Genomic DNA, 143,309 nt, shown 5'->3' with positions numbered 1-143,309 from the left:
AATTCTAGATACGTTTACTGATACGACTGCAGATCTGTGAGATTTCAAGGCCCCAAAGGGGAAGCAAAACAGAAGAAAGAGCTAAGAACGGCGTTTCAGCTTTATAAGGATGGGGAGCGGCGGAAGGCAAGGAGCTATGCGAAGAGCATCCCTTCTGCTGTTAAAAGTTTCTTTTTCCACTTCGGGGGAGTTCCAGCACAGTGGAAGCGTGAGCTCCAACTTAAAAATTCCCATTTTAGCACCACAAGGCCTATTCCAGTCCCACAGCAGAACTTTTATGGCATATATACCTTGTGTTGGCTTTGCGTGCGCGAGTGAAGTCACTCACGATAGAGCCCCATGGGGGGAAACCGGGCGAGCAGCACAGATGCTGTTTACTTTTCACTGAGAACCTGAATCCTTGCAAAAAAAATACCTGCTCTAAACCAAGAATTGCTGAAAAAAATGGAAATTCATTGTTCCAGGTGATTCTGGAGTCCCGGGAATAGGAGTAGTCTGTACCATAGAGGAGACATCACCTACGGCTGATGGGAAGCTCGGCCCTGGGGATGCTTTCTTGGCGGGGACTGCACTGGTACAGGTACAGCTCCAGGCAATGACACTGGGTTTGGATGTGATGGGGAGGCAGTAAGTCAAACCCTAGCCCTTTCCTCTAGCCTTGGCTGCCACGTTCCAGAGGTGGCAGAGAACATCAGTTTGTCTCTGGAGCTGAAACAGGAATTGGTGCCTCCCATGGAAAACAAACCGAATGCAAACAGTTGTAAACCCATCCCTGCAATGAAAGTAATCCTGCATAATTCATTGGAGACAATAAAACCCATCACACTCAACCCTTCAATCCCAGAAATAACCAAGTGGCTGCTTCCCACCCAGAAGCTGTCATCTGGAAAGACTTTGCCATGGGGAGCACACAGGGACCTGCTCCAGGGAAAACCTTGGAAGCTGAGGAGCTTCAGCATATGTCCCACATCAGCTCAGTGTCCCCAGGTGTGGCAGCATCACATCCAGCTCAGCTATTGTATTTCCACCCTATCTCTGAAGCATCCTCTTTCCCCCTCTGCACCCCATCCCCACCCCACAGATGCCCTCTCCTCCTGGTCCTGCAGGCTGCACAGTGAGAGGAGTCCCTGCCACATGGCTAAACACAGCATTAAAAAGCATTAAACCCAGTGTTTGGAGAGGAAATGTGACACCTGGATAATACACGGTGTAATGGAATCAGCCAAGTGGTAAATGTAGCTTTTAAATGGGTTTTATGTTCCCCATTAGCTCCTCTGACACTGATTAGTTCCGACAGCGAAAGGGCTGCTCAGATGCTTTTCCTGGTGAGGCTGCTCCTCAGCCTGGAGCTGGGGATGCCCATGGGACTGGCAGCTGCTCACTGGGATGGCCAAGGAGCCAAGCAGCATCCTGCACCCATCATGGGACTCCCCAAAGTACAAGGTGGGCTCTCAGGACACAGCAGGCACTAAAAGGGAGCTGCATCAGAGGGAATTTGGGGGAATTTCTGGAATTGCTTAATCATAGGCAAGCGAACACAGGTGCCAATGCATGCAATCAGCTCGGGAGGCTCAAGCCATATATCACAAATGTTTAGTCTCAAATCAGGAGGCTGTTTAAGTAAAACACTTGCTATTATTTCTTAGTAGTTCCAAAGCACACACAGGTGGGAAGGAAGGGGGGCAGCCCCAGGTATACCTGATGCTCCCCATGGGAGGCTCTGCTCCATCCCCATCCCTGCAGGGACACCCGGCTCACCCTGTCCCCAGGGCAGACAGCACCAAGGTGGCAGTTGCAGCATCAGGTCCCTGCTGGGCCATGCTGTTGGGTGTCTGGTGGGGATGAAGGGTGACAACAGGGTCTGGCTTATAGCCCTGGGCTGTCTTTGCTTGAGCCATGAAGGGCTCGGAGGGCTGAGCTGTGGCTGGTGAGAGCTCACCCCAGAGCTGGCCCTGGCTGTGGCATCACCCCTCACAGTGAATGCCTGGTGAAGAGGTCACACCAAGGGGGTCTCGCCCCTCACCGTGGCTCCTGGCCTGCAGCCCAGCAGCGCCCATGGACTCACAGACCAGATGCACAGGGGCTGGTAGGCTCAGTCCCCCAGTGACTCACTGTCAGCAGCCCGTGTGACATGGACCCGAGACGGAAACCTGCCTGCTGCTACCCCGGGCCCATCTGTTCTCCTTAAAGACACATTTGAAATCATACGTTCCAGGAGGATGCTCTGTATAGCTACTTTCTCCTTAACAATCTGGCTTTACGTGGGGTTTTTTGCCTCCTCTTTGCTTTCAGCATTTCACACGGATCCAGTGCACACTCTCCTCCTCCTCCGGGAGGGATCAGTCAGTCCCTAAACTCGCAGCCCTGCAGTCTGGGAAGAGAAAAAGGACACAGACGTCTTCTGCTGTTTATTGCGCTATCGGCAGCACGTATGAGCTCCGTCACACGTTTATCTCGTGCTGTTACTCCACGCTTTTTTTAGCCAGACAAGGTTTGTGAAAAGGTTTTTATCTTCATTCACAGTTTCTAATAAGAACAGAGAAGAGATTTCAGCGTTGCTTTGCTTTTTACTATGAGCTTTGCAGTACTTAACAGATTCAGAGCTACGCAGCAGCCGCCTTTATTCTCTCTGCTTGCAGTTCGCTTTCTTATGTTTTCCCAGGATAAAGCTTATTAAAAATGCACAGAGAATAGAGGCAAGAGAAGAAAATAGAGAAAAAGAAGAAAATGCTAAGAAAAAAATGTGGTTAATTGGAATTTGGAAGGAGTTGTTCCATCACAGGTTTGAAATCCAACCCCACATTCCCAAACCCAAGCTGGTTAGATTTGCTTTGGCCCAAACCGTGTTTTTCAAAAGAAAAGTGTTTAATCAAAGTGTTAAAGGAAACATCAAGTCTGAGCGTGTGAAAAGTCTGCAGTGAAGATGTTGGAAATGGAAAAACCACTTTGACTCAACACATCCCAGCTTCCTGCCTAAATGAGCTCAGGGTAAATCCTTCTGTTTCATTGCCCGTTTTCAGTGCAGGGGCAGGTTTGTCACTCTTTGTCCAGCAGCCGAGGGGATAAACCCCATCCTGGCACTCATTAGAAGCAGTTTTGCTTTGAGGAACTGGTTCTTTCCAGAAAACCTGGGGACACTCTTCTCCAGTCATTTCTGGCATAAGGATGAGGGTTTCCAGCCAGCATCCCAGCCCCTGCATCACCACATGTCCTTCCCTGGAACAGGAGAATACCCAAACAATGAGACTATCGAGGTTCATTGTTATTGCCTTTCCTCAATAAACACTCCATCTTCTCGGGGAGGTTAAGTAAAAGCCAATTATTTCAATTGCACTATAAGGTCTTTCATAAGCTATCATAAAAATGCACAGACTCGCTGACTTTTAAAGCAAGAACATGTATTCCAAGTAGGTAAAAGCACCCTCTTTGCCAAGAATGATGCCGAGAAGAGAATATTGCTTTTGAGCTAGAGCATCTTCTGCTATTTATGCAAACACTGATGAATTACTGATACACTGGGATTTTCAGTGTCTGATTACGACCTTACAAGCCTGTTCAACCTAACAAGTATTGCCATGCGAGGGTGTACTGGATTCTTCACCAATTACTAAAACAAAGCTCAACGGGCCTTGTTCAAGGCCAGGTTGGATGGAGCTTGGAGCAAGCTGCTCTAGTGGAAGGTGTTCCTGCCCATGGTAAGGGACTGGAACTGGACGAGCTTTAAGGTCTCTTCCAACCCAAACCACCCTGGGATTCTATGATTCATTATGCAGTAAGTGCTATCCACAGTTCAAACAGCAACAGCTTCCACCAAGACAGAGCCCAGCCTTTATCCAGATGTGGGCACCCCATGCTCACACGATCAGCACCACCACATTCACTTTGAAACATCTGGCTGGAGCAAAGCACATTTGCCAGCGTGTATGCCTGAGAGGCTTGAAGAATGCAGAAGAACGTCAAGCAGTTCATCAGTTCTAGTTTTATTCTCCCTATAAAACACCTTAGAAGAGCTCTGCAGATGAATAAAACAATAATTTAATGAATAAGCTGCACTTCAACACTTGCTTACACAAAGAACAGAAAAATAGCACACAGTGCCTTCCAAATTTAACCCCGAGCATCAACAATGCCCTTGTGCCGATGCAGCTTGTTCCTCAGGGCAGAGTCCGAGCTGTGTGTTCTCTCTAATTTATCCCATTTATGTACAATATTCCCTATTCCCATTGAGAGTTAGGAAGCATAAACTGTTGTAGTCTCACCATAGTAAGTTTTTACACAGGAATATTTGGGTCTTCTGAAGTGCCAGTTAGGGAGAGAGCTGCTAAAACACAACCCGAATGTGCCAACACAGCAAGTCCTAAGCGTTGCTTATAGAAGTCATAAACTCAGCACTGATGCAAGGAATCCTGGTTTTAGCTAAATTGCTCTGTTCCTTCTAGCTGCTTCTAGAAAGCCAAACCCAGGTTTTAAAGCGATTATTGCAGCAGCTTTGAGCACTGCACAAGAGAAATCAGAAGGACTTTCTTAAGCAGCATTTGCAGCCAGGAAACAACAGCATCCAGGGGAACAAAACTTAAATCCTTCGTCACTGGCTCTAGCAATTGCCTTAAGGGTACTACACCATCAATAAAATATCACTGCAGATGTATCTAAGCAGGAGCTGTCTTTGCCTTTGCTTTGCATTTCAGGTGATATTTCCTGACAAGGGCTCTAGACAGCGCACTGCTGCTGCGGATTTCTGCCTGGTGCTCAGCATCACACTGTTGTGATCCACCTTCCACTTGCTCTGCTGCGGCGTTTTGTTTTTTACCTGAGCCTACACAGGCTCTTTTAAGCATTCCTTACAAGTAAAACACTACCAGAACAGTGATGCTGGGGATGTAGATGGTCTGGTTCTGAGCTGTGTCCTGAGGGGGTCAGAACTGACTGTGCCAACCTGGCATCATGCACCACTCCACATCACGCTGCCTGGCTCGGCACCAGGCACCTGCAGCGCAGGGAGCATCCCTGCACTCACTGCAAGCGCGAGGCTGGCTCTGTGAGGAGGCTGACAAGCCCCAAAGAGCACAAACGATCACTGCACATGCGAAAGCACACCAGGCACCAAGGCTCGGTTATTAACTAGGGAGCCCTTTGATCCCAACTCCCTTCTTCCAGGCAAATAATAAGTAAAATGCTCCCTGGCCCGTGGTCCCATGTGCACTTTAGAAGCCTGGAAGCATCACTTCTGCCTTGGACCCACAGGTCTCCATGAGCACACCAGAATGGGGCTGTGGGGCTTGGCTGCGTGGTGCCTCTGCTCTTCCAAACTGATGTGCATTGCCACGGGCTCCTCTCCCTCCCAGAGATCCTCCCTGTGCTCCCTGCCAAGGAGCCGCTGCACCAGTCACTGCTCCTTTGTAAGGCTGGCAACAGCCGCATCCCTCATCCACTTCTCTGCTGCTTTTCCTGGGGTTAATGGAGAGAAAAGCAAGTGCTTGCCCTAAAAGCAGGAGGAAGGGTCCTGGCCAAGACCACCGCTACCCCAGAGCCAGCACAGGAGAGGGGACCTCCAGCCGGGGCCAAGCCCACCCTGGACCATAAAAAGGCCATTTTGGTTCCCAACAGCTTTGCCTTTGAGCAATCCCCAGGGCTCCAGCCCGGCTGCCAAACCCCTGCCTGCCTTCGAGGCAAAAAAAACACCGACCGAGCCTCTGCTTTTACTAAATCCTCCCTTTCTTGCGTGTTTATATTAACCACAAATTGGCTGATTTCCTGTAATGTGACAGCAGTCACAGTAATATGGCACGTTTGGCTGAGACTTTGTGCTCTTAAAATCTGGAATTGAAAAGTTCTGGTTCCCACAGCAACCACAGGTAGCAATTATCCCAGTTCTGCAAATTTCCAGAACAGAAGTAATAGCTGCTTTCTGCAGCCCTCTTCTAAACGCACAGCAAAGGAGATGTCTCCGTGCATCAACATGGATTTATTTCTCCTTTTCTGTGATTGTGTCTCCATTTGTACCTTAGAAATCTCTTCTATATCAACAGTTTCGGACAGCTGTTTCTATCTGTGACAGAATTCAGAACCTCCTAAAACACAATACGCTTAATTTATTTCCACTTTGCTCTAGTCTTTGCAACAAATACAATTCATTGGACTTGCTGCATCACGTTTTCTCTCGGTACTGCACATATAATGAATATCGCTACAATAAAATTCATAGTTTGTGACATTCCTTATTAATACCAGCTTCACACAGAAAAGAAAGATTACTGCAGCCATTATGGATTTATACAGATCTTGCTTTTCCCATTAGAAGACACACAGTGATGCACAGTGCCTTCAGAGAAGGACAAACCCTTCCGTGCCTGCTGATGGAATGAGTGCTGAGGAGAGAAACACACGAGCCCAAAGCCTTGCAGGCGCCTTCCCACGCAGCACAACGAGTGGCCATGGCTATTTGCAGCAGATTAATGTGCTCCAAATGCCACGCTCTCAATAAAGCACGAGAGGAGGGGAAGAGCAGTGATGCTGTCAGGCTTCTAAAGAACTCGCCTGGCTCCCTCAGCTCCCCCCCATGTATTGCTGGGACCAACAGACCAGTGGCTTGCAAGGGGCTTAGTGCTGTATTTTCACTTTAATTAGCCAAGCTCTCCTAATTCATGGTCCTTTATCTCCAGGACCTGATCTCCTGAATGCAGATCAGTTGTAGGAAACGCTGAGCAGAAGCCATGCTGCTACCTGGCCTAGTTTGGAAGATGCTCTTTCATCTGGTGAAGTTCAGTAATGTGGCAATCACCTGGAAAACCCTCTCACTGGCTCTTTCAACTTAAGATGCTGTTACACGCTTGTTCTGCCGCTGCAAATTGCTTTTGGTCCCCTCCCTCCCCATCCTGCCTTACTGTCTAAATTACAGAGATTGAAGCTTGTTTTCTAATCTACTTTAGCTGCATGGTTGTTACTGGGAGTGTGAGTTTGCTGGGGCTTCGTTATCAGCCCCATTAAAGCTGTTTGCATCCCTCCAGCTCATGGCATGGCAGCAATAACAGCCCCAGCTGCCTTCCAGACCCTAACCCAAGAGCTTGGTTCAGCTTTTCCTCCATTAAGTTCAGCATGGTGGGAGAAAAGGAATAATTACTGTCTATGGCTCAGCAGCCTGCCTACATTTAATGTGTACGAGCATTGCAAAGTGCCTGATAGCTTTAGTACATTCATTACGTCCTCGGTCCTCTGCGAGCCAAAATGCAGCACTTGATTTAGATTTTTGCTGTCAGATCTAATTAAAAATTAAGTTGAACACAGTTGTAGGAAAACTGAATTAACATTCTTTTGGTGTAGTACCATAGAATTTAATGCAACGATTAATACAAATGAGTCATGCAACTACAAACATATACCTAGTGGAGCCTGGCCTTGGAAGCAGGCAGGGGCATGGCGCTGAGTTTGTGCTCTAAAGGAGCTCAGGCAATGATAGAGGCACAAACAAGGGATCCCAGTGTCTTTTCAGCACTCTGATCGGAGAGAAACAAATAGGCTACTGCAGTTGTAAGGAGCTGTGTTTCAAGGAGGCACTTCCCAGTGGGCACTCCCTGCTTGCAAGGTGGGTGGAAATTCCATAGAATCCCAGCCTGGTTTGGGTTAAAAGGAACCTTAAAGCTCCTCCAGCTCCAACCCCTGCCACGGGCAGGGACCCCTTCCACTGGAGCAGCTTGCTCCAAGCCCCTGTGTCCAACCTGGCCTTGAACACTGCCAGGGATGGGGCAGCCACAGCTTCTCTGCTTCAAGGCAACACGTTTGTTGTTAATACAGCAGGGCTGGAGTGCAGGGCTATACAAGGAAATCATCCTGCCACTGGGACAGTGCTTCTGGAAGCTGCAGTACAAGCCCAGAGCTGTTCTGTTTGATGCCTGCACCCAGGTAATGATAGACACTATATTGCTGGTAAATCCCAAGCAACTGTCAGTTCCTAACACACAGATTGACACTACAGAGCTCTCTCCAGCCTTAAAGTACCTGCAAGCCTCTCCCACAGCCAGGACAACCAGAGCATCCTATCACCCAAACAAGGGTTTGCTTTACTCACTCTGCCCTGGCAATTTTAATAACGTGGTTTATTTGTAACAGCAAAGGGCCTCAGGACAAGAGATTCACAGGAACATTCATCACTTCTTGTTAGCAAAAACAGCTCGAGGCCAACCCTGCAAGATGCCACCATTCCCAGCCCACGGTCTGCTCCCAGTGCCAGCGCTGGGATGGCAATGGGGCTGATGGGAGCAACAGTTTGGAAGCTGCTCACGTGCAGAGCAGGACCCTTGTGGGGTTTGGGGTTTGTTTGCTCTGAAGAAATGAATTATTCAAACACTAGTTTCAAGTTTCCAGCTGGGATGATGCTCCCAGTTCCCCAATGGCAGCACCGCACCTCAGCAGCCCTGCTTCCAAGTACTATTTAACGTACTGAGGCTTCTCTCTGGATTGTGGCAGGATTTGACCCAGAGCATTGCTCAGAGCAGCGGGCTGTCCCCGTGGGGTTTTGGCCCTGCCCTTACCCATCAGGGTACCAACTGCATCCGTATCCATCCTCAGCTCAGTCCTGTGGCAGCCCCTGCCTGATCTCCAACCCCGTGGCCCTCCCCTGAAGGAGGACACACTACACACACACCTCAGGAGAGAAATAGCAGCTCATTCCCAAAGCAATGCTTGAAGCCCCTCATGCTCCCACATCAGAGAAATGGCCAAGAGGATCTGTGACACAACAGAAGAGAGGGGAGAAACAACCCGTTTTCTACCTGTGCATGTATCCATGCTCTGCAAGTCCCTGCAGCCACCCATGCCCTTGCAGCATCCAGGACCATGGAAGGGATATGATCCAGCACCTTTTACAGGATGCCATGTCCACACAGGGTCTGGGATGGAGCTGGATAAGCAGCTCAATACCCTTGGTCCCAATCTCCCAACCACAAAACCATCACAGCTTTCCAGCAAGAGGCAGTTAAAAACATCCCCTTCCCCAGAGGCTGAGCAATTGTGGGCAGTTCTTATTTCTGTGCAGCTTTCACACTGAATAGAGACAGCTCATCCAGTGGGCCCATTTAGGAGTGAAAAATAGAGGTAGGTTTATATACAAAATGGGAGCGTTTCACAAAAACGCCGTCTCCTGCTTGCTCTCCAAGAATTATTGTCCCTTATTATACTGCAACAAAGGCAGGACCCGCTTCCTTGCTAAGGTGAGTGTGATCAGCTCTCCTGGCATTGTGCAGTGGGGAAGAGGAAAATAACATTGAGCTGAAATGTGAGCTGGGAGGCCAAGGATGTCATGAAATACCCTTTTGTCCACTGATCCCCATCCCTCTCCAGGCAGAAAAGCACCAGGGAGAAAGCAGCAAGTGCACAGGGTGATGGAGGGGCCCCCATTAGCTGAACCCACGGGTGCTGGTGGGACAGGATTTATCCTGTGACAGGGACTTTGTGAAACATGGCAGCGGTTCCTTGCCATTAGCAGCATTCTGCAGATGTCATTCGAACTGCCCATCATTTCAGGAGGTATTTTTGGCTCTCACAAGCACCGAGGTTCATTGTATAACCCACTCATCCCCTCCACTCTGCATCTATTTATATCCACATCCACACAGGCAGAGAACAGTCTGGTTCTGCAGCGAGCCAAGAACTGAAGATGCTGGTCAGCAGGTTGCCCATTGCTGCCTTCTGCTTATTTTCACAGACTTCCTATAAGGCACCTTAATGTTAGAAAACCAGAGGCATGGTCTGGGCCAGACACCCTTGCTTTGATCCTTGTGGATGAGACAGATTCACAAATGGATTCGGGAGCCATTGATCTTGCTCTCCTGCTCCCCTCCTGCAGCGCAGCCCCATGGAAGGGTGGCCAGGTCGGAGATGTTGGTCCCGAGAGCCCCTCTCCTCCCTCCCACCCGCTGGAGAAGGGAAGGATGCACTCCCAAAACGTGGGAAGCAGATGCAGCATCACTGGGCTGCGTTAGCGGGTCAGAAACGCGCTCCTGGGCACCGAGGCACATGAGTGAGGCCGAGATGGGAGTTACACCTGATGCAGCTGGAGGCTGCTGCTACAAGCACCGGTGTGTGTCACCGGTTTCTCTACAGCCATGGAGCCAAATGAGGTTTGCTCCAATGGGACAGCCCTTCCCATTCCCAGTGCTTCCCTGAGGGGAGGAAACCACTCTGCAGGCAGTGACTGGAAGCAGCTGGTTGGTGTTCAAGCTCCCATCTTACCCATTAGTGAACACAGTTACTGCACAGGCAGCTTCTTATGGGTGCCAGCACCATCCTCCTTCCTGTGCTGGAGGGTGCCGAGACATCCTACAGCACTAACATCCCACAGGGACAAAGCAGAAAGGAACCAGATGTGAAATCACAACCAAAAGCCTCAGCACAGCTTTCAGCACCGTTGCAGGATCGCTCAACACAGAGATGTCAGAAACTGCAGGTTTCTTTCTATGCAGCAGCCATAAGAGGCCTTTTAGCTCTATTTTAGATGTAACTGGAGGCATCTGTATTAACAAATATACCTGGAGTTTGATAGAGAATCAGTGCTGCGGCCCTTCACAGCCCAATTCCAGAAGTGCCATCCCAAGTCTACGAGCTCAGACTGTGCGCTGTGCCCTGGCTGCTGGGAGGAAGAGTCCTTTAAGCAGCAGAGACTCAACACCCTGCTGCATGAGCCTCTCGGGTGCGCAGCAGCGAGTGAAGCTGCACGACTCCAAGTGCCTTATTAGATTTTATTAATTCTTTCCTTGGCCGTGCTGCCAAAAGAGGTGTTGGGCAATTATGTGCAGGCAGAGCTGCCACCAGGAATGAGCATCTGCAAAGAGAGCCATCGGAAGAGCTCTCCTCCCTCCGAGAGCGTTCAGTGATGAGAGCTCACAGCAAATGAAAGGGATCTTGTGAAAGGACTGCAGCAAGAGCAGCACAACCAGAGCTCTGCACCCAGAGGCGTTTGGAGTAGGGAGGGTGTTACAAGACGCCCCCCCCCATCACCAGTGATCGCAGGTGAGAATGAGCATCCCATCCCTACACTGAGTAAAGCAAATTCTGTCTCTCCATACTCTACACTTGGGGTTTCAAGGGGCTGAGGTGGGATATGGACCTGCCAGTCATCTGCTACAGAAAACGCTTCACCCTGGACGCCTGCTACCTGTCAACTCCAAGTCCAGCTCGGCTTTCCCCCTCATCCAGAGGCTGTGAGGCTGTCAATGAGAGGTGGCAGGTTCTGTACCCAGAAGCACTGGAAGATAATAGTGCTGGAGTGGCCCCTCCAGACTCATCCATGGTTTGTACCCGGGACAGCAGCACTGGAGCAAGACCCCAGCCCTTCCCTGCAGCTGGAGGCTCCCTATTAACAAGGGGCCACATGGAAAAGACTTGGGATAATGGGGACAAGTTATTCCTGGGGAGATTCCAATTGGATACAAGAGGAAAATATTTCCCAATGAGAACAACCAGACACTGGAATAACCTCCCCAGGAAGGTGGTGGCTTCCCAACAGTGGGCACTGTTAAGACTCAGGTAGACAGGGTGCTTGGACATCCTGTCTGAGTCATGCTTGGCCTAGAAAGGTTGGACCAGATGATCCTTGAGGTTCTTCCAACCTGGGATTGCACAGCCTGCAACTCCTGCCTTTCTGATGCTGGAAACCATAGAATCATCACACTGTAAAGGGCAGGGATGCTTGGGACATGCGAGCTGCAGAGCATCCTTCTAGGGGCTGCAGCCCCAGCCCCAAGCCCCAGTCCTACCTTATCCAAGAGGGAATTCCTGTTGTGTGGACCCGAGCAGCAGACCAGCTCTGTCTCATTGTAAGAGGCATTATTCAGTTATTGCTTCGAGGTGCTCAAATTCTTTATCCCTAAAATAAATGCCTGGCTCTTTGAATCTCGCTCAAGGTGTCTTACCCCCTTCTCCCTTTGCTCCTTGCAGTGTCTCTGCTCCCAAATAGACCAGCTGAACATTTTTGCCTGAGGTCTTTAATAAGAGGAGTTTTGCCATAGCTTATTATTGCTAAAATTAAATGTCACCTTGGGTTTTCCTCGCTCACTTTAGCACACTCTGCTGCTGTCTTCCACATCTATAAAAGGAAACTTTATGGCTCTTTTGCTCTCTGCCTCTTAAAAATTGCATGCAAAGAGAAAAATAACTCCTTTTCTTCCCTGGGTTTTAATATGCAGAAATAGTTTGTGTTGCATGCTCATTGCACAGTGACCTTCTGGGGGAACTGCACGACTGCTCGATGGATGCAAACGTGGGTTTACGGTGCCAACAAAAGTACTGGAGGAAATGAATGCTCCCGAGACCCCTGGGGCTTTGCTCCTCTGTTTCCTCAAATGAAGGCAGTGTTAACCCACAGAGCACTTCATCCCGACCTGCTTTTACTGGCTTAACCCTTAGATTAAAGGCAGATTTGGCTGGGCAGAGATCCCAGAGGTACCTGTGTGGTCTGTAAGGGTACAGGGATGTTGCTAAACGAGGAAATTTAAGCCCAAATTCCTTAACTGCTTTCCAATGACAAGTGCCTCATCCCACGAGTGTTGAGTTAACCTGCCTGACATCCCTCTTGTCTTTTATTGCTGGGCCAAGAAAAGCCACTAAATAACAGCCCTGCTCTCGCTTAAATCCAAGGGACACTCCAGGAAGGAAAACACACAAACCCCCTCAAATGCCTGAGGAATGAAGGCATGCAGAGAATCACAGTAACCTAATTCAAAAGCTAGTATTTCTGTTCTACTTATTCACTGCTTTTTCAAACCCGGGGAGACATGGCTTTGAATGATGTGACACGGGCCCTCCGTAGAGAGCTCAGGATTTCCATCTCTAATCACCAGGGTTACTTCCACCACCTCATGTTAAAAAGGTAAGCTAAAATAGAGCCGAAGCAGAGTCCCAGCGCTCCCTTTTGCAATGGTAGCTGAAGTGGATGTGCAGAGAGAGTGCAGTAAGTGTCCCACACAGAGCAGCATTCCCCGCTCTCCACCCTTCCAGCTTTGGCAGTGATGCAGGAACTCCCTGTGGTTGGGCTCTCAGTGTCCATCACCACCCACAAACCTATTCCCCACTTGTTTCACTTCTTTTCCCACCCATTTACAGCCCCAGCTCTACAGCATCCACCAGCAAAGGTCTCCATACTCTGAAAACCAGCATTCCCCTTCATTCTGCACCAGATGCCCAGTGATGCCAGCGGATGCCTCTGTGGGAGGACCACCACATCCAAACTCTGTGCCCAGAGAAGCTGTGGCTGCCCCAACCCTGCCTTTAAACTGTTCTCAGGGGATCTTTTCATGCCGAGAGAACACAGCTCCTTCCCCCCGGAATAACTGGGATACTTTTGAAGCTGCTTTGCCAGCAGTCACATCAAGCTGGGCTCGTTTTTAATGACATCCTCATGCTCCTGTTACACAGCTACAAAGATTGTTTTGATACTTCAAGAATATTTGACTCGCTAGTCAAAACAGTACTAGAAATTGAATAAAGACTACCCTTGAATACAGAAATCACTTATTAACATGAGCTTCTTCTGTAGGATACAATCTGGACTGACTTCCCAATTAGCTCTGCTACTGGAGCCGGCTCTTGGAGCCAAGTGCACAGGACACAAGGCTATTAATTAACTGCTGCAGTTTGTTCAGCTCTTGTCAGCTCCTAAATTGACTTTGCTTTAAGTTACAGGGAAGGGTGTGGATAACACAAAAGGGCAGTTGGGGAAAACAGGCAGCACTTCCTCACCCCCGAGATGAAACCATCCCTTGGGTCTTGTGCTCCCCACAAAGCCCTGCTGGGAGCTCCCTGCCCATGGACGCTCCTTTCAGCTCTGCCCTTGTCTCTGTTCCGAGCAGGAAGCCTGATGGAATCATTTAAATACAAAGCCCAAGGAGCTGGTTCCAGGTTGGTAAGTTTACCACAAGATTTCATCCCAAGTTGACCCCGAGAACGATGCAGGGCTCCCATCCTGCAGCTCTGGGGCTGGTTCCAGCATCAGCAAACAGGCACCCAAGAGATGGGGGACACCCTGTTCTTGCTGCATCTCCGCACTGCCAAGCCCGTCTCCTGCTTTTTATCATCATTATTCTTGCTGAAATGCATATGAATTCATCCTCTGGGGGCTTTGCACTATTTTTTATTTTGCTAAGCTGCATTTTTCTTTCCCAGAAACCTTATTTTGATGTAAATTCCTGTAAACAGGGGACTAGTTCGTTCTCATGCCGAACACAAAAGCTCTTCCAAACAAGTAGATCAACAGCCTGCAGTTGGCTTAATGAAAGACAGACTGACAATTAGGTTGGGAAAGGCTGCATGGACTGGGAGTGGGGGGGAATAGACAGATTTAAGGGCTTGTTAATTGTTTAAGAGTACACAGAAGGAGAGATACAGAACAAGAAAAGGTGTGGGGCACGAGCCCTTCTGCATTTTTATGCCTATAAATGCCCTCAATTTAAAAAGCCCATTGTTAAACCCCTATGAAATGGCTGCACGAATGCTAAGTGCTGAGGAGAATAGAAAATGTAGACCTTTAGAAGAACGGTTCAATATTTAAAGCATTCTCTTTGCAATCAGGTGTACTCATTTTGATTCCTTTTCAAGTTGTGCTCCATTCCCGAAATGACTGCTAGGGGCCAATTACAGCACTTTGCACAAATGAAGTATAAACAATACAAGAAGAGCAGTCGAGCTGTCAATAGCATCGCAATAATACACAGACAGCATCTTGCCAGGACACCGAAAGCATCGATCCTCCCTCCACTACCAGCACCAGCAGAAAGGAGGATGAGCCTGCACTGGAGGAGCTGGTTTGCTCTGGGAGAGGCTGTGCACGGGCAAGGGGACAAGAGGATGCTCTTAGCTGGGGTGCTATCACCCCTGAGGGCTGGTTTTGCTTAGCTTTGAGCTGTGAAGGTTCACTGCCCTCACAGGGAAGAGCTTGTGCCCAAGAGCTCATCTCAATCTCCCCCTATAGCAGGTTAAAGCCATTCCCCTTGGCCTGTCCCTACAGGCCCTTGCCCAAAGCCCCTCTCCAGGATTCTCATCAGTCCCTTTAAGTATTGGAAAGCTGCAATTAAGCTTTGGTAATGTCTATGTGGAAGTCAATTTGCATTAAGCACGAATAAATAGAAGCTTTTAGGTAAGGAACAAGCAAGAGCTATGAAGCTGGACTGCCTTTGGTCAGCAGCTCTGCTCCTGAGCTCGGGAATGCTGCGGAACAGGCAGCAGGACCACAACTGCATGCACTGTTTGCCACATCCATGGTTCTGCTGAGGCATCTGCGCCCCGTGGACCACAGCAAGAGGTCAGGCCCACCGCAGCCGCACAGATCCAGCCATGAGCAGCACAACACAGGCTAAAGACACTCCAAAAGTCAAAATGAAGCTTGGAGCCAGGAGGAGCTTTCCACACACTGAGCCCTGCAGCCTCATCTCTGCATAAGGAGCAGCAGAATGGTTAATGCTGGAAAGGAAAAATGATTCTGCTTTTGCTTTTATCTAATCTTAGCTGGACACAGCAGATTATGCAGGGTACCAAGGAAAGCAGCATAAGCAAGATCCTTTGGTACTTGAAATTATCCACATTATCTTAAAAATAAATCATGCCTCTTGCCCCTTTGAAGTTCTGTCACTATTTTTAATCATGGAGCTGGGGCTTGGCTTTTTAGGTGAATTCATCAGTAATTTATGCTAATAGATTTCTGTGCTAATGCTGCATGTGTATCTCTGGATCTGTTTAGATGCCCGTGCTGTGATAACCACAGGAGCAACAGAACAGATACAAGCCCCTAACACAGCAAGTGGTGCTGTGATGGGGCTCAGGCTGCAGGTATGAGTCCTTCCATCCAATATGTTCTTCCCAGAGCCAAGAACATCACTAAAGTGCATGGAAATCCTAGAGATCTTTCTTTTCTTCCTGACAGGTCTACAGTGAAAGGGGGCCAGCCCCATGCAGCCAAGGGACTCGGCTGTTCTTCCCCGAGCCAATTCTGCTCTACCAAAGCCTCCACACTGCCCATCACACTTACAGCCTCCTACAACACCGGCACTGCTTTGCTTTTCTTTTCACTGTCATATAAACCAGCTCCCTATGAAGTGTATTAGAGTGCTGCAAGAACATTTCACTAAAGCAGCAGTCTCCCCATTAACTGGGGAAGGCTTTGCGAGGTCTTTGCAAATCACCCCCCATCTCCACTCTCCCTTGCCAAGCCCTGCTGGAGCCATTTCCCAAGAGACTATGCAAGTGTCTGGTTCGATCAATTCAGGAAAATTACTATGCATTTTGTAGAGTTCCATTTGCTCAAAGAAGTAATTTCAGTAGAGATGAAAGTGAGGAATCACTTCCATGGTCAGGGACTCGGTGCCCTGGCGACAAGCACATCTTCAGATACCCAGAGCATCCCCAAGGCAGAGCCTTGCCTTGTCCCACCTGCCTTCTCCTAAGAGCAGGCACTAAAAATTCACAGTGAACCAGTTTAATGTAGAATAATGTGAAATGAATCCCCCTGGAATCTCTCACCTGTGAAGGGTGATTACATCTCTTTCATGTAAGAAGGACCTTGTATAACACTAGGTCTTGCAGGCTTCACTTGCGAGCTTGAGGAAGAAGAATAGATGCGTAACCTTTATGGATGAGGGATTATGCGTTTTTTATCTAGCAATTGAAGAATGGGAAAGGCAAATAGATCTGTTGGGAAGAAAACACGGGAAATTAATCCCAAAGTGGAAGCAGCAACGTGGCTGCTTGGTAGCAGGGAGGGGAAAGCCCAGTGCACATGGAAGGCCCCAACAAAAACACTTCTCCTGCACAAGTCTTCATGGAGAGCCCCCCCATGCCCCACACGCAGAGGGTCAGACGTCATGTGAAGCCCCACCACATCTGCATGTCAAGGCAGTGCTCAAGTGGCCCAGGTCCCTTCAACCAAATGAGGCTGTGATTCTATGATTCATCTCTTGCAATGCAGAGACCAGTGCAGACAGGCAGCGGTCCAGAGCTGCACACTGCAGGGAAGGCGTCCTGGATTGCCAACTGATGATGACTAACAAACCCCCTTGAAGCCAACACCTACAGAAACATGGTTCTGCTTGAAATAAGGCCATTTTCCTCCAAAAGCCTAGCTGTCCTTTAGGAACGCTACATCTGAGCTAGGGAGCACTGTTTGCAAATATGGGCCTAATATTTCACAACTGAAAGGTTTAATGCTGATCTTCACTGCAGAGGAAGGACGGTGAGGAGGAGCTGTTGGTAATCCAAATGCTTGGCAGAGGAGCCAAAATGAATTGGGAAGCTGGTGGTAGCGCTGGTACCTGCCAAAAACCAGTCATCTCTGGCCTATAGGATCCATATTAGACTCTGGATTTAGTCCGGAATCTGTGAAATATCCAATTTTAATGGAGCTTGTGCCCTTTGGCATTAAATTCCGCCAAGTTTTAGCTCAGTTCCCATGCCTCCCAACCTCTCCTATCGTAACAAAGAAGTGGGAGAGAAAGAAAAAACATTAATAAATCCTAAATTAAAATCAAATATCAAATTCCACTCAAATTTGCTGAAAAGGAAAGAAAATCAATTCCAGCCCATTCGCAGTTCTTTAAGGCAGCTTATATTGTTTCTAACGAAACAAAAATCAATAAGAAATGCTTCTTATGGTTCATTTTTTAAAGCTCAATACCAGCCATGCAATTTGGCTGATGATTATGACTGATCCATTATGTCATCCAGCCCTTTTGCTGCTGCTGCCCAGCTCGCCAGCGCCTGCAATCATGTGTTATTGCTTGCAGGTACATCTTTAAATATTGGTTTGCTTTCCACAATGATCATTGAGAAAGGAACGGGGTTTGCTGATCAATCCCCATTGACTTGAAAGCAACAGTTATTAATGCCTTCAGTTTGCTGCTGGCTTCTAAACTTTTCTGATCCATTAGTTATGAGCCCCCATTGATTGAAAACACACATCCTCCCGCATTGTCTTTTCAAGGGAAAAAACAAAGAGCTCTTTGCAGTCACTCGGCCCCAGGAGGCCCAGCGTGGTTTTAAAACCAGCACGAGATGATAATGTAATTTCACTACAATAACTTCCTTTGTGACAAAGCTATTTTTGAAGGGTTTTTTTTTTTCATTAAAGAGGGCTTCGTTCTATTTCCAAATCACGCATGCTTCTCTTTCATCTCCTGCTCACGGGTTCCTGGATCTATGCGTTCCCATCTTTGGATGCTGGGCTCCACAAACACAGGGAACTTCTTCACTCTGCCAGGCTTCCAGAGCTGCAGGAGCTTTGGTTGCCCTGGGTGCCCTGCAAGTCCTCCTGGGGTTATTGGACTCGGCTTTGGGCCATGCCTTGGTAGCCCCCAGGCCATGCATCCAAACTGCCCTCAACACTGGGAATTAGGGGTTGTCTCACCAGCAAGGTGGCACTGGGGGACTCTGGAGCCAGCCCAATGGCAGCAGGGGCCGCTCCATGCTTTCTGTCAAGGGACTTTTTGCTTTCAAATGCAGACATGGCTCCTCAATGCCAACATCCTCCGCTGCCCCCATCCATCCCTTCCAGATCAACAGGAAAGCTAAAATAGACCAGTTTGGGAACACCACTTAACACATCACCACTGAAAAACCCTCAGTGAGTGCAGCACTGGTTCTGTCCCTGGTCAGACAGATTTGCCTGTATCAGATGAGGAGGGAGAGAGAGAAACCCCCTCCTCATTCAGAGGAGGGCATGAATTAGGTGCCTGTCACTGGTAAAGATGCTTCTCCTGTGAACTTGCCCCAGTTACACAACACTGGTTTTATTTCCACCCCCCTTACAGGAAAATTACATTCAAGTGGCAGTGTACATATTCATAAAGGCATGTATTCATAAAGGCACTCTTAATCAGCACAGAGCCACTGGAGAGACCCAGCCAGTCTCTGCTCTGAAGGAGGTCATAGCGACTGCCATAGAGTCTCTTCAAACTCATTTAACATCCAATAAACCTCAGAAAAAAAGTGGAAATATATCTAATTTGTAAATCACATCGGCTGGGTTCAAGTCTGCAAATCATTTAAGCATGTCCTTAACTTGAAGCTAATGAATCAACTTATTGAAGTCAAAAGATACTTGAAGATCTAATCTGAAGTGCTCAGCATCTCGCAAGATCAAACCCCACAAGGGGTCACATTGGTCACAGCAGCTCTGACAGATGCTGATGGAAATCACACAAGCAGAGGGGACATTTCCCCCATACCACCACAGTCACTACAACCAAAAAGCTCAAAACTCACCCTGGGCTAATTAAAAGAGGAAAATCAAGTCCCCAAATTACAAACTTCACCCTTTTCGGTGCAACTTACAAATACTGAAAACGATCATTTAGTGATGAAAAAAATCACTTCTTAATTCCCTGGCAGTCAGATGCTCTAAATATATCTAACCCTGCCAGGGAAATCTTATGTTTGGGGCGAGTCTAACATCAGCTGCTTTTCCTTTCAGCTGAGGTTATTCATAAAGATGTCCTATTGATCCCAAGAGGATCATCCATTCCCCCCGAAGCGACCTTGCTGATGTTAATGGAGGGCATACAGCATTTGGGCAGTATATGTGGAAGGGAAAGCCATACCCAGATCCCAGTACCTCAGCACCCACCGTGCCCATCCCCATAGTACCAAAAGCCAGGGTGATGGTTCCCTTTATTCCTGATGACGTGCCACAGAACTAGATGAGCTTTAAGGTCCCTTCCAACCCAAACCACTCTGGGACCTATGAGATTACTTCAAGTTACAGGAAGTATAAAAGATCCCCCACTGCAGCAGGACACAGAAAATCAGGACTGAAGGGAGGGAGAACGGGGATGCTGCATTACAAGGCTTCCTGCCAGCAGCCCAGGGATGGACCCTGAATCCAACTAGCCCTCTGCTCTTTGGTGGGGAGCCACCCTCATCCAGGAGCAGCCTCTCTGTCCATCATGCTGGTCAGCAACCTGTCCTGCCCTGAAACTTCTCATCTTTAGGAAAGCAAATTAACCTTTTGGGAAAGGTGGAGTGAGAGCATCAGGGTTTTTCTCCTTATTAACGGCTTGTGATCTAGAGCATGTGATGTGTGCACTGATGGTGGGCTACAGAAGGAGGAATGAGAGAGAGAAATTCCCTGAAGCCATTTTTCCTTTGTCTCCTTTGTGTTTTTGGAGCATCCTTGGGGACTGCCCTTCTCACAGAGGATGGTTTGGAGGAAAAAGAGGGTGACACATTCTCCAGGAGGTTATTTACAAGTGCTCTTTTCTAGAGATCAATGTGTTGAGCCTGGTGAAGAAAGATTTCACTTTTGCCTTTAAAACTGGATCAAACAATGCTGACAATGCAAACTTCCCTGCCACCCAGAGATTAAACGTGTTCTGCTGGTTTTAATAGGGGCCTGAGCGCAGTGCTTGCCAGCGGGCTCTCAGCACCGTGCTCTGTCTTTCAGCAGGTTCCAAGAGCACGCTGCAGAAATAACCCATTTGCATCTGCATATTGCTCAGGATGCTTTTGGTGCATCAGTGCTGTGTCAGACCTGGGAGCAGCCCGCAGGATAGAACAGGAAGAGCATTCTTAACGCTGGAAATCCTGGGTGCAAAGATGGGATGAAGTTAGAGCAGTCAAACTGGATTTAATTCCGGATCACTCCAGGCTCTTCTGATGACCTTGAACAATTCACAGTGATTGAGGGCATGATGACAGCGCAAGGATCCTGCGCAGTGTTTGAGTTTATAAAAGGTCTATATTCAAACATCCAGAGCAATTTATAGCAAGAGGTACTCTTGGCATACAGCATCTCCTGGGAAATGGCTGTCTAGCTGAGGCTGATCACCCTTGACTGCACCTAGAGCTGTTTACTCCCCAAGCCAGCAATTAAGCCCAGTGTCTCCCCACCCCTAAAACTCAGCTGTTGGAAGCCTACACCCAGTAAAAGCAATAGGTTACTGCTGAAGTGAGTGACATCTCTTATCTAGTGCTGCACCTGGTTCTCTAAGGTCCACTTTCCAAGCAGTGTAATGCAAGCTTTCCTCTTTACCCCTAGATGCCTACAGCATTTATCTCCTTCACCCAGGAGTTGTCAGCTCCAGTTTGGTACCTACTTGATGGGGGCCTCCCCTCACTGCCCTGCTCCTGGCTGGAAGGACCAAGGGCACCTCTTCCGCCCCAACCAAGGCTCATGCTCATTCCCAAGTCCCCTTTCATCCCCTTTGCAGAGTTAGCAGTTGTGCTGCTCTCTCTCCATTTAGCCTCTGAATGGTAAAGCATTATTAAACTTGTCCTTAGCCACTTCAGAGTGGCAGGCAGGGCTGCCACGCTCCGCCAGCAGTCCATTTATTAGTCAGCTCTGCGAGACTTTAATCTACTTAGAGAGTTTTTACTCTTTTTTTTATAGTATAATTCATAAATGGGTATCTTTAGATTTAATCTCTCATCAAACTACTCCTCACTTGATCTTTAAACTGTTAACATGAGGGTATTAATTGCATCTCTCTAGGGCCGCATCGTCCTGCAGCGAGCATCTGAGCCCAGCAGGCACCGGGAGGGCAGAGCTGGAATGTTTCACTCTTGCCCACTTTCAGGCTGTATCTCACTGAATATATGGAATTATTATAGGAGATTTTGTGATTGCTTTCTAGGAGAGATATATATTCAGTTCCAATCAAAGGGCCTGACTTCCCTGGTACCTTAGGTATGCCAGACTGATTGATTTAATGCAACTTTTGGCCTTCATTTATTAAAACTCACAGGGTTCGGCATGCAGTCAGGTCCCACATCTTGGGACAAAGGCATCACTACAGCTGGGAGACTCCTATATGCTCTATAGGAAGACACTTTAGACATTAAACATTGACTGAACACAGCCCTGGGTTTTCCTTCACATGGGAAAAAAGCAAAGGAAATTATGGGAAGAAAACTATAGAGAAAAGATCCTCAGTTTTCCCAGGGATTTTTCCCAGCGGGTTTCAACATGCAAGTCACGTTCCCACCGCAAAGTGGAAGGCCACAGAGAGCACAGATACAATCTAGTGAGGATTTTGCATGTGTCGTTTAGAAGAAGGCTGCCATCAGCTCTGTTTTACTTGTACTAAGACCTGCTTAAAAACATCATCCTTCCACCTCATCGGCAAACAGAAATGATGCACACAAATAGCAGTGAAGATACTTAACCGATGTGTTTCAGGTTCAAATTCAGAGCTATGAGTACAAAGTAAGTGCTGTACAAGGCAGCTCCCTGGCTGTGCTGCGCTCAGGGCAGAGGAGCATCCCCAGCATGAAGATGACCAAAAATTCACAGTGGGATTGTGGCTTCCTTCTTCCCCATCTGCATTTGGAGCCCTCTTGGCTGAACAGGGGGTAAGACCCAAAGCATCAAGTGGTCACCCACAAGATGCTGCAGGCGAGTCCCTCTGCGCTGTGCCAAGCAGGATGCACCCAGCAGTTATCAGTGAATAGAGGAGATGCATTCTACAGGATCAATAACAGAATCCCAGGTTTGAATGCTCACCTGGAACCCCTGCGTGAGCTTCAACCCCTGCATCTGCTGAATGGCCAAAGAAAACCTCTGACAGTGACTTCCAAAGGGACACACTCAGCACAGCCTGAGGCACATCAGCTTCCAACTTCTCCTCTATGGCAGGGGCACCAGCCACTGCTGGAGAGAAAGGTGGTGCCTCCTGCCAGCCAGCAGAGCCACCCCACTATCACATCCATCACCACGGTCACCAGTGAGGGACATGGCAGTACCGAGAACAGCAGAGAGCAGCTTACAAAGTCCTATTTCAAAGCCTATTTTGTTTTCTGCCTTTCAACTCATTTTCTCCGTTTTCCTAACACCTTTAAACCACCAAATAAACATCAGATTTTATTGAAAGATAATGAAAACCAGCATTTCCCTCTTCCTGTGAATAGGGAAGCCTCCCACACTCCCCTTCCAAGCCACAAATACAACATGCTGCACAGCCCCCTTCCAGCAGGATAAAACATGAAGCCATTCATTGCTTGCTAAGCTGAAAAGTGCCAAAACTAACCCCGTGTCCAGGCACCAACAGCCATGAATAACAAGTGTTTGACTGGTGTAACAGCCTGGGTTAGCACTGGCTTGAAAAGGAGCCTCACATCAGCTTAGAACAGGCACAGTGGAAATCCATGCTGCAGAGCTGGGCACAGGCAGGTTCACCCCACATCTCATGGTCCAAGGCAGGAGGCAAGTGCTGGCGGCAGCAGCTGATGGAGAGGTTTTCCCTCTCTGCTCTCATGAATCCCTAATTCATTATCCATGCAGACAGTGGGGAAAGTGTGTTCTGCAAACACTGCAAAGCCAGGGGTTTAAGCTGAAATTGTATGGAAATGGGGGGGTTCAAGTAACAATGCAGAGTTCAGACGTGCAGGTACCAGACCCCCAAGTCTCCTTGCAGCAGGAGGTGGCATCTCCTCCTTCCTTCTCCCACCCCTCTGCCCTCATGCACCCCTTCCCAAAGCCAAGATCACACAGGAGCTCCAGACCAGGACATTTCCTCCCCACACACAGGCAGGTATTGTTTGCCTCCACGTAGTTAACACACCTCAGCGTGGTCAGTGCCTGCTATGGGAAAGCCGTTTGCTTCCCAAGGAGCCTCCTTATCCCGGGTACATCAGGTCTGCCACTGGCAAGCAATGCCTGATTGTGCCTTGCTTTATTCTGAGCAGATCCAGCCTCAGTTTTCCCATTCACCCAACATTAAAACCTTCCCTGAACGTGCTGGAACAGCCGAGATATTCGCAGTGAATTGGAAACAGGTCAAGTTCACCGGGGATTGGGAAGAGAACCGGCTGCAGCTGCCTAAATTAATTCCCAGCATAATTCCACTGAAGTCCGATTTTAACAGGCCTTTGGAAGAACGTGCTCTTTCCTTGCCCTTTGCATGCAGAGAGGAAAAAGAGAAAAGGTATTAACAACTCGTGCCAAATCGTTGCATGGGTAATTAGACATGTGGGTAGGAAAGTGCCCCGCGCACCCAGGAGCTGGCGGGTGACCAACCTTCTGCTCAACCAGTTGGTGCCTGGATAGGAGGAGAAGAGAGAGCCCCTTCCTAAGGGTTGCATACAACGGGCCACACTCTGAAGCTGACAGGTTGGAAATGGGTCCCATGAGAACGGGTCTGAAAGCCAAGGAGCGTACCAAGTTCTGTCGTAAACTGGTTCCGTGTTAAAGATAATTGCAAGCAGAGCCTAATTCTGCAGGCTCTAATTTTCTTGTCTGACTAAGCAGGCATAATTTACACCCATCAGTTGCAAATGGCTTCTCCCACCAATCCTAAAGATAATACTGGGGCTTTTTTAACGTGAAAAAAGCACCTCTATTTCCTGCAGAAAGAGGATGGAAACTACACGCAAGGGCTGTCTGACACAAACCTGTGTTCCCACTTGGCCTAGTTCAAAAGCCTGTGTTGCAGAAGGAGCATTCGATGGGGCTGACTGGCCAAAACAGCTTCTCCTGCCAGGGATGAACACGTGGTGGGATAAAGATAATAATTTTAACTGGTCTTACTTGCTCATTTGTTCCCCGTTGCCCTTTTCAGCCTGTATGACATGCTACAATTGTACCAATTCACCCAGTGCTGCGCAAGCTGTGAGCAGCCGGGGCATTGAGTGCCTCTGTTCCGCACACCCAGAGGGATGCTTCAACCTCTGGGCACCGAGTCAGCTCCAACCCTGCTTACCAGCACCGCATCCCACCCAAAGAGGATGACCGGTTCCTAATGTTCTCCCACATTCCTGCTGCCTTGGGTGAGTCTGCTTCTGTGGATGCTGGGAAGCGCACAGCCTGGTAAGTACCAGCCCATCTCCAGGTTCAAAACCAAGATCACTTCAAAAGAAGGGGCTGATCAAAGGAGCCCCTGCCAGAGAGATGCTCAGCGAGGGTCCTGCTGCGCAGGGTTTGATGCGAGAGCTGGCACAGATGCGGCCACCCCAGCATCGAGTGCTACAGACAGGGTGGCTGAGCCACCTCCCACCACCTGGGGGTACCACATAGGACTGCTCCCCCATGGGTAAAAGCAACCAGACCCCCAAGGGACAGGTATCCCCTGTGACAGGGGTAGGGTGCTGCTGCTGGAGTCCTGCTGAGCCCGCTGTGAGCCGGGAGGGACCCTCAGACAAGGCAAACTGTGATTAGTTTTAATCAGTTACAGCACAAAGGGGGAAATCCTGTTATTTTCTCATTCAAAGCCTCCATCACCCTTAGTTAAACCAGCTCCAGGCAGGAAAGTCTGGGAAACTTCCCTAATCACCACTGATTCTATAAGGAGCTATGTTCTGCCTCTCCCAGCACTGGCACAGCCCTTGTCTCGTCCCCCAAGGTCTGGAAAGGGGATGGTGGAGGAAACCAGTGATGCAAGTACCACCTGGGGGAAGGAAGAGCCAGTTCCCATCTCCTGCCAGCCTTGGGACAAGCCTCCTGCCCACCATGGCCAGCTTTGCCAGCAGAGACCTGAAAGGTCCCAGCCTCTCACTGCAAGGAGGGGGCTGCACAGGGGAAGGAAGCAGCCTTTTGATCTGTTCAGACACATGGGCCATGCACCGGGCTCTGATCAGAGTTTTCCCATGGTGCTGCTGCCTGTGAACGTCCCTGTACAAGCACATGGGTGCAGCAGTTGGTACCAGCTCCCTTCTCGCCTTCACAGCTTCTGCAGAGCATTTCTGCACTCGGCTTTGACAGGAGCTCGCATTCCCCCAGTGCATTTGCTTGACTTTCACAATAACATATTCAGGAGAACTGGATACATTTCAAACCAGCTATTACACCACAGTATGTTCCAACACAAATATATGCAGTGTAGTGCAGCAACAATTCTTCTAGGAGTGTTCCTCTGTAACACAAATTGCAGAACAAGCACGCTCCCCCTGAGCCCCGATGCTACGTGAGCTTTCGGAGCGGACCACACCACAACACACATTGCCTTGCATAAAACCCTTCAGAGAGAAGAAAACGGCTGAAAATCAACAAATGGGAACTCTCCAGACATCCAAATCCTGTATCCAGAAACAGGTCCAACCATGTGGCAGAGAGGCTTCCATCACCTCCAAGGGCTGAGCATCACCGTGGCAAGAGAAGCCCCTGCTCTGGCTGCAGGTGAAGCATGAGGAAACACAACGCTTTTCCCATTACAGAGGAAATGCTGAGTAGGAAGTGCAAGTTTTTCCTCCTTTCCCCCCTCACAACAAGCAAAATGTGACATAAAATTGCAATGAGTCCATGGGAGGACATGTGGTTTCTGGCTGTTTGCTTTTGCAAGAGCTCCTAGAGCACAAGTAGCACCGTCACATCCCTGGTTATAGGTACAGCACATACCATAGGTAGCACCATCACATCAGCAACCCTGGCTGCGTGCAAGGAGTTAATACCAGCCCTATAACAAGGCATTGAACAGACCCAAACTCTTTGGGATAAAGCCAGCTTCTCCCAACCCATCCTAACACCACCCCCAGTGCTCTTGTATGAGCATTTCAGAAGGAAACCTTACTGTATTTGCCATTTACACTGAGGAAAAACCTACTGCGACATATGCAGAGCTGCAGGAGGAGTCAGAATTCAAACCAGAGCGTTCAAAGATGAGCAAGGAGAGGAAACAAGCGCACGGTGAGACAGGGGTGGAAAGAAAGGAGGGATCCTTCCGAATGGTGCTGGTGTGAAGCAGAGGCTCAGCTGCGTTCAGCAAGCCATCAATCTGGGTGGCAAAGCGAAGGGCTAGCTGGGCCTGTTTCAGTAGAGGGCACTCAAGGCCCAGAAATCTGCATTTGCCAGCCCCGTATATTTACTCTCTGGTATTTTAGGAGACAACTCCAGCACATGAATCCCGGTAATGTGAGCGCTGGGCCTCATAACTCACCTCGATTGTAGTTATGTTACACCTGATGCGTATAAATCCAAACAAAACGCGCGTGGATGTAGCTAATTCCAACGAACCGGTTTAGATGCCATTAAAAAAAATAAGGAGAAGCCTCTTTTTCTTCATTAGGATGGAAAAATGCCATCGCTACAGAAACGCTCGTGCCTCTTTCTGCAAGGTTCGTGCTTCTGCTGCTGCGCTGAAGCATGAATCTCGCTTGACACCGTCCTTCATCAATCAGCACTTTTCCCCCAGATATTAATAACGTCAACCCTTTTCCCCACTTCCACAAGCATTTCCCTTACATACTCAAGAAGAAAAGTCTAATATCTACAGCGTTTAGAGCACCCATAAATCTACAGCTTTATTAGCAGGCAAGAGAACAGAGATTTTTATGCTTATAAAACCCTATAAAACGTACACAATTATCAGAGGCCTGCCTAATAAACAGGGCTCTAAATACCACACGTAGCCACTGGAAAAAAACACAGCCTGAAAATCCAACCCATCCAAATACCCTCACAACAAACCAGGAGCAGCCAAATGACTTCTGGATGGCACACCACCTTCATAAGTCCCAAACACAGCAGAGTAGCCGCGCTCATTGATATCCTATGAAAGGATGAATTACCACATTAAAGCTATTTCACAGCAGTTGTGAACTGGGCAACCCTCTTGTATTTTTAGCATCACTGTACCGAACTGTAGAAGAACACCAAAGCCTTTCTGCTACCTGCAGTTGTTCTTCAGCCAAGCAACAAACACAGATTCTTTAGCATAACCCTAACTTGCTCCAGTACAAATTCACCCCTCCCCAAGGAAATTCCAGCATAACAGCCCACTCAGAGCACTTACCCATAGAAGAAGGATGGAGTTGGAGCTCCGGTCCTGCCTGGTGCTCTGCTAACCCTGCAACTGCGCCCTGGTTGTTTCCCTGGCACCTTTTACCCTTGCTATAATGATGCGCTAACAACCCTGATGGGCCACAGCTAATGCAGAGCTTGTCCTAATGGGTAAAGGTCATTGCTCTGGGGGAGGAAAATAACCTAAGGTAACCACAGGGCAACACCTGAGAGTAGCTTGAAAGAAAGCCTCTTTTTTAAGGAACAGGATCCCCTTAGACAGTAGAAGGATGCTGCCGGAGAGTGGAGTACCCCTGAGCCGCGTGTGAGGGATGGGACTGGAGGACAGCATGGGAACTCAGGAGCATGAGGAAGGGAAGCAGATACGATGGGCTCCAGGTGCTCTGGTTGCTTTGGGAAGGAAAAGCCATGCAGAGGCTGAGCAAGGAGATGTGCAGCCACAGAGCACAGCTCTTCCCGGAGTCCCGGTGTGCGCAGCTCACTCTGCTGCCTCACTGCTGATAGCTGATTACTCCTTTGCTGCCTTTCTGAACTGCACAGGCTGCCTTCTCTGACCTACATACACAACAGGGCCCATTCCTGACCTCCATACACCCATCAGATACTAATCAAATAAGAAATAAACTACATGTGCTGGTACTGCAGTGGGATCCAGAGGCTGAGGCCAAGGTTAGAGCCTTATTAGTGCCTGGTGCCAGCAAAAAGTCAAGAGGCAGCATCTTGACACTAATAGACCAACAGAATATATCACCCCAGCTACATCTTAATTTAAACAGCCCACAAATCTGAACCTCTTGTCCCCAGTAACTGAAAATGAAGCCTCTTCCTTATATGTTCAATCTGTAAGGAGTAAAGAACAGTCACAAACAGAATCTCTCTCTCTCCTCCCCCATGAGCTTTGTGGGCCTTCCTTTTTTTATTGTCAGGTGCAAAGATTCATCAAGTTGGGACATTTAATTCTATGAGAAGTTCACCGAACTGGCTAGCCTTCATTCAAGCCGTTAGAATGAGCACTTCTTCTATGGCCTTTTGCTAAATCTTGACCTTTTTGATGTCAGGAGGGATGAAAACACCCCTTAACATGAAACACCTGTTTCTGTAACTGCCTTTGACACTGGTAAGATTTGCTGCTGGAGCCTCAGCCTGTTCACAATAAACAGGAACAAAGATCTCCTCAGAGACCAAACTTTGAAGATGCTGGGTAATGCCTTTGCCTCTTTGTCTTGACTCTTAGGAGGAAGAAAAAGCCTCCTCTGGCATGACACAATGCTGGGAGCCCAGCTCATGTTCAGGGGCACCTCCCCATTACCCCAAATGAAGCACCCAGGAACTTTCTATAGAATCATAGAATCCCAACCTGGTTTGGGTTGAAAGGGAGCTTAAAGCCCATCAGTTCCAACCGCTGCCACGGGCAGGGACCCCTTCCACTGGAGCAGCTTGCTCCAAGCCCCTGTGTCCAACCTGGCCTTGAGCACTGCCAGGGATGGGGCAGCCACAGCTTCTCTGGGCACCCTGTGCCAGCGCCTCAGCACCCTCACAGGGAAGAGCTTCTGCCTAAGAGCTTGTCTCAATCTGCCTTCCTGTTTGAGTTTTAGAATGATTTGCACATCCCTTCCTCCTGTTCATACACTCAGGTTAACGGGGCTGGGATGGGTCACGCAGGAGGCCACTGGCTTCTGTCACCGCCCAGCGCTGCCCACGCTGCCCCTCACTGCTGGGAAAGCAATGGACAGGAAGAACTGGAAAGATGAACAGATAGGGAGTAAAGCATGTTTGTAAGAAAATTAAAGATGTGCTCCTCAGATGTCGCGGGCGATGCGCCCAGCAGACAGCTGGCAAAGAGGGGAGACTGGAAATGATGGAATCGGTCAAATTATTTAAATGAGGAAAAATAAATTGGCCCCAGCCTAGCCCAGCGGGTTGACAAAGCAGCCAACTTATCTGCCGCTCGTGCAGCCCTTTGTCTCTGTCACCGAGGTCATTAAACTCCCGGCTGCCGAGCCCAGCCTGGCCGCCCGCTCTCTGCTCCAGCGGCCCCGCTACCCAGAACAGCCGGGCCCGGCCCCAGCGATGCTGCCCCGCCTCGCCCGGCATCAACCACGGGGGCCGTAGGGGACAGCGGACACCCAGGGATCCGCGGGACAGGGGGCAGAGGGACCCCGGAGCTGCCGTTCCCCCGGTGTCCCCCCACCCCGCGGGGCCCGGCCGCCTCCTGCCCTCTCTCCGGGGGAGCGGGCGGGCACCGGTGCGTCGGTACCGGGGTGCGTGTCGGTGCGTGTCAGTGTGTGTCGGTGCGTGTCGGTGTGTGTCGGTGCGTGTCAGTGTGTGTGTGTGTGTGCACGCTCCACTCCGGGGCTTTGCGAGAGCCGCGCGCATCAGTGGTAGGAGGGGACAGAGCCGCTCCTCGAGCGCACCGGCAGCCCCGGCTCCGCAGGTGCCGCCCGACCGGCACCGGCACCGGCACGGCTCGGCTTGGCTTGGAGTGGAAGGGAACGGAACGGCACGGAACGGAGAGGCTCGGCTCGGAGCGGCTGCCGCGGGACGGGCCGTCGCGGCCGCACTAAGATGTGCCATGAGCGGTCCGGGCTCGGCGCCGACCGGTCGCTCCGCCTGAGCCCCGGGCAGCAGCCGCCCGCTCCCCCGCTGCCCCTGGGGCCGTAGGGCCGCGCCGGCCGGCGCCCTCCCCAACGATGCCCCATCTCTGGCCGGTTCTCCGCGGCGTGCTCTGGGAATACTGGGCAGCGCTCCTGGTCGGCGGCCTCTGTGGCCAGGGCTCGCACGGGATGCCGCATGTCATCCGGATAGGTAAGGCCGCCTCTCCCCGCGTCGGGGCGAAGTTCAGGGCTCAGGGACGCGGAGGGGGATGCGCTGCCTGCGGGCGCGGAGAGGCGAGGGGCCGCGTCCCGGGCACGGGGATGCAGGAGCCCAGTGCGAGCATCCACCGGGGCACGGAGTGACCGGGGTGTGCTGGGCACCGCGCGAAGAGGGAGGGGATGATGAACCCGGAGAGGGGCGATGCTGTGCGCCTGGAGAAGGGGGATGCTCTCCCCCGGAGAGGGTGTGTGCTGAGCCCCTGGAAATGGGTGATGCTGAGCCCCCAGAGCGGGGTGATTCTTAGTCCCTGAAGCAGGAGGACGCTGAGCCCCTGGAGAAGGGGGATGCTGAGCCCCTGGAGTGGGGGAGTGCTTAGCCCTGGAGAAGGGAGATGCTGAGCCCCAGATAGAGCGAATGCTGAGCTCTGGAGAAAGGAGATGGTGTGCCCCGAAGAAAGGGGATATTGAGTCCCTGGAGCAGGGGGATGCTGAGCCCCAGAGTGGGGGAATGTTGAGCCTGAGGAGGAAGGCTGCAATGCCCTGTGCAAGGAGAGGTGCTATGCCAGCACAAGGAGGGGTGCTGTGCCACTGCAAGGAGAGGTGTTGTGCTTGCTGCAATAGGGATGCAGTGCAGAGGTGTTCTGACCCAGGGCCAGATGTGCCCAGCACAGGGACCTGATAGCTTGGGGGGGCCCGGAGGATGGAGGCGGGCTGCCTGTGCCGCAGCGGCTGCTGAGGGCCAGGCGTGTTTCATTAAACTGCTGAGGTTCTGGGGAAAATTAATCTTTAATAATGTTACATAAAGTAATTGCACAGAGAACAGCTCGGGAAGGAGCCCTCGATCAGCCTTTTTCCTAATTAAACGGGATTCTTGTTTTCAGCGTGTCATGTAAGGAACGGCACTGATTTCCTGTTACATCCCATGTCCTTTGCCATCGGTACGCATTCCCAGGGATTTGTTGTCTGCCCAGGGAAAATGACAAGGACAGGGTTAGCTGTCTTTTTAGGGACCAAATTCTAACCCAGAGAAACTAGTGCAAACTGAATAGATTTGTGAATATTTTAAAGTGGAAAAAAATGGGTCTTATTTATCCCAGTGCAACTGCACAGCAGCAATGTGAAAACCAGTAACAGCCAAATGCTAGTCCTGGGGGACAGCCGCTTTCTGAAGTGAAACACTGTCACCTCCAGAATGGTTTTGAGTGACTGCGTGGCTCAGAAAGTCTCATGGGCAAGGGTTTGATTCATGTGCGGTGAACACCTGGACTGGTGTGAAAGAGATGCTCCAGGCAGGTCCTGTGCATGTGGCAGTGCCAGGAACGCCGATGGGAAAGGCTGATGGACCTTCCTCTGGGGCCTGGACCCTGGTGCTGCTCAACTTTTATGAGAGACAGGCTGCTTGCTCAGCTCAGCCGCAGCCTGGAACAGCTGGAAATGGTTTGTGTGACAGAAACCCACTCCCAGGAAAGCTCCCATTGCTGGCACACCAGGCTCTGCCTGTGCCAGCGCACGAGCAGGGAGGAGGCATCCAATTGTGCTGCGGCGGAGCCCCCCAGTCTAACATCGCCAGCCTGCCCCCATGGAGACCCTCGCAGTGTTTCTCTTCCCAGTGGGTCCCAGGGCACAGATCCCCTTTGAGACCAGGGTGCTCGGTCACAGCTGGGGTGCCGGGCTTGCAGCTTGCACTGCTTTCAGCTTGGCAGCAGCAGGCCTGATTCTGGTGGCCAGAGCCGGCGTGCTGCCAGGCTGATGCTCCGGAGGAAGCGTGCGAGGGGCTGGGGCTGCTGCTGCACAAGCTGATGCTGGCAGGGGAACGGGCTGAAGCCGCTAGTGCGGGTGGGTGCCGAGACCCCAGTGGGTACCAGTGTGGCCACGGGGGGATGCTGAGGCCCAGGAGTATCCCTGTGTCTCTATGGGGATGGTTAGTCTCAAGTGCAGCTGCCTCAGTAGTCCAGAAAACGGGTTTTCTAGACGCGGCTTAAAGCAATCGCACAAAGAGAGCTGCTTTCAGTGCGGGAACCGCCGCCAGCCCCTCCGAGCCCCTTGGCTTTGCTGCAGCTCTGCTCCCTTCACCCAGCGCTCCCCGGCTCAGCTCAGAGCCCCCCGCAGGAGCAGGGCAGGGGCTGGTGCACGCAGGCAGAGGCAGGGGCAGGGGCAGAGGCAGGGCTGCCACCGCGGGAGCTCCGCTGTGCATCGCCTCTGCCAGCGCCGCCGTAATGCAGGAGCGGCTTCGGCTTCGTGCTATTGAAACCCCGGGAGCTGCCCCAACATTCAGCACCACTTTTAGCCTTCCTCTTCATCAGTAAAATAAGAAACTTAAAGATCAGCGAAAGGCTCTGAAGGGGCTGCAGGGAGATCCGTGCTTACCTTCGCTCTCACTTCAAGCTGGCATAATTCTGACCTCTTTCTCAGCCCACTGGAAAATTGCAGCTTTAATTTGTGCAAAGCTGCCCTGGCTTTCAAGTCATTCTTTTAACATTAGGTTATGCCAAGAAGTAGAGAACACTTGAGTAAGTATTGGTTTAGGACTGAAAATCAAACCAGAAAGAAAACAGGTGGACTTATCAAAGCTCTCTCGTTTTCCTGTGTTAAATACAGGGAGAGGCACCTGAGAAAGGGAAGGAAAGGCTCAAAGCAGTCTTTCTCTCACAGTAAAATATAAATAGTTAATCCACGCATCTAAACACAATCTATATGTATAAACCTACAAGGAAAATCTCATAGATGGATTTTTTAGGAAGCAGGAGTTTGTGTCTGAAGCTTATTCTATGGTCAATTCTTATGGAATCTCTTCAATAGCTATACCAGAAAACCCCGTTCAGATCTGCAGCACACCCCAATGCTCAGTTCAGCTCCGAGGTACCCTGGTAGGCAGACAGACGGCTGGAGCGGTGTGAGTAGAGTTGCTCCGTGCTTACACCGCTGTGAGGGAGGCAGGTTGTGAGCCTGCCAGCCCTCACTGCAGAGGAGATCAGCGAGACTGTACCTGTTATTAAGTGCTGCACCGAGCAGCTGCAGAGTGGTTGCAATATCATGCCCCTCATATAAGTAAGAGCAGTGCATGCAGGTGATCAAGCTATCAAGCCTATTCCTCTAACCCTGCTCTTAGGTTAAAAAGCAGTAGTAGCACCCCTTCAAAGTGACAGATGAGAGCTTGATGCCATTTTGTCCAGCCTGATGGCACCAGCCCTACCAAAGCATTGCGGGATGACTGGCTCCAGTGGGGCCCGCAGGACCGGCATTCCAGGGCAGCCCGATTCCAAGCACCGCGCTCGGCTGGAGCATCACCCAAGATTCCTCAGAGTGATTATTTTGATGGATGATGCGTTAGCCTGTGCAGCTCGAACGGGTGCCAACAGTTTGAGATTAATAAGTCATTGTAAAGCCCAGCCCAGCCCGCGGGAGCCGTCAATCCGATTGCAGCACTTGCATTTGGTGATTAGCGGGTGGGTTTGTGCTCCAGTGCTGCTCAGGAGGTGACACCAAAACCTCACAGCCCCGCTGACGATGCTCCCCGTGGCCTGCCATTGCCTCCGCCACCCCTCTGGTGACAGGCAGGGTCCCCAGCACTTGGGTCACCCCCAAACCCTGTCTGTCCCCCTCCTGTCCTTCCCCTGCAGGAGGATCGTGCTGAGCCCGGGAGGGGTTTCATTCTGCTGTCTGCCTTTTCAAAGGACTCGCCTTCCCCTCGGGGGCCTTTGCTTTTGTTCTGCAAACCCTTTTAACTAGGGTTACATTCCCACTGAGATTTGTGGCAATAATTATACCTCGAGCACCTTGAAGGTCCCATTCTCCTGCCACTGAAGTCACTGGCGGCAGGATGAGGCTCCAGTTAAGCTTTTAAACAAACAGTCCTACGTGGAGGAATTTATGGGGTTTTATTGCTTGTAGCCTCTTTCTAAGCTGTGTTTGTGTAGAGAAGGGGTTAGGGCATCGATTGTGTGATTTGCAAGTAACACAGAACAGACAAACATTTTTCCTGTGTAGGGAAAAATGGCATTGATTATTGTATATAGATATATAGAAAACAAATTCTAATAATTCTCCTCCTCTGTGATTGGCTTTCCTGGATCTTCCTATGTCTGTCTGGAGCTGGAGTTTGAAACCACCTTCCCCCACTTTGCAAATGAAGTCTTCTTTGTAACAGTACGAAGGGAAAAGCAGGTTTGCTGAGGTTGAACAAGGCAGCAGTGCCTACAGGGCTGGGAGCTGCGGGGCTCCGGGTGCATGGGTGCAGGAGATGGAGCCTCAGGAAGGCAGCTCCAGTGCCTGATGCTGGATGCCCTGTTTAGGCTGTGTTAGTTGGGAAGGGGTGGCCGGATGGCCAGGCCTGGCTCTGCAGCCAGGGTCCATCGTTGGAGGGAGTCTGAAGGGGCCAGAGCTGCTTGGTGGATGCAGGGTTTCTCACCCAGAAAACTGGCCAAGATTCGCCTTTTTACCCTGTTTCCTCATGGTAATGTGCTGGACCACAGGGGCACTGCTGGGTGCTGCTGGGTGTGCGGGTGCAGTGGCAGAGCCCAGGGCAAAGCAATGAGGAATTCCTCCCTGTGGCCGACAGGCGATGGAACCTAAAGGGGTAGGAGCAGGCAGAAACTGAAGGGAGATTGAGACATTTCCCATCCCCGAAGCAAACCGCTGCAGAGGAGCAGCCCACAGGCTCCAGGAATATTCCCTGAGGGAATCCCAACTGCCGGCTGTGTGCTCCCCTGTTGGGGTGTAAGCACGCAGAAAACAGAGCTGGGTCCCCTTGGGCACCCTGCTGAGCATCAGGAGCAGGCTCAGATGGAGCCTGTGTGCTGTGGGTGTGAATCCACCAGCATCTCCCATGGGTGCCTGAATCCCAGCATCTCCTGGGGTCAAGTCCACTGGTGGGTAGCTTCAGGATTCTGCTTTCTGCCCATTCACTGCTGCAAGTAAAGCCCTGTTTTTTCATTTGGTTTGGTTTTTCCTGCTTTTAAATCGCTCTATTGCCTTTGTGGCTTCTCCTGCATTTCTGTGTGTATTCCATGCACCCGTTGCTCCAGCATTTAATGGCTGATAAAGTTATTTCAGGTCACAAGATGCTCTGTGTGCCAGATAACGTATTCCAGTAATTTCAGGGGGATAGAAGGGCAGCAGTGTAAATTGTTTGGTGGTAAATTCATTCTGAATACATCTGAATAACAATGTTAACTCTTTATCACAGAATAGTCTAATTATTTGATCTTGGCATCCTCCTGGGAACTCCACACAGGAAATTCAGATCAAACCACAAACCAGAGAAAAAAAATAGACCCTCATTCATCATAGGGCAGGAGTCCAGCCAAAATAAACAGCCCTGCTTAGTGCTGGGCTGCACCAGCACAGGGACAGGGCTGGGATGTGGTAGATGGATGCTGAATTTGAGTGGGAAAGGAGCCTGCGTGGCCTCTGTGTGTGTGTGGACGTAGTCACCCTGCCCTGCACCAGGGACTGCTGGTGCTGCATTGCCGCTCCTGGCTCCATCACCAGCAGCTGCAAATCAGCGCTGCCCCCACCTCAAACTTAATTCCCCCGTCTCTGGATGGTTTTATTGATGGAATCGGACAGAGGTTGATATCATGAACAGGTTCCTGTAAAGCCTTCATGACTCTGTCAGGCACAGAACAACGCTAAAAGTGATTCAATCTCCAGCAAAGCCGAGTCTCTCCTGTCCTGGTAAACGAAATGCTCCTTTGGTACAGGTCAGCAGCATCACTAACTCAGCAATCCTGCATGAAACACAGGTTTCCCCCCTCGCCTGCTGCCGGTGTGATGCCCGCAGCTGTAGAGCATCAGCAGAGGGCACTGCGCCTCGCCATGCCCGGCTCTTCCCCGCCACCTTCCTCCCTCCAGTCCTGAACGCTGTTTTCTCCTATTAGCAATCATCCCTAATTTCTAAGCATCCAAACTGCCAGAACAGCTACGATGCTGGAGCCTCTCATTGAGGCACAATATCAAATCAAACCCGACACTGCACAGTGTGTTTGTAGCAAGCATTAAGCCTCATAATCCGATGTACTGTGTTTCTCCACCAGTTACGCTGTGCAATCTCCCTTCCCACATTTTGGCTAGAGTTTTGATGTGATGCTGTCTAGACTTCTTCTTCTCTCTTTGCATACTTAGAAGAGAGGCTGGCGAAGTCTCTGGGTAAGGCAGATAATGAGTTGAAAGCACTCAATGGGCGAGAGGAGGCAGATATTGGAAAGGAGCTGAGGGCTGAACGTGAGGATGAAAACTGTGCTGTGGCGATGCTGCCAAAGGGGGTGATGTGAAATGAGGAGTGCTGTGTCCCTCAGAGACACAACTTGTTTTGTCAGGCAGCGACTGCCTCACTTTGGGCTGATGGGATGCAGATGTGACGGGGCATCGCGCATTACTGCTGCTCATGGACAGTTAAACCCAGGCATAATGTGCTGGTATTTATCACAAATAATAAAGCCTAAAACAGATAGAGGCCCTTACCAAAAGCAAGAGCTCTTCAAGCAGGTGGAAGGCTCAGTTCACTGCCTTCTCTTTGCGGCTGTTAACCCCTTGTGCTCTCACCTCCTGCCACCCCACACCTTCCTCTGCCATTACAGCTTCATGTCCCCCTATGGGACCCTCACCACACTGTTACCGGTGTGCTCAGTAGCACCAGGCCTTGCTCTTTAAATCACCCTGGAGAGTTTTTCTCCACCGTGTCTGATGTAGAGACCCCACCAGTTATTTCACTATATGAGGCTGTTTTCTGTCACTGTGCACTGCTGGTATATGCTCCAACACCACAAACCTGTCTCACTGGGGATGCAGGAGAGGAGGAAGGCAGAGAGATGTGGGAAAGCTGGACAAGAGGAGCAGGGAAGAGGAATGTGCTGTGTAGCTTCAGGTATGAGGCACCAGCACTGGGAGAGAGGGTTCCCTTGGTGATCACAGAGTTTAAAATAAAGAGATGAAGAAGATGCTGTGGGAGTAGTGGAATAAATCTGCCATGATGCTAATAGAGCAAAAGGAAGAGAGGAGGAAAAGGGAAATACAAGATGTCTTGGCTTCTTGATTAAGGTGCCCTAAAGGGGGAAACTGCACGGTCTGGCATCAGGAACAGAGACTGCACAGGAGCTGCTCCCTTGAGCAGTCACTCTAGTGAAGCACAGGGTGTTGCACGACGGTCATAAACTAAAGATCTGGGCACAGGAGAATTAGGAAAGGGGCTCTGGTTTTCACTCCCATTTGCTCTTGTCTGTGGGCTTTGGATTTGCAGGCAAAGGCCCTCCCAGGCAGCTCAAAAGATGCCACAACACATTTTAGCAGCTGCTTGGCCAAGAGCATGACCTTGGTATGAGATGGTTCACTTGGGTATCACACAGCAGGAAGCAATGGAGCCAGCCTGCCCAGGCAAGCCCACAGTGCAGGCAGTGGGAAGGGGCTCCTCCAGCTTGCACTGGCTCAGCCCTGCTGGGAACTGACAGCCCAAAGATTCCCTCCCTGCAGAGAAAGCCCCCAGGCTGCATTTTCTTCTCTGAAGTACAGCCTGGCCTTTTGCTCAAGTCACACTAAGCCTGAAGAGTAAACCAAGCTAAGGAGTATTTGCCCCTTGGATTAGTCTGTGAGTCAGAAACACATCCTTGGTCAGGAGAGGTTTTAAGCAGACAAATAAAGCATCCAGTATCAAAGGAATAAAACACTTACAATCACAGAACTGTTCTGAGGAACTCTTGAATTTGGGCCTTGCAGGTTGTCCAGCCCTTGGGGATCCCCACTGAGGGGCATTCAGATTCCCAGGTACCAACACTGAGCCCATTACAAAGGCTTTTGAGCCTGATTGATTTTAATTAGCCTTCCATCCTTGCCATCTGCAAACAGGGGCTTCAGGTGCGTTCATTAGTGCCACTGCAGCAGCTCAGCTTATAACAGGGGTTCCTATAGCCAATAAGGAACGGGAAGAAGCCATCGACTGCTCCTCCATAGGCCACTGGATACTCATTAGGCAGTAATGACATTTGATTGCTACAACATGTCCTTTGTTCCAATTAGGGGCTTAGAGGTGAGCAGGGCAGCTCTTTGAACTCCCCAGTACCCAGGTGAATAGGAACATAAGCCGTTCTTAAAATAACAGAGCTGGGTCTGCACAATCCAAAGCTGATTAAAGCTGTGGAAGTCTATGGTGAGAACCAGTGTGAGCGGTGGGCGGCTTTCCCCTACTTTAATGAATAGATGGCTGTCATCTCTTCCTTATCTCCCGGGATGAAACAGTAAATAAAATCTGGTGTCACCTACAGATTTAGCTGAGTTGCGGCTGCCTATTGGGACCGAAGTGTTAGACTTGTTGGTTACTTTTGCAGGGAATTCAAAGCACTCAGAAGGAAGCCACAGCAGGAGTTTGAAATCCCACCCCCTGCGAGACACGGAGCCTGCCTGGGCACATGGGCAGCGGGAAGCCTTCCCTGCCTGCAGCAGAGGTTGCATGTTAGAAACAGGGAGGGCTTTGTCCTGAATGGAGCAAGTGGTTATAGCAAGAGGATCCGAGAAGGGATTTTCCCATAAGGACAGAGCCAGGGGAGCTGCACGCACTGCACCGCACCGCACCGGCAGCTCTGGGTGAGGATGCTGCTAAAACGGGGCTGCCAAAAGGGACTTGCTCTGCTGGGAAGCTGGCCTTGAAGTTGTGGGTGAAGAACGATGCGTGTGTGTCTATCGCTACGGAGTTTGAAAGGAAGGATGCCTGTTTTCACTGCCGCATAATATAAATACAGGTTTTATTTAAAGCAAACAGGTGCTGCTCAGTCTGCATCTCTGATTCACGCCTCACTGAAGAGGAATTATTAAGCTCTCATATTCTGCACAAAGGTGGCCGGTATATATTTCCCAGCAAAAATTAGAGCAGATCAAGACCATCTACTAAGGGTTTCTGTAATGATTTGCATTTTTATATACATGTAAAGAGTTCTGGCAGCATCACAGGGCTGCTGCTGCCTGGGTCTGGATCCGCTGTGCTGGAGAGGGAAAGACAAACCATCCTTAAAGAGCACAGTATCTCCTACTCTCTCATTACCATCCTTGCCTTCTACCTCTTGGGCTTTTCCCAAGCAATGGGAATTTCCAGAGGATTCCTGTATTAACTCCCTGGGGCAGTGTCCGACCTGTAGGACACAAACACCTTGCAGCAGTTTTCAATCACTGCCAACACACGACTTGGAGCAGTTGTTCTGTTTTCTGCGTTGAGACTCACAATGGGAGCATTATGGTACCAGAATGTGACCTGGAGATCTGTAGAACCAACTCAGCCTGGCAGTATCAGTGTCATAACTTGCAGGAATATTTGTATTCTTTCCCCCAGATTCCTGTTACAGGAAGTTTATCACAGGCAATTTCAAACGCTTTTCCCTAGAGGAAGCATCCATGCATTAGGTATTTCCTTGCTAAGGCTTGTCTGTTAGCTTAGCTTCTGCTCTTCTTATTAATACTGCTATAAGGCATTTCAATGACATGCTTTGCCTGAGTTTTTTAAAAGCCTCTGACTTACCTGGTCCTGTTCCTTTCCTTTGGAAGCAGAAGTAAACTCACTACTGAGAAAGAACCACGAGACAAACCAGAAAACCTGCTGGCCAGATCCCCAGAGGGACACAGAGGTGGATCTTCTCCAAATCCCAGATACTCCATTTTCCATTTGGATTTCCCTTTGTTCTCCTGTTTTACTCCTATTCTTGTGATGTTCCCTCTGCTCTCAGCGCAGGGCTTCTCCCCTCTGTACGCTGAGCGCGATGCTCCCCGGTCCCGAGCCCTGTGCAGGGCAGGTTGCATCCTCCATGCTGGCAACCTGCCTCCCTGCAGCTCTCCCCTGCTCTAGTGGGTCACCATTGGGGTGTTCAGTCCCCTCTGGTTATCAGTTGTGGATCCCTACGTGGCAGCTCCGGGTGCTCCAGTCACCTCCACAGGAGCATCCGGAGCAGCCTCACAAGGAAGGGTCATCCCTAGCGAGCTTTGGGAAGGAAAAGCATCCCTTTAGCACTGCAGGACTCCGAGAGCTCGTTCTGTCATTGGATGTGCAGCAAAAGGTGCATGGTGATTAACCTTAAAGGTGGAAGCTTTTTCTTTGCCTGTATGAGATGGATGGATAATATTTTCTCTTTCTTTTTTAACACTGGATTCTTAGTGCAGACAGTGATTTATTGAATAATCAATTTCCTTATCTATGTAATACATTAAAGCAATCTATCAACGCCAGATAATCAATCCAGTTTGGGATTTTAAGTGTCTAAGAGTGCACGTATGGGTACTTGTATATATTGTATGGGTTTTCTCCTCCTGTGTCGTTGACAGGCCAAATAACATCTCCCTTTCTGCGCTCCTTTTTCAGTGACTTTTGTTTATGGTGTGTAAAAAGAAACCCCCGACATTATATTACACCTTGTAAGTTTTACGGTACTTGAGAGGTTTATGTGGTATGAACGTAAAGGGCAATGCAATAATGCAAAGGGCAGCGAGACATTTCTAAGCACAGAAGGATACACACGGAGCTGTAGAGATAAATCTGGGTGGATAATCATCCCACCGTGTCTCCTATTTACGAGAGGAAAAAGACAGTCGCTGCAAATCATGCCTCAGGACACTTTTGTCCTGCTCTCTGGCTCTGCTTTGTGTTATGGGCTGCTTAAATTGTTGTTAATCTTAACCTGGGATCTGTGCCCTGGTGCACTGCCCGTGCCCAGCAGAGGTGCTTTCATCCCTGGAGAGGGATGATGGAAGTGCCCAAGGCCAGGTTGGATGGGGCTTGGAGCAAGCTGCTCTAGTGGAAGGTGTCCCTGCCATGGCAGGGGGATGGAACTCAATGAGCTTTTAGGTTTCTTCAAACCCAAACCAGTCTGGGATACTATGACTTGAGCCATGGGACTTGGTTGTCATCTGTGAGTTAGGAAAGAGTTGATCTAGAAAGTTAACCATGGGAGGAAGTAAGAGGAATCAAAGCTTATTGATAAATAAGGAAGACAGAGAGATGATCTGTATAGATACAGGTGAGGAAGAAGAGCCTGGCTTCAGTCTCCCCAGGGTTTGGGTGTTTGTCTCCTGAGTGGGCTCAGTCTGAGCTGGGCAGAAAACTGCCACAAGACCAGGTCTGGGAAAACAAACAGTGTCCATATGAAGAGAAAAACTTCCCAGCATCTTGCTGCTGTTGTTTCCTCAATCAAGCAGTGAATCTGCTCAGATCGAATATTCAGAATTCAGTATTTGTTAAGCAGCAGCAGAACTGGAGACAAAATGGCCAAACTGGAGACCTCCAGTTTCATACCGAGGTCACTGTTTCCACGTGCTTCATTCCAAATCCAGTTTGGTTTGTGGGCTTAGGGTGGCGAGGCATTGATTGTTGTGCTGTCTCCACACGGTCAGACCGTTCTGATGCAGGGAAAGATTTCCCCTTAATCACCTTCAGTTTTAACTGTCTGCCACAGAGACAGGATCTTGCTGGTCTGAACCAGCTCATCCGAAGGTAACTGGAGGTGCAGATCTGGAGATGAGGCAGAGCCCAGTGGAGCTCCCAAGGCAGGAAGCAGTCTGATGTCCCATCCTTGTGTCCCACCTGCGGGAATGGCTGCTTTTAAACACACAGGTTTAAAACCTTTTTGGCAGAACAGTGCTGGGATGAGAGGATGGGAGAGGAAAAGGCACAAGAAAATCCTCCAGGCCCTTGTCCCTCTCCTCTGGACACCCGTTCTGAGCATCAGTAGCCTCCCCGGAGCTCGCTGCAGTGCTGCACCTCCTGCAGCTCCGTTTCCTGTTGCAGTAATGCTATTACCCTTTAAAACTGAAACAGGGACCTGTAAAAAGGAAGATCTTGGTTTAAGTTTCTGGTCTATAAAATCTTAAAGATCTGTTCTTCCTTTATAGGGAAAGAAAACCATTTTCTTCCTCATTTTATGCACTTTTATTCCTACCCATTTTTATTTCTCCAAAATCAGGTTTTGTCATCTTTACTTAGAAGAAATTCAGACTGAGCCCTTGGACGTTTACCTTCAGGATGATGCCTGGGCTTGGCTCAACACCTGAATGGAAATAGGCTCTTTAGTTTCTCTTCCTATTCCCCTACACCACAGGGCAAGGGTTACCCAGAGAGTGTGCTGCAAGATCTTAGATGAGGCCAGGAGCACTATTTACCATGTAGAGTTTGTCTCTGCCCAGATTATCAACCTCATTTAAGTTTAAAGCTATAAGTGTCAAATATAAGCAGTCCTTTGCTCCTAGTAGCCAACCTCAACCACAGTAGACAAGACTAACTTTGTACACGTGCTTGCTATTCATAAACTGATCAGAGAAGAGAGAGTTCTATCCATATTTACTTAATTTTCTTATACATGAATCCAGTTTGAGGACAAACATGAAGTGTTTTCTTGTCTGCAGGGGAACTTTAGATGCTAAGTGTGGCAATTCCAGCTGCTGGCTCCATTTTCTTCAATTAGAGGGAAAACAACAGCATGCTAATCTGTGAACCCGGCCTGATTTGCATATCCTCATCTTTACATGGCAAATCCACGTTTAGTTGTAGGGGTTTTGGAGGCAATTCCATCCTAATTGACTTTCACTCGCTTACCCCCGAACCCCCCCACCATGCACTCGCAGTGAAGCAACAACTCAAGCACAGGAGAACCCCATGATCCTCGTGCAGGATTTAACTTGACGGATGTGACCTGCCACTTAGTCTTGCCTAAATAACACCCTCAGCCCCTCTGCATTGCAGCTCCCTCCCTTCTACCTTCATTTCGGATGCTGAGCTCCACTCTTCATCCTCTGGCCTCAAAAAAGGAGGGAAGGAATGAATACTCTTTCAATCCTGAACAAGCTGTACTCGCTCCTATTTTAAGGAAGAGCTGCATTCGCAGGCCCCGCCGCAGCTGGTCGGGATTTTCACTTCTTGCCAGTGCTTGGAAACAAAATGTTCAAGATGTTCCTTGTTTCCTAAAGCTCCTGGGAGGTGACAGCCCCGAGCACACGGCAGTGACTGCGCCAAACAACCCGAGCCTGCTCAGATGAGTTTGTGCAGGGGCTTCTCCCCCAGCCTGGTCACCACTTACGCTTAGTGCTGGTCCAGGTGGCTGAGCTGTGCTTTCTGACTGCGTTATTAAGGTCATTCTATGTGGTTACACGCCTCTTTGCGAGTGTGTGTGTAGGAAACCTATTTCCATATGAATTATGGGAGTTCATGCCAACAGGACTGTAATTCGTAAATTGTTATGACAGGAGCATTTTGCAAGAGAGCACAGAGAAACCAGGGTAATAAAGCTTGCCATTAAGGGAGTGGACTTGCGAGCCCTGGAAAGGGTTCTTGTCCAAGGATTATTTATGATCATTATGCACCAAAATGTGGTTTTGCATTTTTATTGCTAGCAAATGACTTGGGAACCCATCGGGGAGCCAGTGATTTTTCCTTTGTGGCCATGCTATTTCATTTTGGGGTTTAATATATGCATTTTTGTAACCAGTTAAGCCACTGCTTTTGATTTACAGTAACAATAATTATTCCTAAATAGCCTGGGTGTTGAAGGGTTAACCCGCCTTTGATTTCTGTTGACAAATCTACACGGCAGTGATGGATGTCAAAGGGAGAAGGGTTGGTGGTGCCTGGGCAGGTTTCTCTCTGCATTGCTTTAATGGTGCTAACTACCCCTAACGGGGAGCACGGATTATTTATGTTCTTGTGTGGCTTCTCCTTAATTATACAGTGCACTTGGTTGAGGATTCCTGGTTTCTTGGCTTCTTCATCCGTGTTACCTGCTCAGCAGCGCAGAGTCATGGAAGTGACTTTAGAAAGGAGCAGTCCAATTCAGATTCCTTTACAGGAGGAGGAGTGTGGAGCTCTGGGCACCTCCAATGAGAAGGTGGAAGCTGAGGCAAGATTTTAGGGACTCTTCCATCTCCAGCAAGCCCCGAGCAGCTGGGGCTGTGGGTGCTGGTTGCAGAACAGCACCAGATCACCCGGTGACCCCTCGGGATACACCAGTGAGGTTAAGTGAGTCCTGAATTACTCACCATGGCCCCAGGGTGATTGCACCTCTTGCTCCTGATGTACCATCTTGGGAAGACCTTCCTGGAGCAGCACAGGTGAGAGCTGCCTGCCAGGGATCGAACCTTTCCATCCATCTGCTCTTGTTCCTCCTGGAGCCTTTTACCCTGCCCTGCTACTCCCAAATGGATGGAAACGGTATTAGATAAGAGCCTGGGGGTCGTGGCACATTTGTATGCTCATTCCCAACGTCAGTGACAGAAGCAGCACATGGCTAATTGCGGTTTTGATCCTCGTACAGTGATTTGTTAGAGCTGCGTTTCCTTCACACGTTTTCAAAGCCTTATTTTTAGAAAAGCAGGTTTTGATCTTTCCTTGGCTCCTGCTCTGATCCGTTACAGGCTCCCTGCGTGCCTTTGAGCAAACGACTTTGCTCTTGTGTGCCTTAATTCTGTACATGTAAAATAGGGCTACGGAGCGCTCCCTGCCCCTCTGCGCTGTGGCAGCGGTGAGGGTTTTCAAGGCTGTCACAATTGGGTGTAAATAGCCGAGATTGCAGTACGGAGGCAGAGCCTTTGAGGCAGAGCAAATAGATTCGAGGAGGCACAACCCTATTAAACTAGTGAAATACTGAGATTACGACCAGGGACTCTGACTGGAGTAATTCTGGGGAAAGAAGAGTATCCTAAATATGCTTAACTGCTTATTTAATGTAGGTTTAAAAAGTTATTTATTGAAATTTAACAACTGTTTACTCAATATGGGACTGTAAAGCCTTTAAAACATACTCTTAATAATCCCTTGGTATTTAACTAACGTACAATAGTGTGTGCTATTACATCCCAATTAAAGCCCTATTTGAGACACTTAATTAAAAGGAGGCTATAATAAGCTCCTGATCGTTTGGCTTCCCAGCCAGATCCATACGATCAAGGATTCTGAGCATCAGTCGATGCCAAACGCATCGCAGAGCAGACGCGCCTGTCGCCGGGGCTGCGACTCCTCATCAGGGCTGTCCTTTGGGGCTGGGAAGAGGCAGGATGGGGGGATGCTGCCCGTCAAGGTGCTCACCCCCCTCAGGAGCAGCAGCCCCTAACAGCAGCTTTGGCTTCATCACTACCATAGGAAACAGCACCGAGCCATTCCCCTGCAGGAGACACCCCCAGCTCTGCAGCTTCTTTCGGCCACAAGTCCTGGTGCGAAGGAGCAATCTTGGGATGTGCACCAAGGCCCCGATATTGCGGGACGTTTATGGGAGCCCTGGGAATCCTGCGCTGCTGCCGGGTGTCTGAGCAGCTCTGCCCCGGCCTCTTCTGCAGTTGGGAATCATAAAGCTGGCGCACAGTGACACGCCTGTGTCATTATCCTGTCCTGCGCCAGGCTTTCACGGGCAGGCTGCACTAGGAAGAGCCCTCGGGACATCCATGGGGAGACAGCTGCTTCCCATCCAGCCAAGTGACTTCTCTCTGCCTCCCTTCAAATAAAACCAACAATCCAAGCCCCTTTCATTCAAGCCTGTTTGAAACGGGAAGTGACAATAGCTTTGTGCTGGCTCCCCAGCCTGATGCGATGCTAATTTGTGTAAGTGGGGGGTTTGTTTTCAATTATCAGCCTGGGGTTCGAAGCTGAGGAGGACGGGGACCCCACGAGGCAGGCCTGAGTCTTTCAAGGATGGAGTTTGTTTATTCAAGTGCTTAAATATAGCTCTTAATTGCGTGGCTGTGACGAGGGTACAGTGCGAGCAGAAAGGCAGGGTAAGAGATCGGCATTGCAGGAGCCTCAGGTCAGATCCCAGCTCTGACAAAGACCCTGGGTAGCCTCAGGCAGAATACTTAGGATGATGCTGCTCCTGTTTTGTAAACGGTGGGCAGGATGTAAGAGAGAAGCGATGGTGCTGCATTCCCTGGAAGCATGCTCTGGCCCTGGGGGACAGTGAAGTTACGCTGGGGTAAGGGAGGAGACAGTGGGGACAAACAGGTTCCTACAGCAGCTCCACTGGGAGCACCAGGACCCCTCTGTACCCCAGGCCCCCGGTGTCATTTCTCCTACAGAGAACTGATGCCCTTCTTTCCTTTTGTAGGCAGATAAAGTACAGAGGGATCTGTGATGTGGAGTTTGCAGAGGATTTGAAGGAGAGCCATGGTTTACGAGCAGCCCATTAACACCGTGCACACTGTTCCACATAAAAAATCCTATTTTCCCCATTTCAGCACGACAGTTGTATTTCATTTGCAGTCTGAATCTAGTAAGAGAATGAGCAGAGGTTCTGGCAGGGAAGTGTGCTGGTATTGGGAGCAGTGACTGATGCAGTCCCAGGCGGGTAGACACAGGAAGTGATGCTCCCACCAAGGGCAGCACAGCTCCATGGGGCTGGAGAAACCTCTTCTCCAGGGACCTCAGCTGGGAGAGAAAAGACGCTCCAAAGTGAAAGGGAAACACAAACCTCCCTTTATAGTTTCTCTGTTGTCCCAACTTGTTTAAAATGACGTTTTGAGCTCATGTATTGCTAATTACATACATGGTGTGATGTGGTACTTAATGCCAGGCGGTGATGGATGCTCTGTAATCTTACATAAGAGAGAGCACATTTGTTTTCTAAGGCTAACTGCACACAATCTGTTATTGTAGAATGCTGAATACTTTGAGGGTTGGTGCCTTTCAGTGTCGAGCATAAAAGCCAGGCCCCCCCCAACAATAACCTTCATTAATCAGGCTTCCCAAGTCTGCAAGCACTGGAGACCGCGATGTCTTCTTTGTGCGCCAAAGCTTGCTGGGATCACGCTTTGAAAAGCCCCCCACCAATCTCCCATTCTTTCCTGTTTCTTTATCTGGTTTAAATGGGGAAATATCCCCCCAGGCCAGCCACCATCATTTGAGCTGCGTTTCCACACAGTCCTTTTAAACTAAGAGCCAGCTTAAAGGAAGGGAAGGAAAAGCAGCTGCAACTTGCTGGGAGCAGGGAGAACTTCCCTTAAAGAGGATTCAGCTCCTTTTGTTTTCCACAAGAGCTCTTGAGTGTTCAGAGCTTTAAAAACATACGGCCACTTCTTCAGGCTCCTGAGCACACAGATTTAGGGGAGAGGTGTTTTAGAAGCAGGGGTGAAGCTCACACAGTCCTGCCATGCTCTGCACAACTGCAGGAACCGCGGTTTTGGTGCTTCAGCCCAGGTTTTTATTGCTGTCAGGAGAGCCTCGCTGGGTCCTTAGGTATACCCCAGACTCCCTGACTCCTCTGAGCAGTCACAAGGCCCAGGATCACTTGGAAAAGAGCTTGGTTTTATTTAGGAGCCTAAATATTTTTTTTCTGGGGGGGGTCCTGAGTGGAATCACAGAATGGTTTGAATACAGCATGGTTTGGGTTGAAGGGACCTTAAAGCTCATCCAGCTCCAACCCCTGCCAAGCAGTGAGAGCTCCCCAAAACCCAAGTTACAGGAATTTCTCAGCAGCTTGTAAAAAGGAATCCTTGCAAATACAGGAGTTTCTGCACTGCTGTCACTGATGCTCCCAGATGCAGACAGGCAGGAGCAGGGATCCCTTCCCATGCTTCGAGTCGGCATTGACAACAATCACACACCCAGCCTGACTTCTCCTGATCAGGAGCTAAACCAAACCAGTTTTCCACTGGTGCTGATAATCCTTGGATGGTTTGGGTTGAAGGGACCTTAAAGCTCCTCCAGCTCCAACCCCTGCCACGGGCAGGGACCCCTTCCACTGGAGCAGCTTGCTCCAAGCCCCTGTGTCCAACCTGGCCTTGAACACTGCCAGGGATGGGGCAGCCACAGCTTCTCTGGGCACCCTGTGCCAGCGCCTCAGCACCCTCACAGGGAAGAGCTTCTGCCTAAGAGCTCATCTCAGTCTCCCCTCGGGCAGGTTAAAGCTATTAAAGCTGAATCACCCCCATGGCAGGTATTGACCGTGGATAAAGGAATGGGAACAGCAGTAAGAAGGAGTATAACCAAGTCCTGGGGAGGATACTTGAACCATCTGGCTGAGCAACTGGGTTTGAGGAGACCCAGGGACACAGCCTCTGCCTTGTTACTTGGGCAGCCTCAGCCCAGGCTCTGCAAAGGCAGTGCCCAGTTCCCTAGGATCAGCTAGGGATAGGAGGGGCATGTTCTATGGCGTTCCTTAGGGAGAAGGACATACAATCTAAAGCACTTTGGGGAAACCCAAAACAAATAAGAGGAGCCAACCAAACTTGTCTGCAGCTGAAGACTTCGCTCTTGAGCAGCGTTTAACCCTGACCTCATCCAAGCTGTATTTTCCTCCTGGCAGCCAGTCCCAGAGCTCCCGTCTGCCCTCAAGGGGCAATTCCTCAATGGAGAAAGGGCTCTCCGGAGCTGGGAGCCAAAAGCCAAGATAAGACCGATTGTCAGACAGTCTGAGCAGCTCCCAGAGCCACCGGGAACAGCTATCTGAGGCCATTGCACTCAGCATCGTTTTAGCTTTAATTGCTAAGCATTGCTGTGGCAAGAGCAGTTGTGTCCCTGCTCCGAGCCTGCTGCTCTCCCCGGTTTCGAGATGCAGGCAAAGTTTTGGGGTTGGCTTTTCTTTTTCCACACTCTACGTTTCAAACGCTTCATTGTCAGACTGGTTAAAAGCCCTTATTTATAAAATGTGTGCGTCTCTTTCAGCTTAACTGAAAAGGCATTAAAATAACTGCAGCTGTGGAAAGAATAATTACAGCGAGATTTTGTCAAGGACTCTCTTGTCTGATGTTGCCATCTGTGACATGGTGAATGCAAAGATCATTTGAAACATAGGCAGTTAATGTAGAGAATCATTTCAGAGCTTTAGATATTTATGGTAAATTATTTAACTTTATTGTTTGGTTTTATGGCCTCATTATTCCATGTAGGAAGGCTCTCTGCGTTTGGTGGTGTTCTGCACTTTGATTTTCACTTTGCGACCGAAAAGTGCACTGCAGTAAAAGTAACACTTCACGTGCTTCAGAACTGTTTCAAGGAGACATCCTATTAATCACACTATTTCCATGCTCTTCAATATCATCCTGGATGCTTTTTATAACTATAGAGAAGGATCTTGCTCTTGACCAGGTGTTAATACCAGCCCTTCAAGGATGGGCAGTGACAGGGGCTTGTACACACCCCATTCTCACATTCATTTCCTCCTGTCTCTTTGAGACTCCCACTAAGAGCATTGCTGCATTATTTCCTCCAACAAGCCCCTAACTGCTGAATTAAGGGCAGGCTCTTGCGCTGGAAATGAGGAATTGGCAGCCAGAGACATGGAAAAGGGACTTGGCTCTACCGACATTCACTGCTCTGTGAATGGGGCTTACGCTGGAGGAGGAGACTGAGCTCAGGCACTGAATCAGTGCAGAGCAGCCTGCGGGGTGGCTCCTGTCATGGTGCTGGGCACTGCTGTGCTCCTGGGGCTCCTCCATCCCCTCCTGCTGCTGCTGCACGTGTGCCCACTGCCTACCTGTCCTGCCCTGGTAGCTCGAGGTGCTCCCATGTGCTGCGTGCCAGTAATCAGGCTTCGTGCAGATAACAGGGCAAAGGCGGCACATCCAGAAGCTGTGGAGTTACTACGAGGCGAGCTAAATCGGGAGCAAATATGTGGGCTAAGGACTAGTAAGGAAGAAACCAGGTAACATTCATTTTCCTACCTATAATACAGCCCCGGGCGATTCCCTGTTTGCCCTCAGCCATCCAGAGACACCCTCAGGAGGTTCTGCCTGAGCTCTGTTTCACTCCAGGCTGTACAGGAGGCTTTGCCACATTCGGCTCAATCTTTTACATATCAGTACCTAAAATGAGGCAGCTGTTAGGGAGCCAGCTCCATCCCTGCATCACCTGAGTACCTTGCGCTAGAGAGGCCGACTTACGCTTGAGAGCACCTGGAGAAGTCTTTCAAGAGCAGCATTTGCAAACCCCTGCAAGTCAGACCCTGCCGGGGCTCCTTTGTTCAGAGGAGAAGCGGGTTTGTGTACGCAGGTGGTTTATTCTGTTCAGTAAAGCTCGGTAATTTGTTTAGCACCAGGAACTTGCATTATAACCAAAGCAGACCCCGGCCAGCCCCTCCTCTCTGTGCCAGCGGGTAGGTAAGGATGGCTTTGAACAAGCGCTCGCTCAGAGGCAGGTCAGTTATGTGCTTGCATCCTGGTATCATTTTACTGCTTCCCCAGTCTTTGGGCACAGGCCAGCGCCTCAGCACCCTCACAGGTGCCTAAGAGCTCATCCCAGTCTCCCCTCTGGAAGGTTAAAGCCATTCCCCTTATCCTGTCCCTACATCCCTTGTCCAAAGGACTTGGGCACAGCTCTGTCCAGAGCCCTTCCCACCTCACCCCCATCCCACCGTGCATCCTGAACAAGCTCCACGGATGGACCCAGGTTTTCCAGCGCTACGCTGAAGGATCAGGATCCACACCAGTGGAAACTCTGGCTCACTGGCTCAGTTCCTAGGAAAAAAGGGCAGGAAAAGACCTCGCGCTCGCTCAGGAGCGAGGAGTCCTCACGCTCCTTGGTTTCTTTTCCTCCAGCTATCACACTTGTTAACTCAAATTAACATTCATAATGCAAAAATCTCTTGGAACATGCCTTCCAGCCTCACAGACATTGCTGTTCTGGTCAGGATTAATCCCAAGGGATAATTAGAGTATTAAATGAAATAATTATAACATTATGACTCTAATAACCAAATTCATGGATATTAGCTTCTGAGAAAAGACAACTCCAGGAAGCACAGAGAGTTTGATGGATGCCTCTAGCTGCAGTTATTTCTCTTTGCATTTCCATTCAGAATTCCCAAACATCTGCCACACTGAGACAACCCACCTTAACTTGGAAAGGCCAGGCAGCTTCTGAGCTCATTATACAAAGGTGGTCTCACATTTACATATCAAATCCTCTCCTAGAGGTGTGGGGATTAGTATTATAATCATTTAAGGTAACTAGAGCTTATACCTTTATGCCATCAGATACGACTTCGTTGCTTTAAAACCTGATATAATGATGTGAGTCCTGCTTAAACCATAGTTGACTTGCTGCATTCCACTTCTATGGGTTCTCTGCTACCACACTTCCCTTGCTAGGGTCCCCCCCGTGCGCTGGGCTGCATCCCCAGCAGCATGGCAGCACTGGCACAGGGTGCCCAGAGAAGCTGTGGCTGCCCCATCCCTGGCAGTGCTCAAGGCCAGGTTGGACACAGGGGCTTGGAGCAAGCTGCTCCAGTGGAAGGGGTCCCTGCCCGTGGCAGGGGTTGGAGCTGGAGGAGCTTTAAGGTCCCTTCAACCCAAACCATTCCAGGATTCTATGACCTCAGGCCTGGCAGCATCTTGTAGCCCTGGGCACTACCTCCTTTGAGAAAACAAAGATTTCTATGGCTTCCAAAGAACGGGTTATCTTATCTGACAGAGCCCTGTGTGCAGCCAGGCTTGGCCTGTCCTATGGGAGAAGCAGTGTCCTTGAGGGGCATGCACCAAAGGGCTCAGGCTTGTCAGCCTGATCGTCAGGGGCCTCCCTGGAGCCGAGCATCTTTCTGCACCACTAATGTATGCACAGTCTCTCTCCGACATTCTGTGTCGTGCTACAGAGGAATAAATGAATTCATTAAAGTATTATGCAATTGCAAATGTTTAAAAATACCGGGTATGTACATCCCTGCAAGCCTACGTGCCCGCCAGGCGATGCGAGATGCTGCTGTGGGGACCTGCACGTGTTCTCCAGCGAGGGAAAGCAGCTCCGGCTCCGGCGCTGCTCTGCACACACCTCCCAGCACGGGCAGTGTGTTACACATGCAGGGAAATTCAAAAGCACAGACTAAGCAGCTTCATCCTTTCAACAAGAGCTGTTCCGTCTGCATGAATTAGGATCTTTATCGTATCATTCCTCAGTGATTTAGAGCACCAAATTGATATTACTATTGAAAATTTCCTTTGTCAGGCAACAGAAGAGAGAGCTCCTTTTGGTACCTGGGAGCAGTTCCTATGATCTGCAGAAGGAATCAGCTCAGTGTGAACTATTAATACACTATACTCCATATACAACCTAGTAGCTCCATGAGCAGCCTACACATGCTAGTCTAAGTCTTAGCATCACTCAGTACCACGAAAGAGGTGTGACTTACAGAGCAGTTACGCATCATAGCATGGACACATATACTGGCTCCTACGGACATACAGTGCTCTCCTTGCTGCCTTAACATTCGTGCACAAGTTGGCTCAGTGCAAAGCCACACAACAGCCATCTGCTTTGTATTTCTGTGTTGTTTCCGAGGCCAACTGCATGGAGAATACATTACACCACTTTAATTCCCGAATTCCTTCGTCATATTAAATGATATGAATTCTTTCGCAGAGTTCTGACAAAGCAGTCAGAATCCAGTTGCAAATGCTCTGCTGTTTATTGATAGCTCCATAATACAGGCGAGGTAGGTTGCCAGACAGCTGCATTTCCTGGCATTTAAAAAGAATTCACTGTAATGTATTGTAATACATTAGCATAATAATTGGTAAGCATTCGCAGATGAATAGTTTACTGACTGATAGATTTTGTACAGAAACTGTGAAGGTTACATGGAGGGTGAAAACATTTCACTGTGTCAATGAACATACTTAATTTTTCTGGAAGTGCTATTTAAATTGTGCAGGCTGGGCCATTAGCATAACAAAGACATAATGCACGAGTTTGTGCTGTAAGAGGGAGCGCTGCCCTGCACCGGCTTCACCAGGTGACCCGTAAAGGATGAGGTGTGGAGTCTGCCCCTACCTGGCTGCTGAAACGTTCAGAGGCTCGTGTCGAGCAGCAGCACAGCTCCCTCCTATTCCTGCACGCTTCCTCCTCCCTTGCCAGCCTGGCCAGCTCACCTCCTGCCTTTGCTTTAGTGGGTGATGGCTTTGGATCCTTTTGGTCCATACCAGTACGGGACAGTGAGCAGGGTAGAGCTGGGTGCTCAGCCGGCACCCTGCGGTCCCTGTCCCCATCCCTCCAGGCTCTCCAGTTCTCCTCTCCATCCCTTTCTTCTCTAGACATGCCCATTTTAAATCCTTCCTCCTGTGTATTTTCACCAGGAAGGACCCCATGAGGAACCCCAGCCCCTCCTCTAAGTCAATGAGGGCCCTGAGCTGTAGCAGCTCAGCTGGAAGTGACCCAGGTAAGCCAGCTCCCTCCTGCTCACTGTGCTTCCTCCCTATTCTATGACCCCATGAAGGTGGATGGCACCCAAAGGGTGGGGGCTGAGGGGAAGATGGGTGATGCAGAGAAGCATCCTTTAAGTATACACGAAGTGCAGTGTGTGCCTGTGCTGTTTCAGTCAGAGCCCAGGGAACAAAGACCTGCTGATGGACACAACATCAGCTTAGACTGGGGTGTCTCAGCAAGGCTTGAACTTAGTCTCAAGTTTTCTCTGGGTCTTCTGAGTTCTTGGGCAGGAGCAGACGCCACTCGGGCCCCTCGAGGAATGCATGACATCCCTGAATAATTTACAGCCTTTGCTTTCTGCCTCACTCCTTCCTCTGCCTCATCCCACAGAGGCTGTCAGAAAGCAATTAACTGAGAGACACCCGAAAGGCTGATTGAAAGGGACAGGGCTGAATGTGCGGGCTTGGAAAGCGTTTTAAGACAGATTTGTGCTCGCCCTTGGAGCTGTTAATTCCATTGTCAATTGGGATAAACTGGGGAAAACAGACGTGAGGAGGAATGAAGTGTTCCTGTATATGAACAGACAAAGCTTTCATCCCCGCTGCCATCGAACGGAAGGAGATGAGACACTCGCACAGACCCTGCCTGCTGAGGCATCCCAACTTGTTGTGCCACACAGTTACCATTCATCTCCACATCGGGAATATGTGGGTTTTCTTAAAATCAAAGGAGCTTTTTGCCTAGGTGCTCCTTCTGTCAGCACACCCATTTGACCCATGGTTTCTACCAGAACCACAGATTTTCAGTGTTCCAAGATTTCATCCGAAAACCTCGCGAGCAGCAAACTCTGCAGTAGAGCTCAATGCGTTTCTTCCAAGAGCGACAGGAGGATGAATCAAACCTCATTTACAGGGATCTTTTAATCTTGACATTTGTGGCTCTCACTTCCCCTTCTCAGGAAGTTCTTATCGCTTAAAGAGGTGCAAACAGGAGTTGTACTTAACTTCAAAATTTGCCATCAACAAGACGCCTTTCTGGAGATTTTCAAGCCCACCCTGTAACGGGAAGCACGTGGGATATAAATTATGGAGGAAGAAAATCTTCCTAGAGGCAAGACTTTTTAATTGCTGGAAGAGGTTCCCTGTTTAAGAACAGCGACATTTAGGACTTCGGGCAAAGAAATCCACTGACAAAGAGCGGATACAGAGAGACACCCTGGCCATCTCATCCCTGAGCAGAGCTTCCCCACTTGCTGTTCTTGAGCACTGCCCTTTCCCTCAAGAAAGGCATAATAAACAATTAAAGAGCTCTTGCTCTTGGTATTTTCCCTGCGAAAGCCTGTTCCTGATGAGCTGAATACAAATACGACCTGTTTGACTCACTCAGTCTAATTGGCAATAAGGAAATTGAAACGCAATTTATAGTAACAGATTTCTTCCTACTCTGCAGTTGTAAAGTGTTTCATTAACGCTTCTGCAGCAATTGCCACTATTAGGGATAGATTTGCTTCCAGTAAGAGAGAAAATGCACCCATCTGGAGCACAGGGATAGGGACACTGTGCCATGGTGCAGCTCTACTGCAACACCCGGGCTGAGGCAGGGAATGGATTCGCTGGTGGGATGCGAGGCCTGGTGTAGGGGATGTTACTCCTGGCACCCTCTTATTTGTATTACTGTAGTTGTTAGGAGACACCAAAAAGGAACAAAAACCCTGTTGAACAAGGGAGTGTGCTTAATGCACCCACAATTGGTGTATAATGGGTGGGGTGATCATAGAATGGCTTGGGTTGGAAGGGACCTTAAAGATCATCTCATTCCAACCCCTTGCCATATGCAGGGGGGCTGCCCAGGGAAGCTGTGGCTGCCCCATCCCTGGCAGTGTTCAAGGCCAAGTTGGACACTGGGGCTTGGAGCAAGCTGCTCCAGTGGAAGGGGTCCCTGCCTGTCCTGTTGTGAGATGCTTTGTGAACTAAATGCAAGGAGCAGGCTGGGCAGTCAGTGCTGCAGTTCTGCTGGAGAGGAGGAGGATGGTGCCCAGGGCTCAGGATGCATTAAGGTTACTGCAGCTTCAAAGGGAAAAACACACCCTGACACCAAACACTCATTAAATTCTACTTCTGCTTCCTTAAAGAAAATCTATTATTTATTTCGGCTCAGATATAGTTCATAATGAGCACGAACGAGAAATCAAGCAGCAGATGGGGACATTCCTGGGGAGAATTTCAGTGCTGAATATTTCATTCGGTACAAATGTAACTTCCAGGCCTTAGCTGGAACAGAATGTGGTTTGCAGACAATGTGGGAGGCCGCAGTGTTATCTATCTTTTAAAATGTGCTATTTGTTTAACAAATACATTGTGCTTTATTAAAAACACAACTTTTTTTAAGCAGTCCAGAGGACTATATTAAAATTCATGTTAACATCTTCATGCTTTACTCCAGATGAAAAGAGATCACTCTTGCCGATGAAAATGATGCTAAGCCCTTAGGAATGTAGGCAAAATCCTGAGTGTAGCTGTGAGTGGGTTTGCCTGAGACAGCAGTGCCTTCTCCTCTCATGAAATCCCAGGGATTCCAGAGGAGCTGGGAATTCTGCTGATGTTCGACATGAAGCTCACAGGATTCTGCATTCAGATTAAGACCCCAGGTGGGGTGCGCTGTGCTCGAGGGCTAATCTCACTCCTTAACAGCAAATACAGTTCTAGTCACTGTTATTAGCGGAAGGTAGACCTTGCACGATCAGATCTTGGTAAGGATGCAAGAACGGTCCCCCAAACTTAGCAACTATCATGAATTTTCAGTCCATTGCTTCAGAGTTATTGGGAAAGGGTTTGAAAAGGCAGCCCAGTTTCCTGCGTGCTCTCTGGGATGGCTTCCTGTGTTCAAAAATGAGGAAATCCCCAGTGATTGGGACCAATGTGATTTCACAAAGAAGACAAAGAGATGTCTGCAGCGATGCTCATCCTGCCGCCTTTTGAAGGCCTCCAGCCAGGAGCACAAATCACTGCCCTGAATTAGTCTCTATCCCAAGGGAAGCAGATTGAAAAGTCTCGTTCTTGCTTTTGCTGCTCCGGGTGAATCACTCCCTTGCTCAGATTATCAACTCTCAGATGGCAATCAGAAGATGATCAGTGTGTATCTGGCAGTGGCTCTGCAGAGCCACGCATGGGGTAAATCCCAAGGACCTCTCGCTCCTGTTGGGATGTGGGCTCCCTTTGTTCCACCAGGCAGCATGGCTAGGCTGGGATAGAAACCTGCTACAGGCTCTCCCCCTCCAGCAGTGCATTAGCACACCAGCCTAAAACCTCTGGAAAACCAGTCTGAGGTTGATCAGGTCTCTAGTGTAGTTTTTCCATGTAAATGTGTGGTTTTCTCCTCCAAAATTCAACACTTTCCTCCCTCCTTTGTGGTATTAAAACAAAACCAAAACCACACAGAATTTATGAAAATAGAATTTTGCCTTTTTAAAGTGAAATTTAGTGCTGTAAATATGGCAAAACCACCAATGGTCTCCAATCACAGAGGTATGAATGCACCCTGAGCCCCCCCGGGAAATGGTGTGGCTGGGAGAGACAGACGGGTCCAGGGCGTTCCCATGGGAAGCAGTTGGTGCTGGGAGCAGCAATAGCAGCATTCCCCAGTGCCTGGCTGCAGAAAGACTCTCTGAATGGCACCTTCCTATTCCTCACCATAGAATCCCAGCCTGGTTTGGGTTGAAAGGCACCTTAAAGCTCATTCAGTTCCAACCCCTGCCACAGGCAGGGATCCCTTCCACTAGAGCAGCTTGCTCCAAGCCCCATCCGACCTGGCCTTGGATCATGCAGCAACCCCATCGAGCCAGTGCACACCAGTGCTGTGGTCCCACCATCTGAGGATGAGTTAGTGCCCTCAGCTTTGAGAACATCCTAGAAACGAGCAGTGCAGTGATAAGCCATAAAGTTGGCTTCTCATATTAGCTGCTTTGTGCAACACACGCTGCTGCCCCCATATATAACGGGTAATAAATGCCCCTTTGGTAGAAGGAGACAATATTTCATTGCAAAAGTAAAAAATAACAATGGGGGAAAGTGCTATCTCAGCTCGCTGCATAAACAGCTCCAATAAGCAATATACAGGCATATCATTTGGAACACAGATTAATAATTTCTGTTCGGAGTAGTGGTAGCCAGCCTGATTTACTGTGGTGACGGTATTATGGTCCCAGACTTTATTGTCCTTTAAATTATACTGCAGTCTATACAGGAGGCAGACAGGGATCTAAATCAAGTGTTATTGCCTGTAAATTTGGAAACAAATAGTAGTTTTTCCCCCTTTAAATCACTGACTTTGTGTGTTTTATAAGGTGAACGTTACGACTTTTTATGTGACCCAAGTTTTTGTTTCCCTGCTTTGCTATTGCCAGCCCTCGGAATCCACCTCCGCTGTTCCCCTCTCCAGGGGTTTAGCATCCAACTCCATTTTCCTGCATGGAGAGAGGGGCCAAGGCTTTGCTCTCCTTTGGGATTTCTGCATAAAGGAGATGCTTTTTATCTGCCTCAAAGACGCACCGCTACCTCTGGGTAGCAGAGTCGGCTGCTCACCGTGGCTCTCTTCCTGCGCACAGGCAGCAGGGAAGCAACCTTTGCACGTGTCTATGTTAATATTAACTCTGCCTGCTCCACTGGGAAAGTTCTTTCCCACTGGCAGGATGGAAATCCTTGGCTCCAGGTGCTTGGGAAGGACCAACATGGATATAGCACCCAGTCACAGTGCTATGTCCCTCATGCAGCACGAGAGTGACCAGCACTGCTGCAGGGATTGAATGAGGGTTAGAACCCTCCTAAACTGATCTTTATCCATCACCTTTTCCAAGAGAAGGGACTGCTGCTCCATCAGCCACTTTCTGTAAGGGGCAGTGACTCCTCTGCCACCCATGAGGTCCACTGTTGAGAAGGTAATTGAAAAGATGATGAGAGGAGCTGTCATTGCCCATCAGCTCTGCTCGCCTGGCTGCTGAACTGCCATTCACTCACAGGCACCAGCGAGCTGTTTATGTTTTAGTCATCTCACACCTGAACACCTGGATCAGAGTCTTTATTTCTGCCCTTTGCACTGCTCAGTGTATTTGCTGTCTCCTTGTCTGCTTGCTGCTTTGATTACACCACGTGCAGCTTGTTCCCGCTGCTGCCTGTACCGGGAGCATGGAGCAGAGGGAGGGATGGCTCTGAGAGCAGCCAAGATGAAGGATCAGGGACCACCTTTGGCAGAGCTGGGGCTGTGCTCCAGCATCAAGAAGGGCTTTACAAACACAGAGCAAAAGGCAGTCGTGGCTGTGAAAAGCTTCTGATGTTGTACATAGCTGGGAAAGATAAAGAATGGGGAAGGAGGAGGAGCGTGGGAGCCTCAGGATGCAGATGGAGGAAAGAGTGGCTGGAGCACAGGTATGGAGGGACAGCCTATGGCACATGACAACGTTTCCCATTCCTTCAGACTTCCCGAAGTGCTGTATTGCACTTGTCAGCTCAGCACAGGGGGAGCTGGGCAGATCTGCTCCTCACTGTCCCTAGCACTGGAAAGGCATCGGTTTTGTCCTCTGCCCTGTCCTGAATGGTGCATAAGCCTTGGATGGTGGGATACAGAGAACAGGGCAGTGACCATGAGAGCCCTCAGCCTGTGGTAGGAAACATGGATAAATCCATATGGAGATATAGAGGAGCTGTGGCTGCCCCATCCCTGGCAGTGTTCAAGGCCAGGTTGGACACAGGGGCTTGGAGCAAGCTGCTCCAGTGGAAGGGGTCCCTGCCTGTGGCAGGGGTTGGAACTGGAGGAGCTTTAAGCTCCCTTCAACCCAAACCAGTCTGGGATCCTCTGATTTGTAGACTTAGAACAGATCACTTCTGTGTTAACAGAGCAGCTGCAACCATCAGGAAATCCTGGCAGCCTTGAAAGAAGCTTCCCATGAGCTGACACAAACCTTGGTGGAGGTGCCGGGTTCAAGGGCAGGGGCTGGAGTGGGGATGCTGGTGACTGCAGGAGCAACCACAGATGCCCACCTCACCAAGGCAAGTGGCAGGCACCAGCACGGGGACAAAGGGGAGATGCAACAAGCTGAGCAAGAAGCCGGGCGGCTCAACAGTTTGTTTGCTCACCATCTGAGCTGGGCCATATTGCAGACCTGGTATCTGCTCTCCCAGACTATCAGCGCCGTGTTTGCCAAACGGCTCTTGGCAGAGCAGTCACTGCAGCCCTGCCAAACCCCTCCTTGGCACAAGGGAGCGATCGCTTTGTGGTGGCAAAAGAAGATGTCCCTGTGCAGGGACCAGGAGGGAGGGAGAAGGGACAGGACTCCTGCGCCAGATGCTTCACTCCCTGCCCCTGGTGTAAAGGCAGTGGTTAGGGGCTGCTGGAGGGACCAGAGGGAGGAAGATCAGTCTCTGTGCAGTGCTCAGTGTAACAAGTACCTTACTAGTAATGCTGTCTCCTATACCACATACTATAAACCAAAGCCTTACGTATGACCAAACACAAGAAAACACTTATACTATCCAATATAAATGTTCTAGTCAAGCAAAAGCCCGAGTTGCACACAGCAAGAAATGGCTTTTAACTGCAACAAGCCAGCTAAAACCCCCCCCTCAGTAACACTTTCCTGATCTCTTAAGTGCACAGTGCCCTCATGGAGGGAAAACAACTGCTAAAGCTCCTGAGACAACCCTGAGCATTCATTGCTCCTCCCATGCTTTAAGGCCATTCAGCTTTCTTTCCAGCTTGTGCTGTGCTTCAGCAGAGATGCCACAGCAGAGCAGCACAGGGAGGCAGCACAGGCAGTTGACCTCCTCTTCTGCTGCACACTCAAGTAGAGATCTGAACTCACGAGGTGCAAAAAAAAGGGGTAAGAAACCACCTTTGTGAGGTGTAATGCCCTACACTGCCCTTGCACAGGTTAAAACGCTGCTAAGAGACAGCAGGGCTTGGACAACAGACTGTGCTTTCCGCAGCCTCTTCTGCCTCTTCGTTCAGGCACTCAGAGCTCCGACACAGGCACTCTCAAGGCTGAACTCGAGATGACCGAGCTGGGTTTTGAGCCCCTGCTCTTTGAGTGGGTTCATGCATTAAGCATCGCATGATTTGTGTTTGTCTCCCCTTTGGTGAGCTATAAAAAGCAGAGCGAGCAGCGCTTCAGCAGGGCATCAACACCAGAACGTCACCACTGGGAGAGCAATTTCCCTCTGGCTCCTATTTTTAAACCACCTCCTGGAGTCCCTCCTGCCCACGTCCTGGTGAAAGCACTCCAAAGCTGAACAGGTTTGACATTTCCACTTCTGTTTTCCTTGAAACCACCAGCATCATCTGATTGAGCATTACAGCTTGTTTGCCTCCTGTTGCCTGCAAACAGGTATCACGAGCACTAAGGCTAGAGCACGAGGCTGTGACAGACACGTCCTGATTAAGTGAATGACTGCAGATTAGCTGCTGCAGACCCCCCCATCTCCGAGCTGTGCTCTCCTCCCAGTCCTTCCTGTGGGTGATTTGCTTTCTGGATAATGGCTCCTGGCACGTAGCACATGAGGCATGGTTCTGTGCCAGGGGCACCACAGAAGCTGCTGCCCAGGCTGCTCTGCTCTCCCCACCAACACGACTTTGAGCTTCCCTTCCATCACCTGCTGCTGCAAGCGCATTACAGACTCTGTGCTACTCCTCAGCATCCCACCGCTGTGGTACAAGCAGCTGGGGAGAGGAACGCAGCCTCCTTCAAGCCAGCGTTGCCCTTGACTGTTATGACAGTGCTGCTGCGTCAGTAGATGGAGCTCACTGCAGCCAGCTTCACTGCTGGGAGCTCTCTTGCCAAAGAGCTGCTGTTGGGAGCATCGTCCTGCTGTTAATACCCCATGAGCCTGCACACTCAGACACAGCAACATGCTCCTCACAGCTTGGCTTGGTTCTTGTCCCACACCTCTGAAGCATCATCGTCCAGGAGCCTAAGGCTCTTGGTGTATCAGCTCTTCTCCCTGCCTTCACAGTTCCACTTCCGCCCCTCCAGCCTTGGCTTCAGCAGATCCATCACAGACAAAGCCAGAGCAATCCAGAAGCTTTTCCAAGCCTCACCATGTTTCCAAAGGCTAATGCACTGGATGCCGTATGAACCGTGTGCTCCCTTCATTGCACTGCAACTCATCCTGCCAAAATCCTGACCATCACCATCATATCAGTGCTGCAGCTTCCTCCCCTGAAGCAACAGCAAGGCAGGAGAGCAAACAGACTGTAGCATGTCGCCAGGGACATGTTGCATCCCCTTCACAGGACATATGTTCTGTGTGCTAACACATTCCAGGGATTCATTCCCCTTTGATCTCTAGTGGGGTTTTTTTAAGCTTCTCATCTCATGAGCAGAGACTCCAATCTGGGTGTTAGGCCAACCTAGATAACACACTGTGCTCAGTGATGGAGCTTCAGCTGTGAGCAGCTCCAGCAGAGATAGCACCTCTATGGCTCTACTCACTCCTTATTCCCTTTACACTGGGCGGGGGGGGCCCAAAGCATCTCAGGGTTCCTGGCAGCACAGCAGCAGGCTCTCAGCTCTGGGAGCATGATTATGGCGAGTAGTGAAAATTGCACAAAATACCTCCCCAGTGATGAAGATTGCAGGGAGGCTGGGAAAATTACCTTTTCATTATGCCTTAAAAACCCTGCAATCTCCGCCTGAGCCCAGGATTCGAGGAACTGCTGGGCTCTTCAGAATAGCACCGCTGGAGTGAGCTGGCAGAGAGCAGGGAAAATGGAGCCTTCTCTTAGCCAGGTAGAGCAGAACCCCTGTGACCGCTGGTTTTAAAGCCCAATACTTGGAATTCACCATGGTTGTTGAAAAGCTTTCTGCAGCTCCCACTGAACAGCAGGGAATGCTGTAGGCATCCTGGAGGAGTTTAAAGAGAGCAGAAATTGGACCCCAACTGATGCTTCTGTAGACACTTTGCAGCCCTCCACTAACCCAGGAGTGGGTCTGGAGGGGACGTGGGGAGCTGGACCCCAGTGGCACCAGCACGGGGGTGGCTCTTGCTGCAGGCTGTGGGTGCACATCCACTCTCTGGCTGCCGAGCACTGGGAATCACACAGCACTTCCAGCAGCAGCACGGATGAAAGCACTGATAACTCCCATTGGCAAAACCCTGCTGCTGCTGCTTGGCAGGAGCACATCTGCTGCGGGTGCCACTCTGTGCACCAGCCATGTTCCCTAAGCTAGGCTCTGCAGACAGCTCTGCCTTTTCCCCTTCCCTCTCCTCCTCCTCCTCCTCCTCCTCCTCCCCAGCCACAGAGCCCAATGCCACAGGGCTGCTGCTTTACAGGGATGGGGCAAACAGCTCTGGAGGATTCATCCTGACACATGCAGAACTTGGGGCCAGGCTGGTGAGACACCGTGAGGGTGGGCACCATTCCTATCTGACCAGAGGGAAAACCTGTCCAGAAGGGACTGGATAAGGTGCTCCAGAGCCACAGCAGCAGCTGCTTCTTTGTGTCAATGAGGAAGCATCTTCCTACTCCTTCAAGCTGTGGTTGGGCTCTGGAGCAAAGGATGAGCACAGCAGGAAAAGACCTTGCCCAAAAGGAGGTGAAAACCCCCTTCAGTGCAGTGCAGCACTCAGATTCTGTCCATTTCAAACAAAGCTGTGTCACAGCTGATGCTCTGATGATGCTCTTTGAGATGCAGCACATCAGTTGTTTAATCTCAGTAACTTCCTGGTTCTGGACAGATTCTGGTACCAGGGACCTGGCAGCAGCTCCTCACCAGCAGGAGGGGACACTGCAACCATGGAATAGACCAGAAAACGGAGATACATTTTCTTTGGCAAATCAGAGGAGATGATGGCTTTGGCTAAGAGCCCATCCTGGGTTAGTGCTGAGCTGAAGCCAATAAAATGGAAAGCAAGAAACAAAACACCAAAAAAAGCAGGAAGGAAAAACGTGAAATTGGTACCCATAAAGATAACGAGGAGTGATGCTGAGTAGAAAAGTTATAAGAAGAACTGAAGACATCCTGGTAAAATCTCCATGGGTAGGCAGGGGAGGGAGAAGAGGTGAAATCCTACAAAATGCAAATGATTCAATAGGATAGGGCCTGGAGCAAGCTGCTCTAGTGGAAGGTGCCCCTGCTCCTGGCAGGGGGTTGGAACTGGATGAGCTTTAAGGTCCCTTCCAACCCAAACCACTCTGTGATTCTATGATCCCTTACTTGCTTGTCTAGGGCACAGATCGAATTCATGGCTTCCAAAGTCTGGTCTCCTGGTTATCAGGAGCCACAAAAGCGGCTCCAAACTCAGGTGATTTGTGGCTATTTGGAGGAGCCAGAGATCCCCCCCTTCCAAGCCATTGTTCTCTGACACTTAAGAACCCATCAATGGTGCTCAGAGGTAACTGCGGACCTGCACATCATTTAAAGTGCTTAACTCCGTTTATAAAGGTTCAGCTCTTTCAGACCAAGGGCAGAAACACAGGGGATGACTGGTGCAAGACCTCCCGAAGGACAAGGGATGAGCAGGCAGCAGAAGGGGTTCTGCAGAGTCCCCAATGGCACTGACTGGTACAGGAAGCCTGGGGCACACGGGGACATGAGCAAGGTTTCCAAAGCACCTCAGTTTTATCTATGCAAACCTTTGTTTCTCGCCCATCTCACCTCCCTTCCCTCCCCCTGGCTCACTCCATCCTACTTGCATAATGGATTCAAAGCATTTCAGGGCATGACCTTGTCTAACAAGGTGCCCTGCTGAGTGTCTGAAGCACACTTTAAACCCATGAATATAAATGCAATCATAAAGATGCACTAATGCAGAAAGAAGAGCAGCCAGTATACACAACCCAGCTGAGAAGTAAGGGCTGGGCTGACCTGAGGTGTCAGTGATCTGCTTCCCTATGGTCACCAAACTCCCTCCCTCAACCAGGCAGTAACACAGGCTGAGATATCAAGACGAAAGGAGGAAGAGTGAGGGTATGGATTGAAGCCTGGATCGGGGCTGTATGTAATGCATGAACAAAGCAAGATATTAATAATCAATTACAATAGCAGGGACATCGCCCTCTCCTGCTCCCTGCTTACCAGGCTCCCGATGCACAACAGCTTCTGCGCTGGTGCTTTGCTCCAGCGCACATCACACTCAGGGCTGGGCAGAGCTGGGCCGTGCCTGCTGCTGCTCACCACACTCCCCAGTTGCTTACTGGGACCAATCTTGGTCCTTCTGGGCTAAAAAGTGCTTTATCCTTCCAGCAGAATTAACTAAGTCTCATCCCCTCGGCTAAAGGCGCAAGTGAGAAAGCACGTATCAGGCTAACACGCACACAAAGCTTATTTTAGCCGAGTTTCTGAAGGCGTTTGAAGCGCATCTCCTCCGAGCCCCGTGGCAGCCGAATACCTGGGATTACGCACTCCCTTTAGATGCTGGTGTTAATTGAAAGCGCTGTTGAAAGCCACGCAGCGTTGTTGTGCCGCAGCCCCAGCGACCTCGGCCAGGGCTGAAGAAAGGAGCTTTTCCCTTTGAAGAGCTCAGGGAAGAGATGTCTGTCACCCAAACGCGGAGAAAACGCGAGCCATGGTTATTTCAGCGGGAGAACAAACTCCAATTTGACATCATCAGCAGCCAGCCTCCAGCCCGGGTCAGTGTTCCTTGTGGGGGCTCTTCCCCTTCAAATAGACTCTTCTCATCTCCTGGCACCGAGCACCACAGCAAAGCCATTTGTCATCCCTAGGCAGTGGCCAAGCTCGCAGGCAGCAATCAGGGCTGTCTCTCCATCAAACCCCACTGGTGATGCAAGGGCTTGGGAAGTTCATGGTATAAAAAGAGCACTTGACTAAGACCCAGGGTTTCAGGAAGCAGCCAAGTGAAAGCTATCATATAATTTTGCTCTGATGGGAGGCAAATACAGAGTAATTTGGGCCGAGTTTTCCATTAAGTTTCTTCAGAAAGGAAACCTGCAATGACAAGGAAATGAGGAGCATTGCTGCTGTGTACCCCTGGGAGCTGAAATTGCTGACTAGTGCAGAGCTCCTCCAAATCCCTTTATTCAGGACACACTCTTGCAATATCGGTAGACAGGAGCAGGCTGCGGTTTGGAAATGTCACAAACAGCAGGAGCAACAGGCAGGGGCTCTTCTCTACCAACATGGGCTTAGCAACTGTTGTAGGCGCGTATTTCAAACCATTCCCTATGTAAAACTGGGGGTTTTATGGATTTGCTTCCTAGGTCTTCAAAAAGACAAGGGACAGGACGTTTGACATGAACCAGTTTTATCATGGAGCTCATGTGTGCACAGAAGATCTATGTTTCATAGAACTTGAGCTAATTAAGCCCACTTAGGGGCCAGAAATACCCATTTGGTCATCCAGGAGAGCAGAGAACATGCACTGGGTAACTTCTTAAGGGTTCAGCCTTCTCTGATAACTATTCTACGATTCAATGGTCAGTGATTAGTGACCATTACTTCAGCAGTTTCATGTTGTCTACAAGAAAGCTATCAGCCTAGGCCAGGGATCAGCTCCAACATGACAAAGTCTCTCCTTCCTTGAGATGAGGCACTGAGCATCAGTGAGGAAAGGCTTTCTTTAGAGCAGGGTTGTGATGGGATCTACTTTGCTGATGGACTTGGGAAGCAAAGCTCTTCCAGCCTTGGAGCACTGCTAAACACAGCGTTCCGTGGGAGCAGGTCATGCTAACAGACATACAAAGTGCATCTGGTGGGCATTTTAAAGGGTGCACTTGAAAAACGGAGCCACAAGAGCGCCTGCACATCTAAACCACCACGTCCATGTCTGTGGATTCTGAGAACAGGCTCAATAAACAATGGAGCATCTGTTTGCAACGAGCAGACAAAGCCAATAATCAGGCCCGGGCTTATTTTTATATCATAATTCACTGCTGCAGTGAGTGTCCGTGGCCTGACTCCTGATAAGCAGCAGACAGACAGAATGTGGTCAGCAGCTGGTGCTGCTGGCACCGCTGTGCCATCGCAGCAGGGCTGGAGCAGGACAGGGAAAGGCAGCAGATCTGATGGAGAGGAAGGAATGGGGCAGGCAGCCGAGGCGCATCCCTGGTGCAGGAACGCATCAGCAGTCACCTTGTCACCGTGGTGCATCCTCATGGTGCGCCCAGAGCCGGTATTGGGAAGGACACGAGAGGCAGAAGAGCGAAGTACTGGCAGAGAGAAGAAAACTGACCCAAATACAAGTGACAAGTGGTGTTCAAACAGGAGATGGTGGCTCGCTGAACTCGGCACATAAAATGAGTGGGGAGGGTGGAAAGTGTCTAAAGCAATTTGAGGAAGCTCCCTGAATCCCCACGGGAGCTCCAGATGGTTTGTGTGGCCAGCGTGGCTTCTGCTGCTCATGCAAAGCCTGCCCTGAGTTTTCAGGAGCATTTGGGATAGTAACGGTGTTTGCTTTTCTCCTTCCCTCCCTCCACAGACACACGGATGCTCTCTTTGCCCTCTAAAGCACTACAAAGTCCTCTTTCTCCTCCCCGGCGCCAGCACCACCACCACCAGAGGGGAAAGTGCCCCCCTGTACAGCACAGCAGCGTTCCTCCCCCTTTTCCATCTCCTTTGGGAGTGAGAGACCCATCCCCAGCTCTGCACTTCCCTTTTACAGGGTGCTTAGAGACGGCTTTGTGGCCTCTATAATTAGCCAATCTGTTGCCATTGAGCTGAGGGCTGTTTTGTTATGTCTGCAGCCACACCAACGTTATGACTGAGCTTTTCTTCTAGGGGATGAAAGCCAGACGGCTGCTCCCGAGTCCTGTTCCAGCTTCTCCTGCTGATGCTGGACAGGTACAAGCCTCAGCTCTGCCCCCAGTTGCATCTCCTGATGGCTCATGTGTTAGGTTTAAATCTCATCTAAGGATTCCCACGGAGCCCTCTCACATTCGCAGCCATCCTGCAAACCCCAAGCAAAGGCAGGGTCTGGATGAGGCCATCCCTTCCTTGGGCTCTGCACCTCCAGTCTCTCAGCCTCAGGGGAGCAGCATTCAAATGGTGCAGAGCAAAGGATTCCGAGGGGAAGCAGCAGCCCCGGAGCAGGCTGTGACTTTGCAGAGCAGCTCGGGGGCACGGAGAACTCCTTCAATCAGCTGCATGTGTAAGCTATCCTTTTCCAGCAGTCACCTTTCCCACCCAGATATGCTGTGCTCTGCCTGGACTCCACCTGAAGTAGGGAGGAATGTATCATGCATGTTTAACTGCGCTATAAATTCCACTTCGTTATATACTAGGGTGTTATTTTTATTTTCCAATAGAACTGTCTCTTTGATGAGGGCAGAGATTTATTACCCAATTTCCAACTTTATGGTTCCCTTTTGGTCTGTTTGAGCTCTTTCCTGGTTATACAGACAATCCCCATCTTTTTATAGTCGAGTTTCCTCTGCACTACTCATTAATACCCACTTCTCCCAGGATTCGTTCCAGATCCATCCGTGGACCTGCATTTCCACTTGATATCTTCTCGAGGATGTCTTTGAGCCTTCCATAATTAGACAATCTGTTGTCATTGAGCTGTGTGGTGCTATGATGGTTTTATGACCATGTTTATGCCCTGGCCCTCTGCTCAATGCCTGCATAGAAAGGCTGAAAGGACATTGTGTGTGTTCATTTTTATAACCCATGGAGCACATAACACAGTGACCTTCCATCCAGCTTGTGGTTACGAATCAGCAGTTAAAGCCACAGCCACTTACTAGAGGAGCTGTTAGAAGTCTACACTATAAAGTGGTGCTTTAACTGAGTTTGTTTAATGGGAGGGAAACAGAGCCAACGTTAATTTAAGCACAAATCCCTTGTAACCAGCTCCCCAGAGCTCTGCCCTCACTCATCGGTGCAGGCAGCACAAGGGCAGTGGTGACAAGTGGGACAAAGCTGTGCTGTGTGTATATGGGGGGGTGTCCCAGCTTGGTCAATCCCACCCAGCAGATGTGCATAGAGACCCCAAGTATTTGCTTGAGCTGAACTGCACAGTGAAGCTTTGCCTTGGTTGAAAGAGCTGGGGCAAAGGAGCCTAAGGCAGCTTCTCTGCAGAGGGCAAAGCCCAGGAGATGCTGTGCCTTGGCCATGGAGGAGCCAAACAGACAACAGGGCTGGCTCCCATTTGGTGGGGTAACTGCAACTGGGCTCGTGGGGATCTCAACTCCCCTTGTGCTTGCACCCCTTCTCCGTGGCTGGGGAAGAAGGGCTCCAATCCATGCTGTGCCTCCCAACACCAGACTTCCCATCAGTCATGGGGTGCTTTGCAGGCACAGAACCATGGCCAAACTCCACAGGGATGCACCTGGGACACTGGCACAGGGATTGCACCCCTCGCAGCGGCGTTCAGCTTCGGAGCAGGTTGGGGGTTAAATACCAGCCTCTGCAGCGGCTGTGGCACTCTTTGTGCTGACCTTTCTGCACACACTGGCCATGTTTGCTTAAGGAAAGCCCTTTTGCTTCTAAACTGAAGCAACAACCCTCATCCTTCTGTATTATTTTAATCTATTTATACAAAGTGTGTCTCAGTGCAGCCTTCAAAGGTCACAGGAAAACTCTGGAAGTGAACTTGCCCCACTGTTTCTGATGCTGCCTTTGACAACAGGAAGATCCCTTGTTATTAAACCAGGAAAAGGCTTAGCTGTTAGATCCAATATTGCTTTAAAGGAATGAAAGTTTGCAGAGTTTCAGCACATGTAACTCTTCAGCACAGCCAAGATGGCTTATTCCCCCCCCACTCCTTTCAGGCAGAAAAGGCTGCATTATTTCCACTGGTGATGCATGAGCGTCAAGAGGAGAGAGAAGTTCAGACAGATATTTATGTTTATCCCTTTAGCTCCATAGGCAATCCTCATGTTCTGCCTGTGACCTCCTGCAGAAAAAGACCTTTACATGTCTTTGTTTCAGCACTTACCAAGCAAGGGTTATTTGAAGAGCTATTAAGGAAAAACTGAGTTTCTTATATTCATGCAGTACACCCTGTAAGAACCCATTCCAGCTTTGCTAGCGAGATACATCTGAGAGGGATCAGAAATCCACGCTTGCATGAGTTCTGAAGGGGGAAGCTAAAAATAGCTTTATTAACAGTGAAATCTGCAGGGAAGGGAAAAGCATCACCCAAGCACACACACGGCTGCTCCCACATCACAGCCCAGCACCAGAGCTGGGCCACATGGAGCAGGAGCTGCTGCATCCCTCACACCGCTGGGCTGACTGCACTAGCGAGGTGATGAGAGAATGGTTTGGGTTGGAAGGGACCTTAAAGCTCATCCAGTTCCAATCCCCTGCCACAGGCAGGGACAGCTTCCACTAGAGCAGCTTGCTCCAAGCCCTGTCCTCAAAATAAGAGCGCTGCTGATCCATCCCTTCATTAAGGGATAAAGAAAATAAGGCCTGGCTTATCTCTGTCACCCAATCCAATATGTTCACCCTTCCCTTGGATGCTATTGACCGCCTTCAATTGCCAAAGAGATTAACCTGGCTGCTCCAGGATTTGTGTTTGGATTACTCTACAGGAGGAAATGAACACTTGCACGCTTGCTTAGGTGAGGGAAAATAGAAAGACCAAACCTCCATTTCAAACCCATTGACTTGTTTTAGCAGCACATTAATGAATGAAGTTCAGACAAGCTCCTGTGAGCAGTGAAAGCCCAGCTGGAATAAACAGTTCAGCGTGTTAATCCAGTTTGGGTTTCTATATTCATCTCGGAGGGTACTACAATATCATTACTGCATTAAGACTCAGCTACACAAAGCAGAGGGAGCAGAGGTTGAAGCAGTGGGATTTTTGGTTTCATCAAACCTGACATCTGAGATAACACATCATTTTCATCTCCATTTGAAAGCATTAATAAAAACATTTTAGTTCAAAGTGAATGCTTCAGGAAGAGCCTCCCAGATCCCCAAAAAAAACACTCTGAGCACAGAGCTTGAATGCACTGCAATGAACTGCTGTTAATTGGGGGAACAAGCACTTTAGTACTACAAGATGGAAAAGGTTTATGGCAATTGGTCTCTGAAGGGAGCACAGTGCCTGCAGGAATATGCTCCAGGTTTTGCAGAGGGGGATTGAAGCCTGGATGAGGAGCAGGGGCAGCAGCTCCTCCAGCCCTGCAGGACAGCAGGCACAGACAGGGTTCAAACCACCCCGCCAAGCTCAGGCTGGACCAAGTGGAGATGGACACACACAGAGCATCAGACCGCAAGCCTCATCTCTGGTTTTGTGCCTCCTCCAACAGCAGCACAAGGGATCAGAAGTTCCAGTGTGCATCCCCCCAGGTTTCACACCTGAGCCCTTCCATCTGGATCAAGTTCCAGAAGTTCCGATGCACTTCCCAATGCTTTCAGTTACAAAGCCAGCCTCCCTGCAGCTCCTCACGCTGCCCCTCCTGTCCACACACACAAAGCCTCTACGGGTACCAAACCCTGTCAGAATAGAGGATGCACCTGAAAGGACTGCACCGTACCTGAAGGCTTTGTTTGGAAGAGAAAAACCAGCTCCGGATGAGCCCTGCAGCACTGAGCAAGAGCGTTATTTTGCTGCTTGGGTCAATAGTTTCCCCTTGTACCATTTTTCTCAATGCCTTTAGTCATTTTTCCCTCGGGAAATACCCATAAAGTGGAACCATTTAATATCAGGCACAGCTTTTATTCCACATTAGCTTCTCCTCTAGGGTAAGAAACGCACTTGGATCATGAGGCCACTGGCAAAAACTCTTGTCTAAAAATATAAGCTGTGGCAGAGCCTCCCTAGGACACGTCACCTCTGAACACTTCCAAGGGGGAAAAGCCTCTTGTGTCTCCTCCTGCATTGCATGAGCACAAAGGGATCCCCCCCAGCTGCAAATGTGCTAACATGGCACCAATTGTATTCCCACTTCCCATCCTCTTTCATCTGAGAACAGCAATTATAGCTCAGGAGAGCCTCCCCATCACCACACTGTGCCCGTCAGCTGGGAAAGCTCCCACTGCCTCTATCCCCTTGCACTGCTCCAACCTCCTAATGCAGAGCCTTCATCTCCAGCCAAACCAAAGCAAGAGGCCACTTCCAGCAAGCAGAGCTTGACCTGGCTGACAGGGACACGACACTACCTTGAACCTTCAGTCAGTGCTGAACAGGGAACACAGGGAAAGGAGCTATAAATTCACTAATATCAGTAAGCGGAGCCAATTCCACCCTGGGAACATTCGTCCTTTCCTCAGCTGAGTGGAGCTTTCAGTGTCCTGAAGCTCCTCATGCTCACAGGAAAGCAGCAGAAACCCCAAGGTTCCTGCAGAGTAAGCTGAGATTTTTCCCCCCAGTGATTTTCCAAGTGCTTTCCTGGATGGCAAAGCACCACAAGTCATTACAGCACAGCTTCCAGACTCTTCCTGCCATTTGCTCTACAACAAACCAGGAAAGCATTTAACAGAAGCATTTCTTTCCCTTTCAAATGCCAAAGTGAGGGTTTCTTTCACTGTGGAGAGACAGATTATGTTTTATTCTAGGCACCTCCCTCCCCAAACGGCCCTGCCTGCTTTCCAGCCACTGGGAACACTGGTTTAGTAGTTGTGCAGCACCGGGTGCACCTGAAATGGTATCTCCAGGAGCCTGGATGCTGCCTGGTCCACAGGCAAGCAGCAGCACTTGGGTTACCCTGCGGGTTTCTGGTTCCATCACCCTCCCCGTGCAGCTCTGCCAAAGCCGGTGTCTAAATGACAGCTCAGCTCCTGATCGTGTCACAGCATCGCAGCGCACCCGCTGCCATCCGGGGCTGTCTCTCTGCTGAAAGCAGGTTTTCCTGCCTGTAGCAGTTCCCAGGAGCCCGATTTATCCTGCAAGGTCTCTGGCAGGACGTTCCTAAGGACTCGGGCCAGGAGAAAGCAGAAGTGAGGTGGCAACAGGGGGAATTTATCTGTGACATCGGGAAGATTTCCATGCTAAGAGGCTGTGCCTTCAGTCTGTTGGCTTTGCCACAGGAAAGCTCTTTCTGAAGTCCAGCCCAAAAATTCCATCTGATCTTCACTACCTCTGCTCTCCCCCCCCACGACTCCTGCAGATAAGAGCTGATGCCTTCTAAACACTTACAGATGGGTGTCACATCTCAGTGTAGTCCTTACCTAGCCGAGCTAGGTCCTGCTCTTCATGGGGAGCTAGGAGGGCTCTGGGGTGAAGCTCAAAGCAGCTCCACTTGCTGTTAAAGGACACTGGTTTGCTCCCTGCCATTAGAGCATGTGCCTCACCCCATACTGTGGGCATTGAATAGTTCTTGTCTGGCAGGAGGGGACATGTAGGTGCACCATGCATCCCTAAAGGCTGCTGCAAGGCAGGAGGACAGCATTCACCCTACAGGTAGGGTACCCAGGACTCACCACAGAGCAAAGCATCATCTCCCCGAGCCTTCATCCTACCACTTGCAAGCTTTAAAGTCACATCTACTCTCCCCTCACCTTCCAGTGTGTCTCTGGGTTTTCTCTTTACACTATAAAGCTACAGTATTCTCTTTGTAGTACAAAGCTGAGAGAAGCACTAAGCAGTAGGGTTATTCCAGCTCGCTGTCTGGTGAGATGTGCCTTAGGTCAGGCCTTGAGAATTCCCATCGCCAGTATCGGAGTAAACTGATTCACACTGCATTTCTTACAAGTAGTTGCCTGAGAGGGACTGGAGACCTGCACTGCTCAGGAGGGGCAAGGTCACCTCCATGGCTGGGGACATCCTGCTCCAAAGACAAAGCCTCTGCTGGAGCACCAGCAAGGGGGGCAAGGGCTGCATCGCCCTTCACTTGCATAGGGATGAAGGAAAGAAGGGAAGAGCACACCAGTGTGAAGGAGCCTTATATCTCACTTGATGCTTTAATTTCAGATCTTCCCTGCATTCTGTCTGCGTTTCAGCAGCAAGGCCCACAGCATGACCAGAATAACTCTATTGATTTCCAATGCCAACCCACGTGTTTCCATTATTACAGCCCCAGGATGTTATTAGTTGATTTTAATTAAGGGAAACCTGTGAAGCACATGGGCTGCACACACTCAGTTGTGACTGAACAGAGCACATCACAGAGCAGGATGTGGGTGACACTGAAACTCCACAACCCCTGTCCAGCCACCTTGCTGAGCACCAGCTCTGCTCCCAGTGTGCCACTGGTGCCCACTGCACACCCAGAACTGCACCAAGTGGCACAGGGCACATTTGCAATATGTAACTTGTAGGGCTGGATCTCCCCCAGCCACCCCATGGCTGTTACCAGGACCACCGCACTTAAGCTTAATTCAGCATTTACACGGTGCACATGGCATTAACCTCACACTTCAATTCATCAGATTCATTTACTGCTACCCAGCAGAGTCCCAGTTACTGCTGGGCTGGGAGATGCTAGAAACATCCTTTCCAAATAGCCTTTAAATATATTACATGCATCAAGAAGAAAGCAATGCATAAACCACACACTCAGCTCTGCAGCTGGGTATACGCCTGCAGCAGCCTCTCCAGATCTGCTTTCAGAGGCACTGTTCTACTTATTAATCTAGGGTTTTTTCTCACTTAGCTCTTTAAAACTGAAGAGATTACTTGAGTTCTGCACTGGGTATCTGTGAATCAGGGGAGAAATCGGGGACACTGCCCCCCATTCAGATCTATGAGCCAGGCAGGGCAATAGTAACCACCATAGGGCTGCTCAACGGCTGCTCATCCCACACGCAGGAGGAAGAGGAGGAGGATTGTTTTGCCCAACTTCATGTTGTTTTCCCACTGACAATCTGCTTACTGTAGCCCCACCATAGGGAGGAGGAATGCCAGCTCGCGTTCGCTGCTTTATAAATAGGGCTGGAAAAAGCTTCACTCCTCAGCTTTCCTGTCAGAGCCCTCTTCCTTGAATATGTTTTTTAATTACAAGTCAAATGCGGCTCAGCTGCATTTTAAGCTCTTTTGCATCTCCCACTCACAAGTGTCCCTCCCTCCTCCGCTTCCTTAACTTGCATCAAATCAGCTTTTCCATTGAGTTCCTGCTAGTCTCAGTTTATAGCTCCCGGTTTACTTTATACCACACAGCTATTACCCAGGAGATAGCGCTTTGCCTAAAGTGAGAGGGAACAAAACCAATCCCACTGGGGGGAAAAAGAGGTGGGGGGAGAGCAAGAAAGTAAGGGACTCTTTAGCATCCCATGGGAAGCAATGAGGCCAACTTCATGGGCTCACCTGCAGCTTCTTACCCTGGGCACTACCCCAACAGAGCCAGAGCGAAGACAGCAACACAGAGCACAGAGACCATGGTCCGAGCAGCCCCTGGCAGCTCAGGAGCCACCCCAGTCCTGACCAAGGCTCGGGCCAATCCCCGGTGCCTGGGAAGGGCTCTGCAGCAGCGCTCCAGAGCTGCCGGAAGATGCTGATGCCAGATAACAAAGAACCTGTTTTCATCTAAATAAAGCTCAACAAACGTACCTTAAACCCATGGGTCTGCTTCATGCTCTCAGCGCTCCTCAGCCTCTCCCGCAGCTCTAAAAGAGGCGTCAGCTCCCCAAGGAGGCAGAAATACCCACCCCAGGGCAGGGCAATCAGGGGAGGCAGTGACCCGACTGCCCGCAGGTGATGCTGGTCACTACTTCGGAGCTTATAAAAGGAGTTTTAGTTCAAGCAGCAGATAACTGCCCCATTAACCCTTCTGCAGACCTGTCCCTCCACTTTGTGCTAAGGAGGCATTCGCTATTGCTTCTGTCGGTGACTGGGTGATGGATCTCAATAATTAGCCCTGCGGGAATCAATTGGAGCCACTGAACACAGAACCCCTGGTAATTCATAATGCTGCAGTTGAGGAAACAGCGTCCTTAGCCTTAAACAAACAGTGATCACCGTGATGAATGTTAGAATTACCACAGAACAACAAGGCTTTGGGGTTAGGGGTGAACAATTCAATGGTCAAGTCACAGCTGAGCACGGGTACACCCACTGTCACTGGGGACAAAGGTGTGAAGCACCACACAATGACTAATATGCCTTTGTAATTGGATTTGAATCTATTAATAAAGTTTTCCTACTCCACCCCCTCTATAACTGGAATGGCCTTCAAATTCCCCCTTCTCTGAGCTACCAAACTGATAATTTACCCACTTTAATTTGTGATTCACTTAGTTTGTTTAGTCATGATAATGAATATTCAGCTTCATTAGCACACATTTGGTTCAATTCATGCCAAGATGCATTCAGCCCTATCAGTGTGACAGTTGGATCGCTCCTCACAGCAGCTCTGTGCAGTGACCTGGTGTTAATGGCACTTGTTTGTCACCTCTAAGGCAGCCCAAGGGAGGCAGGAATGGCCTCGCAGGGTGCCCTGTGCAGGGTGCCATGTGTCTTGCTCTCACAGCACAACCCAAACCCCTTTTCCCACAGAACAAATAGGATCAGGACCTTGCTCTGCTGTGAGCACACACCACATGCCAAGCCCTGACCTTGGGTATAGGGACCGTAAGCAATATAAGAGCACCCCTGGCTGGGCTGGAAGGGTGGCTGGGGGCAGGTGATGGGGTGGCATCTCCCCAAAGCCATCAGTGCCTTCAACCAGGGGCTCCCATCACAGCTCCACACAAGCTGCTCTTTCATGTGCTTTTAGGAGATGGAGAAGGTTTGTAATAGGTGATTTTGATCACTTAGGAGTATGTGACACCCTTTTGCTATCGTGCTGCCGGGCACTTCCAGTGCCTCCCTCTGCATCCCCTGCTCTGTGTGTGGCTGTTTGTAAACTGAGAGTACAGATGACAGGAAAATAATGAAAGCATTTTTTTCAGAGCAGATCCTTTTGTCATTCCCTTTTTTTCTTTCATTCCCCAGAAGAAAGGGCTGCTTTTAAGCCAGGGAATTGCTCAGCTGTAATTACACTGGGTATTTAGAATTAGCAATAGGGAAGAAACCTAAATGAAGGAATAACCATTCATAACCCCCCCGGACACCACAGGGTTCCAAAATGCTTCCCCTGGGCAGCTCTTTCCCACCGTGAAAGGTGTTAGTTCAGGGAGACTGGGAAGGAATACTTAGAACTCCTGAGGTTTGGTCCTCACAAAATACTGGGTTCTGCACCCGCAATGGATGCTCCAGGGCTGGGGGCTCCTGGACACTTCATTGCCATAATGCTCCTCATTCCTCCCTCCCCACCCAGCCAGCACAGAGCAATAGATTGGGAATATAGATTAGAAAGAGACTGGAAAATCCTCACCCCTCAGAAAATGGGCTCCAAAGAGCATTTTCCAGAGCAGCATCCCACGCTCCCTGTCTCAGAGCAGCCCCATGGTTCCCACCACCTCCTGCTCCCATCACAACCACATCCCAGGAAAGCCTGCCTTTGCTCTCTGCTTAACAACGTTAAAATAGGAAGAGAAAAGGCTAAAATAGGCAACTAAATCTCCCAATGATACCTTTGGCTGCTGCTGAGCACCAGCAGCGTGGGGCAGTTCAGTCATGCGGAGCCCTGTGCTCCCATCGGCATCACACACCTCTTGGAAACCTGTTGGAGTCTATTATAGACCTTTGATCTTTGCCTACATAAAGGTTTTTCTGTGAGAGTAGGTGGGATTAAGCAGAATCAGTTTTTCCAGAGAACTCTATGGGGCTTTTTTCCCTCTCTTTCTGCTTGCTTTTAAGAAGAGGGTGGAAACCAAGATGCTACAGCAGAGACCCCAGCGAGGGTTTGGGATTGTCAGCCCCTGAATGGAATCCATTTCATCAATCAAATTCAGCCTCTATCAGGAGCAAATTCTCAGCGTGTGGCATAAAAATCTTGTAAAACCAAACTGCTAAATATTTAGGGCAGATGACAAACAATATGTCATAATATTTGCAGCACTGCACTTGCTATTCAGTGGCATCGTCTTGCTTAAAAGCCCTGATTTTTGGAAGCATCAACATCATTACACTATAAATGAAGTATAGGACTTAGATGTCTTAATTCTATTATTCTGTGCTACATGCCAGGTGGATATTAAGATTTATTAGCTGGGCTTAGCCATGAATACTTACAAAGAACTGAACTGCATTTAACATGCGCCAATTGCTGGCCATGCAGGGGCTTCCCAACCTGGGTGTGCAGGGGGACACGATGCCAGCACCCAGCTCCTAGGCACATGATAAAGATAAACCCAAAGTATTTTATCATCCTGCAGGTTCTGTTGTGAGCCCCGTCAGTCACAAGCATGAGCCTGGATATATTTCAGTTGTGGCCTTGCTTCTCTGCTTCCTATTTCGTTCGAGCCGTGCGCCCCATGGACATCGCATCTAACACCGCGTTACACCGCACACCAATAAAAGAGACAGAAAAATAGACATACAGCTGTGCTGCCTAAACCCCGTGTTATGGGTCCTTAATAATTTTAAGCTTTCGAGCAGGTTTTTCTCCCCTATATTGCAGTTTAAAACACGCTTGTAGCCCAAAGCACCACCGTAAAGCCCACAGCTGAGCAGGCCTGATTTATTCAGGCACCGGTGCTTTCCAGGACCCATTTGCTGAGTTTGTGCAGCCTCAGGCAGGTTCTGGGGAGGGAGCTCCTGTCTCTGAGCAGGTAAAAGCTCAGGGATCGTCTCCTCCAGTGCTTATATCCTCGGACATCCCTGTGCTGGTGGGCACAGTTCCTCCCCAGCCATAGGGTGTTGGAAAGTGGAGGCACAGACAACACTGCTGTTTATTCCGTGCTTGTGGCAACTGATGAACAAGAGATCTGAGTTGTATCATAGAAACATAGGATCCCAGCCTGGTTTGGGTTGGAAGGGAAGAGCTTCTGCCTCAGAGCTCATCTCAGTCTGGCAGGTTAAAGCCATTCCCCTTGGCCTGTCCCTACATCCCTTGTCCCAAGCCCCTCTCCAGGTTTCCTGCAGCCCCTTTAGGCACTGGAGCTGCTCTAAAGTCTCCTCTTAAGGAGCCTTCTCTTCTCCAGGCTGAACAAACCCAGCTCTTTCAGCCTGTACATTAACCAAAGCAAGCCCAAGTACCTGGTGAGGTATCTGCCAGTGACAATGACTCAAATGCAATTGTCCAAACCTTGCAAGATCAACCTTTTGCAGAGAAATAAGCCCACATAAAGCAAAGTTGTAGAGCCCATGGGAGCCTTTCCCATGAGGGAATCTGATCAGTCAGAGCATCACTGGGCTCCTGCTGGCAGCTCTGCCCCTGGGGGACTCCTTGGGCTGCAGCTCACTGGTCGCTGCATTACACTGTGAGCTTTATATTGGGTAAATTAAGTGTGTCTTGCCATTTGCATTGCCCTTATCTTGATGGGAATCACTTCCTAGGGGATGCTGATGTGGCTTGTCTTTCTTTTTTAATTGAGCCTGCTTAAAAAAAAAAATAAATAAAAAGCCCATTTCATTTTAATCATGTATTATGCAAATGAAAAATTTAAATATCATTAAGGAATCTGTTGCTAACTTAATTTCTTCCTGCTGTAGCACTGCTGAAGGCCTTTGATCTCAGATTAACGCTTTGATCCGCTCCCTTGGTCGGGGTTACGCGATGCTGCTGGGGTAAATGCTCTTTCTCAGATGTAAAACGTGCAACAGCAGAAGAGCTTGTTCAAAGAAATGCCAGAGGAAACGGTGCCAATTAGGCCAAGGGGGAAGGACTTGTAAAGGAGGAGAAGTTTGCTTCTAGTAGCTGCCACCCGGTGCTGCGTGTGCCCAGCCTGTGCCTCGACATGCGCCAAGGGGGGAAACGGCTCTGCTCATCACCCCAGCCCCATGTGGTCCATGGTCTCCACCAAAGGGCACGCACCTTTCCGCACCATCCCTACCCATTTAGCACTGAGAATCAAGCTGCCATATTCCATTCACTCCATCCCTGGCAGTGTTCAAGGCCAGGTTGGATGGGGCTTGGAGCAAGCTGCTCCAGTGGAAGGTGTCCCTGCCTGTGGCAGGGGTTGGAACTGGATGAGCTTTAAGGCTCTTCCAAACCATTCCATGATTCTATAAATTTCTCCTTTAGTGTGAGTAAAGTGCTGACACACACATTTTACCTACAGTGTTTTTAATCAGTTAATTTAACCAGAAGCATTAATAATGTATTTCTTTGCCACTTGACTGCTCATCTCTTAAGCAGCTTACACATAAGAGAAGAATGTCACCCCCTGTGACATAAAATACCTAATACAGTGCAAGTGAAAGAGGATTTTGCCTCTTCAGTATCAAAATGGGAAGAAGGAGATGCTGTCTCCTGGGAATGGGTCAGCCTGCTGTGCCGGGCTTTCTGTCCTGGCAGGCAGGAAAATCCCTCCCTATGGGACACACACATTTGGCATATCTGATTTTCTGGTTGAATTCATTTTCTTGGCATTACTCAGAGAGGACCTGGCCCTTCATTAGGCTGCAAAATGTGGTGGAATTCCGGTCCATCGGCTGCTCCTGTTAGCTGCTGTGGAGCCCCATGGATGTCTCCGGAGCAGCTGAAAGCAGGATTGTTCCCTGTGCTAAGTGTCACGGGGGTGGCTCTGTGCCTGGGGGCTGTTGTTAGGGTTCAAAATCTGAGGTTTTGTGTTCAATTTGATGGGGTTTGGGGGACTTTAACCGCATCCAGCTCCAGACCCCTTCCACTGGAGCAGCTTGCTCCAAGCCCGTGTCCAACCTGCCAGGGATGGGGCAGCCACAGCTTCTCTGGGCACCCTGTGCCAGCGCCTCAGCACCCTCACAGGGAAGAGCTTCTGCCTAAGAGCTCATCTCAGTCTCCCCTCGGGCAGGTTAAAGCCATTCCCCTTGGCCTGTCCCTACATCCCTTGTCACCATCATGGGCTTCCTAAGTCTGTGGAGGCAGAGGGAACCTGCGGCCCTCAGAAAACACAACTGGGAATACCCTGAGAAAGAGAAACTGCCATGGGAGTAACAGCTGTCTGCATGGGGACAGGCCACATTCCTTTCTCATTCCTATAAAAGAGAGGTGCAACGTCTCCAGGCAGGCTGTGAGCGTAAGCGGCGCGAACACGCCGGCTCCGAGGTTAATCCTCCTCCTGCGTTCCAAGCTGGATCCTGCTCCTGGGTTTTAGCCATCATCATTCAGAGCGAGCAGGCTCCGCAGGCAGGGGACAGCCTGAGCCTGCGAGCAGCAGCAGAGCCCTTGCACAGGCTCTCTCTTGCGTGATGCATGTTTATGAAGCCTGAAATTGCTTTGGATCTGTGGTTGTGCTGCATCACATTAAGCAGTGCCACACCGAAGTGACAGGGCTGATGCATGATCAGCAGCAGTTTAAGGGGACAGGAACTTGGATCTTTGTGCTGTCAAAATCAGAAGCCCATTGACAGAGCGAGGGGATGATTTCCACCGCCTTCCCAGAAGGTTTGCTTCAGAAAATATGCAAGTCCTGTTTGCTGCCTTAGCTCTGAGCCTCACCATGGTCTGCTCAGGGAGCACATCCCAGGCTGTGGCCTGACACAGACAGTCCAATGGGATCAGGGCATCTTGGGGTACAAGGGTTCCCCAGGCAGTCAAAAGGGCTCTTGAGGCAATGGAGGGGTCCCACAGCATCCCTTGTCACTGCCTCCCCACTCAAATGACTTTGTTCCTGTTTGGAGAACACCAACCCCATCCCCATCAGACACAGGGGCTCTGGCTGAACCAGGGACCGGCTCCGGCTCCAGCTCCAGCTGCCCTCACTTGTGCAGCAGTTTGTAGTAGCAGCTCCTTGGGGGAAAGCGAACGGAGAAGTTTCTTGTGGTCAAACCCGTCATTGCTTCACCTCTTGCTTTTTAAATGGTATTTATTGTCTCCTGGGTTCTGCTGCTTTCACTGCATCCGTGTTAGTGCACCTGAGTCTGGAGCAGTCCCACGCTGACGGGCAGTCTGTGGGGCTTTTAGCTCCATCCCAGGGAACTTTCTTTAACATCCCATCAGTGTTATCTCATTTCTCTTTACTGGTATAAACGTGGAGGCCCTGGACCATGGCAGGGACATTCTCTCCACTGGACTGGTCAGATGAGCAGAAGCATCAATTCTCAAAGCTTTCCCTTTGGGGAAGCACATCTTGTGGGGAAGGGCTCTCCTTGGGGACCTGCTGAGGGCCATCCTGTAGGATCTAAACACTAGGTCATGTGTACTGGTCCTGACTGCCCTGCTTGCTAATACTGTCCCCAAACCAGGACAAATTACATGTCCCAGCCAGCCGTGCTGCTCAACAAGAAGGAATCTATTCTTCTGCATTCTCACGCTGTAACCTCGGAGTGAAAAGCACATAAACCACAGGTCTCTGGGCAGGACCGGTCCGTGAGACAGAGGCAGGAGCTCTCGCATCCCTGGAGGAGCTCAGGCTTGCTCCATCCTCAGCAAGAGCTATTTCAAACCAGGTATTTCTCCCAGGGTGTCTCACGGAAAGAGACTGTCAGAAAGCTGTCTAAATGTGTTAACAACACTGTCAGCGGGGGAGAGGAAAGTGTTATCAGAAATGGTTGCTCTTCAAAGCTAAGTAACTCGGTGATTTTAGGAGGAGTAAAAGATAAGAGATCACACCAGGCGCTGAGGGCTCTTGGAATTTTCTTTCTGAGAATGAAGCTGTTTGTTTTGTTAAAAAGAGGAGCTGGGGAGAAAGGGAAAACCTAAAATACTTGGGCTTTCTTGACTTAGCTTTTCACAACGCTACAAATACTCAGACTGCATCCATCCTGCGCAGCCGCCGCTCGGGATCAGCCGCAGCTCTGGGAAAGGGTTCCTGTCCCATTGACCAGCCTCCCTGCTGGATTCATTCCAAGGGTTTTCCAGCGTTACCACCCGAAGACGGGAGGAGCGTAGCACAGCTTTGATGCAGACAAACCTGGCCATGTTCTGATTGCCATCAGGGGGATTTGGGGTGTTTTGTGGGATCCAGGTTCTACCCTGAACAGCGAGGCTAATGGTCAGAGAATCATAGTTTGGGTCTAGATATAATAGAGAGTTTCAGGTGCTTGCTTTGGATTCTCATTTGGAATGTTTAAACCTCCCCACCTCAGCAGTAACGTCAGTGGTCATCAAATAAAACAGCATAAAATATGAAGGTATGAAGCTGATTCTACTTAGTGTGTTTTCCCATAGGCTGACTGGTATTCCCTGGAGAGCCATTAGCCTGCTCTAAAGGGAAAGAAAAATGAATCATTATTTAACCTGCCTGATGATTTGTATTTAAAATCCAAGGAGTCAGATGTAATAACAGGCAACTCCACCAAAAGTACTTACAATAAGGGATAACAAATGATAACATCCAAGCCCATCCTGCCTTGAGGAGATACTGACAGTTTGTGCTGAGGCATCTCCTACAAGCTGACTCCCTGACCTGGACCCCATTGCACTAAAGCCATACAAACCTGGCCTAAAAAGAAGGTTTTCAGGGTAAAACACATGCAAACAAACTCAACCTGAAGCTGGTAAACCCCAGTGTGTGTTGGAGGTGTGGTGTCGCAGTGGGGAGTCTGTGGGATGTATTGACCGGTCAAGGAAACAGCTCAGTCCTTTCCTGGATAAATCAGGCAGCAAATGCTCTCCTGAACCTCAGGAGGATGTGACAAAGTGTGACAGAGCTCACACAGCCATGTTCTGCCTATCTGCAAAGCTGTGGGAGGTAAGGAGAGAAGGAAAGGGAAGCTGGGACCTGAACAGATGGGGCAATACTGGGAGAAGGTCCTTAGCACCGGCTCCGGTGAGCAGCAGCCGTTCATCTCCAAGAGATCCCAAATAACTGCAAGAATAGGGTAGAGGCAGAAATGGTTCAGAGGCAGAGCAACACTAAAGGACCTTTGGTTTTATTAGATCCCCCTAAACTTGTTTATAGGTAGTATATAAAAGAGGAAAGTGTTGTTGACTTTTTATCGCCCATTGGCTTTCTCTGCTTTTCTAAGCATAAAGTCACAGTGAGGCTCCTGTCACAGGACCCACAGGCAATCACTCTCCTGGGGAGCACAGGGAGAGCCAACCAACCCTATGTGTCCCATTGCATCGCTTCACCCTCCCAGCTGGGGGTTGCAGGGGACGCACAGGGTCCCCCCGGCCCGGCCATCAGCCAGCCCATGTCACATCCCTCAGCCTCCCAATGGCGCAAGCTGATGCTCTCCATCTTGCTCCAATGGAAAAGCTGCACCAATTATTTTCATAATTAGGTGGCTTTTCAAATTAATGCCAGTTCTGCTATGTAATCATGATGAAGATTATGCATTAATCAGCTGTTCCAAGCTGGTTATTAGGCTCTTTAAATAATGATGGGAATGAACATCTCAGAAGGAGAGGCACGCAAGCCAGAGGGATGGCAGAGTGGGATAACCAGGAGCAGGGAGCGGCTGCCGAAGGGATGGGGCTGTGCAGATCTGCCCTCAGGAGCAATCCTCAGCACCACTGGCAACTGCAGTGGACTGTCCCCACGTACCCAGCACCCAGCCATAGAACCAGAGAGACATTACTTCTGCCTGTCTGCTTTCTCATTGCCTGCCACTAAATTCAAGGTATTGGGTGGCTGCACAGAAAATTCTTTTCTGTCCAAAAGCCCATTATATCCAGTTGGATGTCTGCAGTGGGAATTTATTTGGGATCAAACACCAATAATCCACATACCCAGTCCTGTATTCTATCATAATAAGACATGCCCCAAAGCAAGCCTGAAAGCTCTGGCTAGGAGAAAGCCTAATGTCATCTAGTTGATAATCAATGTGCTATGAACCCCGTTATCACTTCAGGATGATGCTAGAAAACAAAATATCCCTTGTTAAAATGTTCTGGATGGTGAAGCTTTGACCAGAAAGATGGGGATGAATCTCATGCTCACTTTAGTTCTGTTTATTGTTTCTGCTATAATACTGTGTATGAATTTTCTCTGCCCTAAGAAACTTAGACTGAGCTACCAGTATGTGCAAACTTGGATATATGGATGAATAATTCAGTGACAATGAGGCACTTGGACCATCCTGCTTGGCTGCTGCCTGCACTGCCAGGCATTCTAGATTGAAAACCTGGTCAGAAGTGATTTGCTGAGGATTGCATGGGAATGAAACCTGTCCTCAGGTTGAGCATTCAGCCTCGTTGTTTTTATTCTTCCCCGTTACCAAAGCTAGCACTGAGATCCGTGTTTTTTCCTACCAGGCACATGCAGTGAACAGCTCAAACGTTTTGGGTGCTTATGAACGTAAATTAACCACCACGATCACTTCACAATGGGGACACAAAGTGTGCAGAGGAAAAGGAAGGAAGTGACTTGCAGAAAAGTCAGAGGCCTCTGCAGCTTCCTTAGCAGCCTGGCTGGGGAAACCTCAAGGCATTGCTAATGTGGTTTGCTCAGCCCATGGCTTGGTCGGGTCCCCAGGGGGATGCACAGAGCATGGCTTGGCTCTTGCCAAATTGGCACTCCTGGCTGACACCAAAGTGTCACCAAAACTACAGATAACACCTTCTGGCTCCTACAGGAAGATCTATGCAGTTGCTGGGAGAACCGAGCAGACATCTGCTGTCTGTAACAAAACATCTTAGGACTACCTTAAATTGAATAGGAAGATTTTCCTTCTGCTAATGAAGCCAGAGACCATCTGTTACCAATTGCACTTGCTTATCTCGCTCATCCGTTAATTATTTTAGTTTACTTTTTAATAAGATAGAGCAAGGTTTGTGTGTCATTCCGTGGTTCTGGAAGGGGCACGGGATGGTGCCTGCATCTCGAGGACAAGGACATGCAATTGCATAACTTATGCCTGCACGGAGTCATTGCAATCAGTGGTTCTCAGTGGGGAGCTGAGGACAAGACTCCCAGACACAGAGCCAAGAAACCCAGTGATGCTGTGACATGAGCTCCTTGTCCTTGGGGAGGTGTAATGGCATTAACAGCTCCTGAACACGGGAAAGCATGCGTTCAAGTTGTGCATTATTGAGCAGATAAGCTTTAGGGGAGGCAAATTCCAAAGTCTCTGCTGGCCTGAATTAAGACGTGGGATAACTAAACATGAGGAACAATAAAACATGCGAAGGGCACTAAAAATGGCACTAAAAATAGCAAGGAGCCGTGTTGCACTGCCTCCTGCATGAGGACTTGGGCAGGGCAGGGCAGCGCCAGCTCTGTACCACTGTAACACCACAGAGCACAAACCTGGAGCATCCCTGCAGCTGAGCAAGAAGCCTGTCCACACTTCCCAAGGCCTGGTCCTAAAGTTTAATGGGAAGCCCCCCGTCTGTCTTATAAGAATTTTCTAAGCCTTTAAATCTGTCCCTTGTTGCCCTATGAAGCTGGTACTCGGAATGCATCCATGGACCAGCATGTAACAAACCCCAAATGTTTGCATGTCTTCATTTCAATCCAGGAAACGTCCTGGAGCAAAACCTTGCTCAGCCTGCAAATGTCGCAGCTCTCTCCAAGAGTTTTCTTGCCCTTGCTATGCAGTGTTATGAATCGCACTTTATGTGGCTGAAAGTTGGGTTTGCCTTGTCTTGCAGGAGGAATCTTCGAGTACGCCGATGGCCCCAATACCCAGGTTATGAGTGCTGAGGAACAAGCCTTCAGATTTTCTGCCAATATCATTAACAGGAACAGAACTCTGTTGCCTAACACAACACTGACCTATGACATTCAGAGGATACACTTCCACGACAGCTTTGAAGCAACCAAGAAAGGTAAGAGCACAGCATGCTCCTCAGCAGCCTTGTGGCCATTAGTTGAGCAGAAAACCAGGCACAGCTTCACCTGAGACCCAGCAGCTCATTTTGTCCTGCTCTACTCGGTGCTCTGGATCAGGAGTCCTCCAGGAGCTGACCTTCCAGGGGCAATTTAATATAAGGGGAACAACTATTCTCTTTTTCCCTCTGCACACCTCCATTCAGTGTTTGCTTCTAATCCTGAGCGAAGGGCTGTAGGCGATGCCTTTATTTGTTCCTGTATCCCCGGCAGTTTTAACATCCACAGCCTAGATATTCTGTTCTCTTCCTGAAAGCCATGTTTTATGCTCAGGTAAGAGCAGCCCACTCAAATTATTGAAGGGGAGGGAAGAAGTGGGACTACACAGCAAAGGCTGTGGGGCTGATGACCTGAAGGCTGAGTGTGCTTCTGTTTGGGGAGAAACAGAACCTGCTGCCAGAGCTCCTGGTTGCAAGAGGGGCATCACAGGGGAGAGGGAATGTTGGAGTTCACTGACCCTGTCTTGGCCCTTTTTAGGATTCATAGAACCCCAGCCTGGTTTGGGTTGGAAGGGCCCTTAAAGCTCCTCCAGCTCCAACCCCTGCCATGGGCAGGGACCCCTTCCACTGGAGCAGCTTGCTCCAAGCCCTGTGTCCAACCTGGCCTCGAACACTGCCAGGGATGGGGCAGCCACAGCTTCTCTGGGCACCCTGTGCCAGCGCCTCAGCACCCTCACAGGGAAGAACTTCTGCCTAAGAGCTCATCTCAGTCTATGAAAAACATTATTTAGTAGGAAAAAATGAAATCAATGGGAAAGCACATTTGTTAGAAGGAATCTGCTCATCTCTGGGTGTTTCCTTGACCCCTCCGGAGGCTCAGCCGTTTCTAACACAGCAGAGCTGTTATCCCCTCCTCTGTGCTTCTAACCACAAGTCCAGACCCCACTGCCTCAATTCCTCCTCTCCCCCTCTCTGCCTCTGGTCACTGCTGTAAGTACCTAACGTCAGTGCTGCTGTTAGTGCCCAGAAGCTTGTCTGTCTGCCCACTGCTCCAGGGGCCAGGCCAGGAGAAGCTTTCTGTGCCCCCACGGATGCTCTGATGCTCACCCCTCCTGCAGAGGTCCCTCGTGCTTTCCTGACAGCATCTCCCCTTCCTTTTCCAGCCTGTGACCAGCTTGCTCTGGGGGTCGTAGCAATATTTGGACCTTCCCAAGGCTCCTGTACCAATGCCGTTCAGTCTATCTGCAATGCCCTGGAAGTCCCCCACATACAGCTTCGATGGAAGCATCACCCTTTGGATAACAAGGACACTTTCTATGTCAACCTTTATCCGGACTATGCTTCCCTTAGCCATGCCATTCTGGACCTCGTGCAGTATTTGAAATGGAGGTCAGCCACTGTGGTTTATGATGACAGCACAGGTAGGTGAAGGAAGGAGCAATCCAGGGCGTTTGTTGTTGTGGGTCTCATTTAGGAACGTTTGGAATGAAACCTTCTAGGAGCAAAATGACGCGCAGCGACGGGCGCATGGGGACGTGCTGGCTCCCAAGCACTCCATCGAGTGTTGCAGAAGGCTCTGGGATCCTTTCTGAAGCTTTCCATTCACAAAGATCTTAGGATGTGGGTAACCCCCAGCACACCCCCGCTGACAAAGGGGAGGATTAACTGTCCTCTTGGGTGATCTGGCTCAGCTCGGCTCTGTTTGCCACCACGGTGCCCATCTATAGAAGCAAAGAGCCTGGTCTGTGGCTCCCACTGAGGGTGCAGTTTCCCACCTAGAAGCAAAAGCAGTTCAGGGAAGTCGCTTTGTTTCCTGGCTCATTCCATAAAGCAGAGCTGACAAAGTTTTGCACATAAAGCGAGCTGCTGATGGTTAAACAAAGCAAAGGGCTGCACAGCACTGCAGAGAAAAAAAAAACCCAGACAAAAGACACATTGGATAGCCTGTCCAACCTAATTCCACTAAACCAAATGGTTTCTTTAGGGGAGGGCTGATGAGAACACAGTTTGACATTCCTGTTTTGCGAATGTGGGTCACAGTATGTTCCCTTCGTGGCATATTCTTAAGTATCTCTTCTATTATGCAGAGGAACATGCTTCTCTTTTCCTCCTCGCAATAGGCATCTGCTTAATTTCTTCGTGCAACATTAGATACCAATAATTCCTGCTCAGCTGCATCCAGCATCACTTTGTACCCTCTGCATAAGAAAGCAATGATTTCTAATGGTAGTAAGGAAGTTACAAGTGATGAACTCTGATATTCGTAAACTAAGCACATGTTATTTTTCCTCTTTTGCTCTTATGCCCAGTAAATACTGCAGATTTTAACTTGTTTTATAGCTGATTATCATCATCAGTCCTTCCTCAAAGGCACATTTGCTTAAGAAAATATGCCATGAACCCAGAGATGCCAAAGGTTAGGACCAATCTGTCGTTCTCCTCTTCCTGCTTCATGCAAAGTCTTCAGCTCTACCATAGCTGGATGCAGGGAGAAACACCAATAAAAGCCATTCTGCCTTAGGACAGCTGCTCTGGGAATATCAGGGGGTTTAATGGCTGATCCATGACAATTTGTCTTGGATACTCCTTTTACAATGGCTGTTTGAGGGAGGGAGGAAAGTCTTGATCACGTTCCATACAGTACTATAGGAAGGAATAACGTGCTGGGATAGCCAGCCTGCAGGGCACGGGCAGCCTCTCCTGTAACACTGTGGGTTTGTCTCTGTGCAACGCTCGAAGGCCTTATCCGGCTGCAGGAGCTCATCATGGCCCCATCGAGGTACAACATCCGGCTCAAGATCCGCCAGCTCCCGCTGGACACGGACGATGCGCGGCCGCTCCTGAAGGAGATGAAGCGGGGCCGGGAATTCCGCATCATCTTCGACTGCAGCCACCTGATGGCAGCTCAGATCCTCAAGCAGGTGAGTGGGGGGCAGAGGGGGAGAGGCAGAAGTGGCACTGAGAGGCCCGTGCTAAGGGTGGTTGTGATGCAGGGAGAGCCCCACTGATAGAGGTGCAGCTTCCCCTCTGCCCGCATCCTCAGCCACACTGAAGGCTACAACACGGACATGCTTCAAGGATGCTACTGGATGGCTACCGGCTGCTTCTGCCACTCTTCGTTTAGCCCTGTGCGAGCTTTTAATGTTTGCAATTTTAAATACCCTCTTTCCCTTCCATGCTGCTCATGTCCCAGGTTGGTGCGTTCATGCAGAGGAGCAGGGCATGAATCCGGTTTCCATCCCTCCTTCCCAGTCCTGCGCCTCGCTGCAAGCAGCCAGGCAGGAACAGCATCCTCAGTCCCTTCACGAGCACCATGTGCAATTCTTGGACTTTAAGCCAGATGTCAGTGATTTTCCATTCATTTGGTCTCTCTCCATTCTCCCCACGTTCCTCCACTGATGTTTTCCATGGGCCAAGCACTTTGCTGCTCCCCCCTGCTCCTCATTTCCAAGTGCCTTTAGGTTTCAGGGTCAATATTGAGGCAGAGGAAAACGCTCTCACAAAGGATGCTAAAAACCAGTCACTGAAAGAAGTGTTGCTCCTATCAGCCCAGCAAGACACTACCACATAGATTAACTAAATCCCCTGAAGGGCTGAGAAAGCAAGCACATGGAAAGAGACTTCTTCTGCAGCCTTCTTGATGCAGAATGAAGGGAAGTGCTCAAAGAAATCAGAAAGCCTGGGAGGGATTATTAAAGCAAGCAATATAAGGGACTCATTGTCTCCTGCCTATTATTTTAACATGCTGCCTGTGTTTGATGCTGTTCACTTATTATGCAGTTTATTATAGTTTATTGTGCCATCTGCTCTGCTCATCGCTGCGAGTGCAGCCTGAGGAAGATGGAGGAGAGGGGGGACTGATGGGGAAGAAGCCTTTCGAAGTCCTTCTGGCTGATTTTGTGTGTGTGGTGGGGTTTCATAGGGCCCAAAGCCATGGATTTCAGCTTAGCATTATTACATCAAGCATCTTTACTAGGGGAGAAAGTGCAAACGTTCCCAGAGCTCAGGAAGCTGCACAAGCCCAAAGCATGCCCTGAGTGGCCCCTGCACACTTACTCCGGTGTGTGGCAACTGGGTGGCTCTGAGCAGGGTCTTGGGTCTCTCCCACTGTTGGCACTCACACGTGTGGAAGAATCAGGAAGCTCAGAAACCTCATCTGTCCCCAGCTTTTCTCCCATAATGAAGAAATGCATGTCTAGAGGTGCCACCTTTGCTTGTGAAACAGCTTTAGGGGACAGAAAGGCTCGGGCAACTACAGCCTGCCTTCACTAGGGTAGCTCTGACTGAGCACGCACCATCGTGCCAGGGCACATCTTGCTCCCAGGCCATTTGAGGTGATTTAAAGCCCATCTTCCCCCAGCACTTCACTGGTAACTGGGCAGGATTTTGAAACTGGAGTAGTAAAAAGCCCCCATGGCTTAGTAATCCATGAATAACAACAGCACAAGAGCTGGCACAAAGACGTACAGATGACATTGCCACACACTGCTCCAGTCTGGGCTCCTTGGCATGACTGAGACATCAAACCATTCAGTGTTCTACCCTCTTGGACAAACAAATCATTGTAAAACCCTATCACAGCGCTAGGCCTGCTCTGAGACCTCCCCATCCCACCCCAGCTTCTCTGGCCTTGCCCAGTTTTGGTCACTTGTTAATGCTTTACATCTGTTCTTTGGCTTCTCGGATTCTCTGTTCTCTTTGGCAGCTGTCTCTGAACAGTTGCTGCATTCTGCAGTGCACAGATGTGCCCGTCTTCACTTTAATGGAGCTCCCATTCTCAGCCCAGAGATTGCCTGTAGTTTATCCACCAGCTTTATCACTTATTCATTTCCCCACAAACCCAGATGTATCCTGCACACAGGCTGTCAGCACTGGGAAGCCAGAGCCTGCTTCTTGCAGCAGGTCTGGACTCTTCATCTACCACTGGAATTGCATCATTTCCTCTCCATTGGTTTCACATCATCCAACTGATGCCGCATGTACTGGTCCCTGCCCCAGCTCTCTGCAGGTCAGGAAGGGGCTACACCATGGCCCCACAGATCCCCACCAGGCATGGGGCGGGGGGGGACAGGATGGCTGCAGGCACAGCTGCTACGCTCTGTAAAAGGTATTTCCAGGCATGAAATGCAGGGTTAAATCCCACTCTGGAGTTACAATATTTAGGCTTGCAAATTAAATCCTTCCCTTTTCCCTTGTTTTTTGACATCTCACTTCTTTTCAAACTGCCACTTCCCTCCTCGGAGCTGAATTCTGCTCCAGTAATTTTAGCATAATCCCAGGGAATCAAACGTTTCCTGGAGCGGCTCGGAGCCACTTTCCTATAGAGGAGACCTTAAAGTGCTCTTGCATGTGCTTTGTCCAGAAACCATGTTCAGAGCCACCATCACAGCCCCAAACCACGGCAATCTCTGTCCTGTAGCCAGCCACTGCCTCCAAGGTGAACTTCAAGGTTCCCCTCCTGTTGCGTGGGGCTTGGTCAAAGTCACCCAGCCAGGTCCCTGCAGCCCTTCATGGTTCTGTGACAACCCTCATGGACCAGGCTGTCCCCCCCAGTGCTCAGCTATGCACATCCCAGCAATCTGCAGCAGCCATCCTTCGTGCTGGGACTGGCACATCTACAGCTTGGGCTGGCCGAGAGGGAGGGATGCACAAACGGAGCTCTACTGCGTGAAGGGACACGGAAGGAGAGGGGATGCCAAGCACCAGAAATACACGTGTGAGGACTACAAAAGCCATTTAAAGACATTTACTGTGTTTCTGGGTCTGCTCCTGTCACGTTAACCAGCTCAGCTCTGTAGAGGTTTGTGTTGCGTGATTGTTGTTGTACTCTTGTATCCACTCTTACTAACCTCCTTTCCCTACTCTCCTCAAGGCCATGGCGATGGGAATGATGACAGAATACTACCACTTCATCTTCACCACTCTGGTAAAGTACCTAATCCATGCAAACACCTTTTATACTTGGCTGCTGAGCTGGATGGAGGCAGTTGGAGCAGCAGGAGCAGGCTGGATGTCCTGTCCTGGGCCTCCTTCATAGGTGTAGGACACTAAAGCGGTGGGATGGGATAGGCAAGGGGAAGGCTCCTCATTCTGAGAGATGTCAGTCCTTCCTTTCCCTGCTTTTGGACTGGCTCCCTCCTTCGGAGCTGCTCCAGCTCTGCAGAGAGGCAGGCTCTGGGTTTATTTCCCCTCCCAGTCATTCTGATGGCGCAGACAGGCTGTGATGGGGCTGAGTTTGGTAAGAACCGGGTAGATGTTTCTGTGGGCTCATCTGGGTCTCCCTTAAGAGCCAGGAGCAGCCCTGCTGTGTCCAATGGCTCAGAACTCAGCCTGAAATTAACTCCACTCTCTTTAACCATGAGCCAGCTCCTCTCTGACTCCAGGAGGCACTGGGGGTTTTTTGCTTCCATTCGGGATGTCATTGTCCAGCAGAGCATAGAATTCGGTGTGATTTTGGAGATCCAGTTTATCTCTTTGCCTTTGGGAACGGAACAGACTAAACCAACCCTCAAAACCTGCAGAATGTATTTCTCAGATGCAAAAGACATTTTAATTACCCCTCTGCCATTATCTATTCCAAGCAGCTTTAAGCATTTCCCAGATAACCTCCTATTAATCAGCCCCAGCTGAGCCTAGAGTACATTTCATGTGTAGGTACAGCCTGGAGGTGGGAAAAGGAGAATTATAATAAATTAATAGATAAGCAATCACAATTAATGCCACTTCCCTGAAATAACAGTTATATCATGGGAAAGATATTTTAATCTGTCATTCCTTAAGGCAATGTTTTCCTAGCTTGCAATGCATGTGCTTCAGCTTCTACAGTACTAGACCCATGGGGTGCTAATGAATTAGTCTATTATGTTATACTGAATGTTTCTAAAAGGTCCCCAGTCAATAGTGAGTACGGTGCATCAACACTTGGCATGAAATGCTTCAACATTTTGCTAGGCAGCAAGACTACAGTTCACTGCCTTCAGCATCAAGAGCACCATCAGCCTGTTCTACCAGAGGAGAAGGAGGAACTCGTCTGAGCCTTTGCCTCCTGCAAGCACAGATTAGAGCCTGTGAAGTCCCCAAGCAGTGAGAACCCCTCCAAACCCAACAGTTATGGGAATGTCTCAGCAGCTTGTAAAAAGGAATCCTTGCAAATACAGGAGTTTCTGCACTGCTGTCACTGATGCTCCCAGATGCAGACAGGCAGGAGCAGGGATCCCTTCCCATGCTTTGAGTCGGCATTGACAACAATCACACACCCAGCCTGACTTCTGATCAGGAGCTAAACCAAACCAGTTTTCCACTGGTGCTGATAATCCTTGGATGGTTTGGGTTGAAGGGACCTTAAAGCTCCTCCAGCTGCAACCCCTGCCACGGGCAGGGACCCCTTCCACTAGAGCAGCTTGCTCCAAGCCCCTGTGTCCAACCTGGCCTTGAGCACTGCCAGGGATGGGGCAGCCACAGCTTCTCTGGGCACCCTGTGCCAGCGCCTCAGCACCCTCACAGGGAAGAGCTTCTGCCTAAGAGCTCATCTCAGTCTCCCCTCGGGCAGGTTAAAGCCATTCCCCTTGGCCTGTCCCTCCATCCCTTCTCCCAAGCCCCTCTCCAGGTTTCCTGCAGCCCCTTCAGGCACTGGAGCTGCTCTCAGGTCTCCCCTTCAGGAGCCTTCTCTTCTCCAGGCTGAACCAGCCCAGCTCTCTCAACCCATCTCCATAGGAGAGCTCTTGCTAAACGCAGTGTACCCGAGGCTTACAACACAACACAAGTGTACTCATGCTTGGGTACATCACAGGGTGTTATTCCAATGTGCCTCCCATTACAGCCAATTCAGCTCCTCCCAGCAACAGCAGTCTTAGCAAAGCCATGGCCAGACAGGGATCCGCAGCAATCCATACCAGGGACATTCCATTATCCATGAGCTGTTTTGCGCAACAGGAGCTTCCACCATGGATGCTCCACGTGGTGAGGATGCAACCTCAGCACCGTGCCTATGGCTGATGAACCAGAGCTGGGGATTTAAACTGGGGAGGAGGATGTGTAAGAAAGGGGAAGAGCCCCACAGAAATACCAAGAGCAAAACTGGTAAAGGGAATAGGATGGAGGGGAGACTTAATGTGCAGTACAGAAAATAATGAGTGAAAGGGAATATAGATGAGGTGGAAAATAGAACCAGATGTTTCAATCTGTGGCTATGCGGGAGCAGAAAACCCAGAAGCAACAGCTATGGCAATGCCCCCCCACACCTCCCCACGTTCTGACACTCAGCTTGTTCTGAACTGTCCTCTGATTCCAGGATGGGGTTGCAGCTGGGGTTTAAAGTGGAACCAAGAGGAGATCTGCAGTGAGGTTGGATTTTATAGGAGCTTGGGGAAATGAAGGGTCAGGATGGGGAGGGCACCCGATTGTCCACAGCAAACAGGCAAACTGAGGAGTCCCACCGAAAGTTATGAACCCTGAGAAAATCAACCTGTTCCAGTGGGTGAGGCCCAGGAGCACTGCACAGCCTCACATCCAGTGACACCAGCATCTGTCTGGAGTTAAACAACTGGATGTGCCCTTAGCTGCTGTACGGCATTTAAAAGTCAACATCCTGGCCTGGGTTTCGCCATGCCCTTTAACAAAGTGTGGACGTTTGTACTTGCAGTTTTTCAGGGGGAAAAAGCCCACAACCAGACAGCAAAACCCCTGAACTGTGTTGTGGGTGTGATTAATGGCTGGGGCCATGGCTGCACCTGCAGATTAAACCATAGCATCCATCAGCAGCACGCTTGGAGGGGGCAAAGTCAGAGGCCAGGGCTCAAGGAAAAGATCAAACTCCAAAGCTTATTAAAGCAAAACAGCTCTAAGAATTCCTTGCTGTCCCATTGAGAGTGACCGAGTGCTGCGTTTGTGATGCTCTGCTGAGAGCAGTGCGGTTTAGGACCGGTGCTTTTCCCGCTCCCCCGTGGGCAGAGCAGAGCTTGCTGCTGATGGACACCAAATCTGGGTGAACCTGCAGCGTGGCTGTGTCCCACCAGCGCAGCCACCTTATACCCAACAGCCACAGGCACGGAACCCCATGCTCTATTTAAACTCATTTGATAGCCCCCTGTGAGAACAACGAGCATCATTCCCATATTCACCCCCTACCCTCTACCACAGTGGCACTTTTCCTCCTCCTCATATTTTTACTACCATTGATCACTTGCAGGATTCCTTCAGGATAAGCTCTGATTAAATACATCCCATCCAACAAATGCTTCCCACTAAGGAATCCCCCTCCCAATGCCATTCTCTCCCACATCTAGCCACGATGCCCCTCAGGTCAGCTGCCCTGGGTTCTTACACCTGCAGCATTCCCTTGCCATGCTCTTTACCCCCAGACTACTCAGACAAGCTGCTGGGCATTGATATTAATCCCTGAACTGAAGTTAATATTTAGACGTGCAGCAGAGCCAAGAGATGCATTAAAGAAGCGCACTCCCAGAGGCCTCCCAATGCCTGTCTCCTGCTGCCTGCCAAGTGATGCTCGTGGGCTGGCTGCCAGCAGGACTGGGGGGTTTACATCGGATAAAGGGCACTCTCATTCATTTGCAGACTGTGTAGGCCGGTCGGAATGTCAAGAAACGCGTCTCAGTTCCCCTTTGATAGCCGTCTGCAAATTGGCATTCTGCAGTCAGAGCTCCTCCGTCATCTGCAGCACCCTGTGGGCTTCAGCACTCACAGCAAATCCTCCATGAAAGAGCCCCAGGGAGCTTCAGATACAAAACTCTGCCTGGTTCCCCCCATCCTTGATCACAAGCCGTTTTTTCACCGTTACAGAGAGTGAGCCTGGGTTTCTCCCCACAATTCACTCGCCTTTTTTAAGCACAGAATGAGCTCTTGGCAGGAGTTTCCTGCTGCTGTGGGTGGGTGAACCTGCACATAACGACACCCAGATTCCACTAACACCTACAAGTCTCTGCAAGCTGAGAGCAACAGACAGGATAATCCACCCCATTCCTGAGGGCACTGCCCTGCCTCCTGCCTTCTGTGGGCTCTGCCTTTGCGCTTCCAACCCAGACATTGACCATGCAGAAAAGACAAACCAAACAAAGCTAAACCAAATGTTTAAACTGGTTTCTCTCTTTTAAGGATCTTTATGCATTAGACCTAGAACCATATCGCTACTCGGGAGTGAACCTGACCGGCTTCCGGATCCTCAACGTGGAGAACCCGCACGTGTCCTCCATCGTCGAGAAGTGGTCCATGGAGCGGCTGCAGTCAGCGCCCAAGGCGGAGCTGGGGCTGCTCGATGGCGTGATGATGGTATGAGCAGTTCAAATACAGCACGGGTGAAGCCTGGGAAGCAGACTGGAGGGGTAGGGAAGGCAGGGGCAACACTGAGGAGCAGAAATGCTCCCATCCCATTAGAGGAGCCAAGCAGCCTTCCCTGCAGGGATATGCAGGGCTCCATCATCGCTCCCTGTGGTCCCCACGAGCAGTCTGGACCAGTCAATTCGCTGAGATTGATGCAGGGAGGACGAGCCAAGGCTCTGCCCAGAGTTGGGCTTTGCAGCATCTTTGATGACTCCTTTTAGGGCCTGATGGCAGCTCTGCTCTGCTGAGTTACTGCTCGGCAGGTACAGCACCTGCTCTCCCATCTGTCTTCCCTGCGAGGCTGTCTCCGACCCCTGCAACTGCTGACTGGCTCCTTCCTTCCCTCTCCCTTTAGATCTGCCAGCACCAACCCACAAGTGGCAAAGCCTCCCAGACTTTCACCTTGAAATGGCTCCTCGTATCCTTCCTGTTCTTTCTTTGTCTTAGAGGAGATCTCCACCATTCTCCTTTAGCCACCTTCTTCCCCACAGCGCTGCCCACAACTGCAGCATCCTATTGCCTCCAACAGGGCTGAGTTCCCCTCATCACCGCCGGGTCTTCTCCCATTCCCCCCTTTTCTTCTTCAGAGGGGATCCTGCCTTTTGTTTGTGTTTGGTTCAATCCCAGTGAGACCCTGATCTCAGCTGGGCACTGCAGTATGTAATTCACCATGAAATTGCTTGGACATAAGCTTGCACCTCCTCTTCCCCAACCCCAAACTTACAAACCCCATCCTTGTTGCAGTAAATCCAAGCCCATGGGATGCAGGTCGGTGCCTGCTCTTCATGCTCTGGTGCTGAGGGAAGGCAAGGTCATAGGGATGGCCGCCAACACCGGAGGATTTTCTTTGTGACCACGTCCTGTTAGACATTTGCATCAGACTTTGCAGCATGATTTTGTTTGATCATGTTTTATGAGGCCACTGCTACGCTCGCATCTGGTTTGTAGCTTTGTGAAGCCAGCAAATAATGGATTTTCACTAGGAGGTCTAAGCATTCTGGAGTGAGAAATAAATCCAGTTCTCTTGATCGGTGTTTGGAGGTGAGATGGCGAATCTCAAATTAAATCTAAACCCATCACATTATATGGAAGGGAAAAAGAGAGTTCTCCCTAGTTCCAGTCACTGGAGTGCAGGATGATGTTACAGAACCTCCTGATTCCGGTGATAGTTTGGGTCATTTTGGAAAATTCCATGCCCACAGACAAGCCATTTAGCTTCTCTGTTTCCTATTTCCCCATGTCTAAAGTAGTGTGGATAATAGGCTCTCACAGAGGCTTTCTTTACACTCAGACAAAAAAGACTAAACACCAAAATCCTGTTACTATCTCCTACCTTCAGAAATCACTGCCTTCCTCGACATTACAGCAGCAAATGTGCTAGAAATAACCAGAACAGATACACAGAGACACATGACATTTTCACAACCTCTGATTTTAAGACAGAGCTATGATCTTTTAGTCTGAGGAGCCACATAACAGAAAAACACATTTGCCTTGTGCAGAGCTACGTGTTTTGAGGACATGTTTTGCATGAGATGTCAGCTGTTTCCACAAGTCTCGTGTTAAAGCACACACATTTACAGCCATCTCATAATCATAGAATGCGTTGGGTTGGAAGGGACCTTAGAGATCATCTAGATCCCAGTGGAGCTGCTATTAGACACCAGGAGGTGGGATGCTCAGCATCCCACCCTCTGGTCCACTGAGTGTTGGGCTGGGGGTAACTCAAAGGGGGTCCCTGCAGCTCCTCCTGCGACACACCACAGACCCCCCCCCCCATTGCTTTGCTGCCCGACTGCCTCCTCGCTCTGGAACCCCAATGCTGTTCCCCTTCACTTTAGACAGACGCTGCCCTGTTGTACGACGCCGTGCACGTGGTCTCCGTGTGCTACCAGCGCGCGCCGCAGATGACGGTGAACTCCCTGCAGTGCCACCGGCACAAAGCCTGGCGGTTCGGCGGCCGCTTCATGAATTTCATCAAAGAGGTAAAACCGTGATTTAACAGCTCCAATTGCTTCCCACTAACACCAAGCAGCCCCGGCAGGAGCAGTGCAGGTGCTCGGCGCGCGGGTTCGGAGGCTTGGCACGTCCAGAGCACAGGGAGGTTTGGCAGCTCTAAGGTTACAAACATCCTCCCCCTGCCTGGGCAGGTACAAGTGGGTGGAAGCACGGGCAGACACCAGCCTGCAGGGTGCACCCAGGAAGGAGAAATCCTGTCTTTGCCTTCAAAATAACACCCGTGCAGCCACCCCAAAGCACCTGAACCAAGCTGAAATCTCCCATGCTGTCTCTAAGACTCGCCCTGGCCTCTTCCAGCTGGACCGCTCTCTTTCAGAGCCCGTTTCTTAGCAGAGCAATAGCCTTTTGCCTTTTACAGGAACATTTGCTTGGGGTCCACAAAGGGCACTCAGCGCTGCTCAATCCCAGTGGCAAAGCTGGCAGCGCTGTGCATCTCTGCCTGATCAACGGCTTTGGCAGAGCGGTGGATTTAGCAAGCAGGGAGCCAGGGGAGCAAGGAAGCAGCTTTATTCCCTCTCTGTTTCCAGTCATTATCATTGCTCTCTGTTCAGTCCATCTAATTGTTTGCTTGCATCTGGCTTAAGTACACAAGCTGACTCAGAGCACGGGTGCCCATGAGCAGTGAGCTCGCCCAGGGAGTGCAGCACAGGGGGGCTGCGGTGAGAGGTGAACGGCCCCCCATAAGGGCCCTTGAGGATGCACCCCTGCACTCGTAGCCCTGGTTTTGCTTTCTGAGGAGCCCTCACATAAGGAAAAACAAAGGCAGAGCTGCAGGGAGGTATTGCAAACCCTTATTTACCCTAAGGCTCTTTCAAACTTCTGTGCCCGTGGCTTTACACATGACAAGTTATGAGTCAGGCTGCAGTGCTGGATAGATGCTGGACCATGATTAGGCCACATTTAAAAGGCTGGTATAAAATCCCCTATACTTTTTAAACAGAAGAGTTGTTACCCACGACTTGTGCTGTGGTAGCACCCACAGACCCAGTGCCTCCTGAACACCAGCACATAGGGGCAGGGAGAGCCCACCCCGGGTGCCGCACGGAGCACGCAGACATACAGGAGGAGGAAGGATGAATGATTCCCATTGCAGAGAGAGAATGAACTTGCTTCCTAATAGGCACTGAAGATGGTATCTCTCCCTTCTCTGCCTCTCTGCCTCCTTTCTCCTGTTTTGTTCCCGGCTGCACAGAGCCGCTCCAGCTGCCTGCCAAAAGAGAGTGTAAATAATTTGTTTGGTTGGCTCCTGTTGCAAATTACCCTGAGCCTCACACTCCAGTGCCTGCCTGTTGTTTCCCTCCCTGGCACCGTGTCAGCGCCTTGCAGGGATAAGCTTCCTCCCCGTTGTAATCAGAACACACAGTAATTGCTCTCTCTAAACTCCTGTAAAGACAAAGCGCAGCACAGAGCGATGTCTCACCGCAGCCACCTGCACCCCCAGCCCTGGGCTCCCCAGCATCACCCCTCTTTGTGCATGCATAGGTCGTGGTCCCACTGTACCGGATCATAGAATCCCAGACTGGTTTGGGGTGGAAGGGACCTTAAAGCTCATCCAGTTCCAAGGGACACCTTCCACTAGAAGTGTGTCCAGGCTGCTCACTCCCACTGTGAATCCCTGCTTGTTCCCACCTGCCAAGGGGCTGGGACAGTGGCCCTGCCACCCCGAAGAGCCATGGCAATGCCGTGCAGCCGATGGATGCTCTCGCTCCATCAGCACATGGCTGTGGCTGCTCCGGTGGGGAGCATTAAACACTCCGTGCTTTCCCTGCTTCCCAAGTGGCTCCACAGGCAAAGCACCTGCATGGCAAAATGAGCAAAACAGCCCAGCCTTCCCCAAAACTCAGCGGTGAGGAGGCTGGGAGGAGGCTGTCATTACTCCTCAGGAATTAATGAGGAAGAGCCACAGGAGTGTATTTATATGCCAGTCATTCCCCCCTGAGAATACATTACACCACTTCCATCGCACTGGGATCTTTCAAGCTCCCCCACCCATAAAGGAAACACATTCATCAGCAAGGAGCATGCATTGAACTGCTGTGGGGAAGGAGCCCAAATCCCAGCTCTCCACTGCTGTGATTGCAAAACAGTAAACCAAGCCTGGCACTCTTATGGGAGCATCCTCCTTGGGGCAGATGGTTGTAGCACATCCCAGCACTGCCTCTGGGCAGAGCAGGCATCATATACCACACTGTCCCTTAGCACCAGCTCTGCCAGCACAGCTGCTGCCTGGTATCTGGGGGCTCTTTCACCTTCTCAATCAGAGAGATTAGTTCTGGTGATGCTGCAAAGTGTACAGTGGGAAAGAAACAGAATCATAGAATAATTATGGCTGAATCCAATGTAGACATCTTTATCCCCAGTTCCAGCTCAGAGCAGGACTGGCTCCCAAGACAGACCAATATCTCCAGGAACGGGGCTTCCCCAGCCCCAGCAGGCACTTGCCCTGTACTTACAGCACCAAGACCTGAGCCAGGGATGCAGACACAGCACACACCCACCAGATTCCCACTCCTGCTGCAAAACAGACAAGCTCTTGGCCTCTTGTGCTCCACTTCCTACCTGAAAGGAGGCAGGGAAGTGTTCAGGACATTTTAGCCTCCACACACCTTGGAAGCATCAGCAGATTCATGCACAGAAAGGGTTATTTATGAACTTGTCCCAGACCCAGGCTCCCTGCAGCCAGGCATTTATCAGTACTACAAGGATAAAGGCAGCACACAAGGATGCCATGATAAATGCAAGCAGGTTTCTACTGAGTCATCGTGTCCTGCACCAGCTGGGGAACACAAAAGGTCCAAACAAAACCTCTAGCAAGGACTGCAAGAGAGTGAGGAAAACCTCACTCCGTCTGCAGCTGAACAGCGATGGGGTGATTATTAATGATGCTCCTTAGGGAAGAAGAACCAGCGTAAGAACTAGTTAAAAGAGCATCCAGTGGAGGGCAAAAGACTCTTTATGATACCAAGTAACAGCCCTACTCCTCCTTTCTCGCCCCTCCACAGGCCCAATGGGAAGGATTAACGGGACGAATTGTCTTCAACAAAACGAGTGGTTTGAGGACAGATTTTGACTTGGATATCATCAGCCTCAAAGAAGATGGCCTTGAAAAGGTAGGCAGGGTTTGTCTGATCTACCTGCGTATGGCTTAGTCTGATGTTCAGGCAGCAAAGGGCTGGTGCTTGTATTGTTTCCAGGTTGGCTGTGTGTAGAAGGCTGTTTGCTTTGTGGGGTTTCTCAGATCCTTTGCCATGCCTCAACCGTGACTCACCACCCCAAGCCAGGCGTGGGATTACAGTGAGGAGCTGCAAGAGCCCTGCGGCACTTTGCTGGGATAGTGGGAGCAGAAGAAACTTCCTGAGCAGCCATTAACCAGTCCTTGCCCAGACCAAAGGGGCAGGAACAAAGCCCTTCCCATTGCTGGGCTTGCTTAAAAACGCTGATGTTTCCCTGGGGAGGCAACAGCTCTTGAAAGCATCATCTGAGTGTAATTTCCCACAACAAAAATCGCCTGAGGCTTGGAAATGGCCCCAGCTTATTGCAGCCTGGGTTTTGCAGGAGGATGCTGTGGGTGGCTCTGTTGATTTCTTCCCTGTGTTATCTAAGGGACAATAACAGAAATATCAAAGTGTGTTGTTTCCTGCCAGGCTGGAGGGGTCTCATTCAGTCTCCACGTTGGCCTGGCCACCCAGGGGTGACACTGCACAAAGGCTGCAGCCACTGATCCCTCTCATGAGCGCAGATCTCCCCTGGGCACAGAGATACAACGCTGATGTGCACATCTCCTTCTCAGGTGTTCAAGGGGATTTCATTCCCTTTCCTTCAATTCCATTCAAAAAGGCACTATGCAAAGCGCTGGAGCTCTTAGAACACAGGCTCCAAGGTGAGATGGGCTTGTTTAAGGCAAAAGAGAGCAGCGAGTGGCTTGCAGTGAGGAGTGGATGTAACCAGGCTCCTCCAAATAACAGCACCGAGGACTCCTGAAGCTTGACCCCTTCAAAGTCATTCTGAGTCATAGAAACATAGAACCACAGCATGGTTTGTGTTGAAGGGACCTTAAATCTTCTCCAGCCCCAGCCCCTCCCACGGGCAGGGACCCCTTCCATAGGGCAGCTGCCAGGGATGGGGCAGCCACAGCTTCTCTGGGCACCCTGTGCCAGCGCCTCAGCACCCTCCCAGGGAAGAGCTTGTGCCTAAGAGCTCATTGCAGTCTCCCCTCGGGCAGGTTAAAGCCATTCCCCTTGGCCTGTCCCTACATCCCTTGTCCCAAGCCCCTCTCCAGGTTTCCTGCAGCCCCTTCAGGCACTGGAGCTGCTCTCAGGTCTCCCCTTCAGGAGCCTTCTCTTCTCCAGGCTGAGCCAGCCCAGCTCTGAGGGACTCCCCACTCTGCTAAGGGTTCTTGTAGATTTATAGGAGCAACTTTGCTACCGGGCAGTGAATCCCCTTCTGGAGCAGAATCTACCTTACCACATGCCTGAGGTGCCTGCTGGCAGCCGGGGATGAGCGCTGAGTCCTGCAGCCTTTGGGAGCAAACAGCTTGGCTTCCCCATCCCCCTGTTTTACAGCTTGTTTTGCCTTGGCTTTGGAATAAATCCTTGCCACGCTTTCACACCACAGCAATAGCTCTTTGCTTCCTGTGAGGAATCTCAAGGTCACCCCAGCACTCGCTCTCCTGGGGGGTATTTTTTGGTGTCAAATACAGTATAAAGCAGACATTCCAAATCAACGCGATGACCTCCAATCTCAGCTGCCATCAAGTGAGATGGAGGCAGGAGAGGAGCAGGGGAAGAGGCCACCATCTCACGAGCACTGAGCAGGAGATGATGCTTGTATCCTGGCTTCTCTTTTTGAACATCATATTTTGCCTATAGTCTAAACCCAAAATTCCACCGCATCTATTTGGAGCGCAGTAGCTCCGATGGGCTGTGCTGGTACCCTAAGAGAAACCTTCTTGAGTATCAGACACCATATGAATCTCAATGTTTAAGTACAACCACAATATCCATCCAACTAATCCTCCTCAGGTGTACTGGAGAACACAGCTCTGTACTGCTGTGGTGTCACACAAAGCCCACAGGAAGCCACCAAACCTCAATGCACGCTCTCTACAGCCGCCCAGCTTTTTGTCTCCAGCAATCCAGAGATTTCACAGCTCCCACTGTTATCATCTCAAAGCTTCTTGTCAGCTCTGGAGGGCTTTGGGAGCATCCGTGTCAGATCTCGGTGGAAGCTGGATGCTGGCAGTAGTTAATCCCAAATAACCAACCGTCAAACCACAAACAAATCCCACGCGCATTGTGCATTATGTAGAAGAGCTCGTGTTTGTTGAGCTTTAGGATTGAACTCCTGATCCTTATACCTCCTGGATGTTCCAGGGATTACAGGAGTATTAACCAAACTTAATTATGTGTAGTTGGACTATCTGACTTGCACAGGCCTCTTAACGTGTATTTGGCCTTTTTTTCTTTCCCTTTTTGACTATTTCAAACTGATTCATTCAGTTTTAAGTGCCACGTATTCAATTTCCCTGCAGAAACCCGAGCGCTGTGAGCTGAACCGCGCCGGCAGCGCTCCCACAGGGGCCTCTCAGCCCCTATTCCCTTTCCCCGTGCGCAATCATCGTCTTTTGACACTGCAGCTGGGGTGTGATGGAAGGAGATGCGGGGATGGCTCAGGGTTCACCTGAAATATTTAAAGCCTTTCACCAAGTTCATGGAAACTCCTGTAGAATTTATGATGGTTTTTTTTGCCAGGCAGCGCTGCTCATTACAAAGTCTCTTTTTGGGGCTGCAGGGAAACCTCACGCTGCTGAAGAGGTTGAAGAATCTTCAAAACAGCAATAAATAAACTATCAGTGGCTCCTGGAGGGTTCGAGCCTTTGGTTTCTCTCTGAAACCGCCTCACAGTTTGACCCTACAGATGGATCGTTCTGTTCCCATTTCCATGCAGGGGTTGTTTTCTCTCACTCCTTCCCAGGCTACGCAGCCACCGTGCTCTGGTTCCAGGTAGAAATCCCCCATCCTCCAGCATTCCTGATGCTTTATCTCACCGTCACAGTCCTTTAGCCAGTCCTGCCTTCAAAGTTTGTTCTAAAGCCTCCATAGCCCTGTGGGGATCAAGGTAACAGGCTTAGAGCTGGCCAGATGACTTCTTGTAAATAGGAACATGTTTTGCTATTTCTGGATAAAAAGGCTTCTTCAAAGTCCACCAATTTATTAAAACTGACAGCTCGAGAACAAGAGAACACCTCAAATTGATGAGGAACCGTGTGCCTGTGCCCGAGCATGTCTGCTGCTATTCCCTCCTCCAGGACCAAGACCTCCCATTGTGATGGATGTCCCTCAAAGGGATGTGTTAGAGATATCCATCTGGTTTGCCACAGCACAGAGGGCAGGAATGGTCCCTACGTGGGGTTTGCAGAGCTGGTCAAGGTCATTTTTAATTCTCCTCACCAATATAGTTGGGTGGAAATAAAACAGAAATAAAATGGCCTCAGATTTGATTTTTTTCCCTTTTGTTCTGCTTTATCCTTGCCCAGAGCTGACTCCTCAGCATGGTTGGGTTGTTTGCTCTACACAAACCCTTTGTGAATTGATTATTCACCCCCTAAATTCCAGCCACAGAACCCCAGCCTGGTTTGGGTTGGAAGGGACCTTAAAGCTCCTCCAGTTCCAACCCCTGCCACGGGCAGGGACACCTTCCACTGGAGCAGCTTGCTCCAAGCCCCTGTGTCCAGCCTGGCCTTAAATCATGGGCAGTCATGGCCTTTTCTCATACATCAGAATGTGGCACAGGGGCTGTTGATTATCCATGTGCAGTGGGGTAACCTGCAACTAAAGGGTTAAGGCAAATCTCCTGTTTAGGTGAAACAAGATGATCATCTCAGGTTTGCTCCCATCTGCTGTAGATGGTAGAAGCAAGCTCCGTTTCCAGGCCAGCAGGATGATGACAGCGTCCTCATCCATGCTGAGGAGTGCTCGCCGGGCGCTCACAGTCCATTTATTGCTTCATTTCAGGTTGGAGCGTGGAGCCCTTCCAATGGTTTGAACATCACAGAAATCTCCAAAGGACGAGGCCCTAATGTCACAGACTCGCTGAGCAACAGATCCCTCATCGTCACCACGGTCCTGGTAGGACACCGCAAGCCTGTCTTTATTCCTTTCCCCCCCGACCCTCAGGGATATCCGATCTCTCTGCAAATTCCTGGGGTGTGATAATCACTGCAGCTCAAAGGCCATGGCCTAATGCAAAACCATGGAGCCAGGGGGAGCCCTGTCAACCGTCTGCCTTTGGTGGGCTCTTTGAGGCAGGATTTTCACCTCGTACTCTGTGACGATGTACAAACTGCATCATGTACAAGGGTGGTATCAGTTCCTATTGACTGTGCCCCTCCTTGGGCTTGCACAGGGGGTATCTCCTGTAAATGGAAATGTACTGAGATCCCAGTTCCTGCCATAACTCCATTTTCATACACTGGCTTCTAAACTAAACATAAAATACACCCCTAAATGTTATTTGCATTTGCAACACCCCTTTGTACCTTTGCACTGCTGTAAATGGCCATAGAAAAGGCAGAGAAGGAATCTTTCAAAAGAAAAGCATGAAAGGTTATTTCTTCCCCTTTTGCTCATATTGCAGTGACTTGTTGGAAGAGAAATATTACCCCAGCAGCCAGCACCACGCTCCCCAAGCAATATGGGAACTGTGAAGTTATGAAATTGAGGGCACCTTCACTGAGAAATCGATTAGCAAACCGAGAGAGCTCGTGAATTGGATGTCTGGCCATTTTCAGTAATAAATTGTGAAATAGGCCGTGAATAAGTGGTTCATAGAGTTCAGAATTACCCCCTAGGAAATGCTGGAGACCTGGAGATACATTACTGAAGCGAATGGAGTCCTAATGTTCAGTGCTTCGGCTGTTAAATATGTATGTAATCCCTACAGCGCTTCCCCACATTAATAGTGCTTTATGGCAGCTCTAGAGCTGGTGTGTTTGTATCAAGATCCATAGATTGAGCTGATTCATAAACAAAGCACTAATTCCAGTGAGGAAAGCTGAGGAGGAGGCCAGGGAGAGAGGATTTAAGCGCAGGAGCTGTGCGTGCCAACCTGAACTCTATAGGTTGGACGTTTGCTCCACAATGCTGCAAATTGAGCTCCCTGTGCCCTGCTTTGAGACACCTTCAATTGGAGCCACGTGTTAGCTGCTGTTGGTATCTCATCCTCCCCTTGCCCTCCAGCTTTTTCCTGCCTCCTACCATCTTCTGCCATTTCCATCTGTCCTCTACACGTTTCCTACCTCAGGCTCCCCAGCATCCCTTGTCCTTGGTGACTGCCCAAGCCTGATCTTCACCAAGGGCTGTGCAAGTTTGCTCTTTGCTAACTTCACCTCTGCTGAAGAGGCAGAGATCCACAGGGCTGGAAAGCACTTTAATAGGTATTTCTCATTTGTGCTGGTGGCTCGGCACTGCTGGGATTAAAGACACCCCAACCTTCCCATGGCATCTCTAACCGGAGCAGAAGCTCTCTCTAGGTAGCAATAGGGGCCCGTATCCCATCAGCAAAGAGGAAAATGTGATGAACTGGGGAACGTTTTGGGATGGGCACCAGCCATGCACTGCTCCCTCACCCTGTATTTAACCCACCAGCCTCTTGCTTGCTGCAGCTCAGCAAACAGGCACTGCAGTGCACATTGGCTGCATTTCTGCTGCATGGAACTCGGGGTTGGGTTTGTCCTTCTCCTTCTCTTGGCTCTCACCACTCTTCATTTCCAGAGCATGAAATGACTATTTTTCTCCCTGAAATCCTACCAAATGGAAAACGATGGGCTGCTCTGAAAAGACAAAATCACGTGTTGTGCTGTAACCAAGGCTGCTAATCAGCACCATGTAGAGTTAGTCTATTCCCAACGTGTCCCATTGCCAGCCCTGCCTGCGGAGCCTGCACCCTGTGGGACCACGGCTCACCCTTAACAGGGACTTTTTGCCTTCCCGTGTGCAGGAAGAGCCCTTTGTCATGTTCCGTAAGTCCGACACGGCTCTGTTTGGGAACGACCGCTTTGAGGGCTACTGCATCGACCTCCTGAAGGAGCTGGCCATCATCCTGGGCTTCACCTACGAGATCCGGCTGGTGGAGGACGGCAAATACGGGGCGCAGGATGAGAAGGGGCAGTGGAACGGAATGATCAAGGAGCTCATTGACCACGTGAGTGCAGCTTGGCTGCAGCATGGGCAGGGGGGCTGCTGAGGGGTGGCTGAGCAGGGGGTGTCCCCGAGCTGTCTGCCTGGGGCAGGAGCAGGGTGTACCTGTGGACACCCCCCTCCCGAGGATGCTGCTGCTCTGCCCTGATAAACAGGGCACAACACTGAGGGGGCTCAGGGACCCCAGACATGTCCCAGACCAGCTCAGTTGGATCCGGATGATGTATCCAGACTGCAGGTGTGCAGGGCACAGTTTCATATATCTATTTTGTCCTATAAAGGCAGCTTATTTCGGCAATACTCCTGAGACACGAAGCTCCCCCTGCAACAGAGCAGCTGTGCTCTTCCTAAAAGGAAAAGCCCATGAAGCACTGGTGAAACTGTTGTGGAAGCTCTGCTCTCACAGACACCAAAAAGTCACCTAGTCTGAAACCTCAGTTCACGGCTGCTCAGTTTTCTAATTCCATCCTTCGCCACCAGCACATCCTGTGATCCCAGAAGCCCCGTTAGGGAGGTGAGGAAAGCTGGTGTCTTCAGGAATCTCTGATTCCCAAAAAGGTCTCTGGAAGAAAAGATCAGGACAAAGTTAAGTGATGATCTCTGAGGCACAGGCAGCCACGTAAGCAGTCCTTGATCTGTAACACAGCGCTCTTCTCCTGGCCTCCTGCTCAAGTGGGGCAGCCCTTGGATCTCCTCTCACGTTCCTGCCTCCATGCTGAAAACACTGCCTAAGGCAGAAAAGAGACGAAACCAACCCCACGTATGCAGCAGCTGTGATGCTCCCCTGGTTCATGTGGGAAGAATGCTTTTGCTGGTGGGTGCCAGCAGTGAAGGAGCTTTGCTGGGAGCAGGTAACAGAGCAGCGTCTGGTGGTGAGGCTGCAGAGCTGCGGCTCCGGGATCCAGGTTGTGTTTCCAGATTCGGCTCCTCTGCCCTAGATGACATTGGACGAGTTGCTTCCGTGCAATGCTTGCTCCATCTGTAAAATGCAGATGACGATGATTACGTCCCTTGTGGGACACAGCGATGCTTAATCAGTTTGCGAAGAGCGCCGGCGTCCTTGGCTGGCTCACCCTGAGGAGCGGGGAGGAGGGCACCCAAGGACAGCCCTGGGGGAGAAGGACACTGCGCCTCGCAGGGAATACACCACAGGCTGTGCAAAGCTGCCTGTGTGGTTCTCCTTCCAGAAAGCTCCATGCAGCACAAAACACACCCTTTAGAGCCTCTTACGCAACAGCCGGGCTAAGTTAGGTGGGTGACGGCATCCCAGCAGAAGCCATTGGTACTTTGCCATTGCAAGTGCTGTGTGTGACGTGGAGCTGAGCAGATGCAGAGCACAGGATGCAATCATAGGATAGAATCATAGAACAGTTAGGGTTGGAAAGGACCTTAACATCATCCGGTTCCAACCCCCCTGCCAGGGGCAGGGACACCTCCCACTAAACCATGGCACCCAGTGTGCTCCAGGACACAGCTCCTGCACTCACTGCCAGGGCAGGGTCTGTGGCTCTCACTGCAGGGCTCTGAAGAAGTAATTGCTCCAAAGCAGGAAATAAGATGTAGGGAATAGAAGCCAGGCCATCATTTAGTCCGAATCATGTCACTTCCAATGTCCTGCGAGATGCTACAGGGCTCTCGGGAGGCTTCCAGCCATTCCCAAAGCTGTGGTCAGCTAAGAGAGACCCACCAGGAAGAAGGTGTGAGGAACAACCTCACTAAGGAACATGAAACTCATGGTCAACCTGCAGTGAAGTATTTTCTTGGCTAACTATTCAAAAAGCAAATTAACATACAGCACCAGGAAAGGACCAAGGGCCCTCCTGTTGCAAGTTTTACTGTAGCAGTAGGTTTGAACTTTGCTTTCTAACAGGTGAATGCCTTGGAGTGATTTATAACCACTGCCCAAACCCCATATAAAGCCATTATTTTCTTTATCTGCATGTCATTGCTTTTTATAGCAGTGTTTATGGAAAGCATTAAAAGTGAAACTGCAACCAGATGGGGCCCTTCCTCAGCAGCAAAGCATCTTCAGATTGTGTGGAGAAAGCAACAACCGATGGCGCTTTGCAGTGGCAAAGTTCATACTTATTTCACACCTAGCAGGGAAAGTGTTGGAGACGGCATTCAAACAGCGTTGTAGTGATGAAAACAGGGCTGCCCCCACTGTGAGTTTGATATCTGGGCTGGCCTGCCTCCAGATCCAGAGTCTCCTCCTCGAGAAAGAATCAGGATCATTCGGGTGGGAGCATAGAGCAGGAAGGGTTTGGGGAGCTCCAGGCAGCCAGGCCAGGATTAATTCTATGCACTAAATCCGTGCATTGGTAAAGACTGAACTCAAATCTGAGGCTGAGCCCGCAGGACTGGTGAGATGCAGCAGCTCTGGTGGGCTGAGCTGATGCACAGGCTTGGTTCAATAGCCTGTGCATAGGAGAGGGTGTTTCTGAAGGGAAATAAGAGGCTGAAACGGTGATTTGTTACCACTGGAAGGGCTGAGAGCTGTGGGAGATGCTGTGTACCACGAGCAGCCCCAGCCAAGGCTGGGATGTGGTGAAGAGGAGCTGGGTGAAGGTGCACAGCACGCATGAAGGAGGATGGGCTGTTTACTCTGAGCTCTCATGGCTTGTTTTGGAGTCACTCATCTCTCTGCTCTCCCTCTCCTCTCTGATCCAGACAAGCCTGGCCAGAGGCAGGAATGCCGTAGGCGAGGATCCTTTGTAAAACTGCTTTGTTTCTAGTCTGGCCTTAAGCATAAACAGGAAAAGCAACAGCAGTCAGAGCAGCTCACAGCATGACCCCAGCTGCCAGGTCCCCAGGGTCCTCCACAGCCGTGGAGAAGGCAGGCTCGTGTGGTCCCATGCAGAGACCCCGTCCTGCTGCCTCTCATCCTCTGCTGGGCTTCATCACAAGAACACCCCTGTTTTGGGGCAGCTCCGTTCATTCCCTGGAGAAGCAGGGTCCTTTCTCCCAGCAGCTCCTTGTTTATTGTCCCTCTCCCTGGTCGCTCCCACTGAGGAGCCTCAAGCAGGTGAACCACAAAAGCTGAACTCTCACAACATTGGCACATGGGGGGGGTTTGGGGCATTCAGGTGACACAGAGATGCTCCTGTGTTTCCCATCCATTACAAACAGGGAAGCTGGCAACCATCAGCTCTCCTTTCATCCACAGTGAGCTGCTAGTGATGTTTATTCATAGAAATTATCATTGATACAAGCAGAACTACGCTGTGAGCAGTGGTCCATCCAGTCTGATTTATAAAGCCGAGCTGTCTGGCCAAATAGCACCTGCAAATCTCCCCTGTTGTCTGTGGGCAGAATCCCATAAAGCCAGCAGAATGAGCCATGCTGGACATTCTGCACAAACTTGTTCACAAATAAAACTTGTCTTGTGCTGAGACAGCGCATATCAAGTTCCCATTCAATCTGAAGCCTCATGTGGGAATAAAAAAGGTATGAAAAATAACAGGGTTTCTAATGGAAATCCCTGCCAGTGGTAACTATAGAGAAGATGTAATATCTGTCCTTAGGGAGGGTTTATGACAGCTGATTTAACACCTTCACAATAAGTGGGCATTTATTGACAGTAAATTCTGGCAGAAATACATATTGCATCACATTGCCATTAATGTTCCTGCACTGCCTTATTTCAAGCGAGGTGAACTGGGGATTCATTTGGAAGCCACTGGGCCTGGAACAGGGGAAGAAGAACTTCTCTGGGTAAAGTGTTCTTCACTTCTGGTTTAGACACTGCAGGAACCCCTGTGAGTGATGGAAGCTCACACTGGGTGCCCCAAGTTCTGCTTGCCTCTTCAGGTGGCTCTGGGCCTGCCTTTCCCTCCCCGTGGCTTGTTCACCCACCAGTAATTCATAGGACAGGGCTTGTCTCTAAAGATACAACTGCTCTCCCTGGGATGCTGCAGCCTTTGGCATCCCTTAGGCACAATTAATGGCAGGTCCCTTTCTGAAGAACTTCTTGAGAGAAAAGATTACAAGAGGTCTTCAAGGTCCTCATTTCTCCTCTTCAGCTTACAGCTCGGCTGTCCCTGTGACATCTGCTCTTAATTCACCACTGATATTAACTAAATTCACTGACAGGAATGATGTCTAAATTAGGAATGAAACTGTAGGAGCAGCCATTAAAAGCTGGAGTCAGACCATTAACAGTGACCCCCGTCTGCTGCCGGCCACAACCCTGCTCTCCTCGAGCATCACTTCTCACACTGAGTGTTTTCCTGTCCCTGGCCAGCGAGGGGAGGGATGTGGGCACAGGGCACTCAGCACAGAGCCTGCAAGCGAGAGCAGCCTCCCCTGTCATCCCTCAGGGCTCCAGGATCTGTGCCCATGGGGGGCTGGATGAGGGCACCACTGCAAGGAGAGGTGCAGAAGGATGCAGGAGTGATGCCAGCATGAAGCAGAGCTATGGGGGTGCAGAGCATGAAGCAGCACGTGAGCAAGAGGGGCAGAGATGGGCCCTGAGGTGGGGCAGTGGGGAGGGATGACAGTGTCGATGCTGCCACCAGATACCCGAATAACAATTAAATAAGTAAAATATGCACTATTTCTGTCTCTCAGGCAACACACATGTAATTAGTTTATGTAAATACCTAGCTCAGGTTGGCAAAATAAGTGCAGAAGCAGCTTCTGGTCTGGAATCCATATTGATCTTGGTGCCGATGCTATGGGAGCTCTGCTGTCACACGCAGTTTTCCTCTGGTGCAGGCTGGATCCTGCAGGATTCCCACAGTGACTGTGGCAGTGCAGGAGCTGCTCTGACCCATTCGTGTGATAACTGAGAACCTGAAGATAAGACTCAGCACTTCCTGATAAAAGCCAAATCTCTGTGCAGAGAATATGATCCCCCAGCCACTGAATGCCCGGTAACCCGCATCACTTCCACCCAAGTGAAAACACTGTGGGTGGATAAGGAGATCCAAACCCTTCCAGGTGTGTTAGAGAAGTGTCTGCATTTGCCACGTAGCTGCCTTGGCAAAATCCATCTTTTTGGCCTCAATTCAGCACAACACTTAAGAGCACACCTAAGGCTTGGAAGGTGTGCAAGCCCCAGTAAAACAGAAGCGTGTGCTTAAGTGGTTTTGCTGGACAAGGGCCTTTAAGGGCACTTGCTATAGTTCCTCATTTTAACTAAACCCCATATCCCTGTGCAAGAGTGTAAAAGCTGGGGCTGAGCGAAGGAACCAGTCAGGGCCTGGTAACTGACTCCCAGTTTGTAATGTCAGAGCACGACAAATGAAAGCTTCGCCCTTGGTGGGGCTTGATTTAGATCCTCTCAGTCAGCAAAGCCTTAATTAGAGGCCACCTTCAGAAGAAATCTGCATTGATAAAAGGGTATCGAAGTGCAGCCCTGCACTGCCTGTAATAGCTCAGGAGACCACTCCAGCCTGGGCTCCCTTCTGATGGGGTGTGACATTTACTGCCAAGGACACGGGGCTGTGATCAAACCAGAGGAGCTGCTGAAATGACACAGTCAGATTTGATTTCTGCACTAAAAGCACTTTTGATGCTCGGGCCTCCATGCAGATTCGCCTCTCTTCATTCTCTGCGCTGAAGCATCAACCCCTGGCTGCTGGTTAGCCTGCTGTACCACTGACAAATGTGGCTTGGGAGCTCTCAGCCAGGCAGCTGCTCGCCGGCACTGACCGCAGCACTGCTCGTTTCTTTCCTCCTCCAGAAAAATCCATAGCCAAATCCTTCGCTATCTCCTCCGGTTTTCCCTGTCGAGTCAGGACACCCACACAGGAGCGATGCAGGAGCTGAAATCCTGCCTTTCTTTTGGCGTTTCTGCCTTGTGACACACGTGTGCTGTAACGGGGGGAGAGCAGCCGAGGCATCTGCTGGTACCCAGGATATGGGCTCTGCATCCCACCTCCAGCCTGTGCACTGCAGAGCCCACCATCCTGCAGAGTCCATCGGTGCCCCCCCAGCCACAGCAGGCACAAAAGGGCTCGCTGGGAAAACACTGTTCCCATTTTCCCTAAGTTTTGGCAAACGGCAGTGATTGAAGCAGGTGCTTTTTGTACCTAGCTGATTTAAGATGTATTTCCATTGGGGAAGTGAGAGGGAAGGGAAGCAACCAGGGCTCGGCTGAGGAACCGTGTTACAAAATGCACATCACTTCTACCCTTGTGACAGAATTCCCGAAACTCTTCCTTTCAGGACCTTTAAAGCCACGTTCTTTGGAGGGGAAACCCTTTTCCTGCACACACACACACGTCTGCAATGGATCAAAGCTCATAGAGGAACTCTTCTTACAGAAAGAGGCTCAGATTCCTGTATTTCTAAATACTGCCCTAACTTTCATCACAGATTTGCCAGGTTAAACGAGACCATTCCCTGACCATCCTCCATAACTCAGGCCATGGATCTTCACTGGTATCTGCAGTGAGCCCATTGTTTCTGTTGGAGTAAAGCGTGTTCTAGCAAGACAGCTAATATTGATTTAAAGTTGGCAGGTAATGATAAACCCACGGTAGCTCTTGGCAATTATCACTCATGGATAATAGAGAGTGTTAATTTTCAGAACCAGATGTTCAATAGACCTTGCATGGGAATGCCAGGCAATGGGTGCTGCTCAACTCCAGCATCATCTATGTGCCTGCATTGCCCTGGAAGTCAAAGGTACTGAAAGAGGTTTGCAAGCCCCAAGCAATGCAGCTGCCACTGAGGTAGTCTTGGGTGTATTTAGTTAAGGTGTTTTTTAAGGACCTGGTGAGAGGAATGAACACAGCTCTGTACAACATAGTTAGCCATGGCCTAGCACTGCATTTAGCATAGAAATGACTGAATAGCAGACAGAAACAGAAGCCAGACAAGAAGTCAGAATGCAGAACGGGCTCAGCTGAAACTCCTCGTGCAGTTCAGACACTTCCAGCATGACAAGCTGTGAAGTCCATCACTGACCAGCAAAGCATCTCCTCGGTGGGGCTGCAGCCATAGGGACAGAAGGCAGATGGAAGGGGAACAGTGTGAGTTTCCTCCTTCCCACCCTACACCACGGCTTCCTTTCAAGTCATATCACGATGTGGACTGAGAGGAAAGGAATTGAAGCTTTTACCCCATGCTGCTGCAATATTACTCCCTGCAAGTGTGTTCTGGAGTGGCCTCCCCCTGTGCCTTTCTCCTCTTGCAGCAGCCTTGAAAGGGAAGTCAACAAAAACAGATCATCTCTGCAAACAGTGGGATGCGCACACAGCAAACCCTGCTGTAAGGAGCTGTGTGGCAAGAAACAAGCACAGCGAGGACCACAGACATCCGATACCATTGTGAAACACAATTCTTCCAGCCAGTTATAGAAGAGCCCATTAAAATGAGCTCACTGCAGCTGGGCGAAAGCTGCGGGGACTGTAATGTCTCCCTGCTGTCTGCAGTGTGTTTCACCGGTTACCATCAGACAAACACCCACACAGTGAACGTCATGGAGCAGAATTAGCAAACAATTCCTAATGCCTTCCTCCTCTCTCCCTCTTGTTGCACACAGAAAGCTGATCTGGCCGTTGCTCCTCTCACCATCACCCACGTTCGGGAGAAGGCCATAGACTTCTCCAAGCCCTTCATGACGCTGGGGGTCAGCATCCTGTACCGCAAGCCCAACGGGACCAACCCCAGCGTGTTCTCCTTCCTCAACCCCCTGTCTCCCGACATCTGGATGTACATCCTCCTCGCCTACCTGGGGGTCAGCTGCGTGCTGTTTGTCATAGCCAGGTAAGGGGATGCACCAGAACCCAAGGGCCACCACACCACATCTGCTGCCATGCCACAAGCTGCCCTCCCCATGCTCAGATCCATCTTGCTGCCTGGTGTGTTAAACCTGGCTTGTTAATGAAATGCCTTTTGGTCCATCACCCAAAGCAGGCTGTGCTCTCAGCCAGGGATGCTCCCAAGTACCAGGCTCCCCTGCCCTGTGCTCTTTGGAACCTGGTGGTTGGTTGTAGAGGTGATACAAGCTCCATGGTGACAATCAAAGATGAGCTAGCCACAGGGGATAATTTGTTTCCTTCTTTGCTAGCAAGAGCCTGCTTTCCATCCCTTTTACTGCTTTAGCAGACTAAATGCTTGTGTTTGTTTGCTTTATTAGCATAAGCCTCTCTCGCTGTGTCAGGGCAGGCAGCTCCACACATTCAGCAGGCTTCTAGGCGAAAAGAATTTTAAATGCCCGCTCCTTTATGGTTTTAGAAATGTTGTTGCCTCTCCATTTCATTAGCACCTCCCTGGCATAATGGAGGGTAATTGTCCTGCTCTCCATCATTCTCGCTCATGCTCCTGTCAGGTGGCTTCTCACCCAGCCTCCGCGCTGGGTCCCGCACCACGTCCAGCTCCTGCCCCTAAACCCTCCACCAGCAAAGCTCCCGCAAACCCTTCCCTATATCAAGAGAATGGAGAACCCGTTGCTAGAGATCAGACAATGTGCCTGTTTACAAAATTAATACGCATCTAATTAGCATGTTTAAACCCCCGATATTTAAAAGAAGAATTAGCATAGATTTGCATGTGTTAATAATTTCACAGAGCCTTTGATGAGACGCACAGACCAGGGCTGCTCCCAAGAGCTGATTCCACCTTTTCAAACCAGAACAAAGCCCTCACCTCCCTGGCCATGCACAGCCCTTGCTTAAATGCTGTGCCCAAGGAAGGTTCCTAAGCACAACCTGCACATGGACACCGGTTTCCCCTTTCTTCCAGTTCAAGTTATGCCAGCAATGCCTTCAGAGCCCTCCCTGCTCACCCCACACCTTGGGCTGGGCACTACAGGCAGAGCCCAAGGGGCTGCTGTGAGGAGCTTTCCTCAGAGCATTCCTCCAAACCAGCTCCTATTTGATCCACTGACATCACATATTCAAGAAGATTAAATGGAAACTGCAGCAACCAGAATCCATTAACCCTCATGTTAAAACAAATCTGCAATTTTCAGCATCCCTCAGGTCCCCAGCAGCATTTAGAGATGATTTCACTGCATAATATCCTAATTACACATAACAGCAGTTGTCAAAGTAAACTCTGCTCAGCAGGAAGCATTAGTGCTCCAAACCACCCAGGATGGCAAAGCCGTCCAACCAAAGGCCAGGTTGGACGGGGCTTGGTGCATCCTGCTCTAGTGGAAGGTGTCCCTGCCCATGGCAGGGGTTGGAACTGGATGAGCTTTACGGTCCTTTCCAAGCCAAACCAGGCTGGGATGCTGTGACTTTATAAGAGGACAAGAGTCGTGCTGCCGTTACCACATCTCTCCAGCTTCCCACCAGCTCTGCCCCACAGACAGCCCCAGCCGGATGCACGTAGTGCCTGGGACACGATGGCTCTGTCCTGCCCCAGCTGAAGCCCTGGGAAGACACTGGGGGCCTGCAGCGGGGCAGGATGAGGTGCTCAGCAGTTGCTTTGTGTCAGAGAAAGAACCAGGCGCTCTCAGCAGGAAAAGGTCCTCATCTGGGAGAATGAACCCGAGGTAATTACAAAAAGGGGAAATATTGCCATGACTGATAGAACTCCTTCACTTTCTGTCTCTGTTAGCCATGCAGAACACAGCTAGATGGGCTCTGCTGCCATAATGCATTTGGCTTTAATGCCCTAAAGTATTAGACTGCTTGTGCGGCTTGGAGTGACAATTCAGATACAATTTTACCTTTATGAGCTTATTTTTCCCAAGCCATATGATGGCCAAATCCAGCTCAAATGGTCCCATTTTGAAAGCATGTTAAATGGGCAAATTGTAGCTGCACATAAAATTCATTGCAGTAAATACGGAGGAAAGGTCGAAGGAAATGAAAACACCTTCTAGACATCACCTTGTACATAATGGGATATCTCTATGCTGTGTTCAGAGAGCAGCCTCGGGCCCTCAAGCACCCAACTGGGTCCCAGCCTGATGTGCCTGATGTTGAGGGATAAAAACCTGAAGAACACGGGTTTAGTGTCTTGTTTTGTGCTGAAACGACCTGAAACAAACCTCATAATCCCCTATATCCTAGCAGTTATGATGTAATAGGAGAGGTTTTTCCCTATCAGGCTATTTTTTGGCTGAAATTGAACCTCCAAGATATTGCAATTACAGGGTTTTGTCACGTTTTGCTCCTGACATTGCCTCTGTCTTCCTCTTCTTTCAAAGAACACCAAGTGTTCGGTGTAATTAAGGTTCTGCAAGAATGATCTTTTAACACATGGAGATGGAAAGCAAGAGATTTCATGGGGAAAATACTTACTGCATTCAGAAGTAATGGAAACAGGATCTGCTTCTGACCCCGGCAAGGCCTCTAAAATCCAATTCTCAGAAGACAACCACAATCAAAATAGCAAAGCCTTAATTCAGAGATGTGAGGCTCCTGAACTAGGCACCAGAGCCCTCTGCTGATGCTATAATCATAGGTCAATGCCACTTCAAACAACTTAGGGACTATTTAGAGGCCTGCAAAGGATGTATTTGATCCATTTCCCCTTTTAATCAGTCTTTCTTAGTTACTGATGGAGCCTCTCCTCGTACCCCCCCCAGTCCCCAAAGAGCCATAAGCACTTGCAATGCATAAGGCTTCGTGTGGGTAATTTGTCTGGTGAGTGCTTGCAAGTGGACTGTGGAGGGGCTGATGTGGATTGTCACCAGCCTTAGACTGACACAGCCTCCAAAGCTCTGCTGATCACCTCCGGGCACCCAGCGGGGCAGGGCCCTGAAGATTCATCCATAAGGAATTCCTTTGGAGATGCAATTTCAACTCCAAAGTCTTTGGTGTCAGGTCTTTAAAACCTCTTTGAAACACTCCCATTTCCCTGCCAAAAGGCCAAGAGGAGACAAAGGAATAAAATCCTGGGGTTTGATGAAATATTTCTCAGCCCCTGTTCTGCACTTGAGGGAAGAGGTGAATCCTGAGCAGCCCCCATTTATTATGGCTCCAGCTGTAGGGGGTCAATGAGCCCCGCTCACTCTTTCCTTCATTACCCCTCTGCTTCCACTAATGGCCCTGCTCACTTCCAAGCACTGAAGGCTCTGTCACTGCTTAGTGGTTTTCTGAGTGTTCCTCTATAATCTGAGCAGCACCAGTAGGTTTTCACTCAGAGACCTTGAAGTTCTTCCCCGTGTCATCTTGTCAGGCTCATTTCATCTCAGCAATTCCCGCTCTGTTTCACACTCCATCATTGGCAGCCCAAGAAAGTTTTCATCTAATTCTTGAACCCTGGTTTAATTCAACAGCAAGGGCTGCGGTGCCATCCTTCGTGCACCTCTTGCATAAATTCAGAGCAGGTTTCAAGGAGCAGGCAGTGTGTAAAGCTCAGCCTGATTCTTGGTTTCCCCTTCTCATTTTCTCTTATTGAAAAACCAGGGGGAGGGGAGCAGACAGATGAATGAGCAGGATTTTTGGGGTGCAGCCAGAGCAAGGCTTCGGGTCTGCACTCTGGAAGCTCAGAGCAGGCAGCGATCCCTGCTGCAGAAAGGCACAACAAGAGATGAGGATAAGAGAGGTCCTTAAACTGTATCTTGCACAAAATAGAGGCAAACAATGGGACATGGGTACTTAAAATAAGCTTTTTTAAATCAAAAGAAGTCGTAGCATGATAAAATCATAGAACCTCAGACTGGTTTGGGTTGGAAGGGACCTTAAAGCTCCTCCAGCTCCAACCCCTGCCACAGGCAGGGACCCCTTCCACTGGAGCAGCTTGCTCCAAGCCCCTGTGTCCAACCTGGCCTTGAGCACTGCCAGGGATGGGGCAGCCACAGCTCCTCTGGGCACCCTGTGCCAGCGCCTCAGCACCCTCACAGGGATGAAGTCCTGTGTGTTAGACCTCATCCATCTCCCATGGTGGGATGTTCCTGCACTCTGCCCTGCTCCGTTCAGGTGCATGGGGATGGCAGCTCCAAATCCAGCCAGCTGTCTGACTGAGAGCACCATGAGACTGATCCATAAGACTTCTCCTTGGGCAGCAGCACATTTGGCAAAGAATCACACAGAGAACTATCTAATGCAAACTGTGGGCTGGGCTTTGAGCAAGGGCTGTTGTGAAGCTGCGGGGATTTCAGGAGGAAGCAGAGATGATAATTAATGCCTGGTTCGAAAGCAATTACACCAATTATGTTTTTAATTTAATCTCTGCAAAATTCGGGACTCTCAGAAAAGGTAAATAAACAGCTTTAAAAACATTAACGTCTCTCCTGTTGAGCACATCCTGGCTAAGAGAGCTGCGCACAAAGCAGGGGTCAGCGTGCCCCCACAGCAGCATTAAGCAGTATTAAGGCTCTTTTGTTCCTGTTCCTTTAGAGTCTTGTCATGCCGCATCCCGACTAACAAGCTCTCCCTTTCCGTGTGCCGCCGTAGGTTCAGCCCATACGAGTGGTACGACGCCCATCCCTGCAACCCGGGATCGGACATCGTGGAGAACAACTTCACCCTGTTGAACAGCTTCTGGTTTGGGATGGGAGCGCTCATGCAGCAGGGTAAGGTCTGCTCATAGACCCACAGGCAGCGGGTGAGGTGTGGGAGAGGGGAGGCAGCTTTCTTCCTGCACCTCCAGGGATCCACCACGCAGGACACACTGGGTACCTGGTGCATCGCAGCACCGAAGGGACCTGCTCCCTGAGGGGTCCTGGGGCCGGGGCCAGCAAAGGGCTGATGAGGCAGGATCTCCTGCGGTTATTGCCTCATTAGCTGTGATCTGCACTTCAGCAGCTCCTGGTGACTGCGTTTGGTATCAGCCCCTTCCTTTGAGCTTCACCTCCACGCAGACACCTCTGCACCCTGCCTGCAACAGGGATGAAGGAACACAGGGGGATGCGCGCCAAAGCTGAGCCCTGTCTGGAGCACCCCAGGACATGGTCCAGGGGCTTTACGCCAAGAGAGCCATCTGGATTTTCCTGTGTCAGAACAAGCCTCTCAGCCTTTTATCTGTATTTCTGGCACCTGCCTCTATTTGCACTTCCACCTCCTGCGGGGCAGAGCCCCATCCATCCTGCCAGCTCAGACACATCACCAACCCCATGAGCTGCAGGTGGCTGCCAGCACCCCCGTGCCACCACGCAGCAATCATCACCATTAATGAAGCGTGCACGCTCTGGCAGGTACCATCTGGAAGCTCTGTGATGGAGCAGCGGCGCGTTCACACGTGTGCTGCTGCTGGGGTGCCCAGAGGAGCATCCATGGACCATGCCCTGAGGAGGGGCACTGCCTTCCTCATCTCCCTCAGCTGCTTAATTCACCAAACTCGGCAGCATCCCACAGATTCTGCAAATTCCTGTTCCTGATAATTCAATTTGTTTGATGTCAGGATCTTTGTCCTGGCTTGCTCTGCTTTGAATGAACGCTTACAGAACAGAGGGCATCTTGCCCTCCGGTCTGCCTCCATTTTTACCCTCATCTGGTCATTCTGCACGTTGTGAAATGGCCTGAAAGCCCCTCCAACACAGGGCAGAGGGGATGGCGAGGAGCTCCTCTGGGCAGCTCAGCCCAGCAGCCACCACGTGCGAGACAGAATGCTTTCTATTCTACTGGTGCACCCGTCGACACTGACAGGGACCTTAGAAATGGGATATGGATGGGATTACATTCACATCTGTGGGTGGAATAGAGCAAATGGAATATATAGAGATGGAATGAACAGAGTAAATCAGTTAGGAAGACAGCAGAAGGGGAACTTGCGAGCAGCTCTGAAAGAAGGAATGAAATTCAGCTGTAATCTAATTGCAGAAAATCCAGGAATAGAAATAAGTGGAAAATGTCAAACAATTGTCACACTTTAATTTACCATGTATCAGTAGTTATTCCCAGGGAGCAAAAGAACCCCAGCACTAGCTTGGTGGCATGTGCAGTGCTGCTGCTCCGTGCTCCTCCTGCTGCTGCAGCGGGTAATAGAGATTCTTCCCAGCTCTCACTGCCCTGATGGCCAGTGACAGTTCCCAGCCAGACGGTTTAGCAGGATGAATCACCTTCTTATCAGCAGCTGATAAATGAAAGGAGCTGAATTCCTTTTAACTCTGCTCTGCATCTAAGAAGAGAAAGATTTCAAAGCTGGACTGATGTCGCACCGCCCGATGCATCAGAGGACAGGAGATGGAATGGGAAAGAAGCGGGATCCTGGGAAGAACTGAATCAGGATCTCAAGAACCGAAGCAGCCCTCAGTATCCAAGGCTCCTCTGCTTCCTGGTGCCTCCTTGCTGCACTCAGGAGAAAAGCCACGCTCCATGCTCCGCTTTAGTGCCTCACTGCTTAAAATTGCTTTGCAAAGAGCAGTCTTTGCTGCAGATTCCAGGCTGGATGTATCCTCTGAACACAGTCATTTCAAACCCAAAGCTCTTTCCCGGCTTTAAAAGGTGTCTTGGGCAATTACGAAAATAGCACAACCCATTTAGTCCTTCACATCTGCTCAGTAAAAGTCATTCCAGACCAGTTACACCTTTTATGCTGTAGCATCTCCTGCTTCCCCACTTCTAAGTGGTATTCAAAGTACTGGACCCTGATAGTTCCTTCCTCCTGTTTGATTTTGTTTTAAACCTTATGTATTTGAACACATTCCCTGGAGTGAGGCTTTGAAGAGGAATTCATAGACAAGCAAAGCCTTTTTTAAATGGCACAACAAAACACTCATCAAAGTCCACAAATCGCTTGCTATTTAAATCTCATCCAAGCAGCCTGGTTAATTACTTCACTTGGAATATTGCCTGTACATTGGGCACTGCACGAGGGCAGCAGTGAAGGGAAAGGGGTTCTACACAAACCCCACTTATTCCATTGCATGCAACTTGTTGGGATCATCATTTGCCTCAAAACCAGTTGGCTTCAATTGCATAGCTGGTACAGTTCCGACAGTGAAACCTAATCCTTTCTATACACAGACCTATGTATGCAATGTGTGTATGTGTATATAAAATGGGTTCTTTCTCTCTCTGTTAACCTCTTTCTTCCTTCTCCTTTTCCCCTTCCCACCCCAGGCTCGGAGCTGATGCCCAAAGCACTGTCTACACGGATCATTGGTGGCATATGGTGGTTCTTCACCCTAATTATCATCTCGTCCTACACGGCCAACCTCGCTGCCTTCCTGACAGTGGAGAGGATGGAGTCCCCCATTGACTCGGCAGATGACTTGGCAAAGCAGACAAAAATAGAGTATGGAGCAGTGAAGGACGGAGCTACCATGACCTTCTTCAAGGTGAGACCAGGCAGATGCAACGCTCCCAGGCCAATGGGAGTGAGAATAAGGAGCCAAAGACAAAAAGCCTCCTAAGCCACCGCTGCTTCTCCTTAGGTTGCTTCAGTCTCGCATCTTTGGCAGGACTCTGACAGTTCAGCTCACAGAGGTTCCACAGAGCCCTTGAGGCTGCCCCGAGCAGCCTCCAGGGACAGAGGAGACAGCAAATGAAACCTAAAGCTGGCCAGATGTTGCAGTGTACCCTCCCCAGCCAGTATTTCTTATAGCTGAAATGCCTTTCTTATCCTTCAGGTACTCACATTAGCGTAGTCAAGTTTTCTTAACCTCTGAAACCCAGTGCAAGGCAACACCACCGATGCATCAGACCCAAATCACATTAATTTCTTCTCTTTAAAGCATAATTAATTTCAGGAGTCAGCCAACACTGCAGAGGAGGCTGCTAAGAACGTTCATATTTCACTATTGCCTCCAAAATGGAAAGAAACCCAGAGACTTGAAAAGACTTTCAAAACCACAGCTGGCCTGTAAAAACACTTCAGGAAAAAGAGAGAGAATAAAGGAATAGAAATGAGGGTGATTAATCTAAGGGATGATCACGCTGGCTTGGAGGAGAATTTAAATGCACGGTGTACTCAAAAAGCTGTGTGCCGAGGCAAGGTTTGGAGTGGGGCTCCCATGGGAGCACAGGCAGAGCTGGGCTGGCTGCAGCACCCATGGATGCCAACGCTCTCCCTGGGGGCTGTGGCAGCAAGGCAAGAGGGGCACTGGCAGAGCAGAGCCTGTAGTGTAGGAATGAGGCTGATCCCTCCCCCGGTCACCCTAATGCAGAAGGAAATATATGGGCTAGAGCGTGACAAACAGTTCGTGCTTTAAAAAGCAGGTTGTGCCTGGAATAGTGCAGTGATTTGAATAGGCCCAGTGTAAGGCAGCAAGACGGGGCCATCAACAGTTTAATTGCCAAGACTCGTTAAAGGAAACCTATGTGCTGAATTTTAATAGCCAGGAAGAGCAGCGTTCTTCTGCAGCTTCTCTTGTTTAAGGAGCCACTGTACTCCCTGAACCTCCACTCTGAGAGGCAGCAAGGCAGGTTGATGAGGAAACATGGAGGATTTGATTTGGCTTGAGCCATGATTCATGCTGGGAAACGACAGCGTGGCTTTGAATAGCAGGTTGCTGCAGGTCACTTTGCCTTCTGCAGTGGAGCTGGTGCATGCGGTTTTGTCTTTGGCATGGTCAGGTGCATTGTGTTCCGTCCAAAAGCAATAGAAATCTACCACAGCTCTCAGGAAAGACAGGCTGTTACTGATGTGTTTTAACTGCTCTTTCCAACCTGAGTTTTATATGGAAGTAAAAGGAAACAGCCTTTTTTTAGAAATCATCAAGGACATAGTATATTTACTGCTTCATATCATTATCCATCAGAATCATTCCTCAGGCTTCTAATGGGCATCTGGCAGGGTTTATTGTTGCAGTGTGTTTGCCTTTTCCTTTTATTATCCTTGTTGTTTGGAGGTGAATTCTCAGGGATGTCCCTTCTGAGAAGCGTTTTGACTGGTGGAGCAGTGAGAGCATCATGCAGGATGTTCACTGGTCCCCATGTACAGAGGGATACAGGGGAGGCTGAATTCCTCCCGCCCCTCAACAAGGTCTTTTCCAAATGGCTGGGCTGCATCACAGCTGCTCTGCAGTGCCACCTTCATGGGGACATCTTCAAACAGCACAAAGCTCTGGGGGACTGAGCACTGAGCATCCCAATGTCTGCTGAGGATCCGCATCTCCTCGGATGGGTGGGATCAAAGGAATGGCAAACAAGGCTTCACATCACCTCCCTCTGCTCTGCTGAAGAGGGGGTTACCAGCAGAGAGAGAGCCCCACAGCTTCTGGGGCTCTGGAGGTCCAGCACTCCTTCAGTTTGGTGAACAGACTCACTGCTGGGACAAGAGGCCGATGGCGGCATCCCAACTGGGACCTCACCTCTTTAGTGGACTACGCACTAGGACTTCATCTGGATTGCTGCCTTGTTCCTTGTGGGGCTGTTCTGCAAAGTGGTCCCCCTCACGTTAAGAACTCACTCCTCTGCTTCTCCATGGAAAAGAAGCTGCAAACAACATACACGGATCCCCCCAAGCCATGGCCCCTTCATCTGTGCCTGCAGCTCTGCCCATCACTGTCTTCAGCCAGATCCCACCTGGGTCTGTAGCCCCCCCAGCACATGGTGGTCTAACAAAGCAGGACCTTGGGCTGCACAAGGAGAGCACCATCCTGGAAATCATCCTGGGGAGCAGTAGGAAATGGGAGGAAGGAGACAAATGCCTTGCACGCTGTTCCCTGAGCCAATTCCAAACGTACACCAACCGTAGTGGCAGACTTTGACGTCTGAAAAGCACCTCGAAGAAGTTATTTATTCTATTTTCTCCCTGGCAATGCAGATCGAGTTACAGGGATAAACCCAGATCAATTAATTTAGGAAGAGCATCAAGCGTTCATTATAAATCAACCAGAACTCCATCCCATCTTGCAGTGGGTGCTGTCTCTCTGAACAGACGCTGGGTTTAACGTGCAGTGTGGAATACGAGTGTGGAAGTGCGTGTGTGTGTACATATATATTCACTTGTACAGAAATGTTAAATCCTCAACAGTAAGCATCTTCAGTTGCTGAAAATCAATTTATTTTTTCATACAGGCTGGAATTGAAAATCTTAAGCCTGGAAGTCACTTTCTTGCCAATTTTGCTGATAAAAAAGCGTATATGTCTTGGCAAGATGCCTTGTAGTGGCTCCTCTAAACTATTCCATTAATTTATTTGGGTGACTGGTCTTGAAGCATTGGTTATTAAAGGCAGCTTCTGAGCTGTGACTCTAAAGAATGAATTCAGAGGCGCTCTCACAGTGTCATTGCAGTTGCTGCATTCAGAGGGGCTGGTGCTCAGCTTTTCATACATGCATCTCATTTAGCACTAACGCAGGGGCTTAGTCAGATGCAGAGGGCAGGGGATCAGATTGTGATGTTATTTATCCTGACCAGCACGAGGAGAAGCTCCGCTCCTATGAAGTGGTGGGAGAGGTGTAAATGGGAGACATGACTCCATGGGGTGAGCCTCCGCTGCCGTGATCTACCACCTTTATCAGCAATAATCTCCATCATCCCATATAAAGACCTGTAGGGACAGGACAAAGGGGAATGGCTTTAAGCTGCCAGAGGGGAGATTGAGAGGAGATCTTAAGAAGAAGTTCTTCCTCTTCTTCAGTTGCAAAATCAGAAGTCAGCAAAACGTACGCTCAAAGGAGTCCAGCAAAACAGACCCAATTTATGTGCATCCTTTATGGTTATTAAATCACTGCTAAGATGGTTTTGTGTATTCCTATGGCACGTTCTCAGGTGATGTCATGCAAATTCCCATAAACAAGCGACCGCTTCTGCAGTGTGGCTGAAGTGTTCCAGGAGGAGGAAGGGGAGGAAGGAACGTTTCCCCTGATAGGAAAAGCCCAGTGGTTGAGGTAGGCTGGAGCGGGAGCACCCAGCGCTTGGCAGTTCTCGACCGGTGACAGCTCTCACAGTGACTGACAGTTGCTGCTGGATTGGACTCGAACAAATAGCCCAGTCTCTCAACCTGCTGGTGCTGTGCTGAGAGTTACAGCGGGGGCATTTCCACTTGGAAAAGGAGTGTTCTTATCTCATGTTAGCAAAGGGAAAGGCACTCATAGGAAATGAATTCCCAGGGAGGAAGTGGCAGGTTTTAGACTACGGGGACAGCCTGAGATTGCTTTGACCCGAGCCGTGCTTTGAGCTGCTCTGCCTGCTCCAGGGCCCTGACCTGCCCTCCCTGCAGGACCCACCACCACCTTATCTCTGGGAAGATGAGGCTGTTGCCGTCAGCAGCACCGTGCTGCTGGGATGCTGCTGAAGGGCTCAGCCCCGTGTTGGCAGCTCTCTGTTGCACCAGGCATGAGCAAGCAGCTCTGGCCCAGGCGTGCTCCAGTCAGAGAGGGTCCTTACCCCACCATGGGTGCCCCCATCCCCTGGCCTTCCTCCTGGCTCCTCCTGCAACTTCAAACCACAATTAAGTCCTTTCAGCTGGTCAAAAGCAGTGATTTAAGAAGAGAAGAGAAAAGTGGTTTTTCTCTTCCAGGGAGCGCTGTCTGATGTAATTTAAGTTGCCTGAAGAGCTACAATGCCTCATGCAAGTCCTATTAGCTTCACTAAATGCAGCCTATTGATTTTTTGCCAGTTTATTTTGCTGTATGCTTTAAACTGGAGAACACTGATGTTGTTTAAGAGCTCTGTGTCAACACCCAAGGAGCATTAAATGCAGGAAGAGCAGGAGAGAAAGGGAGAGCCAGTGAACCCAGAGGCTTTTGATGTGAACTATATAAATGTTAAACAAGTCTTATCAGCAAGCTGAGTGTGCTATTCATTTCAATTACCCATTGTAATGCACAGATATTTAATAATCCTTTTGGAGGCTACATCTCTTGCTGCTCTTTGAGGTTTGATAGATGCCACAAATCTATCTTAGAGGCACCGGTCCAGCTTTTCAAGTAAGGCAGATTATCCTGCCTCTTGAATGAAGTTTGCTCCAGCACATCCACTCCTGCACATTCATCAAGTGGATTATAACATGAGCTTTAACTGAGAAGAAATGAGTCCATGGATATTTCAGTTAGGAGCCCACAGGGTTAAAGACAGAGGAACAGCCTTTGCCACTGTGCTACCGAAGCAGCTTTGGGGGTGTGAAGCTTTTGTTTAACTTGAAGAAGCTGAATAAAAGGAAGTGGACAGGCAAAGCATTTGAAATAGAAAGCATTACAAGGGACGTTTTCCTTAGCTAATTTATCCTTATTTATAGTGGCTTTGCTGGCACATTTTGGGTGATACTGCAAAAATGAGGGGGAAACAGGATAGCAGCAGTTGGGATGGGCTGGGGCTCCATCTCCTGCTTTCTTAGGGAAGGACAGAGACCTGAAAGGAGATAAAGCTTCTGCTGTAGCAACTCCCCTGCAGCTGCAGGTGAGCAGTTACCCTTAGTCAAGGCAAAGCACAAAGACTTTTCAACCCCTCCAACTTATCAGCCAGCTTCAGGCTCTTGCTCAGCAGCGCCAGGGAGGAGGAGGAGGTTTTGGCTGACTAAGCTGCCTCTTATAGAATAAGAAGGCAAGAAGAGATGGAGGAAAAACAAGAAGTTAGGCAGAAAAGAACGGCACATAAAGGAGCAGGCAGCAGCGTGAACACAAGCCTCAACCTCCCAGTGCTTTTCCAGAGCTCAAGTGAATGCATGGAGCTGGTGTGATGAGCCCATGGGAGCACAGGGACCTTCAAGAGAGCTGCTGGGCCTCCCTGGGGACTCTTTAAAGCCAGTCATGCCTTTAGTGACAACCGACACAGGGACAGCTCAGGAGGTGGTCATAGACAAATGGTATATGTCAAATATTACGGAATGACATAGAATAACCATGTTTCTTCTCACCCAACATACTTTGTAAAGGAAGAAAACAACATTACCATGGACAGAAAGCTAGAAAACACCTTCCTCCTATTTTACCAGCACGCCTGCTGATAGTGAAAGAGTATCCCTGTTTATTTTTAGCCGTAAGACAATCTGCTTGAATCCTTCTACACCTCTGTTTATGTGGGTATGTTAAATTCGTTTGGCAGCTGCACATATCTCAGAGGAGACATGTTTCCTTGCAATGCTTGAGGAAAGACAAAAATACAATAGAGCGTGTGCAAAAAGAGAGAAACATGCCCTCTGAAATGTTCCCTGTCTCCTCTCATTGTGCAGAGACAGGAGAAACAAAATCCTGCTTAGGAAGCTAATGCATTTAAAGAGATGTGCTGATAGCCTGTCACACGAGCAAGTTCTGAGGGCATCGAGGCAAGGTCTCCTGCCCCTCGCTGAAGTGAATGAGGAGTTCAGGTCCAGCTCCAGGATAAGGGCTCAGGAGCAGGGCTGCTTTATGTTGAGTGTGTGCACGACAGGCAAAGAGCTGGACCTTTGCCTCTTGTTACAGCAACACAAAGCCAAACAATGCTGGGCATGAAAGCAGAGAGACAGTTAAGAAAAGGTCAAACTGGTCCTCGTTCCACAGTGCAATCTGTTCTCAAACTGGCATTTGTTAGTATTATTTCCTGAAGAGCTACCAGGGTTCAGCAAATGGAAAATTAATTCTTATTTTGGGGATGGGGGGGGGTGTCATTTTTCCAGAAATCCAAAATTTCCACGTTTGAAAAAATGTGGGCTTTCATGAGCAGCAAACCCACGGCACTTGTCAAAAACAACGAGGAAGGGATCCAGCGAACCCTCACGGCGGACTACGCTCTGCTCATGGAGTCAACCACCATCGAGTACATCACCCAGAGGAACTGCAACCTCACTCAGATCGGGGGGCTCATCGACACCAAAGGCTACGGCATCGGGACTCCCATGGGTAAGTGGGGGTCTGGAGGTACCCGGGGGGGACTCATTGCCATGAATACAACAGATGTGACTAAGAAAATCCATTCCCAACAGCAAATCCCCAAACACCAAAGCTTATATTGCCTACCAAAGAGAGGTCTGAGCAACCCTGCTTAACCCAGACACATTCCCTACTTCGTGTGTGGTTTTGTCCTACTTTCCCTCTGTGTATAATGGTGCTCCCCTCCCCAGGGTCGCCGTACAGGGACAAGATCACCATTGCCATCCTCCAGCTCCAGGAGGAGGACAAGCTCCATGTAATGAAGGAGAAGTGGTGGCGGGGGAACGGCTGCCCTGAGGATGAGAACAAGGAGGCCAGCGCCCTGGGCATCCAGAACATCGGTGGGATTTTCATCGTGCTGGCAGCAGGATTGGTGCTGTCCGTCTTCGTGGCCATGGTGGAGTTCATCTACAAGCTGCGCAAAACGGCGGAGCGAGAGCAGGTACCGCTTTCCTCCGTTTCCCTGCACCCCCATTAGCTGCAGTAACGACCCTAGTCAACATCTGTAGGGCCATCCTGAGCCAGCCGACACACAAGTCAGGAAAACACAGACACAATTCCCTGGAAAGGACCTTTCTGAGCTGTTAAATCCAATCGCGCTGCATCTTCCGGGTGTAACGCGTACAGCGCATGAAGTCTCCATCTCCTCTCCCCCAGTCAAGGAACTGGTCAGGGTCCACCAGGAAGCCCTATGCTATCTTAGCAACTTGCCGCAACACTTACACAGCCAGCCCATCCCACCCACGGTGCCCGATTAGTGCTGCTGAGATGGGAGACCTGCTTTTATGGGTTTCCCTCTTGCCTGTCATGGTACAGCAAGTGGAAAAGCGCATTTGCGTGCATGAGCAGAAATCAAAGCAATCTGCCCACGTGGCGGGCCAGACAGATGAAGGAAAACTGCCCGCTACCAAGCCCAGCAGGATCCGACAGCCCTCCGAATCCCAGCACATAAATCCCCCAGGCCCCCCGCAGGGATCACAGGCATTCCCGGCGCTCCAGCTCTGCCTTTCTGCAGGATTTAGTGCGTCAAAGGCACGGGAGACAGGGGTCAAGCTGTCTGACATCCCTGACGTCCCGCTAAGCGCAGCTGATGCTTTAAACGCAGCCTAAACCTTGCCCTCTGCAGAGCCCGTTTCGGATCCCCCCTCTCCCGGTGGGATAATCAGGATGCTGTGCCAGGAATAACAGTGCTTTTTGTCCCCCCGCTCTCCCCAGCGCTCCTTTTGCAGCGCCATGGCCGATGAGATCCGGCTGTCCCTCACGTGCCAGCGGCGGGTCAAGCACAAGCCCCAAGCACCCGTCATGGTGAAGACGGACGCCGTGATCAACATGCACACGTTCAACGACCGACGGCTGCCAGGGAAGGACAACATGACCTGCAACACTGGACTGACACCCGTGTTTCCCTAGGGAATGGGAATGGGGGGGGTGGGAGGGAAGGCAGTGCGGCAGACAAGGCTGGATGCGCTCTAAGTGGGGAAGAAAGGATTGAAAACAAAACAAGAAAAACCCAGAAAATTCAGTTAAAAAGCCTGGTTTGGTTCATTTCAAGAGCAAGGCCTTCACCACGCAGCTGCATCCGTCACCGGATAGAAGCAAGAGCTTCAAAGCACGGACTGGAACGTGGGTCTTGGGGCTTTTTGGGTTTGGTTTTGTTCTTTTTCGTTCTTTTGGTTTTCCATGCTTAGATCCTCCAGGCCTCGCGGAGCCCGACCACGCCACCATCACCCATCGCCCATCACCCCGGAGTCTGATGTTTACATACTGCAAACACACGGAGGCAAACCAGAATTGAGCCAAACTGCCCCTCAGTGGGTAAGGAGGAGCCCGAGCAAGGCTCCCTTAGCATGGCAATAAAAAGAACCACTTTGATAGGTGCAGCGTGAGCAGCCGTCTGTGCGAGCATCTATTCCACACTGTCACACAGCACACTTAGGATATGTCGGCCAGGAAAGGGAAAGGTGTCTGGGAAGCACTGTGATGGTCAAGGCATCTTCTCCTGAAGCAGCTCACCGTGGTGGCCCTTTGCCTCAGGGCTGACCACCCGCATGGGGGATGTGGTGAGAGAAGGCAACACACACGTTCATCACTCGATCCAAGGGAGCTGACTGCAAAGGGGTGAGTAAGCCTGAATGGAGCCGAAGCCCTGGCCAGGGATGGGACAGCGCCGGAGCTGCTGCCATCTCCAAGTGACACCAGCCATATAGCCCCCACCCAGCGTGGCACCGTGATTGCCAGGTCCTCAGCTCCTTCACTCTTCCCACAAAGCTCACTCCTTCCTACAAGGAAGCATGGGAAGCAGCCGAGCGCACAGGATTCAGCAGCAGCAGAGCCAAACAGCACCGATTTGACACTCAGACCAGGAGAGGACTGTGCATCTGGTTGAGGACTAAATGCTCCCCATGGCATGAGACACCTGAAAGACCAAGCCTCAGGCTGCAGGGCCAGGGCTGGCCTGGGGCAAGCCACACTGTGTGAGCCAAACCTGTCTCCCTCTCGCTGTGCCCGGTGAGCAGCAGCCCCGCAGGCAGCGTCTCCGTGTGATTTAAGCAAACACACCCTAAAATGCTCTCAAGAAACCTTCCAGGAACTGTGTTCTTGACCCAGGTCCTGCAGCTGAATTTGGCCACAACTACCAAAGACCCCTCTGCTGACCTAAAGTAATGCTCAAGTAAGTACTTTCACTCGGCTCCATCGCTCCATGGGGAGCCAGTGGGACGCGCTGCAGATGCATTTGCAAATTGGAACAGCAATGGCTTTGCCTGTTGCCACCCAAAACATCACACAGAGTATCGCAAAGGTGCTTAAAAGCTCTGATTTAAACACTGGTAGCAAAGAAAACAGCAACCTCCCCCTCTAAACCTTGGGTTGGAGAGCGATGGAGCAGCCCTTGCCCGAGCTCTGCATCCCAAACCTTTGTCCTCGGAGCTCTGAGATGCTGAAGTGACCCACTTCGCCCTCCCCTACCTGCAAAGCCTGCCTCGAAAGTTCATCCTCGCCCAAAGGAACAAACCTGTTTGTAGCTGATTTCAGGCTGGTTTTTCCCCACCTCTTTCTATTTCAGGCTGTTAGAAAATTATCTGCAGAGCTGATCAGAGTTAGCTCAAGGGGAGATAGCTGCTCCCCCGCCCCACCACAGAGCAGCGTTTGTCCTCATTTCGCTCTTTCTGTGATGAAAAGCAGCAGCATAGTGACCCGAAACAAAAAAAAGGTAATTTGTCAAATTTTGACTTAAGATATGCAAAGAATTTATGTTAATTCTCACCTTTTCATGGAAAACATGAAAAATTAGGGGCGAAAGCTGCCAACCCCATGGGCACCATCATCCTAATAGTTTGCTGACCAGATACCTACGGCAGAGCATAGACTGGGAGTCTGGGTCTGCTTCCCAAGGCTAATGACACTGCAAATCCCTAGGCTTGGCAAAGGAGGAGATTTGATGTTTTCTTTGCAGATTTCTCAGCTCTTAGGAAGAGATTTTTACAATTAAGGCAAAGAGAAAAACAAGCCTGAAATGGGTTTTAAATGTCCAGAGAGCAAAACACCAGAGAAAACAGCATTAGTTTTGCTCCCTGGGAGATGATTTTAAACTAAACACATATTACTGATACCATAAACCCCATTTATCCACCTTTGACACCAGTTTGATTTGATTTGACTCACAAACATCCCAGAGTGAGAGGTGAGCATCTAGAATCACAGGTGCTGTCTTCCAGCAAGACCAAACCCTGCAGATGAACCTTTTCCCTTCCCTCTCTCCCCTGCCCCTAAATCAGCTGTGAAACAGCAGCTAACATCATGCATCTGCATTATGGGCTCATGTTTAAATCTGTGTCATTAAAGCACTTGATATTTAACAGCAAGAAAGTGTTCTGCACCACCGGGAGCAGCGTTGGAGCTGGGGGGGCTCCCTGGACCCCAGCCCAAGGGGGCCGCTGGCTCCTGCTCACTGTGAACTATTGGGAGGAGGGATGGCTCCGGACCTTGTCCTTCCTGCTGGGACCCCAGGCAGCTGCACCCCATCCTGGGTTAATTCACCTTCTGTTGCACTGCTTAGCACAGGCCAGAGTCTCTCCTGTTATTCCCATTTTCCCTGTTGCTCCTTGCCTTCATCCCGGGAGCCCAAAAGCCATGCGGTGCTTAAACACAGAGGAGGAGCGATGAGACTCGCACTTAGCAGTGATACCTTGGGAGACTTCCAAAGGGGCAGAGCTGATGACAAAGCCTCAAAGCCTTCTGTGAGCTGTTCTGTGACCTGTTTGTGACTATCTGCGACTCATGTCTTAGGAATCATCCGACTTCCAACTCTGTTTAAATCAGCTCCTTTCTTCGCTTGGGCAGAGGGACTGAAAAAGTGAGGAGGAAATAAAGAAAAACCAGGTTTGGGCTATTAAACTGCATCTAAACTGTTGTCACCTCTGTTCACTGTCCCTTTATCACTTGCTTTTCCCTTCCAGCTCTCCTGTGAGACAGAGCAGGGGCACAATGGGTAGCTTTGGGGTTGCTTTTCCATTTGGAGTTAACCAACAGCGCGTGTCGGGATGATCCACAAAGAGAAGGAACATGCAAAGGGGACCCAGCTCCAGCTCTGGGCAACCACAGCTCCCCCCTCAGCGGGTGGTTCTGCAGAGCAGGATGTGGCCGGGCATCTTCCACGTCTCTGAAAGGTCATCACAAAGGGACCTTGAGATCCCAGCAGGATCACTGTGGGGACATCGACCATGCACAGCCATGGGGAGCAGGGACCCCGGCATACCCGTGGTGCTCCCAGGCACCGGTGTCACCAGTCCTCTGCTGTCCCTACCTTCCTTTGACATGGTTCTCATTGAAAAAACAGACAAAAAAAAAATAGAAAAAAAAAAGGCAGAAAAGAGTCGGAAAAAGGAAAAAAAGTCTCCGTGACATTCAGGGGATTTTCCTTTGTGGACATGCAGAATTTCTATGAATATAGTTTTTTGTAAACATTTTGTAACAATTTTGGTTTCATAGTAACTGTGTTACTTGCTGATCATTCGAGGCTGATGTAAATAAGATTTCCAAAAAAAACAAAACAAAAGAAAAAATGGCAATTATTTTCCTTTTTAAGACACTGTGAGATATCGAAGTGCACAGTTTGCTGTATGAAGTAATATGGTTTTAAATTTTAAATAAAAAATTATTTCTAGAAAACAACAAAGTTTCTGCCTGTTTGGATTCAACACCTCCCTCCCTGTTGAAATGCTACTCCCAAACCCAAGCTGTCCACTGACATCATCCATGTCTCCTTATTCCCCCTTGGCCTGGCCCTACATCCCTTGTCCCAAGCCCCTCTCCAGGTTCCCTGCAGCCCCTTCAGGCACTGGAGCTGCTCTCAGGTCTCCCCTTCAGGAGCCTTCTCTTCTCCAGGCTGCCCCAGCCCAGCTCTCTCAGCCTGGCTCCAGGGCAGAGCTGCTCCATCCCCTGGATCATCTTCATCACCTCCTCCATAAGGGCCCTATGTGCCTCACTCATGTCACAGGGAGGCTCGGATGCTGTAACGCTCCCTGACCTCATATCCCTATGGAAAGTTTTGTGTCAGACAAACCATTAAGCCCAGATAGCCCATGAGGAGCCAGCTGCAGAAGCACTCTCCGCAATGGTTTGCCTAGAGGCTGCGTGTGCTCTTCATGACAGAAAGGTGCCTGAGCCCAAGACCCTTCAACAAGACCACAGGACCCGAGCAGGCTCCAAGGTCCATAAAACCTCTGTTTACCCGCTCTGCCTGTCCATGCGAGTCAAAAACCTTATTAGCCTGATAAAAGCTGAAAGCACCCTAAAGGCCAATGTTTATTAGTCTGAAATCTTTACGACCCTGCTTTATTGTATTGAGGCAGAAAACGTCTGTGGTTTCCGGGATGGGAACGATGAGAGCGGTTGGAGCTGGGCCATTCGAGGCGGCGATAAAACACCCTTTTAAGCAGAGGCACAACCCTGCGGCCCCGTGCTCCAAAGCCATTTCCCACCCACTGGAATTTAAACAATTCCTTCCCATTTTAATTCTTTATAAGGGTCACCTCTCCTAAATCTTTCTCATCTCTGTTCACTCAGGCCCTCTGGGAAACAGCAGCTTTGATTCTCCTGCCGAGTAAGGACTTGGAGAGCAGAGCCCAGTCTCACTTCCATGCTACAAATGCCGATCAATACGCAGGGAACATGTCAAAAAGAAGGGGAATAAAGGTAAAAGCAAGTGATGCTTTCACAAAGCTTCTTCTACATTGTTCAGCACGAGGCCTGCTTCTGGGACCAAAACCCCTTCCCACGTGCCAAGGGGCACAGCAAGGGAACGGCTGCTCCTGCCCGCAAGGAGCAGGACAAGGCAGCGCTGGCTGACCCTGCGCAGCAGCGGGGGGAATTGTCAGCATAAATCCTTATCACCAATAACACAAGGCAGCAATTAACCTTGTCAGTCAATGGATCACCCTTCCCCGAGCGGGAGCCGCCCGCCCCAAAGCTGCCAGTCAAGCTATAGATGAATTATTAATCAGACAACAGAGATCGGCTCCCTTTGAGCAGCGATGAGTCCTGCTGGGCATAAGAGGGAGAAAAGTGGGAACCCGTGAGAGCAGCAATATCCAACCCACCCATTCTCCCACCCCCTGTTCCACGCAGACACCTTTGGACATTCCAGATTCTCAGCTCACCAGAGGGAGCGATTTTTACCTTGTTTTTCTTCCAGCAAAATCCCATTTTCCAGCAGTAATGAACAATTGTGTGGGTGTTTTCCTGACCCTGCATGGCAGAGCTCTGACGCAGCCCTGCGCTGCTCACAGGGATGGAACAGCCAACACAGACCCCACATCTCCTCCTCTGCACCCAACAGCTACAGATACAGCTCTTCCTGCTCCCTCAAACCCAACCAAACAAAGCCTTTGTCACTCAGGAAGGACTTGGGCAAATTTGAACCTAAAGCAAATGCACCTCATTTCCTTCATGGAGACTTGGGGATGGCACAGAGAGAATGAGGGCATCAGGAGGTGCAGCTTCTTCTCTAACACAGTGGGTTTATCAGACTGAGAGATGGCCATTCCATCTCAGAGGAGCTGGGTATGCATCGGCAGCGGACAGGCCGGGAACAAGCATGGAAACAGGGAGCTGTGACTGCATCCAGTAAATAACTTTCCGCTTGGAAAAGCTGTTCCCTTTCAGAAGCTTGAGGAGACTTTGGGAAATGGCATTTAAATGGCTGAGGGTCGCATCAGTGCCTGAGAACTTGTGCTCACAGGGAGACGGGGAACACACAGGGATGGTCTTCACACCACGGGAGAGCACCAAGGATGGGTCAGGACCAGGGCAGAATCAGCCCCTGCAGCTGAGCAGAGGCATTAGTGCACAGGGGTGTTTTCAGAGCTGAAAGCGCTGAGCAATTTGCTGGGAGAGACAGGGTGCTGACACCTTTTATTTTAAGTAGTATCAATGGTGCTATTTAGCACACCCTGAATCACGGGCTGAAAGCATGATCTTGTAAACAAGAACTCTTCTGGCAGCGCTGAAGTGACATATGGGCTCTGTATATAATGTGCCTTGAAATGGGTTTCGTAGATTAGCAAAGTGACTGTGATACAGCTAATACTGCACAACCCCAGAGATCCTCGGCGCTGCCTGAAAGCAGGACCAGGGCTGGAGCAGCTCCTTTCTGTGGGCACTAAAAGGAACCAGGCAGAACCAGAACACGACCTCCAGCAGCAGGGAAAAGGCCATCATTACAGGAAGAAAGGGGGCAAATAACAGAGTACAGGGTTAGATGAATCACTGCAGAAAAGACTGAAAGCGTGCTGCAGAAAGGTTTCCCATCCCATTCTTTTTAGGGTTTTTTACCTTTCAGCACAAGTTTCCTTATTTTCATCCTCCCCTGCTGCCCAGATTTTCTTCCCATTTTCTACATGCCTGCTGTTTACTTACACTATGGCTTTCTTTCCATTAATGACCTTATCTTTCTGCCTATGCTTTGTGGGATACTCCATTCACTGCTGCTTTAGAGCAAAGTGGCTGCTACACTTCAACAGCCAATGTTGCTCAGGGAAGTTCAGGCTGCTGCTAACACTGTTGTTACTGTGGGTACCATTAACTGCAGAGATTTGGGGGCCTGTAGAGACAGGACAAGGGGAATGGCTTTAACCCAACAGAGGGGAGATTGAGATGAGCTCTTAGGCAGAAGCTCTTCCCTGAATCCCGCAGACCTGATGGGGCTGTTGTCTCTCTTGTAGGTGTCCCAGTGTTGGGATCTCACCATCTCCAGCCTACCCCATCCCAGGGTAGGTGATCAGCCCATGAGAACCCGCATCCCCTCTCTGAAAAGCATCTGAGCAAAGGAGAAAAGCTCTGATTTGGAGGCACCTTCAAGTGGTGCAAAGGGAACGGGTTTTATTCCCAGTTCCTCAGCACTTCTGCCCTCCCTTCTTGTGGCCCAGCTCAAACTGCTCCGAGAGCCGCAATCGGAGTGTTTAAGAAGCATCTGTCATTATTAAAACAAAGTCGCTTCGCAGTTTCCCTCTCTTGCTGCAGTTCCATTATCTCATGTAAATGAGCTGCCTCTTCCCTTTGCAGCGTGGGCTGCGGAGGGAGAGGAGCCCCAGTGAGAAAATTTATTACCAGCCTCTCACTCTTGAGATTATCAATTGCAAATGAAGGAGCATAAATACATCTTCTTTAGCTGCTTATGCCACATTAAGGAATCTGCTCCGAGCTAATGGCTTTGCCTCTCTTGTCTCCTCAGACAGGAGCACAGCACTGAGCAGGAGGGCTCCTTTAGTTCACAGAAGCATTAGAGAGGCTTGAGTAGCTGGGTGTTAGGCAGCAGGTTGTTCCTACAATGCTAATCCTGCTCTATCCCGCAGATGATCGTGTGGCTACAATAGGTAATACAATTAGAATGCGTTGTCTTTTAGCATGAATTCTAGGCCTCTTGGTGCACGACGACATAATCACATCCCACAGCCCTGCTCACATTTCCAACTCTAAAGCTTGCTCAGACACACACATCTGAATCTCCAGCTTCTCCTGCTGCTTCCACGGCACAAACCACACTTTGTCTCTAACCCCAAACCTGCTTGAAAGCTCTGAGCCCGCCGGGATCAGGCTCCCAAGCATAGGGAGTGAGTGTTGGGGAAGCCCCTATGGCTGGGTGCTGGGACAAGGAGCCACGGCCACCAGAGAGGCCCTGATGCTCCCACCAGCTGGAAATTCAGCATGAAAATGAGCAGCATCACCTGCACGTGTGGGGCTGAATGGCTCTGGCCCAAACAAATCAGATCCTTGAGTATGGATCTCAATCACCCAGATTGATCCTGGGCTGAATAACCCTGGGGAAATGGGAAATATTCAATGTAGCTGCTGCATTTTTACTTCCACACAGGGATATGCAAGAGCATAGATGATCTACGTTACAGATCCTTAACCATTACAGCAGTCTTCTAATATTTAAACGGGGGCTACAAGAAACGAATGGGGCTTGGAGCAACCTGTTCTAGTGAAAGATGTCCCTGCCCATGGCATGGGGTTGGAACCGGATGAGCTTTAATGTCCCTTCCAACCCAAACCACTCTGGGATTCTACGATTCTGCAGCATCAACCTCAATGACACTGAGATAAGAGCAAATCAAAAGGTTTCCACAGATTATATTTAACATTCACAGCCATTGCAATAGTTCTTTAAGTCCAGCCTGGAGCACTTAGACCTTGCCCAAGAGACCTGCCTTTTGCAGACAAGGCTGAAAGAGAGGACAGGGAGAGGAAAAGCTTCCCTCAGTCTGGAAGGGCCAGGTCTGGAATGCAGTCTCTAAGGTAATTGTGGCTTTGTGTTTGTGTGAGCGGATGCCAGAGGGCTGCTCTTTCCAAATTGCTTTTAAACCCAATGTGCCCACGGAGTGCTCTGTAAATCCTGTTAGAAATAAAGAAATAAAGCCACCAACCAGCACTTCAGCCTCAGCCTCTCAGACGAGTTTGTTTCTGTTATTTTCATTTGCCTGGGTAATCGAATTTGTTGGAATTAGGGGTTTGTCTGGATAATAACATTTTCTAACCCTCTGGAACAGAAGAGGGCTGCGGTGAATGCCGATGTTCAGAGTGCTGTATTGATTGGAATAAACTGGCCCTAGATAGCATCAATTACCCGCTGCTGATGGATGGCTGCTTGCTGCTGCCAGCCTTGGATTGCACAGCATCAGCCACCATTTCTGCCTAGAAAAGCTCCAAAGCAAACGTGCCTTCTCTGGGATGCGTGGTACACGGCGCAGACCCGCAGCACTAAGGGTGCTGGTGGTGCACCCTGGCATCCCAGCTGGAGCAAGCAGTGAGGCTCGGCATTGGCAGCCTCTCAGACCACGTACTGATCCCAGCCTCCTGCCGGGATGGCCATGGCCAGGCCACTCAGCTAATTGCCTCTTTTCTAATGCTCTGCAGTGATTGGGACAGTCAGACACTGGCGGATGGCTGGTGACAGCAGCAAGGGCACCTCTAAGGGCTTTGCAGAGCACCTCAAAGGCTGTTCCCTCACCTGGTTCTTCAAGGTGAGGCTGGCAGACAGGGGCATAGTTTGTGAGTATGAGTTAAGACCCTCAATCATTAACCATGCACGCAGTAAGATTGTAGACGCTAGCTGAGCCAGATCCTGCCCTGTTAATCACAGCATCCCAGACTGGTTTGAGTTGGAAAGGACCTTAAAGCTCATCCAGCCTCCCCACTGCTGCAATCCAAACCAGAGCAACTCCCCCCTTTCAAGCGGGATCATTTGGGAGCGCTTTGTTTCTGTTACACACTGGGATATGTGCAAAGTGTTTCCTACCTCATGGCAGGCCCGAGGCAGGGCTCTAATGAGGCCATCGATAACCCAGAGCAGCTGCTCAGAAAGAATTCAGCTGTTCAAAGATGGAAAAGTCCATTAAGTTTATTGCATGAAATGTTGGACATGGTTTAGATGGAGGATCACTGCCAAATTACATAAACTACCCAAAATCTGCCAAATGAAGGAAGCGGAGGCAGGACAGGGCATTTTTAAGCTGTCATTACCCCTGCAGGGAAGGGAAGATCCATTTATCTAGTGTTGCTATCAAGAAGCAACAAGTGGGATGATATGTGCAGTGCCAATGCTGATATTCCATGGCTGGTTTAGAAGAACAGAGCTTTTGGGGGAGAAGGGTTAGCCTAAAAGACTTCTTAAAAGGGTTTTTTCCTTGCAAGCAGACAGTGAGATCATAAAATGCTGAGGAAAATAACATTTATACCCTCTATTTCATAGAATCATATAATGGATTCTTGAAGGGCCCTTAAAGATCATGTAGTTCCAATCCCCCTCTCTTGACCTGCTGGTCACACTCGCTTTGATACAGCCCAGCATAACAATAGGACCAACTCAGCTTTGTTTCAGGAGCTCTGGACCTGGAAGAGGCTTTCACCCACCAGATTCCCAGCAACAGCCCAGATGTGCACAAGCAGGCACCAAACCCAGGTTACCTTTTCCTTATCCAAGCTTTTCAGAGTGTAGAAAAGACTCTGCTTGGAATCAGCTACAAGGATGAGCAGAAACACCTCCAGGCAAAGACGTACAAGTGCTGGCCTATGTGGGATGGCTGCAGTCTGCATTAACTGCAACTGATTTGCCATACGACATACAAATACATGGAGTAACATAGGAATAGGAAAGAAGCCATAGAGCAGTTAGCTTATTTCCCTGTGGGACGGGGTAACGAAGTAGTTTAAGGGGGTTGAAACGTGATGATAAAAGCCACACCAAAACTCAACTGTTTGCAAGGAAGGGCAGAAAGTTACACTTCATCTGCTCATAAACATGGCAAACCATACACAGGAGTCATTAGCAGCAATTAGCAGTCAGTGAATTCCTCTGGTAATGCTTCAGGAGAGGAAGCCAGGCATTCAAAGGCTCTTGGGCCACAGCTGTGCTGCAGCAGCACACAGCCCAAGCTGCCATCCCAAGAATAATTCCCATGATCTGCACCAAAGCCTCAATCCTTCAGGAGAGCAGTGACCAGGAGACGCTTTGACAGATACAGCAGTGAATAAAGGACAAGTGGAAAACTCAATGGGGCAAATCCAGGCACCTTCCCAAGCTGGAAGGTAGAACCCATTGGAGCATCCGACACAGCCCTGGCACGGAGCAGGCACCCAGCACAGGCTGGTCACAAAACTGGGCTTCCTGACCTCCCTGAGGCTGCTGGCCCTTTGAAATCACAGCATCCCAGACTGGTCTGGGTTGGAAGGGACCTTAAAGCTCCTCCAGTTCCAATCCCCTACCACAGGCAGGGACACCTTCCACTAGAGCAGGATGCTCCAAGGAGCAAAACCCCAGGAGCTGCAGAAAGCAGCCTGCAGTTCAGTCTCTGGAGCACAACCAGTGACTGGGCTGCAGCCAGGGACATGAGGAGGAGGAGGAGGAGATTCCAGCTCCTAGGGCACATCATCCGGGTGCTCCTCTCCAAACAGCCCGCTCTGCAGGGGCTGACTGGCTGGCATGAGCAAGCAGCAAGGTGCAGCAGGGATCTGAAGGTGCTGGATTGCCAGTCAAAAGGCAGCCTATAGGGAGGTATTAGGGTACAATACAGGGCTGGCCCCGGCGACTGCTGGAGGGTGGCAGAAAGAGAGGAACAAAGGAAGAGACTCGAAGCGCCTCTTTTCAGGTCCTATTTTTGGGAAGAGCTGAGCCTGAGGAAGTGCCTCACAGTGCTGGTGGCACTCAAACCACCAGGCACCCCTGAAGACGTGCGCCTGGACTGGTCAAAAGCTATTCCATGCCTGGGGAATGGGGTCACACACACACACCACGAGCATAGCTCCTTCACTGATGCACAAAGGAGGCAGGCATTTGCAGTAACTACTTCTTGTAACCAGCAAGATGAATCCATGGGGTAACGATTCCCATCAACACAAATAAAAGTCCAGTCTAAATCTTATTAAAAAAAATCCGTTTCTTTCCACTCTGGGGGCCGTAAATTCCCACAAAGCTAAGAAAATAGAGAGCAATTTTTAAATGTTGGTCTGGCAATAAAACACTGATTTCTCACAAATGGAATTTGGAACATACAACCACGGGCTATACATTATCCTGCCTGAAAACTCCCGGGGGGGAAATAAGGTTATCAGAACTCTAGAGAACTTAATGCCAACACTGAACCTTCTCCAGTGCAAAGGAACAGTGTGGGGAGACATTGATACAGCTTTTTCCTCTGCTGCAGGGGGGTTGGTTGGAATGTGAACCTGCTGAAATAGCCCCATTGCCTCTGATATTTCATTCATGCTGCAGGTGCTCCCCAGAGTTCAGCTTTTGCTGATGGCAAGGTTCCTTTCCTGCTGCCTCTCACGTTATGGCACAAACCACTGCAGAGGTCACAGCGAGGTTCACGGAAGCAGTAAGCTTGTATTTGAAAACTCATTCATAATTCTATAGGGGACTGGGGGGAAAGTAATCCAAATAAAAGCTGCAAAGTGAAATCCCCTCTCCTGCTGCTTCAGTATTTGATGGGAGTCAGTCACAACCTGCGCCATCTCTGGCCATGGCAGACGCCATGTGCTCGTATCTTACAGAGAGCAAGCTGGGGTTACATGGGCAGGTTGTCCAGCCCAAGCAACACCAGCAAGGGAAAACTTCATGCGCTTTAGAATTAGACTTCAGAACGATGCTTCTCCTACGAGTTCATACCACGTTTCCCACCTGGAGACTGGCCTTTGCCTGACCCAGGAGGGCTGGAGCCTCTCCAGCAGCACTGACACAAGCGCTGTCAGCATCACTCCTGCCTGTGTCTACCCTGCGCTCATGCAACCACCTCCCCACCAGGTTTCCATGCGCTGTGGGGCTGCCAGACCCCACCAGGACTCTTATGCAGCTGTAGTTTTACCCGGGCTGCGCTTCGCTTCTGCCTCTTCAGATGCCTGCTCTAAATACCACATCTCTCTCTGGGGTGACACAAGAGTTTGATGCACAGCGTGCAGCGCTGCAGTATTTGTTTTCTTCAGTAAGAGGAAACCTTGAGGAACATAATTGAATTGGAAGAAACCAACTTGTCTTTCCAAGAAGGAGGGGTTTGCCTATTGAAATCCCTGGA

General features: G+C 49.9%; 1 protein-coding gene across 1 annotated transcript; it reads left to right on the top strand.

Annotated features, from left to right (window-relative positions):
• The first annotated feature begins 30,031 nt into the window (after positions 1–30,031).
• On the top strand, positions 30,032–131,225 carry GRIK3 (glutamate ionotropic receptor kainate type subunit 3). The gene is made up of 16 exons (XM_057403513.1): positions 30,032–30,505; positions 85,928–86,104; positions 87,268–87,525; positions 88,844–89,025; positions 91,977–92,030; positions 96,215–96,388; positions 98,281–98,424; positions 101,461–101,568; positions 105,472–105,585; positions 107,456–107,659; positions 115,148–115,371; positions 119,961–120,079; positions 122,568–122,785; positions 128,988–129,210; positions 129,432–129,682; positions 130,456–131,225. Exons 1-16 carry the CDS (start codon positions 30,391–30,393, stop codon positions 130,648–130,650), a joined length of 2,760 nt encoding a protein of 919 aa, XP_057259496.1. The 5' UTR covers positions 30,032–30,390; the 3' UTR covers positions 130,651–131,225.
• The last annotated feature ends 12,084 nt before the right edge of the window (positions 131,226–143,309 follow it).

Source organism: Pezoporus wallicus, unplaced genomic scaffold (assembly GCF_028554395.1).
Source record: "Pezoporus wallicus isolate ANWC-B61680 ecotype Strahan unplaced genomic scaffold, APGP_CSIRO_Pwel_v1 contig_8232, whole genome shotgun sequence".
Taxonomy (NCBI): domain Eukaryota; kingdom Metazoa; phylum Chordata; class Aves; order Psittaciformes; family Psittacidae; genus Pezoporus; species Pezoporus wallicus.
Note: the sequence above shows the minus strand (reverse complement) of the source record. Positions and strands in the feature narration are given on the sequence as shown.

Coding starts and splice junctions, on each gene's coding strand:
- GRIK3 (XM_057403513.1), top strand. CDS start 30,391: ATGCCCCATCTCTGGCCGGTTCTCCGCGGCGTGCTCTGGGAATACTGG. Junction 86,105..87,267: donor CTTTGAAGCAACCAAGAAAG/GTAAGAGCACAG, acceptor TTCCTTTTCCAG/CCTGTGACCAGCTTGCTCTG. Junction 98,425..101,460: donor TCATGAATTTCATCAAAGAG/GTAAAACCGTGA, acceptor GCCCCTCCACAG/GCCCAATGGGAAGGATTAAC.